This window comes from Gossypium hirsutum, chromosome D06, assembly GCF_007990345.1.
Source record: "Gossypium hirsutum isolate 1008001.06 chromosome D06, Gossypium_hirsutum_v2.1, whole genome shotgun sequence".
Classification (NCBI taxonomy): Eukaryota; Viridiplantae; Streptophyta; class Magnoliopsida; order Malvales; family Malvaceae; genus Gossypium; species Gossypium hirsutum.
Genome location: NC_053442.1, coordinates 63,949,703 through 64,057,835, shown reverse-complemented (window position 1 = coordinate 64,057,835; position 108,133 = coordinate 63,949,703). Strand labels below are relative to the sequence as shown.

General features: G+C 32.0%; 11 protein-coding genes, 1 long non-coding RNA gene, 6 other non-coding genes and 1 pseudogene across 31 annotated transcripts in view; 14 read left to right on the top strand and 5 right to left on the bottom strand.

The window, feature by feature from the left end:
• The first annotated feature begins 2,878 nt into the window (after positions 1 to 2,878).
• LOC121218641 (PTI1-like tyrosine-protein kinase At3g15890) lies at positions 2,879 to 6,448 on the top strand. Its single transcript, XM_041096184.1, has 4 exons — positions 2,879 to 3,487; positions 4,063 to 4,213; positions 5,174 to 5,436; positions 5,525 to 6,448. The coding sequence occupies exons 1-4, from the start codon at positions 3,444 to 3,446 to the stop codon at positions 6,180 to 6,182; spliced, it is 1,116 nt and encodes a 371-aa protein (XP_040952118.1). The 5' UTR covers positions 2,879 to 3,443; the 3' UTR covers positions 6,183 to 6,448.
• A 3,143-nt stretch (positions 6,449 to 9,591) lies between these two features.
• On the bottom strand, positions 9,592 to 10,697 carry LOC121218444 (L10-interacting MYB domain-containing protein-like). The gene is made up of 3 exons (XM_041095633.1): positions 10,539 to 10,697; positions 10,348 to 10,455; positions 9,592 to 10,247 (listed from the first exon to the last, which is right to left on the bottom strand). Exons 1-3 carry the CDS (start codon positions 10,695 to 10,697, stop codon positions 9,678 to 9,680), a joined length of 837 nt encoding a protein of 278 aa, XP_040951567.1. The 3' UTR covers positions 9,592 to 9,677.
• A 2,547-nt stretch (positions 10,698 to 13,244) lies between these two features.
• LOC107937372 (E3 ubiquitin-protein ligase KEG) lies at positions 13,245 to 16,954 on the top strand. Of its 8 annotated transcripts, none has more exons than XM_041096182.1 (6): positions 13,245 to 13,386; positions 13,496 to 13,561; positions 14,683 to 15,053; positions 15,125 to 15,216; positions 15,292 to 15,765; positions 15,864 to 16,954. In XM_041096182.1, the coding sequence occupies exons 3-6, from the start codon at positions 14,688 to 14,690 to the stop codon at positions 16,774 to 16,776; spliced, it is 1,845 nt and encodes a 614-aa protein (XP_040952116.1). In that variant the 5' UTR covers positions 13,245 to 13,386; positions 13,496 to 13,561; positions 14,683 to 14,687; the 3' UTR covers positions 16,777 to 16,954. The 8 variants fall into 8 exon arrangements, with proteins under 8 accessions (XP_040952116.1, XP_016725729.2, XP_040952117.1 ...); XM_016870240.2 differs by having other exon boundaries at positions 14,683 to 15,083; XM_041096183.1 differs by having other exon boundaries at positions 13,496 to 13,566.
• A 786-nt stretch (positions 16,955 to 17,740) lies between these two features.
• On the top strand, positions 17,741 to 20,689 carry LOC107937373 (uncharacterized). 2 transcript variants are annotated; one of them, XM_016870244.2, is made up of 5 exons: positions 17,741 to 18,174; positions 18,762 to 18,903; positions 19,383 to 19,615; positions 20,105 to 20,278; positions 20,386 to 20,689. In XM_016870244.2, exons 1-5 carry the CDS (start codon positions 17,992 to 17,994, stop codon positions 20,470 to 20,472), a joined length of 819 nt encoding a protein of 272 aa, XP_016725733.2. In that variant the 5' UTR covers positions 17,741 to 17,991; the 3' UTR covers positions 20,473 to 20,689. The 2 variants fall into 2 exon arrangements, with proteins under 2 accessions (XP_016725733.2, XP_016725732.2); XM_016870243.2 differs by having other exon boundaries at positions 17,790 to 18,174; positions 19,380 to 19,615.
• A 2,353-nt stretch (positions 20,690 to 23,042) lies between these two features.
• On the top strand, positions 23,043 to 29,206 carry LOC121218639 (kinetochore protein NUF2 homolog). 6 transcript variants are annotated; one of them, XR_005915157.1, is made up of 12 exons: positions 23,043 to 23,650; positions 23,736 to 23,954; positions 24,490 to 24,580; positions 24,648 to 24,827; positions 25,356 to 25,445; positions 26,376 to 26,483; positions 27,323 to 27,376; positions 27,711 to 27,825; positions 27,922 to 28,079; positions 28,179 to 28,248; positions 28,692 to 28,817; positions 28,958 to 29,206. XR_005915157.1 is itself a non-coding variant. In XM_041096180.1 (11 exons), exons 1-11 carry the CDS (start codon positions 23,487 to 23,489, stop codon positions 28,760 to 28,762), a joined length of 1,320 nt encoding a protein of 439 aa, XP_040952114.1. In that variant the 5' UTR covers positions 23,043 to 23,486; the 3' UTR covers positions 28,763 to 29,206. The 6 variants fall into 6 exon arrangements, 2 of the variants coding, with proteins under 2 accessions (XP_040952114.1, XP_040952113.1); XR_005915156.1 differs by having other exon boundaries at positions 28,179 to 28,274; XM_041096180.1 differs by having other exon boundaries at positions 28,692 to 29,206.
• Positions 29,207 to 32,089: 2,883 nt separating this feature from the next.
• TRNAG-GCC (transfer RNA glycine (anticodon GCC)) lies at positions 32,090 to 32,160 on the top strand. Its single transcript has one exon. It is a non-coding gene; the product is annotated as a tRNA-Gly (tRNA).
• On the top strand, positions 32,104 to 34,059 carry LOC121218640 (uncharacterized). Its single transcript, XR_005915160.1, has 2 exons — positions 32,104 to 33,322; positions 33,745 to 34,059. It is a non-coding gene; the product is annotated as an uncharacterized lncRNA (long non-coding RNA).
• On the top strand, positions 32,171 to 32,257 carry LOC121218987 (small nucleolar RNA snoR114). Its single transcript, XR_005915468.1, has one exon. It is a non-coding gene; the product is annotated as a small nucleolar RNA snoR114 (small nucleolar RNA).
• A 1,997-nt stretch (positions 34,060 to 36,056) lies between the features above and the next one.
• LOC107944905 (probable disease resistance protein At1g52660) lies at positions 36,057 to 38,753 on the bottom strand. Its single transcript, XM_041096178.1, has 2 exons — positions 38,457 to 38,753; positions 36,057 to 38,255 (listed from the first exon to the last, which is right to left on the bottom strand). Exon 2 carries the CDS (start codon positions 38,249 to 38,251, stop codon positions 36,188 to 36,190), a length of 2,064 nt encoding a protein of 687 aa, XP_040952112.1. The 5' UTR covers positions 38,252 to 38,255; positions 38,457 to 38,753; the 3' UTR covers positions 36,057 to 36,187.
• A 1,855-nt stretch (positions 38,754 to 40,608) lies between these two features.
• On the bottom strand, positions 40,609 to 43,056 carry LOC107937375 (probable disease resistance protein At1g12290). The gene is made up of 2 exons (XM_016870247.2): positions 42,583 to 43,056; positions 40,609 to 42,472 (listed from the first exon to the last, which is right to left on the bottom strand). Exon 2 carries the CDS (start codon positions 42,462 to 42,464, stop codon positions 40,770 to 40,772), a length of 1,695 nt encoding a protein of 564 aa, XP_016725736.2. The 5' UTR covers positions 42,465 to 42,472; positions 42,583 to 43,056; the 3' UTR covers positions 40,609 to 40,769.
• A 3,644-nt stretch (positions 43,057 to 46,700) lies between these two features.
• Positions 46,701 to 46,788, top strand: LOC121218986 (small nucleolar RNA snoR114). Its single transcript, XR_005915467.1, has one exon. It is a non-coding gene; the product is annotated as a small nucleolar RNA snoR114 (small nucleolar RNA).
• Positions 46,789 to 47,978: 1,190 nt separating this feature from the next.
• On the top strand, positions 47,979 to 48,049 carry TRNAG-GCC (transfer RNA glycine (anticodon GCC)). Its single transcript has one exon. It is a non-coding gene; the product is annotated as a tRNA-Gly (tRNA).
• A 6-nt stretch (positions 48,050 to 48,055) lies between these two features.
• Positions 48,056 to 48,144, top strand: LOC121218988 (small nucleolar RNA snoR114). Its single transcript, XR_005915469.1, has one exon. It is a non-coding gene; the product is annotated as a small nucleolar RNA snoR114 (small nucleolar RNA).
• A 1,511-nt stretch (positions 48,145 to 49,655) lies between these two features.
• TRNAG-GCC (transfer RNA glycine (anticodon GCC)) lies at positions 49,656 to 49,726 on the top strand. Its single transcript has one exon. It is a non-coding gene; the product is annotated as a tRNA-Gly (tRNA).
• Positions 49,727 to 50,202: 476 nt separating this feature from the next.
• LOC107937366 (putative pentatricopeptide repeat-containing protein At3g15930) lies at positions 50,203 to 52,672 on the top strand. The gene is given in 2 exon segments (XM_041096177.1): positions 50,203 to 52,391; positions 52,394 to 52,672. Coding segments are annotated over 2 exon segments (2,088 nt in total). The 5' UTR covers positions 50,203 to 50,467; the 3' UTR covers positions 52,558 to 52,672.
• Positions 52,673 to 63,496: 10,824 nt separating this feature from the next.
• LOC121218638 (protein TSS) lies at positions 63,497 to 72,513 on the top strand. Its single transcript, XM_041096176.1, has 23 exons — positions 63,497 to 63,862; positions 63,959 to 64,020; positions 64,124 to 64,216; positions 64,294 to 64,366; positions 65,200 to 65,496; positions 66,122 to 66,186; positions 66,454 to 66,585; positions 66,681 to 66,722; positions 66,801 to 67,316; positions 67,407 to 67,561; positions 67,666 to 68,152; positions 68,253 to 68,315; positions 68,409 to 68,510; positions 68,593 to 68,910; positions 68,987 to 69,079; positions 69,162 to 69,263; positions 69,395 to 69,499; positions 69,673 to 69,806; positions 69,973 to 70,156; positions 70,225 to 70,356; positions 70,448 to 70,560; positions 70,644 to 70,725; positions 70,814 to 72,513. Exons 1-23 carry the CDS (start codon positions 63,784 to 63,786, stop codon positions 72,317 to 72,319), a joined length of 4,935 nt encoding a protein of 1,644 aa, XP_040952110.1. The 5' UTR covers positions 63,497 to 63,783; the 3' UTR covers positions 72,320 to 72,513.
• Positions 72,514 to 73,269: 756 nt separating this feature from the next.
• LOC121218637 (triphosphate tunnel metalloenzyme 3) lies at positions 73,270 to 74,145 on the top strand. Its single transcript, XM_041096175.1, has one exon. The coding sequence runs from the start codon at positions 73,413 to 73,415 to the stop codon at positions 74,094 to 74,096; it is 684 nt and encodes a 227-aa protein (XP_040952109.1). The 5' UTR covers positions 73,270 to 73,412; the 3' UTR covers positions 74,097 to 74,145.
• A 428-nt stretch (positions 74,146 to 74,573) lies between these two features.
• Positions 74,574 to 81,545, bottom strand: LOC121218636 (topless-related protein 1-like; annotated as a pseudogene).
• A 23,013-nt stretch (positions 81,546 to 104,558) lies between these two features.
• Positions 104,559 to 108,133, bottom strand: part of LOC121218635 (uncharacterized) — a 4,349-nt gene continuing 774 nt past the window's right edge. Inside the window, exons 2-5 of the mRNA XM_041096174.1 lie at positions 107,011 to 107,061; positions 106,026 to 106,088; positions 105,788 to 105,904; positions 104,559 to 105,144 (exon numbers count right to left, since the gene is read on the bottom strand). Coding sequence (XP_040952108.1) covers positions 104,902 to 105,144; positions 105,788 to 105,904; positions 106,026 to 106,088; positions 107,011 to 107,061 — 474 coding nt within the window. The 3' untranslated portion in view covers positions 104,559 to 104,901. The remainder of the gene's footprint in view (positions 105,145 to 105,787; positions 105,905 to 106,025; positions 106,089 to 107,010; positions 107,062 to 108,133) is intronic.

Here is a 108,133-nt window from a genome sequence, read left to right as displayed (position 1 = left end):
GAGCCACAAATATGCAATTGCATGTTACGGGACTCAAATCTAAATACTCAAAGATCTAAAGGCTCAACATTTGCTAATAGTGTCAATGTTTCATTTGTATACTCGTAATCAGATTGCATTTTACCATTTCTACTAAAAAATGGGTAAATTAGTCATTGTACATTAGCTTGTAGAGTGAATTGATAATTTTGTTAAAATTTTCATCCATTTTTGCTATTAAAAATTTGTTCATGTACTTCAACATGAGGTACACATAGTATGCTATGGGTTACTATATCATTATTTCGTCAATCACATCAAATTTAAACAATACAAATAGATGAAATTTTTAAAAGAAATGACCAAACTGCTATTTAATCTGATGTAACGGACTAGTTTGCCTATTTTTTTAGTAGAGGGGACAAAATGCAACCCGACTCTTAGTACAGGAACTTCCATGGTAGTTTAACTGATAATATTTAAATTTAGATATTATCTCTATACTGTATTTAAAAGATTGGTTAAGTTGGTGTCACCCATCAATCGAATCCTAAATTCAACAATTATTGAAACCCTTTCATTTTATAAAATAATAAATATTACTACAAGGGTTTTAGATAATGTAAGATATAAAGAAAAAATTGTTCTCGGTGAGACTCAAACCCAAAATACTATAGTTTTTAATATATTAACTTTATCATTTCAACTAAAATTTTATTTATTTTACGTAATAATTTTTCAGTGCAATCTAGTAGTTTCTAAACATAATATGTTTAAAAGAATAGATATTATTGCAAAATATTTGCTATTTAAATCTGTTATTATTTTTTTCTGAAAATCACTAATTTAAATATCGAAATTTATTACCTAATTTTATTTTTTTCCAGTTCTTTTGCTGATAATAAATTTAGATTTAAAATATTTGGAGAGAATATCAGACACCATATTATTTCATTCAAAATTGAATACAATTTCAATTTGTTATTTAAATATCATCAAAAAATTACAAATATTCTTTTAATACTAATTAAAAATCTTAACACGCGCATATGCGCGTGTAGAAATCGCAAATATTAAATATAAATATGCATTTAAAAATAACTTACAATAAATAAAATTTAAATAATAGTATAGATATACAAATGATGAAAATAATAAAATATACATAGTAAAATTAAAAAATATAAAATTAATAAATTAATATTTTAGTTGAGTGGTAAATTAAAAATGTAATTAGTTCAAGTTCAAATCCTACAATATTTTTATTTTTATTAATTTTTAAATTTAGGAAAACTAAAATATAATCAAATAATATAACCAGGGGCGAAGTCAGAAATTTTTTTTAAGGGATCTCGAAATTAAATTATAAATTTTTAATGATAGTAAAAGTGCAATTTCACAATTTTAATAGTCAATATATTTATAATTTTTAAAGAATTAAATCAATTTTTTATTATTTTTAAGAGAAGCTGACGTGCAATTTTATATTTACTAATTTAAAATTTTTAAAATCTTAAAGAAGTTAAATAAAAAAAGTTTCTATTTTAGAGAATTGAAAATTATCAGTCTCGTCAATAAATATAATTTATTTTAATTATAGAAAACGGTAACCTTCTTGTTTGTTAAGTAAAAAGAGAAATTGCTGCGGATTATAACAACCCAGCAACGTTGCTGTCAGTGAAATCAGCCAACATGTTAAATTATATTAATCTCATGCATGGCAATTACTTGTTTCATATGTGATTGTGACCTGCCCCATTTGTTGTTTTTTAATTTTTTTTAATATATAAAAGATAAATATATACAATAATAATAATTATTAAAAAATGGCCTTATCCTATTGTTTATTTCAAATATTTATATCTTTGGTCACTGTAGATGTTAGTTAAGAAAATTTTTTTTCGATTGAGTTTTAATTCGATTGACATAGATATTGTTGTTAATGTAAGAAAACGTGGGTTCGAGCACGTTGTAGCACATTATTCTCCTATTTATGGATTGGGAGAGACTATAGGAAGTTTGAATTTGTCAATGCAAGAGGACGTGAGTTCGAACGTATGGTAGCGCATTATTCTCCTATTTATGGTTGGAGAGAGATTATAACTAATTTGAGTCCCAGTTTTATTGTTTTTGGTAATTAAAAAAAAAGAAATATAGTCCCAATCAAATATACAACTATAAGTTAAGGACTGAGAAGTTATTTGACAATTTGTTATGGAAAGCAAAACAAAGAAATTAAAATTAAAATATAATTGATGTCTGTTTTATATTTGACAATTTGTTATGGAAAGTAAAACAAAGAAATTAAAATTAAAATATAATTGATGTCTGTTTTATTTTATGTTGAAAGAAGAAAAAAAAGTGTAGTAATTATTTATTTTATATTAATATAATTTTTTAGAAAAAAATAAAACCTTATTAATAAAACATAATTTAAAAAAATCAATTTATTTTATAGTAAATCTATTTCTATTTTATAGTAAACCCAACTGAAAGTGTTTTCTGAAAATTCCAAAGAAAATGCGTCTAGCAAGGCCCGCTTTTTTTGACATGTCAACAAAAGCTCGTCCAACTGGACAAGCTTTCCTAACAACTGTGCAGAAAGTAGACGAGCTTTCATACTATCTCTCCAAAATCGACCTGTTTGACAAATTAAAGAAAAAAATAGCATATATGACTAATCTAACCTTGTAAATGATATTCAAATTATGAATTTTAAGTTTTTTCTTTGAATTTTTTGGTCTTTTATTTTTGTTAAAAATTATTTTAAAAAAATTCTAAAAGTCAAGTGATCCTTTCCAAATTAATGTAGTAGTAATTTTAATCAAAATTTAATTTATAATATTTCAAAATTTAAATATTTTTATATTACATTGAGTAATCATAAAGCTAATCAAATTTGAATGTCCTTTCCATATTTTCCCATTGGAGAAACTATGGAAGCATGAATCTACGAAAACTGTTAAAAAAATGAAAAATAGTTGGAAAATGGGACCAAGTGGGTGCAATGTTGATATTTGAAAATTGAAAAAAGGAAAAACCAGCTCCACCCCCCATTAACAAACCAGCCATTGCTGTAGCACCAACAGCATCCAATCTCATAAAGCAAAAACAAAGAGACAATCCTTCCCTTATACTCTTCTTCTTCCTTTTCATTCCTTCTTCATCATCCCCTTTTTCACTTTAACTGAAAACTGCTGCAACATTCTCTTTTAAGCAAAAGCAAATCCCTCGTCCCCCCCCCCAAAAAAAAGAAATAATAATTTAACAAAACCCCATAAAGAAAACCATGTTCTTCTGTAGCAATTCACTGCTCAAAAGCGTTATGTTTAGCATCTCTTCAGAATCTGTTGCTTAGAAAGTGAAGAAGTTGAGAGTTGAACTACCAATAGAAGAAAAAAAAAACCAAGTCTTTGAAAGTGAAAAAGGGATTTAAGAAAGGGCTTGGGATCTTGGGTTTGATAATGGCGTTTTGTTCCATGATTTGTTGTGGGAAAGGTGTGGATCGGTAAGTCTATTATTAATTTACTATCTATTATCATTGTTTTATCGTTTTTCTTGGAGATTTTTATTTCCTTTGGAAGGTGTTTTCTTTTAGTGAATTTTGGTTTTAGATTCCTTTTTAGGGTTTGTAAGGGTTTAAGAAATCTGGGTTTTTTTTTAGTTTTTGGAAAATATTTTCTGGGTATTGATTAGATTTTCATTTCCTTTTGTTGAAGAAGAAGAAGGTAACCTAAAGTTTTGAATTTTCCCCCTTTTGGAACTGTAATTTGAGATAGAAAAATACTTATTTAAGCTTAAATGTTCATATCTAGGAGTAAAATTAACCAGGATATATTGTTCTTAATCTTATAAGAAAAGGGTCTTTTGAGTTTGACTGAAATTTTGGTTTTGAATAGTAAATCGTAAGAATGAAATGCATACATTATGATTAAATTAGTTAAGATCGAACATGTATTTCAAATTCGCATCTAATGTAACTGTGATTTAAGAATAATCATGAATGTCATTATCTCGAAAGCTACCTTAATGATGTTTTCGTGTGTCCGCCGTTTGGGTTTCAACCTCATATTGATTCTGCAGGAAGAAGGAGAAAGGAAAGAAGCAACCGGCATGGCGGATTTTTTCGTTGAAAGAATTGCATTCAGCTACCAATAATTTTAATTATGATAACAAGCTTGGAGAAGGTGGATTTGGAAGTGTTTATTGGGGTCAGCTATGGGATGGATCACAGGTATATGAATAAAATTTTCCTTATGCATGATATGTTTATTTATTGGTTTTGGAATTCAAGTTAATAGATTGTTGATCTGAAAAAATTGCGGTAATAGCCGCTGTTCATTCCGGCATTAATCTTTAGTTCTGAATCTAGTTTACTATTTGTAAGAACTGATATAGTAGCATAAAGGAGCATCTGTTTTACCTTATATGTTGCAATATCGAGTTCTTCGTTGAAAATACGATTTCAACTTCTCTAGGATGGGATTTGCATTGATAGCGGTGTTAAATATCATGCTATAATGACTGATCTTTGGTTGGTGGGGACTGGACTTAGCTGGACTCGTTTGTTTACCATTTGAAAGTTGAAATGGCAGTCTATCAATTATGTTGTTGTACCATTCTTTTCTCTGGTTTGAGGTAGTATTAATGAATCGGGTTTCGAAGTAGTTCACTTGGAAAATAAAAATTGTCGAATGCATGTCATAAATCATCGCACGGTCTCCTCAGTATTTGATGGAATTTTAGGTTTTCAAAATAGCATTGATCTTTCTCCAAACACAGACATGCTTGTAGGAGTGTCTCTATCTGCATGGCATCCGTTAATACCCATTTGGATGATACCTTTATTTTGATTTCGTCCTTGTTCTTAGGGGTGAAGCCAAAACTTTTTAGAGGGGCCAAATTTGAATTTTAAATTTTTGAGTGAACTAAAAATGTAAGTTTGTCATTGTATTAATGTAAAATTTACAATTTTTAGGGGATTAAACTATGAACTTTTTTTTTCCGGGAGGGCATAATTTAATTTGAATTTTAGGAAGGGCCGAAATACAATTTTACCATTAAATTAACTTAAAATTTTGAAAATACTCAAGGAACTATAGGGGCACTTTTTCATGTTTGGGGGCCAAGGCCCCTGCCTGCTCCCATCTAGCTTCGCCCCTGCTCGTTCTCACTTGAAATTATGTACTTGCAGATTGCAGTTAAGAGATTGAAAGTGTGGAGCAACAAAGCCGAAGTGGAATTTTCCGTTGAGGTCGAGATATTGGCGAGAGTCCGACACAAGAATCTGCTGAGTTTACGTGGATACTGTGCCGAAGGTCAAGAACGTCTGATTGTATACGACTACATGCCGAATTTGAGCTTGCATTCACATCTTCATGGACACCATTCATCGGAATGTCTTCTTGATTGGACCCGAAGGATGAACATTGCTATTGGCTCTGCTGAGGGAATTGCGTAAGTGTTGGACCCTATTTTATTTTCTGTATTATAACTTGTTCCGACACGAATGTTAACCTCAACCTCGTTCAATTGATTGCGTCAGCTATCTTCATCACCATTCGACCCCACACATAATCCATAGAGACATCAAAGCTAGCAACGTGTTACTGGATTCAGAATTCCAGCCTCAAGTTGCTGATTTCGGGTTTGCTAAGTTTGTCCCGGACGGTGCAACTCATGTCACTACTCGAGTCAAGGGCACTCTCGGCTATCTTGCTCCTGAATATGCTATGTTAGGAAAAGCCTCGGAGAGTTGCGATGTGTACAGCTTTGGCATTCTATTGCTAGAGCTTGCAAGTGGCAAGAAACCCCTCGAGAAAGTGAATAGAACAGTGAAGCGATCGATTTCTGAATGGGCACTGCCATTAGCTTGTGAAGGGAAGTTCGATGAAATGGCAGACCCAAAACTGAACGGGAAGTATGTGGAAGAGGAGTTAAAAAGGATCATCCTCATTGCACTTGTTTGTGCCGATAATCGGCAAGACAGAAGACCTACCATGCTCGAAGTCCTCGAGCTACTCAAAGGTGAGTCCAAAGAGAAATTAACTGAACTAGAAAACAATGAACTATTTAAGACTCCGCAAACTGTTTGCGACGATGACGGGATAACAGCTGCTGAAGAGAACTCAGACATAATTAAGGAAGAGAAGGATTCGAAACCGGCGAAGGATTCCGAGCAGGAAAAGACTGAAGACGGGTGATGCTGTGGACAAAACCGAAGTATTTAGATGTGAAATTGTATGTGTAATTTGTTTGTTTTTTTTTTTTTTGGTATTGGCAATGGCTGTTTATTATTAGGATTGGCAGCAAAATTGGGGCATGTTGTAATATGGAAAGCATGTTTTTTTATGAGTGGTAGAGGATCTTGTTTAGGTTGTTTCATGTTTGGTCTTCAGTTTTAACTGATGCTTTTTGACAGACATTTTGAGTTAAAATGATTATTGCTTTGTGAGATAAGCATTTGAAATGAGACCATCAAAATCCAACTTTTCCATTGTCTTTTTTCCATAATTTCTGTCAATTTCCAAAGTGGTACCTTCCAAAAAAACAAAAAAAAAATAGAGTAATTTAATTTCTGTTAATTTTGAGAATGGATAACTAAGGTCAAATATTTTCCGTTAATCATACATAATTTTGATTGGTATAATAAGTTTAGTCCTCGATCTTTATATATTTTGAGAATAAATCTCAAAATTATACATAAATTTTGATCAAATTTATAATATTATAAAGTAACATTGATTTAGTACAATTATATATGTGAGACTTTTATTTTGATTCAATTTTCACATTTTATTAACACTATTATTTATGTGGTACTATTTTTTTTTATCATTGTAGTAGTGGAAAAATAATTTAAATTTATGCAAAAATATATTTTTTTATGTGGAAGCATTAAAACTTATTCTTTTTTTTAGTTTAGTAAAATCTCGACCAACAATTTCCACGTGACTTCAACAAAAATAGTATTGCATAAATAATGTTGTAAGTGTTACGTGAAAATCGAATCGAAATTAAAGTTGTATATATAGAATTGTACCAAATCAAAGTTTGTATATGATATTGTACATTAGATTAAAGTTTATATTTACTTTTTGAGATTTATCCCTATATTTTGTGTAAATATTGACAGATTGTATAAATATTGTGTTAAATTTGTTAAATCGGGACTAGAGTGACCAAATATATAGATGTTTTAAACTAAATTTATTTAATCAAAACTAAATTGATAAAATGCATAAACCTTGAGGATTACCATAAAAATAATACAATTGACAAACAACAACTTGCCTTTAGGGACTTCCCTTTCCCATACTTCATAACCCAGTTCAACACATCAGCCCAAGATTCATGCCACAAAAACTCTCCACATGCCAGCAAAATTCTCACCCAGAGCAATTTAGACAAAGAACAAGAAGCAAATAAATGATATCTAAACTCATCCTGAATGCCCCATTCCAGGATTCTGAGTTTTTTTGTAGGCAATCTGTCTTGGATTGCCAACCATGTGATGGATGCATGTCTTGAAATTGTAGGGCTCCCTCATACCACTCTATGCCAAGAAATTTTGTCAAGCTTTTGTCTAGTTCTGTAGAGTGCTTTTCTTCTCTCTTAGGTGGTGAAGTTTGTCTATTTATATGATACGAGTATTGTTCATTGATGTGATATATTAAGTAGGTCTCATGCATGTTAACACGTTTCTTACTCTAAATTTAACACGTGTCTATACAGTCCCATACACATTGCAAACATCAATTATCATGCAAGCTCGATAGAATCTATCCCAAGCCCATTCAAGTTTTGAGCTGGTGATAGAAAGTACCATAACAAGTTCTTTACCAAATTCTGTTAACATAACATCCCTAAGCTCTAAAAGCTTCTTCCTAGTCCAGCTGTGCTTAGGTAGAGACTGTACTTGCTAAATATTTGCACCCTTGAGAACATATAACTCAGACCAAACCACCCAAAGAGAACCAGCCTTGATTAGGATAAGCCACAAACATGTCATCATGCAAGCTTTGTTCCAAACCGAAAGGTTCTTGAGACCCAAAATCCAAACTAGCTTTGGCACCCTTTAGCAGAAAGCTTATACCCTTTCCAAAGAGAAGAATTACACAGCTTATTAACTTTAGAGGGAAGAAGAAAACTATGATACCATAATTTTTGCATAGTAAACAGAACATATTGAATAAGTTGGAACCCAATTAAGAGTGTTCTAATCTTCAGCTCAATAATCTCTTCAAGTGAAATTTTTTTTGAGGAAATCGAGTTCACGAGTTCTATTTTATGATCCTAATTCAATTTGAATTTTTTTCGAATCGAGTCGAGTGAAATAAAATTTGAGTCTAGTCGAATCGAGTGAAATTATTCGAGATAAATTAAAAAAAATTAAACATGTCAACTAAAAATATTGTTACAGTATAACTAATTTCATGTTAGAACACATAAATTTTAAACCATATATATTTGGAAAAAAATTTCAAAGCAAAAAAAATAAATTAAAATTTTTAATATTTTTTATGTAAAGATTAATTAAAAAATTAAAGTTCAACCTGGTGGAGGGTGTGGAAATAAGTGCTTGCAAAAAAATTCTACTATCATATGATGTTCCTTCCCAATCAGGAAATGCAAAAATAAAGCACATGTTGAAGTTATAAAACTGCCATAATATTTTGAGTTGGTTCACCTTTCTGTCCGATATAAGGCATTTGACAAGAAGGCAAAATGCATGCTTTTATGTGTGTTCCATCTATGGCCACAATACAATCCTTTAAAATAAATACAAGTAATGAGATAAAAGTTAGAAATAATTTATATTTTAAAAATATAAAGATTGTGTAAAATTTACCTTAAAGTGAGGCCAATATCTTGTATCGTGTCGAATATGGTTCGGTACTTCCTCGAATTGACCTTCGGTGGGTTTAATCATGTCTATTTCCATTCGAGCAAATATATGCAACATAGCAGTAAAAATTCGACTAACAATTTCCTCAGATTGTTGAAATCGCTCTATAGAATTTGAATTTGATTCTCTATTTCCAAGAATGTACAATGATAATGCTAACTTTTCCATCGCCGATACTTTCCCATGCTTTAAGCCATAATTTGTTTGCAAATAATGCAACAAGCTGTGAAATATATTTTTTGGCATCCTAAAACTATTCATGCAATGATCATCATGCCCATTTAATACTTCGTCCACCCACATTTGACCTGTATAATTTGAATCCATACGCGGTTGCATAATGAAATAAGTTTCATGGTGTACTAATACACTGCTTAACACATATTCTTCCTCTTCATAATAATTGTTGTGCTCAACTTGGGTAACAATTGTGGCTATTCTTCGTTGAGCTTCTTCACTTAATTTAGGGGTATCATAATTCATATTAAAACTATTATACATATTGTTAAATTCATCCATAACCTGAAAAAGTAATCAAATGAAAAAAAATTAATATTTTGTGACATTCTATACAACATAGAAACTTGAATAAAAGCATAGCATAAAAATATCAAACATAAAAAATATCATACATTAGTTTTACATATATAAAAGTAGTATAGTTATATTACAATAATAATTCTTATGCTGGAGGTAGTTGATGGTATGTTTGGAAGGGAAATGAGGATGTTGCTACCAAGGATGAAAATGATGCAATTGGATTTTGTTCAGCATACTCACGTCGAAGCCATCAAACCCTAACATCTGGATCTAAGTTCAAAAACACTTCTCGTTTCACCGGTATTTGGAACACTTTGATGGAAAAATAGTACAGTTCATCTTTTTTTGGAATTTCATCTCCCAAAGCACGCAAAGTTTCCATTGCATTTGAAATAGTATATTGAGAGTGAGAAAAAATAATTTCATTCACTGACTTTCTTGGACTAGCCATACTCCCACACAATTTCTCAAGTTGAGTAGTTAATATAATTCTTGATGATTTTTTACTTGAACTTGATTTTTTTCCTTTACCGTGTACAACCCCAAGTGTTTGCTTTCTTCGATTAGGAATTTCATGAGAAGGGTTTGATGGTACCTCATCAGGAGGAATACCTTCATTCTCGTTACTATGTTCATCTGAATCACCAAATCCCTCATTAAGTGCATCATCTCCCATAGGAACCCCACTTGGAAGAACACCATATGAAGGTGCCCATGCATTCTCTCCAGTGGCTACAATGCCACCAAACATTTGCCACATTAACTCATTCAATCGTGGTTCAATTCCTTTCTTCTTAAATCCTTTAAAATCAGGATTTTCCTACATAGCATGTTAAATGTTATACTAAGATTTTTATAATTGTAAATTATTAATTTCAATAAACTTTATACATTAAAATAATGATAAAGTTAACACTAACCTGTATTTTTGTAGTCCACCATTCTTCAGTAGCATTGACTGTCTTTTTAGATGGACACCATCCAATACCTGTAGATTCCTTAAGCAACTCCCTCCACAACTTCCGTTCCTTTTTTAATGTATCCCACTTATTTTTCAATTAAGGTTTTCCATAATTTTTTTTTGTATTTTTGCTTGAAAAAGAGCAATTACATTTTCCCATCCTTTTGGGTTTAGATGAGTTGTCGGTTTATTACCAGTATTGACTTTATTCACGCAAAGTTCACAAAATATCAACGTCAGCTCATCATCCCTAACAGCTTTTGTTGCTAAGGTACTATCTCCCTCCACAAAATTTCGTGTCTTTACCATCTATTATTATTTTGATTTTAAATGTCAACTGACATAAAACTATAAATATATAATTAGATATAATAATATAGTTTCATAAAAAATAAGAATAATACATCACGAATGGATGAAAGCCATAAGATGAACACTAAAGAAAAAATTCTCAAAAATCCATAGTATAAACAATAACGAGAATATAGAAATGATAACTGATTATGACTATCTTTTCAAAATGAATAAAGGCATTTTGAACCAGACTACTCAAAAGATGAATACAGTTTTACATATTCAGAACTATTCAATGAATTATGGTACCAAATTGTTGGTAAACCATTGTTATTCAAAGTTGCTGATAAACTTAGGTTACAAGAGCAGAAATATCATCTTTATAATGTATAAAGTTCATATAAATATACATTATAACAATACCTATATAAAAGAACAATAACAAAAAACAGAGAGAGCCCTATATGTTAAGCTCAGGCTAGTAATAATAATTAAATGGTGAAAATATTTGTTAAGTCCCTCTATTAAGGGATTCGATCAAATTAGTCTATTTACTATTAAAAAATTAAATAAAATTAATTTATAATAAAATTAATATTTACGGTTTAAGAAATAATAAAATATTTTATTTATAGAATCATAAAACTTTCAAAATATTAGCTATATTAAATAGTAAATAATATTTTATGAACAATACATGTGATTTTTTTTAAAAATATGACGTTATTTAATTCTTTTTAATGATAAAAAAATATTATTATAATTAAAAGGGTTTCAAGAAAAAAATTATTATGTGCATAATCATTTAGAACCAGAAACTTTCCTCCTGAATTATTATGTGCATAATTAGATCAATTGCATAAGATTGTAATCTCGTCAATGATTAAAAAGCATGTTTATATTTGATTGCCAAAATTTGTGAGAGAGGAAATTAGATTAGATATGGATCATCTCACCCTGAAGGAAGAACAACACTTTTTAATCTACCATCCAATGTTGCAAACAATCTGTACAAAGCCATTGCCTCCAATTAGGCAAAAACATCCATCCTTTTACTTTTAACAAAGAATTTAACTTCGAGGAAAAACTGTTTTAAAGAATAAATATACCTTGCATCACTATACTGATTACTATGTGAGAGTGCACTAATTAATGTATACTTCCTTTGTTAATTGAGAAAAAGGGTAAATGTTGAGCATGAGAAAATAGAGGGGAAAAACACAAGATATCTCTAACTTGTTAGTCTGATTGAAACAAAATGCAGTTTTGGTCAGAATTTGGCCACCTACAGCATTTGTGTATCCTACAACAGCAACAGTAGCTTTGTGATGGTTACCAGCGGTGTCACTGGTCGGACCTTGTCGACTGAAACTATCTCAACCAGAGGCCGAGTCTGATCTTCTTCTTCTTCTTCAAAGAGTATTGTTATTCAACGGGGATAAGACCTTACCGGCGGTGTCCATTAAAAAAGAAATTTCAAAAATCAAGAACAACAAAATCAAAGAAATGTAGACAAAGCAAAATAAATGCTATTAGATAAAAAAAATCAGAACAAAGGATGAAAGCATAAATCGTTAGAGCTTTGTTTGCATGTTCTATGTAGAAGTCTATGACAAGAAATTAATGAAAAATACCTTCAAAAAGCAGACTCTAACAAAAGTAAAGGATAAAATGTAGCAGCTACAACCAAGAACAAAGCAAAAAACAGGGGAGAAACCAGCAAGAATAAGGGAGAAACCAGCAAAAACGAGGGGAGAAATGGCTGTTTTGTTCCCAAATTTGAAAACAAATAAGATTGAGAAAGAAATTAGTTTACCATTTAAGGATAAAATGGTAAAATAATAAATTAAAGTATGGGTATTTCTGTCTTCTAAAAATACCTACTGCCCCAGCTACAGCTGACTGGAGCTTTTAGCACCAGTGAAGATAAGGCTATCCAGTGCAGCAGGTTTGTCTCACTGCTGGAAACCAAGACATCCAAATAGCCATTGAATTTACTATGGTGCAGTGAGATTGAAAATCAAGGCAAAAAATTTTAACTCACTGTATTGCAAATGAATCCAAAGAAAGCCTAAATCCAATATATTACCAATTATCAAGATAGATCTTAGGTTGTATGTATATAAGACTAAAAGAACATTAAAGTCCCTTTGGATGGGCTTTGTTTATGGTGTGGTGCATTTAACTTTTTATTTATTTTATAATATCACTATAATATTTAATCTTACATTTATTGTTATTTTTATATTAACTGCACCGTAAATTTAAAACTACCCTAATAAAATAAAATTGTGTTAACCGTAACTTTTGACACTTGGGATTTAATTAAGATATGTTTAAATTTGATTAATTTTACTTTTAAATTTGATTTAAAATAAAAATAAAAAATACTCAAGCTTGCTAAAACACAATAAACACAAAAGGAAAAATTAAACCTTAAAAAGAGCCAACTTGATCCATGTTTTGAGCAAAAAGCCCAGAAATTTAGAAAATGAAGATAAATAATAATAAAACAAAATAAATACTAAAACTATATATATATACATAGGAAAATGAAGTGTTACTGTAACTTCCACCTATCTTTCAGTGGAGGCACAGTGTTACACAAGTGGCACAAGAAGGTTCATCTTCAAAAGATCCAAATGACGTGGCAAGCAGATGATCCTCGCAGCACCCAATATTCCATGTTGCCAGCAGTAACAGAGTAACCAAAACTCTCTCCTCTTGTTATTTTTCTTGAACTAGGAATCAAATTTGTCAATTTCTTTTAACATCAATTCTACTTTTAAAAAATTTCTTTATTTTTGTTTCAGCTATTGAAGTTCCGATTTCGCTTTGGGGAAGCCTCAACAGCCCTTTTTATCTTCCATTTTTTGCTTGTGAGGTTTATTTCCTGATAAACTGTAGGAAATAGAACTTTTTTATGTTTATAATTTTTGACTGTTTGTTTCCAGGGAATCAAAATCTGGGGAAAATACTTAATTTCTTGAAATGGGTTATTATCAAAATGATTTATTTTTTTTGGGTTCTGCAAGTTTGTTTGACTATATATTTCATTCACGTTTGAAACTGTAGGGAAAACCATTTTTTCCTCTTCAATTTTGAACTCTTAATTTCCAGGAAATAAAAACAATCGGAGAAGGGATTTAATTTTTCGTAATGGGTTATGACCAATTTATATTTTGGATTTCTAGGCAATAGATAATTTTGTTATGTATCACTATAACATCAAAAACTGGATTTTGAGTTTATATATATACACACACACACTATATACACATATACATTTGATATGCTTAATTTGTTGAATTGGTATTCCCTTGAGAATTAAAATAAGGAGGAGATTATTAAAGAAAATATAATAGTTTGTTTTCTTTCCTACAAATTGGTTTCATTGATTGTTAATCACTTAGCTGCCTTTGATTTTCTTTGTACTAAACTTTTAGTAAGAGCATGAGCAAATCATAATCTTAAAGAAATGATTATGAAGAAGAAAGGAGGTTTATTTGTTTTCTATTCCTAGCTTTTTTATTATCAAATGGATTTAGGGCATCAAATTGGGTCACATAGTATTAAAGCTCCTAAAATATATGCCAATGGTGCATTAAGTTCTTTAGGTCTTGAGTATCCAGATTCGAGACCAATCATGCGCAATTATATGTATAGGTCTTTGAGGCTCATCATGTGTGGGCTTTAGTCTAGTTTGTCTAGTTTAGTTTGTTGGCTTTAGTCTGGATTGTATCAATTCTTAGTCGGTTTGTAATGGTTTACTTCTACTTGCGGTTACTCAAACAGTCTGTTTATATTAGTTTGATACATGTGGTTACTCAGATTTGTTGTACTTATTGCAACACTTCAGAAAAGTATACCGACCCCATGTTTGGCGTATTGGTTATTGGTCATGGATGTGTGCGTGGCAGTGGTTTGCTCCTACTATTGGTGTGCGGGTAGTACAAAGAAAAACTATGTTCTTTACTTTTTCTTATACCATGTTGTGTAGGAGGAATGCCTCAACGGATAAAAGCACCCAAGCAGGTCCCTTCCTTTGAGTATGAACTTTTTGAAGGGGACCCTGACCTGCTTAGGACTGTTGTGGCTACACCAACTCAAACTGCACCATGGATTGACCCTTCCTCATTGAAACTGAAGCATAGGATCGGTCGAGGACCTTTTGGCGACATTTGGCTGGCTACTCACCATCAATCAGGTTTTGATTTTCAAGAATATCATGAAGTTGCAGTTAAGATGTTGCATCCATTGAAGCAAGAACATATGCAAAAGTTCATTGATAAGTTTGAAAAGTTGTTCTTGAAGTGTAGAGAACTCCCTGGTGTTTGTTGGTTGCATGGTGTCTCTGTTGTAAATGGAAAGGTGACCTTGCATACACACACACACACATATGTATATGTATGTTCATTCTAACACTGTATTTGATTTTACAGATTTCCATTGCTATGAGATTTTATGAAGGATCTGTGGGTGATCAAATGGCTCAATCAAAAGGAGGCAAGCTCTCACTGCCTGATATCTTAAGGTAATAAATTGTTATACATATTTCTACGCTCTGAAGCATGGGGTGCCATTAAATTGAGCTCCTTGATATTTACAGGTATGGGAGCCAATTAGCAAAAGGGCTCATCCAGTTACACTCAATAGGGTTGTTGGTTCTCAATATGAAGCCTTCCAATTTCCTTATAAGTGATCATGATCAATTAGTTCTTGGAGATTTTGGAATCCCTTATCTACTTCTCGGGATTCCGTTGTCAGACTCTGATATGGCACTTAGGCTTGGAACTCCTAACTACATGGCTCCAGAACAGTGGGATCCTGAAGTACGAGGTCCTTTATCTTTGGAGACTGATGTTTGGGGATTCGGGTGTAGTGTAGTGGAGATGTTGACTGGTGTTCAGCCATGGTTTGGGAAATCGTCTGAAGAAATTTATCACTCGGTTGTGGTTAGGAAAGAAAAACCACATGTACCGAGTGGCTTGCCTCCAGCTGTTGAACATGTTATCAATGGTTGCTTCGAGTACGATCTTAGAAATAGACCGTTGGTTTCAGACCTTTTACTTGTCTTTGAAAGGTATGTGCTTTTCACCTTTCTTTTAGATTCAACGGTTTATTATATTTTCATGAGAATAACATATTTTAACCACTGATAATTTGAGGCTCGATTTGCAGCTCACAACATGCTATTCATGGCGATGGAGGATGGGTTGGCCTCGGAAGCCGACCAATCAAAGAAAAATCAGTTGGTAATGGTTACACCACTTGGTATCTCTCCAAGGATCACCTTCAAGTGGGCGATACAGTTCGGTCAAGAAGCCCTCTGAATGCCCGCAGACCTCATACCGTGGATGTTCGGGAAGGAACTATTGTTGGTTTAGATGGTGATGCTGATAAGAATAGCTTTGCTCTGGTGAAAGTTCCCGGAATGCACAATGCTCTCCGAGTCCAGGAGTCAACACTCGAGAGGGTCACATTTGGTTTTGCCGTCGGCGACTGGGTCCGCTTGAAACAAGAAACCAATACCCATTCTTCTGTGGGAATACTACATGCCGTGCAGCGCGACAGAGCCGTGTCAGTGGGATTTTTAGGACTAGAGACTCTCTGGGTAGGCAAGGCTTATCAGCTTCAAATGGCTGAACCTTACTATGTCGGGCAGTTCGTGCGGCTCAAACCAAATGTGGTTACTCCTCGGTTCGAATGGCCACGGAAGAGTGGAGGAACATGGTGCAGTGGAAGAATTTCAGAAATTCTTCCAAACGGGTGCCTCGTCGTAGAGTTTCCAGGTAGATTTGTTCTCGGAAACGAACCCAACAGCTTCCTAGCTGACCCCAACGAAGTGGAATCGGTGTCCTTCGATACTTGTCCTGGTATAGTCGAGAAATACCATCATGTTGAGGATTTCCATTGGGCGGTGAGACCACTAGCAATTGCCTTTGGTTTATTTACAGCCGTGAAGCTCACTATATCGATGGGGCGCGGGATAAGCGCACGGCTGAAGAAAAACCAGCCGAATGGCCAAGACAGTGGCGGCCGGAAGTCGGGATGGAGGAGGATATTTAGAGATGCTAGTTCCACCACCAAGTAAATTAAGGAAGAAGTGTTGATCTAAGATGAAACAAAGCACATATAAATAAGGTTGTGAATAAGTAGCAGACAAAGGTGTGTAAATATATATAATGAAGTCTGAATGTGTTTGAAAGTGGGATGACATTGGGATTGCTTGCTTGTATCGGCATTTTCAATATGCCCATTCTGGTTTTTAACTTAAGTTTCTTAAAATCCATAAATATTTAAAAACAGATAGGAAAAAATCATTAAAAAAGTAAGGAAATAATAATAAAAATATGTAAATATTCATTTTGTATTTAATTAATTTTTATCGACTTAAGTGAATTAACTTCCCTTTTTAACCGAATATTCTCCATTTATGTAAATTAAAAATTTTAATTATTTGTTTTATATTTAAAATAAAATTGGTAGTATTTTAAATTGATAGGATAAAAATATTTGGTTGAATATTTACATGCATTATTAAAATATTAACATAGATAATATATAAAAAGGAATTTAAATACATTTTTATACTACTGTTTAATTATAGATTTTATAAATATACTTTTTATTGTTTAAAAAACTTATTTTGTATTTATATGTAAGAATTATGATCTTATTAAAATATTTAGTTAATTAAATTTATTTATAATCATATTTATAAATAAAATTAAAAGATTTTATCAACTTTAAAGCTCCTTCTATTAAAATTTTACACATAAAAAATTAAAATTTATATTGAATTAATTTATATTTAAAATTATTTTTAAATAGAATATTCTATTTTAGTATAAATATAAAATTTTAATTTTTTATATAATAAATTTGTATTTAGTTTTATAAATATTTATATAACTCAATATAATATATTTATTGTATATTATCTATATATAAAAAATCTGGAGCAGCAACGCGCCAACCTGCAGCTCCTTTAGAATCTATTCCACGCGCCCGTTACCCAGATTTTCAAAAAAAAAAAAAAAAACCAAAAATGAAAAACGAAAACCGCACCGTTTTAACCCATTTCCTTTCTTCTCCAACCAGTCCACAATCGCGATATAAAGAAACCCCTCACATTTTAAGCCAAACCTAAGTGCGAATTTGAATCCCATCGGTTTCTCATCAACCAAACAGAAAATTTCAGTCTACAATTCGAATTTTCGTTTTCTAAGTTAAAATAGAAGGGGAGTGAGGGATTGAGACTGATAGCGATAAGGAGATACTGTTTTTTTATTTGATTTAGCGAAGGATGTCTGCGGCAGTGTGCGGGAGCAAGAGATCGTTCTTCGAAGATATCCCGTCACCGCCATCGGCTTCTTCCTCTAAGAAGCTCCGGCGCTGCTCGCCGTCGTCTCCTTCTTCTGTTCGTTTCTCTCCGTCGCCATCTGCTCTCAATCACCTCCAATCTATCTTCCCTCACATGGACCCCCAGGTATATCGCCTTTTTTAGTTAATGTTGTACTTGTATTCGTTAAGTATATTCCTTATCGTATTTAACAATTTTGATTTCAGAAATCTGTGAATAAGGTAAAACTGTTTCTTGGTTTCTTGCTTTAGTTGTCATTTCTTGTTTAAACTCTCATCCAATTAGATTTTATAATTGTTTCCTATTGTGTTTTAAAGGAAAAGAAGTAAGTTTCGTCTTCATTTGATAGTCTAACAATTGTAATTGTGTGGATTTAGCCCATGAAAGGGGCTGCTAATTGAAAACATCTGATGTTGGCATGTATTCCGGTCCTGGATTAAGTTGGAGCATGTAGTTGGTTGCTTGTATGATTATCATTAATCAATTCTTTGAGTAGGGTTTTCTTTATTAGTTCCATGACTGTAAATAAAATTGTATATGATGTTTTACTTATTTTACAGAGTAAAAGATTTAGATTTTTTGTCTTCTTTCTGTTACATAGATTTTAAACGGTTTAGTTTTATTTTTCCATTGTTGATCGAGGGATTGTTATTGGCTGTTGAAATAGTGATTCATCCATTTCTTACATTATAATTAGCAATTATTCGTTTCAGCTTCTGGAGCAAGCGCTATTAGAATGTGGCAATGATATAGACACTGCCATCAAGAAGCTGGAGGATCTTTGCTTAGGAGCAGCAGAGGCTAGAGGGGGAAAGACTTGTACCGTTGAGGAACTGGGCACAACTGCTGAGCAGGGTATACCCCTTTTTTTTTGCAATTGTATTCATTTAAATTTAGCATTGCCAGCTGAGTTTCCAATCAATATTATTTTTACTTATAGTTTAATGGTTGGTTTGCAAAAGCGTTTCTATGATGAACTGGAAATGTTATATTATGCATCTAATTGATGAATATGCTTTACAAATCAATAAATGCAAAATTAAGTCTTCCGCCACTAGTTGCCATTTCTTCTTTCAACTCTTATCAGAATCAATAAATTGAATCAAGTGAAAAATCTTCATTTTAGTTTTGACATCCTATGTCCAAGTCCTTAGCTTTATGCATCCAAGTTCCAATATTGTATTGTGGTTATAATCGACAACATGTACTACATTGAAGGCTGATACCACAACATCAATTATTCTATGTTAATTGTTGTGCTGTGTGTGATATGCCATCTGTTTAAGCTGGACAGTCATCACTTTGTAAATGGAATCTCACATCTGCATTAGCAGGTATATTGACTAATAATGGAGAAGCTGTTGCTGCTGCTGTGACTATTCAGAATCCATCAGCCTCTGAAAATATGCCTGCTGATGGTGCTGAATGGGTGGACTTGTTTGTGAGGGAGATGATGAGTGCCACAAGTGTGGATGATGCCAAATCCCATGTCTCTAAATTGCTTGCAGTTTTGGAGAATTCCATAAGTAAACGTGCTGCAGAAGAGACGGCACAAAATTTTCAAAAGGTGTTATCTCGTAACCATCTTTGGATCTCTATCTATCATTCTTTTCTAGACTAGCCAGAAGTCTGCAAACGTATGAAGCAACTTTTAGACAAAATGCTACATGGACACTCAATGTTGGTTATTGACATGAACATGATTGAGATTAATAGGAATCAATATGATCTTCAATGAAATGTGTGTGATTATGATGCTAAGGTCAGCCTGCCTTTACATCAATGTGTCAGACATGTGCGAGGTCTTGTTGGTGATTGCGAATAGGTGTAACCTGGTGGGTCTTTTGGTCATGTCGAGTGCAGAGCAGGCCTATTTAATCGGTCGTTGTATTGAACATACAAGTGTCAGATGTTAGACACTTGAGTTCAATCAACATAGGTTTTCCACATCATGAAATCAAACACAGGCTTATAATAAAATTTCTTTTTAGTACTGAACTGAAGCTGTTAAAAATAAGTAATAACTTTGTTTACTCATTTGTGTTCTTTTTTCCAGGAAAATCTCGTGTTAAAGGGACAAATCGAAGCGATGATTCAAGAAAATACAGTCCTCAAACGTGCAGTGGCAATCCAACATGAACGACAAAAGGAGTATCAAGATAAAAACCAAGAGTTAGAACATTTAAAGCAATTGGTGTCTCAATACCAGGAACAGATGCGAACTTTAGAGGTCAGAATCAAAATCTTTTAAATCTCTTCAATCAATAAAATGTTGCCCGTAATATCGTGTCGATTTTAAGGAACTCATCTCTATGTTTTGCTTGTATTACTTGACAGGTAAATAACTATGCATTGATGATGCATTTGAGACAGGCACAAGAAAGCAACTCGATCCCGGGACGGTTCAACCCGGATGTCTTCTAAAGAACAAAAAGATGAAGTGGTTTAAGGTAGTAAGCTGTGACTGGTATAATTAGCACAACAATGCTTTTTTCATGATCTGTTTTTTGCTTTGAGTTGATATATGCTTAGTAATAAGGTGTTTGTTTGATTTAGAACCTCCCTCTTCGGTTTGTTAAAGGACTCCTATCATTTTTAATATTTCAAAGTGATTCAATTGAATGATAAGATTACTTTTGTATATCCAGAAATTACCAACCATTGTAATTGTTTTAAAAATCACCATTTTACTCCATATCCAGAAATGTATTCTCATTTTTCTTGGATACGGTATATCATTAGTCCTTAGAATTCCTCTCCCTTTCACTTTCTTTTTCAGACTCTCTCATTCCTCAAAATCTTGCTTCTCTTCATTTACCTAAATTATCTCATCAACAAAATCAAAAGCAGCATTCTGCAAACCAAAACCAAAAGCTTTATCCTTCCATCTCTGACATTGGCCCTCAAATTGACTTGATGTTATTGTACTCGTTTATGGGTAATAATCTTTTGTACTGATTGTTGAATTATCACTTGAAATTCTGTAACTAGATTAAAAAAAAACATTCCAGTTACTTTAAAGAAAACCTTTAAAATAGTTCAAATAGATCAATGATTATTTATAATTTTTTGAAGTTAGGTAGTTAAAACGAAAATTTACTAATAGTTTGACGATCTTGAGTGAGGTTTATGCTGCTTATTTTTCGAACAACCTCGATCTGCATTTTTTTTTCATTTTTCCTGATTATAATCATATCCTAATTGCATGCTAATTTTGTCATCAAATGATGATAACCATACCAAACCTTTGTTCAGATAATTAGCAATATTTGGTCCAACTATCTATGGGCCATTTATTGATAGATAGGCACATTAAAAAAAGAAAAAAAGAGAAAGAAAGGGTCCTTAATTTACTTTGTTTAAGCTGGCAAATAAATAGAAAATTAACACCATAACTTAAAGCAATTGATTTTATGCATATTGGAAACTTGGATCAAGGAGATTGTTCTTATTTTCGTAATGCAACGAGTAAGAGTGATTGTTCTTATTTTCTTAATGCAACGAGTAAGAGGGTCAATACTCTTCGTTTTTGTTAAAATATGTATGTTTTATATTTGGGTTCGATTATATTTATATAATATATTATCTTTTAGATATGTAAAAAAATTTTAAAATATACAATTATATCTAATAGTCATACTAGATTTGGGTTATTGATAAATTGAAATTTTTTCTCTTTAATTAAACAATAATTGGTTCATTTATGAGATAAATTGAGGAAGCCTCATGTTAATCTTGTTTAACTGAAAGAATCTTATTGAAGTTTTATGAACTGGCTTCCATTGTTAGATTTAGTTGTTCCTATAATTTCTTCTTGCTTTTGGCGTTTCATTTTTGAAATATTAAGAGTTCGTGCCTAATGAATATTTAAATATATGACACTGTAAATTCCGGAATACCAAAAAGAAAAGTTCTTTAATAAATATATTCATGTCAAATATATGTTCCAACAAATGATCGTACCTCAAACCCATATGCATGACTAAGGATGATAACGTTTTAGTTGAAAAAATTTACGGTTAATGTGCGGTATTTTGTTTAAAAAACACGAACCAATTTTTTTAATATAGTTTTTTTTTTATATTTTCTATATGTTAAAATTAGTCTCTATGTTCTTATTTTTTAAAAAATTTTAATTTTTCGAGTGAGGTAAGGTTGTAGATTAGTTTTAACAAATGAAAAACATAGAAAAATCACATTACAATAAATTAAAATGAAAAATAAAAAAAAAGTTAAAAGAACATAAAAGAAAAAAAATTAATTGTTAAAAATGAAAAAAAATATAAGGATCAATATACAATTTAATCTAAAATTTTTATTTGAAATTATTATTTAATGTGTTACATCACCTTACAGTTTTGCCATTAATAGTAATTAATGACTCATTGATTAAAATGTTATAACATGATAACGTAATTCCTATTCGAAGAGTGCATAACCGCATGGATAAGCCCACACTAACCCGTCAATTTGGGATCCAATTCGGGATTTTCCTTGGTGGGTATCAGTAAGGAATTGGAATGTAATAATATTGATTCATATAGGAGAAAAATGTTCTCTATTGATTCAAATACTGTACCTATGGGATAGGGATAGAGAAAGAGGAAAATCGAAGATTTCACATACTGCTTTTGATCAAAAGATCAATCTGATTTATTTAGTACCCTTCGCTCAATGAAAAAATGGGTCAAATTCTATAGGATCAAACCCATGGGACTTAAAGAATAATGGAAGGGAATAAAAAAAAAATCAAAAAAAGAGGGGAAAAATAATAAAAATAATAAATAAGTAAATACAGATGAAGTAGAAGAACCCATATTCCAAATGAACAAATTCAAACTTGAAAAGGATCTTTCTGAATTAAAATAGTAATATTTCAAATATAAATGACTAAATTGTAAATTAGATAAACAAAAGTGACTAATTTAGTAATTTACCCATATATAAAAAATCTTGAGCAGCAACGCGCCAACCCGCACTTTTTCAAAAAAATACCAAAAATGAAAAACAAATAATTCCATTCCCTTGTTCAAAAAAAAAAAAAAATCCATTCCCTTTCTTCTCCAACCAGTCCATAATCGCCATATAAAGAAACTCCTCACCTTCTAAGCCAAGCCTAAGCCCGAATTTGAATCCCATCCGTTTCTCATCAACCAAACAGAAAATTTCAGTACGAAATTCTAATTTTCGGTTTGTAAATTAAAATAGCAAGGGAGTGAGGGATCGAGACTGATAGCAACAACGAGATACTGTTTTTTATTTGATTTAGCAAAGGATGTCTGCGGCAGTGTGCGGGAGCAAGAGATCGTTCTTACTCACCGTTTAATTCACCTTGTTTTATTTATTTTTTTCCAGTTTTAATTTTGCCCCCTAACACTCTCACCGATATTTATCCTTCACTTTCTCGGCAACCAACCACTCGAATTCGAACCTAGGAAATGTCGTCATTCGATTACCCTATACTCTCACGTAGTGACATAATTTCAATCCTGGCGGAGTCACAGATCGCCGCCGTCACTGACAACGATTTCAAGAATATCAAACCCGATTTCGTCTCTAATCTTTACACGCGCCTCCTTATCTACCTCGACGCTCTCAACGAGTCCGCTCCTTCCCCCCATAGAACTAATTTCCTTTCTTCTTTTTCTTTTGATATATTTTTTTATAATATTATTTACTTTTTGCAGGGAAGACCAAGGGCAAGTTGAGTTTTCAGCATTGGAGCAAATTGAGAACCCGGATCTTCTAATCGGGTCATTCCAGGTTATGAATTTGTATTGCAGGCTAAGAGAGGTGATGGCTTCTCTTAATTGTCCGATGCAATTTAACCTTAGGGATTTGATCAAACCTGATCCGCGTCGGACCGAGCATTTCCTCAGCGGAATCCTCAATTTTTGTCTTTATAAGTACGCATTGCCTGGCTTGAAAAGTTTTGGTTTTGATTTGCTTCAGTTTTAGTTGCCTCATTTAGTGGTTAGGTTTAGAAACAAGAAATTGTTATATAGCCCTCTTTAATCAGTTCAGTTGTAGGTTCAAGTAGTTTGGATGTGAAATGTTTATTTAAATTTACTATGTCAGCATAGAACATAAATGGTTTTATAGTTTTCAATAATTTGAAATGTTTTATTAACTTCTGAATCCTTGTAATTAGCATGGAAAAGCCTATATGATGTGTCACGTTGTGGTTTTCTGGGATGATTGATATATCATTCTGCTATAAAAGGAATGATGATGTTAGGCATGATATTCTAAGTAGTAATTTACGTTTTTAAACCATGCAATATGCAGATATTTTTAATCCCAATTTTCTCAGATTAGTTTTCTTTTCTGATGGCCTTTTATTAGAAATTCTGGTTCAGAGTAAATTTCCTTTAATCAGTTTTCCAATCTTTTCCAGCCTTGCATGCATTAAGGTATTGTGTTTGTTGATTTCCATCTCAGAGAAACAAAAATGAATCTTCTAAGACCGATTGTAGAGGAACTGGCCCTTCTAGATGATCAGCGGAAGGAGTGGGAGGCTAAGATTTCTCAGGTATTTGCAGAATGACATGTGATACTTTAGCATAAAGATCAATTTTCACCGTATCTCTGCCATGCAGTTGAATGAAGAGATTGCAGGTTACAGTGAAGCAAGAGAAAGGGAGTTACCACTAGTTCAAGAGATAGAATCAAAAGTTAAAGAATTGCGTGAGTTGATTGCTGGCCTCAACAGTAACCAGATGTCACTGAGAACTTCTTTTCGGAATTTGAAGGAGAAGACTGGGCAAATGGATGAGAAGGTTAGAATGTTAGTACTCCTTACAAAAGCTTTATTTCACTGACGTAGACATGGTGGCAAGTGTTCAACTTTGAGAGGAGAGTTAACCTATACATGTTTTTCAAGTTGACATTTAAGAAAATACTTATACTCCAAAGTTTTTGACCATATTATGTGCTTAGATTTAGATCTGTCATCTGTGTGTACAAATTATGGATAACTAAAGATTTTGTGCTGTGTGTTGTCAATGTATTTTCACCTAAGTAAACCATGTCTTTGAACCTGAAGGATTTTTTCATTGTAGTGTTTGATCTGGGTTCCTATTAAAATGGTGAGATACATCATATTCGTCACTTGTGTGGAGGATCTTCTTTTTTTCTTTTTTAGGATTAGACCACCATTTGATCCTAATGTAGATTCCCTTTTTCAGTAACTGTTTTAAAATTTTAGGTTCAATGTGATTTTGGCTTTATACGTGCATTATAGTTTCCCCTCTTTAAGTGTGAGTGCTATTTATTATTGCTTTTTATGACAAACCTCTTCTTTACAGATTTCTAAGGCAGAGTTTGACCTGGTTCAAAGTGTCCAAGAAAATGCAAATCTGCGTTCAAAAATAGTTCAGTCACCAGATAAACTACAGGTGCATATCTCCAAATGGGATTCTCGTATGAGTTTATTTTTTTGTGGTTTGTGTTTTTATATATGGTTATTTATTTTTCTACCAGTGGTATTGTGCAATTACACTTTTAGTCTCAGGATTTGGAAAATTCTAGCTTACACCGAGACACATTATACATAGCTGTCCTAATTGTTGTGAACAAAAATTGTATCTGGCATGCATGACTAGGGCATCTAACTTTGATAGAAAACATAAAATAGAATCATGTTCCACTGAGGACCTAATTATCCTGCTAGCATATGTACCCTGATTTATGTGTTTGCTATCAAGCTTGAAACCACCTTTATATTACTATAGTATTGTTGTCATCTAACCTTTCATGCACATCTAAAACTTTACATGATTTTCTTTTCCTTTTCTGGTTGTAGGCGGCTTTTTCTCATGCTTTCTTTTCCTTTTCTGGTTGTAGGCGGCTTTTTCTCATGCCCTCTTATTGCTTGTTACTTTCGTCCCTCGCACTTTTTATTTAATCATTATTTTTCATCTTTGTTAGAACCATTGAGTAGTTGCATATCCGATTTGGCACCTTTCAATTCTTATCACATCCTTTCAAGTAGAGGTGTCTATACTTGTACATTTTTCTAGTATCTAAAGTTTCAGTTTTGATTCAACTTTGTTTCAGTTTTTGATTCAACTTTGTTTTTAGATCTTTCAGGCATATGGCAAGCGCCATAATCATCATGCAGTATTTAAAGTTGTTTTCCTTTAGCATTTATATGAAAAGTAAATATAGTGCTAATCACTTTTCTTTGGTAAATTGTCATGTTGATTGGAGTATTTAATGTAGGTTAGGTAGCTTGTTATTCACTGCTTTGTGGATGGTATGACTGCCCTTTTGCACTAAAACATTATTCTCCGTGTTTCTTTCTATACTTTTATTTTGCCAAAAAGAGAGCTTTAGAGGAGAAGAAATTAGCTCGAGATGAGGCAAAGTATGCTGAAAGGTCGGCTATGCAGTCTTTTCAGGAGAAAACTGCCACTGTTGAGGTCTACAGCAAGGTATGCTTATTGTCATAAACCATGGTATCACGTGTCATTGTCAGACTTATCATCATTCATCTGAAAGCTGAGTGGATGAGAGTTTAGCTTGCATTATTTCATTTAATTAAATGCATTCCTACATGTGACAGAATGCATCACGACAATGTTCATAATTTATTATTCTTAATATTAGAAGAATGCACAGTTATCTGTTTCATGTAAGAGTTAAAAATTGCACACCTCACCTTTTGTGCAAGATCCTGTTGTCTTCTGTTTGTATCTCCGTCCTCATTGTGTTCAATCATATGTTATCGGTGAACTTCTTGCTTCACTCTCTCTTTTGTATCCTGTTCTGTTGGAAAAATCCGGAATCATGTATTGCTCCTAAAAGATAGGATTCTGTTGGGAGCCTTAGACAAATAATATGAGCAGGGATGAAAGCATGTTCTCATGCATGCATTTGAGTTATGAACAGATTGATCTATCATTGGGCTATCAAACTTTAGATTTTCCCTTAGGAAGCTTGCTTCTATATTCTTTCATACTGTTAAATCTGAACTTTTGTGTATCTATTAGCAATCAAAGTAAGCACTTTTTCCTTCACATTTCAACCAATTATTGTTGAAATGTGTACATTTTTATCAAACAAAGGTGACAAAATATCTCAAATAGCAGAAATAAATGAAACATTACTAGTTAACGATACATCAGAAGAGCCAACTAGAAAGATATTCAGAAAGCTAAATATCTGGAAAAGCATTAAAGTGCATGGGCATCTAGTTGACATGAACGCATTATAAACTTCATATGGTAGAAAGCAACGGATAACTTATTATTGATATTGGGTGTTGCTACAGGCTCTAAAGAAAATGTCGAAGCACTTTGCCTTGATGCAAGCTATACATGAACAGGTACACAGACTGTGGGCCAGTTCCCTTTTTGTACTTTTCTCTAAAACTGAGTAGCAATGTCTTTGGCCTCCACTATTAAGTTTTCTATGGCTTGTCTTTTGGAACAAAATCCTCTCCCATCCCCTTCTCAGAAAAAGAAAAAAAAAGGGGGGGGGTGGGGTGGGGGGAACAAAAATAAACCTACTTGATTTTCAAATAAATATCAGTTTTAGCTTTTAATAAAGTTGCAACTCTTAATTGTTCCTAAAAGGAAAAGTTTTGATTTTTGAATGCTAGCCTTTTTACTTTGCTTGAGAACCACTTAATAAGTTTATAGCATTGTTCATTTGAATAGGTGAACTCTGCGAAATCAGTTGAAAAAGAATGCAAGGGTTTGAAAGCTAAGTTAAGTGATGATGTTGTGTTAGACAAGTCACTTGAAGCTAAACTGATTGAACGGCTAGGAAAAGGCAGGTTCTTATTCCAGCTATGTTGTATTATTGTCTGTTTTTAAATTTAAACCACTATGTAGCTGCTTAAACCTTTTATCTTTATTATTTTATTAGTTGTACAATTGGAAGAACACAAAAGGCAGTTACAAAAAGAAAGAGATCTCAAGTTTGAGGAATCTACCAAACATTTGAACAGTGTGAAGTCGGAGGTGTTGTCTAAGCGGTGTGAGCTGGAAGCAAGGCAGAAGAAGGTTGAAGATGTAGTAGCAGAGGTAATTGACATGTATTTTTATTCCATGGTACCACATTGTCTCTACTTTCTACCAGAAGTTGCTCAACAACTCCCCATTTGTATTTCTTAAATTTATTAGGTGGACTCCATAACGTTAAAGACCAGTATGGTAAGAGAATCTGGAGCTGCTAAAGTTCAGCAATTGATTAGTAAGTGTGAAGAGATTGTAAAACAGGTACTGTATCGCTTATGTTAACCTTGAATCTGTCTTTACATGTGTGACTATCAAAAAAATTGAATATTTGTTCTTTGGTTCATTCAACCGGTAAAAATTTTGTTGAACTAGGACTATTAGAAGAGCTCGATTTAGTTAGAATAGAATTATTGTTTGATAATTATCAGAAAAAATAAAGAATTATTAGTAAATATTTTCTTTCAAGCTATGGAGGATGTGAGATTGCAATATCTGGCCGTCAAGAATAATAATGCCTTGTTGTTGTTGTTATTATTACTACTTCTGCTGCTGTTGTTGAGCTGTGTTCGTCTGTGTTGTCTTATGCTGAGTTCATTGTATATTTCAAATTTCATTTGTTTTAGTTGATATAAGGCTTGAATCTAACCTCATGAGCTGAAAATGTTAATTTGAGTGCAGTTTCAACAATATTCATCTTCTATTGGGCTCCTCTTGCCAGTGGATGGGAATGGAACAAAGACAACATTTGATTGAGTAGCTATAACCAGCCTTCAACTTTAATTTGAGGAAGCCACTCGATTGTGTGTAAGTTGTTATTAGTCCGTAGCAGTAATATATATTGATTTGGTCTCTTATTGCTACTAATTTCAAATAATTCTAATATCAACTTTTTATGGTGTTCCGTAGAAGATATGTAAGGTAGTTACAGTTTAAAGTTGTAACAGGTTTTAGTAGATCGAAGTCGTAAAGCATCCAAGTCAGGCTCAGCTCAACTGGATTTAGTTTGTACCCTTTTATATGTATGTATTTAATTATTGGCATGTACCTAGGTTGAGTCTGTAGACTCGGTGCACATTTGATAGTTTTGATAGGTTGAGTTTTGTGATCTAATGGATACTTTGATTCTTTTGGTATGTTTTGGTGGTATGGACCTATAATGTCTTAATTGATAAAAGTTTAGATTCGATTCTTAACTCCAAGTTTGATTACTTTTAATCTCTAAATGTATCGAATAATATCATTTGGCATTCATTAAACATGTTTTTGTTTGAATGCCAAGTTGCTTAGTATTGGAAGTTAAATTTTGTTTTAGTTGTACGGTAACCTAATGTGGCATCATGCATTTAGATCTGGCGACTAGGTCGAGTGTAGGGTGTCATAGCATACAAACTTAATTGACTACTAACTAATTACTTCAGTTACTAACAACTTAATTGTAACATGTATACCACTCTTCAACATATATAACACGTGCTGGTTATTGAAAAATATCAATCTTTAGTAGCATGTGTCATCAATCCAAGTTTCTTTCGTGAATAAGAAAGGACACCTTCAGTCAATGGCTCTGTCAATATGTCAGCAATCTGCTCACTTGTTGGCATACAATTAACCTCAAGCTTCTCATCTCCACATGATCTCAAACAAAATGTAACTGAAGCTCCACTTGCTTTGATCTGGCATGTAACACAGGATTACTAGACATAGCAACCACACTTGTATTGCCACACAATAGTACAGGAACTGTTTCAAGATCAACTCCAAGTTCTGCTAAGAGTGGCTTAATCCAAACCAACTCAAAAATAGTATTAGCTACACTCTTATATTATACCTTGGCTGTAGATAAAGCTACCATAGGTTGTTTCCGTAGGCACCATGAAATAGGATTACCCCCAAGAAAGATTATTTATCCTGAAGTGGAACTTCTATCCCTAATCAGCATCTAATATGCCACTTGCTCGTAGATTGAGGATGCTTGAACAATAACCCTTGATATGTAGTCCCCTTACAATATCTCAAGATCCTCTTCACTGCTACACAATGTGAGGTACAATATTGGTTCATGTATTGACTAACCTTAATCCCACTATATGTGATTTCTGGTCAAGTAGCTGGAAGATACTGAGGCTTCCCAACTATGCTAGGATCTTCCAATAAGCTGCCATCAATGGTTAACAGCCCTGGTGAACTAACCATAGGAGTAGGCATTGACTTGCAATTCTCATTCCTGCATCTTAAAGCAGCTCAATAATGTATTTCTTTTGGTGCAACATCTTCCCACTAAAACTTTGTGTCTATACTCCAAGATAGAAACTTATTTCTCCAAGGTCATGATTCAATTTCAGCATGGTCATCCCCACTGATGACAATATCATCTGCGTATACCAGGAAGTATGCTCTTCTTTATTCTTTCCTTGGAATAAATAAAGATACATCAGCTTTACATTGTAAAAATCCCAAACAAATAAGGTACTTTTTGAGTTTTCAAACCACGCTTTTGGGGCTTGATTTAGACCATATAAAGCCTTTATGTAACCGACAACCAATTGTCTACCACTACCATATGTCTTCTCAAACCTAAGAGCTTGCATCATATACACCTGTTCCCTTAAATCACCATTTTTAAAGGCATTATTAATGTCAATTTGCCTCCCCTTCCAACTATTAGTGAGAACTACTTTCACTTGGAATTCTGATTGTGCTATCTTTTACGACAATGCTATAGTTCTCTATGAAGTCAAGTCATTATCAGCAGTCTTAGGAGTAGTCTACTAAGCTAGCTTTATAACAAGCTATACTACCATCAAGACGTCTCTTAATTTTGAATAAACATCTACAACCCACTGCCTTCCTCTTTGCTTCATCAAAACACTTCATCTATATCTCAAAATTCAAACTTGTTAATAGTTGAAGTGTTTTGAGATATAGATGAAGGAAAGATTGGTGTTGCTATTGAGTTTGAATTTTGAGTTGTGAGTGAATTAATAGAAGGTATTGATGTTGAGGAAGCTAAGGTGTTTGAAGAACTTAGATTTGATGTTGAATGGGTTCTTATTATAGGTGAAGGTAAAGGATTTAGTGCACTAGAGTTTGACGTCAATGGAATGAAAACACAAGCACCCCTCTTCAGTTACTTAATTGGTCACAGTTCTTAAGATGTTACTCATAACCTTAGGTGGAGTAATTAGTGCTGTTTATTTTTTTGTCTCTTTTTTTATTTCTTTATTTTTTGAGAAGAAAGAAAGTAAAGCAACTTTGATGATGCTGAATCCACCAAAAATAAATTTCACACCTAAATAGAACAAAAATTTGGAATATAGGAAGTAGAGTTGATCCCATAAGGCCTGATCCATTTCAATCTATAATTCATTGTAACAATAATGTGTCGTAGGCAAATTTCGTACCTACAACTTACGTCAATTATATGAAACACAAAGGGGATTAAATTTGAATGTAACTAAATAACAGAAAAATGAAATAGTAATAAAAATGAAATAAAAATAAACAAACCGAAGTTAAATCCGAATAAAGAAATATGACTAGAAACTCTAGCTTCAGGCGTGATTTTGACTTTGGCTTTGACCTGGTTCAAAAAAATGAATTTTCTCCTCCAATCAATGAGTCGATTATAGTGATCGAGGAACAGTCTCAGACCACTAGCCCTTCTATAATGGTAAATTAACTACGAGAACAACCCTCAGTTAATCTTTATTAAGTGAATAACCTTAGAAGCATCTTCCACGATTTCATTCTTCACGGTTTCATTCTTCAGCAGCTTGCGAAGTAGTAGAACCATGCTTAAATTAATGCTTAAATCCAACCATTCATTCAATTAATTACATTAATTAGATACATGCTTTCTCTTTTTTTGTTTTTTACCTTTTATTTTTTGGTTACAAACTCTTTTTCCCATCTTTTTCCTTCTTCCATCACATTATGAAATTCCCTTCAATTCTCAAAAATCTTTGTTCATTTACCTAGTTACCTCAATCAATAAAATAAAAAACAAAACGGTGTAACATTGAATATTATTTTCATAAACAGAAGCTATTACTTATATTTCTCCAAATTATCAACGAGCACCAGTGGTCTAGTGGTAGAATAGTACCCTGCCACGGTACAGACCCGGGTTCGATTCCCGGCTGGTGCATTCTTCTATGAAGCTTTGACGATAGCTGCGCTGTATCGGAGTTGGGTTCTTCTCAATCGTCTGATTTCAAGACGATATCAACGGCGCCTCTGAGCTTTCATATTTTTATTTACTGAACTTTGATGTTTAGTAGACTCATGCACAGCAAATCCATGGACCAACACAAGCAAATCCGCTGCCGAGCCCTAACAAGACCACCCATTTTGCTTTTGCACAGTTATTTCCTCTTGTATGTATGAACTTGGTGACATGGACCATGTACTCAAACTGTTCGATCAAATTCCCGAACCGAAAACTGTCTTCCTTGGGAACACAATGACCCAAGGTTACTGTAGGATAGATTGTCCAAAATATGGGATTTCAATGTGTTAAAACTGAATGTTAAGCCTGATAATTACACCTTTCCTTTCCTCTTCAAGGGTTTTGACAGAAACGTTGGGTTTTCACGGGGAAAGTATTGTCATGTGGTGAAATTTGGGTTCGGTTCTAATGTTCTTGTGCAAAAATGCTTTGATCCGTATATACTTCCTGTGTGGACAAATGGAAATGGCACGTGGGGTTTCCGATGGTATTCGTAAAACGAATGTGATGAGATTATAACATGATATAATACCACGTTAAGTATTGCTTGTTAGAGTGAATAGAAAACTGAATGTTTAAGTCTTCATTTGATATTCGAACAATTGTAGTTGTGTGGATTTAGACCATGAAAGGGGCTGCTAATTGAAAATCTCTGATGTTAGCTTGTATTCCGGTCCTTTTTTTGCAAGTTCTAGATTAAGTTGGAGCATATAGTTGCTTACTTGTATGATTATCATTAATCAATTCTTTGTGTAGGGTTTTCTTTATTCGTTCCATTACTGTAAATAAGATTTAGCTTTTTTGTCTTCTTTCTGTTGCATGCATAGCTTTTAAACTCTTTGATTTTATTGTTGCATTGTTGATCGAGGGATTAGTATTGGCTGTTGAAATAGTGATTCATCCCTTTCTTCCATTATAGTTAGCAATTATTCGCTTCTGCTTCAGGAGCAAGCGCTATTAGAATGTGGCAATGATATAGACACTGCCATCAAGAGTCTGGAGGATCTTTGCTTAGGAGCAGCAGAGGGTAGAGGGGAAAAGACTTGTCCTGTTGAGGAACTGGGCACAACTGCTGAGCAGGGTATACCCCTATTTTTTGCAATTATATTCATTTAAATTTAGCATTGCCAGCTGAGTTTCTGATCAATATTTTTTTATTTAATAGTTTAATTGTTGATTGATGGTTGATTTGCAAAAGCGTTTCTATGATGAACTGGAAAAGTTTATATTATGCATCCAATTGATGAATATGCTTTGCAAATCAATAAATGCAAAACAAAATCTTCTGCCGCTAGTTGCCATTTCTTCTTTCAACTCTTATCAGAATCATTATCAAGTGACAAATCTTCATTTTAATTTTGACATCCTATGTCCATGTCCCTAGCTTTATGCTTCCAAGTTCCAATATTGTAGTGTGGTTAGAATCATCAACATTGACTAAATTGAAGGCTGATACCACAACATCAATTATTCTATGTTTAATTGTTGTGCTGTGTGTGATAGTGTGACAGGCCATCTGTTTAAGCTGGACAGTTGTCACTTTGCAAAGGGAATCTCGCATCTGCATTGAAATTGCAGGTATATTAACTAATAATGGAGAAGCTGTTGCTGCTGCTGCTGCTGCTGTGACTATTCAGAATCAATCAGCCTCTGAAAATATGCTTGCTGATGGTGCGGTGCTGAATGGGTGGACTTGTTTGTGAGGGAGATGATGAGTGCTACAAGTGTGGATGATGCCAAATCCCATGCCTCTAAATTGCTTGCAGTTTTGGAGAATTCCATAAGTAAACGTGCTGCAGAAGAGACGGCACAAAATTTTCGAGAGGTGTTATCTCTTAACCATCTTTGGATCTCTATCTATCATTCTCTTTCTAGACTAGCCAGAGGTCCTGCAAACGTGTGAAGCAACTTTTAGACAAAATGCTATATGTTTGATCCCCCAACTTCGGCATAGGCCACTGTAGACTTGATCATTTTCTTTTCTGTATTATATCGGTATATGTTTGATAAGTTAGTTGATAATTCTTATTAAATAAATTGGAGTTATATAATTTTTACCCCATTTTGGAATTTATACTTTTTTTTCTTTGCTCACATTGATATTTAATTTTGATAGCTAGATGTTTAAGTCTATTTTAATCTCTAGATTTGGGGAAAAAAATGTAATAGTTTGGTGTGTCACATCAAATTGTTATATTTTTTCAAGTTCAAAGACTAAAATGAACTTTGTTGTAAAAGTTTAAATACCAAAGTGAACAAATATATATATATATATCAAAACGGATTTAATTTCTAAGTTCGAATAAAAAATTACATTACCCAATAAAAGAGCTTAGTTTGGGTTTTTTAAATTTTATAAAATATTAAATTGCAATTTAACCTAAAAAAATGAAAATTTTGATTCAACCTTTAAAAAAGTTAGAAAATTATAAATATATAAATTATTAAAATAATAAAAATTATCTTTTAATCCTCATAAAAACATACAACTAAAATTCGGTCAAAAAAAAGTGCCTAGCTTTGCCTTGACTTCATTGTCGAATGTTGTTCATATGGTAATAATGGTTCAATTGGAATGATATTCAAGAATAATTGTAAAAATTCATTTTTAATTTAATTAGTTGAGTGGCTCATGGTGTAAATAATCATTTATTTGTCTGCACATGATTGAATTGAAAGAGGGTAAATTGCAACCACAATTACTCAACTACTAGTAAATTTACATTTTGATCACTTAACTTCAAAAGGTTACATAATGGTCACTGAATTATTTAAAAATTTTCACTTGAATCATTAGATTGTTAAAATCGTTGTTGTATGGCCTTGTTGGTTCACACCACCTGCACCAATCAAAAGCTCTCCTTTCCCTTCTCTTTTACAGCTCAATTTTTTTCATGAAATGGTTTTAAACACGAATCTGCGAACAAAATCTAAACAACTTTCTTTCCCAGTCTCCGACATTGATGGTCATATTGATTTGGATCTAAGGCGTGTTCTTTTATTGGTCAGTGGGTACTGATACATCATATCAAGCGTGGAACCATTGCTTGAAGCTTGCTAACCGGACTTAGGAAAAACAACAACTTAACAACCATTGGCTTAATAAAAAATTTTGAGTAGTTTAGTGATTTAAATGAAAACTTTTGAACAATTTAGTAATCATTTTGTAACTTTTTGAATATGAATGACCAAAACACAAAATTAGTAACAGTTTAGTAAATTTGGGTGCAGTTTCTACTCAACCAATTAAGACTCCATTTAGATGGGCATGAAAACAACGATGACGACGGTGAAATTAATTATTGTAAGAGGATAATTAAGTATTGTAGTGGTGATTGACATGACAAATGAGAGAGAAAAAATTTGATATTACAGTTCATTACGAATTTTATGAATGAAAAATTAAATATTAAAAGAGGTTTTTTACTGAAATTATTTTTTGACTTTAAAATTATTAAGATAAATCTATTCAAGTGTCAGAATATTAGTTTAAAATTAAATGCCCATTGAGGGAGAGTTTAGTTAAAAGAAAAAAAACCCGAAAATTTGGTTTAAACAATAAAAAAATTGATCCATTTAAAATATAGGCCAAGGAGCTCCAACATCCGTTACTTAAATCATAATATTATTTTATTTTTATATATTATGTAATTTATATCACATAAAATTAAATATGTAAGAATCATAATATTATGATGTAAAACATACAAATTTAATAAATATTAATACATTAAAAGTAAAATAATTTAAAAATAGAAAATATATACATGTAAGCCTAAAGTGAAATAATTTAAAATATATTTGCAAACTGCAACTAAATAAGTAGAGTTATTTTCTCAAAATTCAAACATCACACAACAATGTACCACTTTGCAATTTTTACGTTTTTCTATATTTCATACAGGAAGAGACTTGAAAGAAGGAAAAAAAAGCATCTTAAGGGGCTTCATTTTCCCATTCTAGACCAAACATGCCTTTTCTGTATCCTTAGTATACTCAAACGTTGCAAACCTTTCAACTCCCCTATAAGCTTTTCATTGCCACCATACAAAACATTGTCTTCATTAGGATAATCTCCGCATCCCGACCACCACATTAGGAATATTTGCAACTGCGAAAAACTAGATATCAAATGTTGTGGGATTTTTCTGAGATTGTGCATGTAACTCAAGTCCAGCATTTTTAGTTTTCTCAACGATTTCAACCCTTTTGGCAACTCTGATATACCAGTAAATGATAGGTCAAGACATTCTAGACAAACCAATTGTGAAATTCCCTCAGGCAGCACTCGTAATCTAAGGTTTCTTGACAAATCCAAAACAGTCAGATGAGGCATAAATTGGAAGAAACCATCGCTGATCACTTGCAACTCATTTTGGCTAAGAAACAAGGTTCGAAGGTTAGGGCATTTGGGCGTTTCTTTGAGAACTTCAATCTTATTTGTCATCACTGACATTCTTTTTACACTTTCCCATGCCTTAACATCTGGTTCTTCATATAACTGAGCCCCTGCTTTTACAAAAAAGTTATTCTCTGTTGCTTCAGAATTGCGTGTAATCCATAAGGCCATGTCACGGATCACATCATGCATCTTTACACATTCTTCCCCATGTATTTCACCACCATTTTCCAATAAACAAGCATTCAGAAGAGAGTTGATAATGTGGTCACTTTGCATTTGAGCTTCACTAATTCTATCAAATTCAATCAATAGCCCTTCACAAAACCAATATTCTACTAATCTCTTTCTGGGAATACAATAATCTTCAGGATGCAGACAACAATATAGGAAGCAACTTCTCATTGTGGCATTAGGCAAATTATCATAACTGAATTTTAAAAGTGAAAACACATCATCTTCCATTTGTGGCAATGCACATCGCTTCAACATCTCAATTGCATAATTCCATTCCCCAAGTGTTGTCTTGCAAGCCATGGCACGACCGATTGTAATTAGTGCAAGAGGCAGCCCACCACACCTTTCAGCTACTTGTTTAGCTAAGTTTGGAATATCTGGATGGCTGTTGAGAGCTTCATCTCCAACCTTGTCTTGGAACAATTCCCAAGCCTTCTCTGGTTCCAGGCACTCCACTTTGATTTTCGTTTTAGCTTCCATGTAGCAACATACGTCCCAAGATCGAGTAGTAAAAATAAGTTTGGAACTCTTTGTTTGGCTTGGTTCTGGTATCCCAACTAGGCTCAAATCCACCTTCTTCCATAAATCATCCAATAATACAACAAATCTCTTGTTACTCAACATCCCACAGATATCTATAGCTTTCTGGTCAACACTTTTATTCTTCCAGGATTGTGGAAAACCAACATTTTCACCAATCCTATCTTGAATCTTTTCAACATCGTAATCTTTAGATACCAACGCCCAGATAACAACTTCAAAATCATTTGGTGTGGTGCTGAACTTATTGTTGAGTTTGGTCAAGAGTGTTGTCTTGCCAACGCCCCCCAAGCCATAGAGACCAATGATCCCCACATTTGTTTCTACAATGCAACTCCATACCTTTTGGATTGTGGATTCTAGAGCAACCGCCTGCTCTTCAGGTCTTACTACCACTGGAGCTGGAGGCGGATCCTCTGCTACTTTCTCAAAAACTCCTTCCCACTTAAGATCACTTATTTCTTGAAGCATTTTGTTCACTTTTTTCCCAAACTTGTAGCTAGACAGGCAACTCTTAGAAGCACAGCCGCCGAGACATAAGTTATTCATTTGTTGAGGACCATTTGAAACCAATTCCTCCGCCTCTGTTATCATAGTTTCTGCTTTTGAAAGCCATAGCTGAACTTCCTCCAATGGTTTCAATAGTATTCGTTCTGCAAGATCAACCCTCCGTTTCACGTCAACTCTTCGCGCCTTCAGTTCTTCAAGAGCAGCAGATAAAGTTGGAAGAGTTTGTTTAAGCTTCCAGACAAAATTAGCATGGCCAACAATGAAATCCAAGCCACGAAGAAGGAAACTGTCTAAACCACATTGTACGGAGAAGCAATTGCCCATGATTCTGGTAAATGAAAGATGAAACAAAGGAAACAAATGAGATGTGGATGCAAAGTGAATTGTGTTAAAAATAAAGTTAGGTAATGTGGAAAAGTAAAAGAAAAATAAAGTTAAAGAAGATGGGGTTTCAAACAGATTGAGGTCGAAGGGAATCATAGTATCTAACTTTTTTAGCCAAAGATACGAAGAAGACAGGTAGACTTACCGGTTAGATCCACCAAATTAGCACTGGTCTCGACTGTTCTGCTTAGTTGGAGCAGATGCAGTAGCAGAAATCTGGTGAAAGATAGTTGGAATTTGAAACGGTCAAGTCTTGTGCATGGAAATGGGGAAATTTTTGGTTATTTGCTTCAACTCTACGCTAGCTTAGGTACTTGTCTGGGTTCCTCTGCTACCATCTTTTCTCCTTACGAAATTGGATCACAGCTGGCTTTCTAGTTTAAAAATGGAAAAAATTTCTTAATAACTAGTTGTTCCTAATAGAATATTAAAATACAAAGATAGTCACCAACTATATTTTAGCACCTAAAATCAAAAGTTTACAATTTGACCTAGAGTTTTCTTTTAAATTTTGATTTTCCATGTAACTAAAGTAAAATCCACATCATTGTTATTCATTAAAAAAATTGTCATTTAGTTTTCAAACTTTTACTTTAATTTAAATGAGGTATAACCTTAAAATTTTGGGATATTTACATTAGCACTGAAGAGGAAGAAATTGGGAAGGGAAGATGAAGGAATCTAGGTTAAGTTTCATTTTCAAATCGAATTTGGGAATTAACGTAATAGTGAAAAGGAAGAAATTGGGAATAGAAGATGAGGAATTTGGTTTAGGGTTTCATTTGTAAATAGGATTCGAGGATTTCATGAATGGTTGGAGAAAGGGCCCTTTTCAAGTTCCTTAAGCTTGGGTAACATCTACAGCCCGTCAACGTTCAAGCAGTCATCATGCGGGGCGTCTCTGCCACTATTGATGCTCTTTGGCTCGTCCAGGTTTTTTCTTTTTCAATCATTATTCCTTTATTGTTATTAGATCCATAGAAAAATGGCTTTGATTGTTTATCATCACATTTCCCCTTCTATATGTATAATAACACCTCAAATTCGACCTAATCGTCGGGTCTGAGTTATAAGATGTCACATTCGTTGTCGAAGCAATTACGATCAAATTACATTCATTTTGAATCATTATACATGTAAACACAAGTAATATAAGCAAAATATATGATATACAATTATTATTGGGTCTTACACAAACTTACGAAGACTCTAATACTAATTTGAAGTGGAATTAAGACTAAAATAAAACAAAACATTAAAAAGCAATTGGAAAAATAAAATTCCAACTCATCCATCACCATATATTTTAGCTAATTTTTCAGAAAATGAGACTAATTAAAGCTAATGTTGAGATTCTTTTTTATAACCCTACTTACCACCATCCTATTATTTATTTATTTATTATTTTAATTTGGAAAACTATTATTGTCTTGAAGACTGTCGGTTTCTGGAATGCATGTGTTCAGACGTGTACATACACATTTTATATAATAATTTATCAAAAAACTATATAAAAATATTATAACATTTTTTATACAATATACAAAAGCATCTCAAGTATGCTTTAAAACAATTTTAAAAAATTACAATTAAAAAATTAAATTTTGTCATTAAATTATTTAAATTTTTTATTTAAGTAATTAAACTATTCGAACAAAAATTATTTAAGCCATTGGATTGTTAAATTATTTTTAAAGTTACACCAATAAACCCCAAGCTACGATTTGATAATCGGTATGGTAGATTAGTACCCATCAATGAATAGAAAAACATACTTTATAACAAATACTCCTTTAATTTTAATTTTCTTAAAACTAAATCATTAAAAGGACAATTATAACAAATTTTATATATATAAGGTAGTAAGTCTCACGTGACATGGAGGCTTATTTTATTGACATGTTGCATACCTATTATAACGACACGTGACAAATTGTGTTATTTATCTCCAATTTTTATTATTCTAAAAATAAAATAAAATAATATATTAAAATTATGATACATTATTTGATTGATATCAATAATTTACAAATTTAAATATTTAAAATACAATAAGATTTTAACAATTATAAATAGTATCAAAATTTAATTTGATAAAATATTAAATATTTGAAAATAATATTATTTCAAAGATATATTATTTATAAATCTAAAATATTAAAAATGGTTTTATTATTAATGAAAATTATGTAGGTGACAATATCAATAACAAAAAATGTTATTTAAGTATAAAACTAAAACCAAATTTTAAATAATAATAATTAAAATCAAATATTAATCTATGCATACTATCATCATTACACAATTATTTTCTTAAATTATTTATTTTAATTACAAGCATCATATTCACTTACTTAAATAGGTAAACTCCAAAATCATTAAGCACAAAACATTAAACAACTACAAAGTTGTAATGCTTGGATCCAACATCGAAACAAGTTAAAGCTTAGGAATCTTTCTACACAACACGTGCTTTTTTATGTATCGTTAGTATATCCAAATATTGCAAACCGTTCAACTCCTCCATAAGCTTTTCATTGCTCCCGTACAAAACATTTTCTTCATTAGGATAATCTCCGCATCCCGACCACCACATTCTGAATATTTGCAACTGCGAAAAACTAGATATCAAATGTTGTGGGATTTTTCTGAGATTGTGCATGTAACTCAAGTCCAACATTTTTAGTTTTCTCAACGATTTCAACCCTACTGGCAACTCTGATATACCAGTATATGATAGGTCAAGACATTGTAGACAAACCAATTGTGAAATTCCCTCAGGCAGCACTCGTAATCTAAGGTTTCTTGACAAATCCAAAACAGTCAGATGAGGCATCAATTGGAAGAAACCATCGCTGATCACTTGCAACTCATTTTGGCTAAGAAACAAGGTTCGAAGGTTAGGGCATTTGGGCGTTTCTTTGAGAACTTCAATCTTATTTGTCATCACTGACATTCTTTTTACACTTTCCCATGCCTTAACATCTGGTTCTTCATATAACTGATCCCCTGCTCTTACAAAAAAGTTATTCTCCGTTGCTTCAGAATTGTCTGTTATCCATAAAGCCATGTCACGGATCACATCATGCATCTTTACACATTCTTCTCCATTTATTTCACCACCATTTTCCAATAAACAAGCATTTAGAAGAGAACTGATAATGTCGTTACTTTCCATTTCAGCGTCACTAACTCTATTATATTCATTCAATAGCCCTTCACAAAACCAATACTCCACTAATCTCTTTTTAGGAATAGAATAATCTTCAGGATACAGACAACAATATAGCAAGCAACATTTCATTGTGGCATTAGGCAAATTATGATAACTGAATTTTAAAAGTGAAAACTCCTCACCTTCCACTTGTAGCAGTTCATCTTCATCATGTCGCTTCAACGTCTCAATTGCATAATTCCATTCCCCAAGTGTTGTCTTGCAAGCCATGGCACGACCGACTGTAATTAGTGCAAGAGGCAGCCCATGGCACCTTTCAGCTACTTTTTTAGCTAGGTTTGGAATATCTGGATGGCTGTTAAGAGCTTCATCTCCAACCTTGTCTTGGAACAATTCCCAAGCCTTCTCCAGTTCCAGGGGCTGCACCCAGAACATTTTAGCTCCCATTGCGTCACATACGTTTAAAAATCGAGTAGTAAAAATAAGTTTGGAACTATTTTCTTGACTTGGTTCTGGTATCCCAAATTCGTTAAAATCCACCTGCTCCCATATATCATCCAATAATACAACAAATCTCTTGGTACTCAAGATCCCATAGATATCTCTGGCTTTCTGTTCAACACTTTTATTCTCCCAAGATCGAGGAAAACCAATATGTTCACCAATCGTATCTTGAATCTTTCCAACATCGTAAAATGCAGACACCACCGCCCAGATAACAACTTTAAAATCACTCTGTGGGGTGCTGAACATGTTCTTGAGTTTGGTCAAGAGTGTTGTCTTGCCAACACCCCCCATGCCACAGAGGCCAATGATCCCCACATCTTTGTCGTCGATGCAGCTCCATAACGTTTGGATTGTGGATTCTAGACCAACCGGCTGCTCTACAGGTCTTACTACCACTGAAGCTGCGGGCGGATCCTCCGCTACTTTCTCAAAAGCTCCTTTACTCTTATGATCACTTATTTCTTGAAGCATTTCGGCCACTATTTTAGCAAAGATAAAGCAAGCAGATTCACAGAGTGTATACCCAGAGAAGGAAATCAAAGTAGCTAACTTTTTTAGCCAAAGATACGAAGAAGACAGGTAGACTTACCGGTTAGATCTACCAAATTAGCACTGGTCTCGACTCTTTTGTGTAGTTGGAACAGATGCAGTAGCAGAATTCTGGTGAAAGATAGTTGAAGTTTGATTCGATCAGGCTTGCTGTGATGATCTAAGTCTTGTGCTTGGAAATCAGGAAATTTTTTGTTATTAGCTTAGGATCTTGTCTCGGTTACTCTTCTAGCATCTTTTCTCTCTATGAAATTGGATCACATCTGGTTTTTTAGTTTCAAGAAGAAAAAAAAAATCTTATTCGCTAAAATATAAGGTAAAATACACGTATAGTCAACCATTCAAACTCGGCTCCATCGTTAAATCTAAATTAATATTACATTAAATGTCATTCTCGAATCATGAACTTACAAAAACTCTAATATTAACTCGAGATTAAATTAAAATGAAACAAAATTAAAAAGGCAACCATCACCATATATTTTTTTTTGCTAATTTTTCAAACAATGTGACTAATTAAAGCTAATCTAGAGATTCTTCTTTATAACCCTACCTCCCACCATCCCATTATTTATTTATTTATTATTATTTTAATATGGAAAGCTGTCATTTTCTTCAATAAGAATATATTTAATATAAATAAATAACAATAATATAATATTAACCCCTTCCCAATATACAAAAGCAATCTGCTTTACAACAACTTAAAAAATATATATGATTATTAAATTATTTTAAAAAATTTATTTGAGTCGTTAAATTTTTTCATTTAAATTTTAATAAAACTAATTTGTGAAAAGGACAATTATAACAAATCATATATATATTATAAAGTCTTTGATCCCAAGTAACATGGTGTTGCATACCTATTGCAATGGCACATAACAATTGTCTTATTTATCTCTATTTTTTATTATTTTAAAAATAGAATATAATATTAAAATTATAAATGATATTAATAATTTACAAATTTAAATATTTAAATTACACACTGTTATGGTCAGGTTTTATAAAATTTATAAAATTTAAACAATTAAAAACATCATATTAATGTATTAAAATTTAATTTTATAAAATATTAAATATTTGAAAATAATATTATATATTATTTATAAATTTAAAAATATTAAAAAGTAATTTTATTATTAATTAAAATTGTGTAGGTGAAGATATCAATAAAAAATTTATTATTTAAGTATAAATTAAAACCAATTTTTAAATAATAATTAAAATCAAATATTAGTCAACGTATATTATCATCATTACACGATTAGTTTCTTAAATTAATGGTTATGTATAAATTATTTATTTTAATTACATTGTATCCACTTATTTAAATGTGTAAATTTACTTCTAATTTTTTTATTAAATTGAACTAATAAACTTAAAAATAAATAAACAAGAAAAAATAATATATGTTCATTCAATTATGATGAACTCGTACATCACATGGGAAAGAGAATTAATAACAATATATTTAAAACCCCATTGTAGCCATCTAGGCAAGGAACGAGTGTAGATAATAATTGGATGGTTGGATTAGGTTATTTCATAATATATACATCAGCAGCAAATTTAGGGGTTAGTAGAGGTTTGGTCCGTCTAAAATGTAAAATTATTATTTAGATTTTTAATTTTTTTTAATTTTAAATTAGTAAAGTTAAAATTATACTTTGGCCTACTTAAAATTATAAAAATTTGATTTAATCTTTTAAAAATTATAAAGATATAGACTATAAAAAATTAAAATTTTATTTTCTCCCCCTAAAAATTTGTTTTGACTTCGCCCTTAATATACATAAAAGAAAAGAACAATATCATATTATAAACTTGAAAATAAATCTCAACTCAATCTTTAAATATTAAAATTTAAGCCCAATTTACATTTTAAATAGACCTAATTTTATTGGTTAAGTTTATATTTTAACATAATATTTTTATTTTAATCCTTCGAAATTTTTAAAGAAATTTTTTAGTTTAAAGGAATGGCATGACTTTCCGACAAATCTATCAAATAAAACTAAAGAGAGTTTGATGGGTTGCCATATTTGTGCACCGCACACATGGATCCCCCACCAAGGGTCTTTTATTTGGCACGTCCGGGACGGGAGGGGATCTCATCAATGGAACTCGTGACTTGTCGGCTCCATTCGGTCCCGCTCACGACTAATTGACATGATGATGTTATCTCTCAACAATTCTAGGGTAATAGATTATACTTTTTAGTGTGAAAAAGTTTAGGTTGGAATTAAAAAAAAATTCGGAATAATCATGAATTTCAAAATAATTAATTTTTAAAAATAATAAAATAAATATGAAAAATATTTATTAAAAAATGATTTTTTTTTCTTTGAAAAGAATTCCATAAATGAAACAAAACATTAAAAAGTGGCCTTTTATAAAAATATCAAAAGTATTGCATTATTTACAAAAATATCTGTTTTAAACAATAAACGTAGTCGCTATTATTATTGGTGGCACTGAACTGAAATCTGATTATATAAAACGTTCAGGACCTGATGAAGCAATGATCCTTTTGGACTGGATGAAAAAAGTGGTCACGCGATTCCTATTGGCGGCTCCAATTTTAAATGCTTTTAAACTTTTCATCTATTTACATGTTGAGTTTATCCCTTTTTAAATTAAATTTAAATTACCTTAAAATGTAAGAATAATAAAAATAAGCCGTTTTCAATTTTTATTATTTTTTCAAAAAAAATAAACTTAAAAAGCTATATTTGTTGGTGCTAACTTTACAAGGCATCTTCAACCCGATTACAACTATGACAAAGTGCGTTAAACTTACCATATTTTAGTAAGCATATCACTTTTTAAGACAATTGAGGATTAAATTGAAGATTTTCAATATAATTCAAATTCAATAAAATAAAATATATGATCTTCAAGTAAATTGATGTTGAGAAGATTTTTGCTTTTATAAAGAGTATTGAAGACCCATTTTTATGGCTACTTTATATGGTAATTGATTGTAATTTAACAAGAGATATTAATTCTAATATTTGCACTACTTGTTGTTTAGGTTATTAATACGAATTAGAGAGCACTATACTTGTTTATATAGAAATTATTTTATTGTGTGTAAATTGTAAGTAAACTAAATTGACCCTATTCATTTACATCTAAGCTTTGAAGCCTCCAAATTGAGTATAGTCCTGTCACTTAGTTCAGTTGCAACTTAATGCATGTTGAGATTAATAATTGAGAGACAAAAATTAACAATGGTATCAAAACTAGACACTTGATGTACTAAGTGGTGATCCAACTATTGATTTTTGTTTGAGATGGAACATTCTTTAGTGACCAGACATCCACGTTGGATAGCTCCAAATATATTTATTGGAAAGCCATAATAAGAATTTTCATTAAATTAATGGAAAAGAATGCTTGATGCTTGATTTTGATAGGTTGAGAACTTCCTTCTATTGATCTTTCAGGTGTGAGGACTCCCAAGCCTGAGACAATTTGGACAATTTTTAAGATCACACATGAGCGAACTAACACCATGAAACAATCAAAGCTTAATGTGTTAACTACTAAGTTTGAGGCCTTGAGGATGTAGGAGAATAAGACTATGATACTATTTTATAATAAACTCTATGATATTTCGAGTCAGGCTTTTGTATTAAAAGAAAAGTATTCAAATTCAAAGTTTGCAAAAAAAGTGATTTGATCTTACTTGAAAATTTCGCAATCAATGTGACATCTATGGTGGAAACTAAGGACATTAATAGGATGAATATCGATAAATTCATAAGTTTCTTACAAACCTTTGAGATTAACTTTAATGTGTCACAAAAATGCTTAGAAGGAATATGAAATTTAATTCCACTAAAAATACTCTCTTTTTGTTTTTTACTTTTTTTTTTGTGGTTACAAACTCTTTTTCCCATCTTTTGCCTTCTTCCATCACACTATGAAATTCCCTTCAATTCTCAAAAATCTTTGTTCATTTACCTAATTATCTCAGTCAATAAAATAAAAAACAACACGCGTGTAACATTGAATATTATTTTCATAAACAGAAGCTATTGTTTATATTTCTCGCATTATCAACAAGCACCAGTGGCCTAGTGGTAGAATAGTACCCTGCCACGGTACAGACTCGGGTTCGATTCCCGGCTGGTGCATCCTCCAATGAAGCTGTGACGATATCTGCGCTTTAGCGGAGCTTGGGTTCTTCGCAATCGTCTGATTTCAAGACGATATCAACGGCGCTTCTGAGCTTCTTTTTTTTTACTGAAAAAACTTTGATGTTTACCAGTTTCATGCACAGCAAATCCATGGACCAACTCGAGCAAAATCGCTGCCGAGCCCTAACAAGAACACCCATTTTGCATTTACACAGTAATTTCCTCTAGTGTGAATAAACTTGGTGACATGGGACCATGTACTCACACTGTTCGGTCAAATTCCCGAACCGAAAACTGTCTTGGGAACACAATGACCAATGGTTACTGTAGGATAGATGGTCCAAAATAGTTTGGCGGAGAGCCAGAGGTTGCGTACAAGTAAGGAAGTTGAGGACGCAATAGAGACAGCTGAAGATAATAAGGTGGTGGTGAATGTTTTAGTGTCGATCCCTTATTCATTGTGCTGAGGAGTATATATAAAGAAGGTTCCATGGTTGATTGTGTTAACATGATGAACCTACTATCAAACCATCATTGTGTGGAGTGCATGGGGAGGATATCTATGATGAGACTCATTTTATCATTCCTTCTAAGTTGTGGTGCAAAGTTGCTATGTTGAAGTAGGGTTTGGTGGCTTAACGATCTTTTTCAATAGAAGAGCATATGGTTGAGACCTTTCCGAATGGAACGAGTAGCTAATTCTCAGGGATCGCCGACTGAGACCCATATAAGTAAAAAGAGAGATCTACTAGAATCAAGCCTTTCGTTGATACTCTAGTGACTAGCCGGTAGGTAGTGAGTAGAGGAGTGTTTGTGCAGGCTTTTAAAATGACTTGCTATGTTGCCACGTGCCCTAGGTCGGAGGACATATAACAAGTTAAAAAATGAGAGAAAAGAAAATAATATTTTTTTATTATTATGTAGTAGAATTGAAAAGCAAATATAACTTTTGAAACTAGCTTTAAACTAATGTTATACACATATACTCATTTCAATAAAATAATTTACATATGATTTTAATAACTTTAATAATTATTTAATTTTTCTGTAGAAATAAATTTGTATTATTAGATATGTTTTATTAGTAAATTAGTCCTGCTACCTATTTAGTCAATAAAAACATGCCGCTTGGCACATTTTTATCAATACTATATACCTTTTTTGGATAAAGTAAGATAAAATAATAGTTTAGGTTTAATATGAGATTTGAGGTATGAGATAGGGCCTAATTTCTAGTAAATCCGATTAAATAGTACTTATAAGGGCTATTTGATACCAGCAGCAGGCACCAGTGGTCTAGTGGTAGAATAGTACCCTGCCACGGTACAGACCCGGGTTCGATTCCCGGCTGGTGCATCGCCGGAGCTGTGATGATTTCCGCGCTCTTTCGAAGATGAGGGTTCTTCGAAATTAGCTGATCTTCAGACGATAATAGCAGCGCTTCTGAGCTTCTCTTTATACCCTCTCACAGCAAAAAGAACCCATTGTCTCAAAATATTTTCAATCCTTTATCGCTTACCCGCTTCTCTCATCACCTTGTTGACCTACCCTTCTCTCTTATAGAAACCTTCAAATCCATGGACCAACTCAAACAAATCCACTGTCGAGCCATAAAGTTCAGGCCTAACGAGAACACCCATTTTGCATGACACAGTTATTTCCTCTTGTATGATTAAATCTGGTGGCACGAGCCTTGCAGTCGAACTGTTCGATCAAATTCCCGAACCGAAAAGTTTATTCCTTTGTAACACAATGATTAAAGGTTAATGTAGGATAGATTGTCCAGAACATGGGATGTCAGTGTATTTTAACTTGTTGAATGTTAAACCTGATAATTACATCTTCCCCTTTCCTCTTCAAAGGCTTTGACAGAAATGTCGGGGCTTCATGAGTTGCATTGCATTGTCATGTGTTGAAATTCGGGTTCGGTTCTACTGTTATCGTGCAAAATGCATTGATCCATATGTACTTGTATGGACAAATGGAAATGGGTCGTTAGGTTTCCAATAGTAGAAAATCGGTAAAATTATTGAATTCTTTTTCTGTTTATACAGTTAGAAATTGACGTGACTAGCAGAATAATCAGACAGTGATATTTAGTGTATCATGTGTATATCATGCTGATGTACATGTTGACGTATATGTATTAGTTTTTGACAATAGAAATTGATGAAATCTTTACCAAAATAATCAAATTGCTTTTTAATTTAATGTACATGAATTAATTTATTTTTTTTAGTAAAAGGATAAAATACAATTTAACTTTTAGTACAGGTTTCATCATCGTACTTTTACTTTATAAAACTCATGTGATTACTTGAAATTTGAATGTGATTGATATAGTAATAGCTAAAATGAGTAAGTGTTTTAATGAAACGAAGAGATGAAATTAAGATTTCTTAAAATAAAGTGAATTTTAGACCTTGATAGAGTAAATATAAAATTGAAAAAATGAATAATTGAAAGGGAAGAAAAATATAAAGATAACATATATTTTGTGTAATTTATAGTAAAGATGAAAAAAATAAAAATAAAAATAAAATTATTTTCTTTCTATTCAATCTTATGTTATATAAGATGAATAAATTTAATAAATCTTTAATTTTTGTTGAAATAAATTTGTATTATTAAGAAATTAGCCCTTAAATTATAGCTCGATTCTCACATTAATTCTTAAAGTTCTTTTTTATTAGAAGCAATACCTAAATTATATATTGATCAAATCATCCTAAAATAACGATACCAACCAGCGAATAAGAACATGTCGTGTAGCACATTCTTATCAACACAGTATACTTTTTTGTATAATTAGGTATGTTTTAGACATTGATTATTAATAAAGCCTAGTACTTACGACAAAATATGTATTTTAAATATAAAATGATGATATGAAAATTCATTTGTAGTATATATTTGAAATCTATTTGTCCAATAATGTTTTGAGAAAAAAAGGTGCCAAGAAGCACCAGTGGTCTAGTGGTAGAATAGTACCCTGCCACGGTACAGACCCGGGTTCGATTCCCGGCTGGTGCATCCTTCCCGTTGAAGCAATGACGATAGCTGCGCTTCAGCGGAGTTTGGGGGTTCTTTTTATTTTAAACGTCATTTTCCGTAACTACTAACGAGGTTATTTTCCTTTTGTTGTTTGAATCAACCGGTGATATGGACCATGCATTCAAGCTGTTCGATAAAATTCTTCATTTCTCAACATCTTTTTTAAATTATTAGTTTAATTATTCCAGAGTTTTTGCAAATGGAATTATGGTTTTCTAAGATCTATTTCATTACAATTGCAACAAGCACTAGTGGTCTGGTGGTAGAATGGTACCGTGCCACGGTGCAGACCCAGGTTTGATACCTAGCTAGTGCAACACCTTCTAAGCCATGATGGTAGCTGCGTAATATTATCTTGAGTTGTGCATACATTGAATTGGACCAAGCTAAATTAAATAAATAAGGGTTAAACTATTTTAAAAACAAAAACTAATCAATGATGACTCTCCATGAATGTCTATATAAGCCATATAAGTTACAAAAATAATAGCTAAAGTTACTGACGTGAGTAAAGCTAAAGCACCAGTAGTATTTATGTCATTCGTGGGTGTGGCTAGCTCTCCATGAGGTAAGGCTAAGGTTCTTCGCAATCGGCTGATCTTCAGACGACAGTAACAGCGCTTCTGAGCTTCTCTATTTTTTTACTCACTTCGATGTTTAGTCTCATGCAAAGTAAATCAATGCAACTCTCATGCCAATTTTCCAAAAATTCAATCTTTAATGGCTTCTAGATCGCTTGCCCACTTCACCCATCACCTTGACCCACCATTCTCTCTTATAGAATTCAGCAAATCCATGGACCAACTCAAACAAATCCACAGCCAAGCCATAGCTTCAGGCCTAATAGAAACACCCATTTTCCTAAACAAGGTTATTTCCTTTTGTTGTATGAATAAATTCGGTGACATGGACCATGCACTCAAACTGTTCGATCAAATTCCTGAACCGAAAACCGTCTTCCTTTGGAACACAATGATCAAAGGTTACTCTAGGATTCATTCTCCAAAGCATGGGATTTCGATGTATTTAAACATGTTAAGACAGAATGTTAAGCCTGATAATTACACCTTCCCTTTCCTCTTCAAGGGTTTTGACAGAAATGTTGGGTTTTCATGTGGGAAAGAGTTGCATTGTCATGTGGTGAAATTTGGGTTTGGTTCCAATGTTTTTGTGCAAAATGCACTGATCCATATTTACTCCCTGTGTGGACAAATGAAAATGGCACGTTGGGTTTTCGATATTAGTTGTAAAACTGACGTGATTACTTGGAATGTGATTATAACAGGATATAATAAAACGAAGCAATATAATGAAACGAGTAAGCTTTTCGATGAGATGGTGAAGAATGGGGTGGTTCCTTCTTCGGTTACATTGGTTTCTTTGCTGTCAGCTTGTTCTAAATTGAGAGATTTGAAGATCGGTGAGCTGGTTCACGAGTATATCGGAAAATGTGAGATAAAGCCGAATTTGATTCTGGAAAATGCTTTGATGGATATGTATTCAGCTTGTGGAGAAATGGATGTAGCAATTGGGATATTTGATAGGATGAAAACAAGGGATGTGATTTCATGGACTACTATAGTCTCGGGGTTTATAAACAAGGGAGAGATTGATTTGGCAAGAACTTATTTTGATCAAATGCCTGAAAAAGATTATGTTTCATGGACTGCAATGATTGATGGGTATATTAGAGTGAACTGCTTTAAAGAGGCATTGATATTGTTCCGTGAGATGCAAGCTTCGAATATACAACCGGACGAGTACACCATGGTGAGTATTCTTACAGCTTGTGCTCATCTTGGGGCATTACAATTAGGAGAATGGATAAAGGCTTATATTGATAGAAACAAAGTCAAGAATGATGTCTTTGTTGGAAATGCTTTGATCGACATGTATTTCAAATGCGGAAGCGTTGCGAAAGCTAAACGAGTATTCTTTGAAATGCCTCGGAGGGACAAATTTACATGGACAGCCATGATTATTGGTCTTGCTATTAATGGCCATGGAGAAGAAGCTCTTAGCATGTTCTTTGAAATGCTAAGAGCTTCAATAAAACCAGATGAGATAACTTATATCGGTGTTCTTTGTGCCTGTAGTCATGCCGGTTTGGTAAACGAAGGACGAAAGTTCTTTGCTAGCATGACTGCAGAACATGGGGTCGAACCGAATGTAGCCCACTATGGGTGTATGGTTGATCTTCTAGGCCGAGCCGGACACTTACAACAAGCTTGTGAAGTTATAAAGAATATGCCAATGAAACCGAATGAGATCATTTGGGGAGCTCTTCTTGGTGCTTGTAGAGTACATAAAGATGTCGGAATTGCCAAAATGGCAGCTAAAAATATTCTCGAATTAGACCCCCAAAACGGGGCTGTTTATGTTCTGCTGTGTAATATATATGCATATTGCAAAAAATGGGATAGTCTACATGAGCTAAGGGAGTCAATGATGCATAGAGGAATCAGGAAGACCCCAGGCTGCAGTTTGATTGAGATGAATGGAGTTGTTCACGAATTTGTGGCCGGCGACCGGACACATCCTCGATCAAAAGAAATATACTTGAAGTTAGATAATATGACAAGGGACTTAAAACTTTCAGGGTATTCCCCGGACACTTCCGAGGTGTTCCTTGACATAGGAGAGGAAGATACCAGCATAGCAAAAGGTTGGTGTTGGCTTCCGGGTTGAGTAGTTCGGAACCTGGGGTTACCTTAAGGTCTGTGAAGAACCTTAGAATGTTATCGTTAGAGACCGAACTCGATTCAATCATTTCAGGCTCGAATCATGTTCATGTAAAGATTATTGGTTAGAGTTGAATTAGACAAGAACTAACATTCATTCATTTAGTCTGGTCTGAGTTAAACAACAATGATTTGTACTTTGGGTTGTATTAAGAATTATTAAACCCTCTTTTAGTTTGGCTAAGTTGTTTCTGATCAGTGACGAATCCAAGTGGCAACTGCCAATAAAATTTTAAATTAATAATGATAAAATTACACCTTAGACTCCTTAAAAATTATAAAATTTTGATTTAATCTTTTTTTTTGTGAAAATAATAATAATGCAGAAATTACATCAATTAGTTTGGTCTAAAGCTCCCCTCGTTTTATCTTGATATAGAGCTACTAAGACATCATGAGGACAATTGTCATAAGATCTGGAGGCTTGTTCTTTCTTCTAAGCTCAATTTGACCAAACAACCAGCGATCCAGTTTTCTTCTCTGGGAATATGTTGAATTTGTCAGTGCCCTTCCGTATTCATTATCCTTTGGACTCTCCTGAGAATGGTAATGCCCGATTCCCTCAACAAATTACCCTGTAATGCTTGAACAACCTCCAAATTATCAGTATAAACCATAACTCTATTAAAATCATTTCTAAGTGAAGTAAGCATGACATCCAATATACCCTAGAGTTCAATCTCGAAAACGTTATATTTTTACTATGATAAAAATATACAATTTAATTCTGATTTCTAAAAAAATATTCCAACCTCGGCCCCTATTTTAAAAAGTTTTCTTAGTTTTACCTTATCCTAATTTTAATTATTTTTCTTGCCAAATACCAAAAAAGAAAGAAAGAAAAAAATTTATTTAATAATTGAGAATTCATTAATACTATTTGATTTTTTTTTTTAAATTATGGAGATTTTCGTGAATCATGTGATGCAGGAGTTAGAATGAGTAAGACATTTATGATAAGGGTTTCCAATAAATGCCTGAATCATTAATTTTCATTTAATTGCGTGGTGGAAATAACTTTGGATCGACTTTTAGCACATTATTCACGTCAAGTGAGATCAAAATTTATCAATGCCTTACTAACGTTGATTCATTATTTTCCACATTAATTCTTATGACCAGTCAAATTTAATAATAGTATTAATAAATTCTTATTTAATAGGCTCGGGCCTAAAATTTTACTAAAGCTCGACCTAAATTATAAATGTTAAATCTGAACCTAGATCGATACTTGTTACGAGGTAACGATACCTTGGGAAAGGTATCAATGCTCAATCAATTTTTCTTTAATTTTCAAAACATTGAACCTTAAAACGTTATCGGTATCAAGCAGGGTATTGATATTTTTTGTGAAAGGTACCGATACTTTATTAAGGGTACCGATAATTCAAGTTGGGTCGGGCTGAAAATATCTTACCTAAAATTTTTAGCCCAAACCTATTTTTCAGGCCTATATTTTTGTTCAAACCCTCCCACTTTTCGAATGGACCTTTGGGTCTAACCGTACTCGTGTTTTTTTAAAAAGATCACAAGTATAAATAGAAAATAATACATGTTGGATAAACTATAGCTATAATCAACTCAATACAAAATATAATGGATTGAAAATTGAAATATATACGGATCTAAATCAGAATAAATTCGAATAAAACACACGTGTATCAAAATTAAAATCCGAAATAATTAAATAAGCTAATAATGGTATGAAATGTTGAATGCAAAACACATTGTGGTCCTCCAACTCTTTTCCATCGCAAAACCATTATCTTTTGAAAGTGACTTTCCATTATCATCCTATATTCATCACATGTGATTACAATAAAGTATTCTTAAACCCATTAACTATTTTGATGGACTATTTACCAAATTAAGCATAAAATTAAATCAATTATATTTAATATTAAATTTACAAAAACTTTATTATTAGTAATTAATTTTCATCGAATCAATTTTAAAATTTGAATTTAACGTTAAAAGAGAAACATCGTTATCTTTGTGTATTACAATGTATTTTTCTTGTCAAAATACGTGTATCGGGTTAGGCAACGCGGACGCCACATTAAAAAATATCAATTTTGAATATCAAATGACGCATTAAGCATAAACTAAAGTTAAGAACTTGTTTGGATATAAACTAAAAGTGATTGGTTCACACAGTAAGATAAAATTTTAGAAAATTACCTAAAACAAGGGATTAGTGTAATTAATTGAATAAGACCTTTTTTTTATCTAAATCGGTGGACTTAAATTAAGTCGATTGAGTTTTAGCTTAATTGGTATGGGTATTATTGACAATGCAAGATGATGTGGGTTCGAGTGCACTGAAACCCATTATTTTCCTATTTATAGGTTGAGGAGGGGCTATTAGTAGTTCAAGACATTGTGTCAAAAATAGCAAATATAATCAGAATCTATAATAAAATTATTAAAAAAATAAAAACCTTAAAAAAAATCTTACTAGAATGTTCTAAAATTTTTGACATTTTAAAACTTTTACATGATAATAATGTCAAATCCACTATATGAAAAATCATACAAATTATATTTATATTAACCCATCATCATTTACATTTATATAGAAATTTTATCGATATTCAATATAAAAAATCAATTATAATAGGTTAAAAGAAAATAAAAGAAAAATATAGGGATTAGTTATGCAATTAAATTTAAAATTTTTGTCTTCAGGTGATGCTAAAACTCGTCATATTAACTTATTGTCGCACTTTTATTGATCAAAATGCAATAAATCGATAATATTAATAATAATATTATTAATTTTTAAAATTTGATGAGCAAATCGTAATTTAAAGCATGCATAAGTGATAATAAATTTAATCGATATTTTTTATTATTTATTTTAATTAATTTTGGGCATGATTTTTACTGGCATTTAATTAACTATTTTCTATGTAAGTATAATTATTGCCAATATGGTAGAAAATAAATGGATATGTGGATTGTACAAAAGATTTGACCTGAGAGCTCGAGCTGGTGCATAAGATATATTGCTATACTCACGAGTGAATTGCATCTTGACTTCTCTACTGTAAAAAGAGTAAATTAGCTCTTATACATTTCAAAACATGTAAATTAATCCTTTCATTAAATTTTATCTATTAAATGGTGACATGACACGTTAATTTAAATAATTAATTACTATTTTGGTCCTCAAACTATAGTTAAAATATCATTTTGATTTCTTTTAAAAAAATTTCTTAATAATAATTCTAAAAAATTTAAAAAATATTATTAAGAAAAAATAAAAAAATCAAAATGATATTTTAGCTATAGTTCAGAGACCAAATTAATAATTAAGTATTTAAATTAATGTGTCACATCATCATTCAACGGATACAATTTAATGGAAGAGCTAATATGCATGAAATGTATGAAGGATGATTTGTCCTTTTTTAGTATAAGAGTTGAAATACAATTTACCCCTAAGTGTAGGGGCTTCCCTAATACTTTCACATTTTTATTATGACTATATTATAAATATATATTTAGAGATAGTGGAGAGAGGGGGGCGGCGCATATGCGCATGAACAACCACCAACATAGTTTTTCCCTTTTCTTTTAATTTTCTTTTAGTTATTTCTTTTCTTTTCTTTTTTATTATTCTTCTAATTATGAGTAGTTAGCTGATTTTTGATCTGGTGTTTGAATCGTGAGATTCGAAACTATACTTAAAATCTTTCACTTTAGTATTAGGTTCAATCGTTTCATAAAGTCATGATCGTATCAAGTCAAATAAGGCTCATTGATTCGGTGTTGTGCAGTATATAGTTGGAAGAATCATTACGATCCGTAATTGTTGTAGTTGGTCTATTGAAGAATAAATTGACGTGACCAATTGAGTGATTGGTTGGATCCGACAAAAGAAATAACGATTGGATTTAAATGACTTACGCGGTTGAGGTCGTTGATTTGAGTCAAGTCCTTCTAGTTCACAAGGCTATCGAGGAGTTAAATTGTGGACACGGATTCAAGGTTGTTCGTTCAATAAGGACTAGCGGTTGGGCATTCCCACAATTAATTTATACACTGAAGGGTTAGTAGTCTGAGGCATTTCCTCAATCACTATAACCGACTTATCAGTTGTCAATGATCAGTTCGAAACTGGAGCCTAAATTGTGTCTGAAGATAGAATGTCGTCCATTTGGTTTATTTAGTTTCATTTATTTTTACTTCAAATTTATTTTTATTAAATTTATGTTATTTATTTTATATTTCGATTTAATCGCCCTACTATTTTGTACAAGCTAGCATGAGTGTTGCCTACGACACATACTGGTTATAAAAAAAATACAATTTTTGATATCTCAGTCCCCGTGGGATTGACATTCTTATATTATTATTTGTATTATGTTTAAGTGTAGGGATATCATTTTTGGTGTATTCGACACTCATCAATAAGTGACTAAATTTGTAATTTACCCCTTAAAATATATTAAATTATTTATGTTTAGAAATTTAATTAAAAATATATATAATGGTAGTAATATATATAATTAATAAATAAAAATAATTATATCTTAAAAGTAAAAAAAAAAGTTGGTCTAAACAAGAATGTACTAGCCATTTATAAATATGAGAGAATTTAGACAAAATTTGAGCCTATAATTTAAGTCCAATATATCATGCATGGACCCGACTCGGACTTAGCCCTTTGAACACCTCTACTCATTAAGTACAACATTGGTGCATTTATCAAAAGACACCTTCCGATTTTAAATGTAATATATTTAATTAAATAAACTCCTTTCAATTTTTTATATATGTATATAACACTAAGTATCTATAACAGTAATAAGATTATGAAAATATAAGATTGCGGGGTGAAAACATGTAAGAATATAGGGTGAATTTTTCGATGTTTAGTTGACGGAATATAAACTGTTTAGAAGCATATTTTACTAACTTGTCCCTGATATAGTTTTTTTTTAATAAGCTTAATTCATTTAATACTTTTTTTAGTCTCAATTCTCATAAAATTATGATAATTCTTTTTTTATATAATTTATATATTAATAAGTAAATATGTGATGTTGAAATAAATTTATAAATCATAATTATAATAATTCATGAAAAGTGATTGCATCATCAACAATAATAATTTATAATTTATAATTATAATAATTAATATACTGTTAAATAAATAATTTTTTAGAGTAAATATAATAATTGTAATTCTAAATTATGACATCTAATAATTCATTCTTAAGAAATAGAGATTTTTTTTTTAAATTTTAATTAGACTTGAATTTTATTTGAAGAAAAAATGGGGAAACTTAATAAAATAATAAAAATAAAGGGTAAATTAGTGGTAATAATACTATTTGATAATGTGAAATAATCAAAATGTTTAAAATTCAAACAACGTAGTCTTATTTCAGAATGTAAGATTAAAGATCGTAATTTAAACAATACGTTACGTGAAAAATAGAGAAAATGATTATAAAATTCAAGTGTTTCGCAATATTAAAATTGACAGAGATGCAACACAAACAAAAGGTGTTTATGAAAAAAAAATTATAATTGGAATTTTTAAAAATATTGAAAACATGTTAATATAAATTATTTTTATGACCTTAATGGAATATAATTTACAAAATACGATAAATATGAAATGACATGAAATATAATATAAATAAACACATTTATTAAAATTTACACAAAAATTATTGTATCAGGTTTGTTTTTTTTTTTATAAATTATAATAACAGGACGAAGCTTGGGACAACAAATACGACTAGTGCGACTCGAATCCAGGCTACATCTGGGACGGTGAACATCATTGACCATCAGGTCATCACATGTGATTCAGGTTTTATAAAACATATAGAATATGATTATATAAAAAATTAACACGAAAATACAATAAGTGTTCATTTTCTAATGTTGATGTATCCGTGTTATTTTATAAACTTAATTGATTCTAGATGTAAATATATTGTTTGTAATTGTAATTTTGTTTGCACATTACATTGATAGATTCTTAACGTAATTGGATGTATCTAACTGTTGTAATCTTGTAATGGTAACTTAAAGAGAAAGTTTAATTAATAATCGTTGTACGATTCATTCATTTTTTTTGATACCTTTCATGTTCGTTTTATGGAACATATTCAAAGTTTATGGTTGATCTTTTCAACAATGTTGTTTACAAGGTTCAGGTATATGTTCTCTTTTTATGGGTGCAATGTGCATTACCACTATATTCAAACTCTATTAGAATTTAAATATAAATATTTTTTAAATCCAACTTAATTTATGAATAAGTTTGGGTGCAAATTAAAAATAAAAATAAAAATATGTAAAAATTAGAAAATAAAAGAAAATGTTGTTTTCATTATTTACACTCTATATGTTTTGCAAAACCCAAAAGCCTTTTCATATTTTTTATTAGTGGAAAACAAAAAATTATAAATCAAAATATATTCTAAAAATAAAAAATATTTAAAAGTTAAAAAGTTTTTTCTGCCAGATAACACGTTTTTGTACAAGACAGTTGCACTGACCTACAATTATTAGATACAATTATTGGATATTTTTAAAATAATATTGTTTTAAAAAAGTTAAATTTATTAATTAACCATTCAATTGAGGGAAAAAAATAACAAACACTCGCCGTAGATGATAAAAGACAAGTCACGTTGATAATTGGCTTTGTCACAACTCAAACACAACATATCTGGAGTGATTGCAAGCACTTAAAATAACAAGGAAACTAGTCTCGGATAGTCCAAAGCGGCGAGTAAAAATCGACAAAAGAATCGAGCATTCACCAAACTAGAGAGGACGACAACGAAATCATCACTAAAATCACTTGTAAAACAAAGATTACATGCATAAGCAAGAGTAAAATATGTGCTACAAGAGGAGACAAAAACTTCTAAGATTGAAGACTTATTAAATAATGAAAAAAACAAACAAAAAAACATATAAAATTTAAGAAAACATTGGCCCAAATCAACTCGTGAAATAATTTATTATTCTGAAATACTCTCAAATAGGAACAGATTAAGAAGTTGACGAAGAATCACCCACTTTCCAAAAAAAAACTATCGGTGACCGGTTTAGCGAACGGCAAACACGGTCATCTGTTCATCACAATTTGTGAATACAATAAAGATACCCACAAAATAGATTTACAAACTGAAAAAAAATAGAAAACATTTGTAGTGAATAAGAAGAAGAAAGAAAAAAAAAAGAGTTAATGGAAGGGGAAAAAGGCAAGAGATAGCTAGCTCGGAAACTGGCATCGTCGCTAGGCAAAACAAAATATAAGAAGCAAACGACTTGTAGAAAAAAAAATTAAGATTTTTTTAAAATAATAATTTCTTAATTTGTCAAAAAATAAAGTGAAATAAAAAAAAGTTTAGGTTAATTTTGTTATTTGGATTATCAATATATTTCGGGAAATTTTCTCCATCGTTCAAAATTAATGAAATTGAAATATATATATATATAGTACTAAAAATTTAATGAAACTGAAATTAATTTATAGGAACAAATTTTAAACATGATTTAAAGTGACTAAATGAAGCACTAATTACCCATTAAAATGATGACAAAAAGAGAATCTAATCAATTATTTATATAAGGTCAAGACTGCCATCATCATTAATATCATACTTATTCCTTAATATCCTCTCTTACAAACTCTCAAATTTAGCAACAACAACCGATCAATATTTCATCCCGGAAAATATCAAATTTAGCTTTTAACGTTTACATCTTTTATTAATTTGACTTTTTTAATTAAATTTGGTTATTAATCTTTTAAAATAAGTCAAAACGTTCTTTTAACAGAAATCTTGATTAAAACACTAATTTTTTAGATGATGGCGCGACAACTTACATGAAAATCCATGTATACTTCATGTTAGCATGTCGCTATTTGTCTTATATGATAATATTTTAAAAAATCATAAATATTTACAAAAAAAATGAAGTATACATGAATTGTCATGGTGCTGTTGTTTTTAAAATTTTAACGTTTAAATCAGTATTTCCGTCTTAAAAAATAACAATTAGACTTTTTTTTAAAGGTTGATACTCAAAAAAATCTAATTTTTATAAAATGTTTTTTTATTTATTTAATATTTTAACAATTTAACCATCATATATATTATTTTTTTAGTAAATTTAGTTAACACTTAAATATATGTTGTTAAAAGTAATATTTTGAATCAATATAGTGAATATATCATATCAACTCAGACATTTTAGTTATAATTAATTTCTAAGGTTACATGCATTGCGTGTGAATTTACGCGTTTAGTTTTTAATTAATTTTTAAGTAATGTATTTTTAATTATTGTTACCTAACATTAATAATAATAATTTCTCTTAGTTTTCAAATAATATACAAATTAGGAGCTATATAAATGTTAGGATCATCCCGATTAAGTAACGAACAAGTAAAAATATTTGAAGAAATTGAGAAGTTGAACACACAAATTTAACGTGAAAGAACCCTCGAAAGAGGATAAAAAACCACGGGTAAATATAAATTTACTATAATGGCAAAAGAACGAAGAGTACAAAAGATGGAGATAAAAACTAAACCCCGAAAACAAAGAACCCTCAAAACGTAAAAACAAAATTCTCTAAATGTGTTATGAGTTCTAATCTCTAATGAGTGTATTTTCTAAGGTTGCAAAAGAACCTATTTATAGGCTAAATTAGTAGGTCAAATAAACTATGCTAATAAATGCTAAATATATTATACTAATAAATACTAAATCTTCTAGAAAGAAAATATATTTTTGTTTAACTTGACTTGCAAGCAATCTCTTAGAATTTGGGTCACACAACCTAGCAATAAAAATGTAAACTATAATGTTAATTCTCGTATTGACAATAATGTCCATACTAATTGAGCTAAGACTTAATACGTTTATCGATAAATTTTCTTAAAAGCTACTTGATTGATTACGTCGAGTTCTATTTTTAAAGTTAATTTAGTAATAGGATGGAAAATAAAAGATATTTTGGTGAGTTCAATAAATTGTATTAATATATTTAATGAGTGAATTATTAAAATAATAATTTTAAAAATAATTAAAATATAAATCTAATTTTCAATATATGCATATCCAATGAGGCATTCAACGGTCGAAACACGTAGTGGGATGCAAAAACCATAGGGACACAAACATCTAATATATAAAAAAAAAAAAAGAAAACAAACCCAACGAAAGGCTTCCGCGTGGCGTCCTCCAGACCGTTGTTTTCTCTCTTTTTAACCAATTAGTGTTATTATTTTATATTTTAATAATATTTATAGTATCCAAAAGTATTAGATCTTTACCTACCAGCTTTTATAGCCAATGGGCAAATTGGGCACAACAAAAAGTATTAGAAGCACTTCAAAGAAAAAATAGACACGTGTATGGAAAGGAGGGCAAATTAGTCAATTTATTAATAACAAAGGAGAGGGATATAATTTTAATTTAAATTTAGATTCAAATTAAATAATAAAAAATGATTTTTTTTGTTTACATCGTGTATGTCTATTTTATGGTCAATGTTTGAGGTTTATAGTTACCTCTCTCAATAATGATGTTTTCAAATTTCAAACCCGCATTCTCTAGTGTAATGTGTCTTACCATTGCATCTAACCACTCGTTTGTTATTTTTAACAATAAAAAGTATAAACATTAATTGATTATGACACACTTACTATATGGGTGAAAAAAATCATGTAATAAATTTATAAATTATTAATATAAGATTAAATAGGGGTGAGCGTTTGATCGAATCGAATAAAAGATTTTCGAGTTAGTCGAGTTCACGAGTCCTATTTAATCAATTCTAATTTGACTCGAATTTTTTAATCAATTCTAATTTGATTTGAATTTTTTTGAATCGAGTCGAATGAAATGAAATTCGAGTCAAGTCGAGTCGAGTTGAATAGAGCGAAATTGTTTGAGTTAAATTAAAAAAACTAAACATGTCAAATTAAGATATTGTTACCGTATAATTAATTTCATGTTAGAGCACATAAATTTGAAACCATATATATTTGAAATTTTTTTCAAAGCAAAAAACGAAGAAGTGCTTTAATATGATAAACTTGAATCATTAATTAACTTATTTAGGTCTTCAAAATTATTATTTTAGAAAATTTTTAAAATTTTATCTTTCTTTATATATTTTTTTAGAATTTTTATAATCTTTTAAGAAATATAAATTTTGAAATTTTTATAAATTTTTAATTTTTTTTTGTAATTTTTGTCGACAGAGAGACAAATTTGTTCATTTTCAAAATTTATAAGGACCAAAAGATTATTTACATCAATATGCTATTCGAATTGTAAAATTCAACTTGACTCGAACTCGAAACTCGAATCTAATTATTTGAGTTGACTTAAATAATTCGAATAACTAGAATTAATTACTCGAAATTCAATTTCTTTGATTTAAATCGAATTTTGCTCACCCATAAGATTAAATGTGGCTTTGGTTGAAATGATAAAACTGAGATACTGAAAATATGGCGTTTGCGACTCAAATCTCATAATCTTCATCATATTCTTTAAAAATATTTATCAAAATGTAAAAAGATTTAATTACCCTCAAAATAATACTTATTATTCTTTAAAAAGAATGGGTTTTTGGTAAATTTATAACTGAGTAAAGACCTAGTGACACCAACTCATTCAACTAGTTTACGACACACTCTTAAAAATTAAATGTGAGTTTAACTAAAATGAAAAATATAATGACTTGGGCTCAAATGTTATTATTTTTGTTATGTATATCTATTATTTTTTATTTATCAAATTTAAAAAAACCATAAATATTCTTAAAATAATAGTTGTTGGTTTTTAATAAATTTTTTAATTAAATTTAAATTTTGATTGATGGATGGTAATAACTCAATCAATATTTGATATATAGTATAAATAGGTATAGATATAAAATCTTAATTTTTTTAAATTTAATATTTTTATTATTTTTTAAAGAGTAAAATAGGGGTTTAAAGCATAAAATGGTCTAAGCCCTAATTGTTCACAACACTAAAAAGAACCCTTATATATTCTCTGTTTCAAAACATTTCATCATTCCTCTGCTCAAACACCAATCCCCCACCCCCCTTCCCAAAAAAAAAATGTTAGAGAAAACCATTTCCAGAATTTTCTATCGCTCTTCCCTTTTGCATGCTTACAATCATTGTTTTATCCCAGTAATCAATCAGTAAATAAAACCCAAACTTTGCTTTGGATTTTTTCACCTGCAAATATCAGTGAATCTTTTTTTTTTTTTAAATTGTTCTTCAAAATGGCCCCAAAATCAAGCAGCAAAAGCAAATCAAACAAAGCTAAACCAGAGAAGAAGAACAAGAAAAAGGAGGAGAAAGGTAAAAAAAAACAACCAATTTAAGAAAATCTTAATTAAAAATAATGTTTCTGAATTCAAATACCCTTTTATTTGATTTTTGTTGTTGTTGTTTCAGTTGTTCCTAGTGTTCTTGATATCACTGTCATTACTCCATATGAATCCCAAGTTATACTGAAGGTGCTTTTGCTTTTACCCAGTTTTTATTGCATTTAATTTAATTTTTTTTTAAAATCAACATTCATTTCATCATATTAATTAATAGGAAACCATTTGCTTGTAGGGTATTTCAACTGATAAGATAGTTGATGTAAAAAGGCTATTGGCTTCTCATGTTGAAACATGCCATTTTACAAACTATTCTTTAACTCATGAGGTATTATTATTATTTTAATCCTCCTTAATTTCTATTTTCTCAATAATGTATTTTCTAATGGTTTGTTTCATTGTTAGGTCAAAGGGAAGAGATTGAATGAGAAAGTAGAAGTGGCAACTTTGAAACCATGTTTGCTCAAAATGGTTGAAGGTAGGGTTCAATTTGTTATTATGTTCTCTCTTTTTTTTAATTTTAAGGTTAATTAAGTTTTATTTGGTCAAATATCAATTTTGATACTCTTTTGTTTTATTCTTTGTCTAGACACTAATTAATAATCATTGGCAGTTTCGATTAATATAAATAATTTGAAATTATATATGATATAAATAATTAAAAACTTAAATATATTTATCCAGAAAAAATAATATAAAAATATGAGAAAATTTTATTACCGTAAAAGGGAGGACATGCAAATTGAAAAAGGATCACGTACAGAAGAGGCTGACAAAATATCAGTCATTAATTTTTGTAGTGTGCAGCCAAATAGCCAATGAATGATGAACTTGTCGTTTTCCTTGCGTTAACAACCACAGATGCCCTCCCTTTTTTACCTTTGTAATTACATTTTTGGTATTTTTTAATTAATCCAACGATAAATTATAAAAATAGTCATTTATCGTTATCATTTTATTATAAAATAGTCATAATAGTTTCGTAACAAAATGATAATGTAAGTGATTAAAATGTAATAATTTAAATATAAATAATTAAAATATAATATGAAATAAATAAAAATGATTATTTTTATAATTTAATGTTAATTTAATCTATTAAGAGAGATCTAGAAACAAATCTGACCGTAAAATTTTCATTTAAATTGAAAAGAGATTTGAGTAGACATTTGTTGCTACGTGGATAGTCACGGTCAAAATTATTTTTATTTTTTGGAAATGACGAAAACGACACGTTTTACACGAGAAAACATTTTAATTTTTATATTTTTATTTTGTTGGAAAAATGAAACTGCTGCCACGTTGATACAGAGGATTATACCAATGAAGAGCAGGCGGTGGCTCACGTGCGGAGACTCCTAGATATTGTAGCGTGCACCACCAGGTTCTCCAAGCCTAAAAGAGTACGATCACAATCATCATCGTCCGATTCAAAATCTAAAAAGGTTAACGGCGGGCCCCACCATCGTCCTCGAGAGCCGTCCGATGGAGGACCTGGAACGGCGTGGATTATGGAGAGCATGGAGATGGCTGCCATTCAGCCTACCCCAAAATTATCGGAATTTTATGATTTCTTTTCCTTCTCTCACCTCGCTCCGCCCATTCTCAGTAAGTGCTTCTTTCTTTCGAGATAGAAAAAATGGCCGTATTCACTATTAAAAAAAAATACTTCTAGGGAAATCACAAAAAAAATATTTTTAAAAAGCACAGTTTTTGAGAAAGATTTCCTTTATTTTAAATATATAATCTTTAAATAAATCTTACTTTATTTTATATAATCTCCACTCAATTTTTTTTTTAAAATTAACCAATAATTGATCCATTATGAAGGGTGATGCAGCCAATAACAATGACGGCACTAAAGTTTACTGTTTAAAACAGATATTTTTGTACATGATTTTATAAATGAGTCATTTTCATAAATAATTAATTTATTTGAATTATTTCTGAAAAAATCCGTCTCTAAGTCATGTGATTCCATTAATAGCAAAATTATGATGAAGAGGCTAGAATGATAGCTTTTCAAATGTACAGGACTAAAATGTTCATTTTAATAGTGAAGGGACTAAAATGAACTTAATAATATGGTACAATTCTTTTAGTAAACATTAACAAAATTTGTTAAATAATTTTAATGCGATAACCTTCTTTTCCATTGATGTAATATGATGAAATAAAAGGTATGCATCTTAAAACATGATAAACTTTATAATATGGTACGTTGGTTTTGCAGATTTGAGGAAATGTGAGCCCAAGGATGTAGAAGGGAGGCATGAAGGTGACTATTTCATAATGCAGGTACTATCTCACTTTACATGTCAGTAACTCTTCTTAATGGTACCAATGTATTCCACCGGGAGGATTTGAGTTTGAACCTTGGAGATAATATTGCTTGGTGAAGCCATGAACGCCGAAATTATTAGTCTCTATGTACCCTAAAATAGGTTTAGGGTGGACATTTGAATGATGATGTTGTTCTTGTTGTAAATCAACCAGCTTTTTCGTTCCGGTATGCTGTTTGGTTTTTGCTAATTTTCATGTTTAACATGCAATGTGTTTGTGCAGATAAAAATCTGCAATGGGAAGCAAATACAGGTAGTTGCATCAGTAAAAGGGTTTTATACTGTGGGAAAGCATTTTTTCCTGAGCCACTGTTTGTTAGATCTTTTGCAAAATCTAAGCCAAGCCTTTGCTGATGTGAGTACTGTTTTTATCTGTGATTAATAACCTTCCATGGCTTCTATGTTGATTCGGGTTGATTTTTTATTAGTTCGCTCTTGTGCTTGATGCAGGCATATGAATCCCTTATGAAAGCTTTCATAGAACACAATAAGGTGACCTTTTTCTCTATTTCCATTATAGGTTAATTTGACATAAACTTTGTTAACTCTTTTTTTTTTTTTTGCTTCCAGTTCGGCAATCTTCCATATGGATTTCGTGCAAATACATGGCTTGTTCCTCCCCTTGTTGCCAACTCTCCATCGACCTTCCTTTCTTTTCCATTGGAAGATGAGCAATGGGGTGGTAATGGTGGAGGCCAGGGAAGAAATGGTGAATATGATCTTCAACCGTGGGCTACGGATTTTGCAATATTGGCTAACCTTCCTTGCAAAACCGAAGAGGAGAGGGTAGTTCGTGATCGCAAGGCCTTTTTGCTTCGTAGTCGATTTGTTGATGTCTCGATCTTTAAAGCTGTTGCAACAATACAGCATGTTATGAATAACAGGTCAATTGTGAAAGGCACTGTAAATAGCCATCCTGACTCAGTTCTTCATGAGGACCGTATAGGTGACTTGTCCATTACGGTAAAACAAGAATCAGCGGATGTAAAGGTTGCTGGTCATCATTCATTTGGCATGACTGCTAATGAAATTGCTCAAAGGAATTTACTTAAAGGGATATCTGCAGACGAGAGTGCGGTTTTTCATGTAAGTCCAAATCCGAGTTCAATTCATCTTTCCTGATTTCCTGTAGTTTGCCAATCTTTTTCACTAAGCAAAGTAGTAACCATCTCACAGGATATTTCCTCGATGGGCACTGTCATTGTTAGACATTGTGGCTACATTGCAATCGTAAAGGTTGTTGGTGAAGTGAAGAACGAACTGCACAGTGCTCGGGATATTGACATTGATGATCAACCAGACGGAGGAGCTAATGCTCTTAACATTAACAGGTCTGGACTTGTCAGCTGGTGCTCTCATTTCTATTTCACATATATATAGCACACACATGCAAGTTGGGTCCTGTAACGGATATGGGGTGTTTAATTTATTTCAGCTTAAGGGTTTTACTTCACAAGTCAGGCGCTAAAGAATGGAGTGGAGGCCAATCACATCAACTCAACTCGAATGATTCCGAAACTTCTAGATGCCTTGTTCGGCAAGTAGTTAAAGAGAGCTTGACCAAACTAGAGGAGAACTCGGTTGTTCCTGAAAGGTCTATTAGATTAGAACTCGGTTCTTGTTGGTTGCAATGTCTACAGAAACAGGAAACTTTGAGAGATACTACTTCAAACGGACTTGGTCGTGATCATGAGGCTGAACCGGCTGTGAAAGGTCTTGGAAAGCATTTTAAATGCTTAAAGAAAAGGGATAAAAAACCAAGTAACAGCGGTAGCAAAGTTGACGAGGAAGAAAATGATTGCGAGCCATGTGCTATGAACCAAAGCATTGGTGAGTCCAGAAATCAGATGGAACTGAAGAACCTTATTTCCGAAGAAGCTTTCTCACGGCTTGAAGAAAGTCGAACCGGTCTTCACTTAAAGGTTTCCTCGTCACTGTTTCATGTTTTTTCTCAAAAAGTTTGGCATAGATTTACTACTATTGTACTGATCTCACTCTTTTAAGCTTGCTTTTGTGCTACAGTCAGTCAATGAGCTTATTAAGATGGCGTATGAGTACTATGATGACACTGCCTTACCAAAGCTGGTACTATTCAATAGCCGAAGCCATTATCTTTCAAAATGTTCTTTTTTTAAGCTTTATGTGCAGTTCATGAACCGACTCTCAATACTTTATTAGGTAACAGACTTTGGATCACTTGAACTTTCACCCACCGATGGTCGTTCCCTGACTGACTTTATGCATCTAAGGGGACTAAAAATGTTGTCTTTGGGTCGTGTGGTGAGGAATCTCTCTCTATGAAATGATATAAGTCAGACCATTTTGTGTTTGTTGACTCTGATGTTATTATTGTACAAGTCAGGTTGAACTTGCTGAGAAGCTGCCTCACATACAATCACTTTGCATCCATGAGATGGTTACTCGAGCTTTCAAACACGTACTCAAAGCAGTCGTTGCATCTGTTGACAAATTCGAGGACTTACCTGCAGCTATAGCTTCATCCCTAAATTTCTTACTCGGAAATAATGGATCAGAAGATAATGCTGAAAACGCAAATGATGACTATTTGCTAAAATTGCGGTGGTTAAGAAAGTTTCTTTCTGCAAAATTTGGTTGGAAACTACAAGATGAATTCCGGCATTTGAGAAAACTATCCATTCTTCGAGAACTTTGCCATAAGGTACTATCTGTTGTCAACTGCTTAAGCTGCTAAGTGCATCAGACGGCTGAGATTTACCGATATTTCTTTTCTGCAGGTTGGTCTAGAGTTGGTTCCTAAAGACTATGACATGGAATGCAAAGAACCTTTCGAAAGTTGCAATATTATTAGCATTTATCCTGTTTGTAAGGTGGATATCTATGTTACTATCTCATTGAACCAGCTTGCTATCAATTTAAACATAACTAGACTTTGCCTTTAATGATTTACAGCATGTAGTATGCGCTTCTGCCGATGGCCGAACATTGTTAGAGTCATCCAAGGCGGCTATTGACAAAGGAAAACTAGAGGATGCGGTTAATTATGGGACAAAGGTATTTCCCATTTTGATTTATAGTTCAAATTCACATCTATTTATGTCCTATATTCGGTGAATGAGAAGGGATGAAATGTTACTAAATAGGACTTCCATTGGTCTCATTTTATGTTTTACTTGCTTTTGAAGGCATTAGCAAAGATGATAGCTGTATGTGGTCCTTACCATCGAACTACTGCGAGTGCTTACAGTCTTCTTGCTGTGGTTCTCTACCATACTGGTGATTTCAATCAGGTATCTGAACATTCTGCTATTTATCAGCTTAAGATATACGAAACTAATTCACTTTTAGTCTCCTCTTATAGAGATATAAAAGAAAAAGGACGGCTAATGTTCTCCGAGTATCATTTATACGTTCCTCCGCTAGTACCATTGAAAAGTAATCTAAACCATTACGTCTTGTTTAGGCAATTATATATCAACAGAAAGCTTTGGATATTAATGAGAGGGAGCTCGGTCTTGATCATCCAGACACGGTGAAAAGCTATGGGGATCTTGCTGTATATTATTATCAGCTTCAACACTTTGAAATGGCTTTGAAGTGAGACTTGAGTGCCAAAATGCTCATTTTGTGCTTTCATTTTATAACTCTTGTGATTTTCCTCTCGAGTACCTTCTTTGCTTGATGACAGTTCACTCGAATGCATCTTGTCTTATTTCTTTGCCTTTCTATTTGCTCTCTTGATGAAATTAATGCGTCTTGGCAGATATGTAAACCGTTCTTTATTCCTTCTCCATTTTACTTGCGGATTGTCTCACCCAAATACCGCCGCAACATATATAAATGTGGCTATGATGGAAGAAGGCATGGGAAATGTTCACGTGGCTCTCAGATATTTGCATGAAGCTCTAAAGTGCAACCAGAGACTACTAGGAGCGGATCACATACAGGTCAGTCTCTCTCCAACTTTATGCATATGTTCATCTACGTCTAGTTTTCTAATCGCCTCTCGTAACAGACGGCTGCAAGCTATCATGCCATTGCCATTGCTCTTTCATTGATGGAGGCATATTCTTTAAGCGTGCAACATGAACAAACTACATTCAAAATACTTCAAGCAAAACTCGGACAAGATGACCTTCGTACACAGGTAAATACCTCAGCCACGACCGTCCATACCTTCATGCACCTTTGTCCATTCTGTTTGATATGGGGTTAAAGAACTGTGTTCTGCCTTGCAGGACTCCGCTGCTTGGATCGAATACTTTGAATCAAAAGCTTTAGAACAGCAAGAAGCTGCACGAAATGGAACTCCAAAGCCAGATGCTTCCATTGCAAGCAAGGGTCATCTTAGGTACTAATACGGTGTCCCTGAATTACTAATTCAATTATATCATTATTTCTTGCAGCACTAAAACCTGTGGCCGTTTGTTGCAGTGTGTCCGACCTGCTCGATTACATTAGTCCCGATCAAGATTCTAAAGGAACTGATGTACAGAAGAAGCTGCTGCGTGCCAAGGTACTACAGATTAGTACAGAAAGTTTGTATCTCATCCTTCTTCGTCTGAATCAACATTTAACAGTGACATTTCTTAAAAACTTGGCAGGTGTTACAGACTAGTGACAAAACCCATGACGCATGTCACAACTTTGTAACAGACAGTTCTGTGTTCAATGGTGTCTCAGAGAAAAGTATCAGTACTGCAGATATTAATGAAAGAAGAATGGTGAGTTCTATTTGTCTTGAAGAGCCAAAGAAAACTAATGATGTTACTAGAGTTGAGCCAATGGTTACAAGTGAAGTTTTCGAAGAGACAACTTCGGATGAAGGGTGGCAAGAAGCCAATTCAAAAGGACGGTCAGGAAATGCCGTCGGAAGGAAGTCTCGAAGGAAGAGAACTGCCCTTGCAAATGTTAGAGTGAGTGGCTCTAGGCGAGAAACTATTTTTCCGGTGAGAAAAACTTCCTCTAAGAACATTGTAAAGGAGGTAGTTCCGGTGAAGCAATTGATGTCCCATAACTCAAACCCCGGAGGGAATTCGGTTAGTTTACGAGCTTCTGTTTCCAAAGGTTCCTTGTCTTCAGCAAATCTCAGTGCCGTTGCTTCGAAATGTCTTTCTTACAAAGAAGTAGCTGTAGCACCTCCAGGTACAGTTCTGAAGCCATTACATGAGGGGGAAACCGAACATCAGGTGTGCACCATCCGAACTGAGACTACAAAATCGGAGGATGGAGACCATATGTCTGTTATTGATAACGTTGTAGATAATGATGATGATGAAACTGAAGGAACTCGTGATAGCGAAAATCAATCAGAAGAATCTGCTCCTGAACTTGATAACGTTTCTTCCGAGCCTGCAACCAAGGAGGATGGAAACAATATCTCTGTTGCTAATAACATTTCAGATGATAGTGAAAATCGATCAGAAGAAGCTGCTCCTGAACTCGATAAGGTTTCTTCTGAGCCTGCAAACATGGAGGACAGAAACAGTATCTCTGTTGTTCATAATGTTGCACATGATGACAATCGTGAAGAAACGGTTCCTGAACGTGATGAGGTTTCGTATGTAAATACTGAAAAGTCTGTAGAAACAAAGGGAAGTAAGCTATCAGCATTAGCGGAACCGTTCAATCCCGGAGCACTCTACATTGCTGTTACAAGTGTTTATGATGTAACAGCCTGTCAAGCTATGCTTGCCGAGCCTGTTATTGAACCTGCAGTTGCAGCTCGAGTTCGTTGCGGACCGATGTTCCCATTATATCACGGAAACAACCATTCTTACAACATGAAACAAGGCTTTCCGAGATACCAAACTCTCGAACAAACCGAGTTCCGACCTCCGCGAGTTATGAACCCTCATGCACCCGAGTTTGTACCTACAACTGAGCCAGCAACAACAGAAGCAAAAGCTCTCCATGTGAATGAAGGACATGACGTGGCATCTCAATCCAGCACCTGTGAACAACCAAAAACATCAGATGTAAATATAAAGAAAACCCGGGACGGCGAAGGATTTACGGTTGTAACGAAGCGAAGAAGGAAGAGGCAGCAGTTTATGAATGGAGTAAGTAATGGACCATACAATCATCATCATCAATCAATATGTGCTTAGGTTAGATAATGCCCATATTTCAGTAAGCAGGATACGAGGGAAAAGCAATTTGCAGATATGTTCTAGTGAAAAGCTGGGTTTTGATTTCTATGTTTAATTTGCAGATGAGGTTGTTATGTAGCTAAATAATATATGTAAATTCCTTCTCTTTGTTTACAGATTTTGTTTTATTAATAAAAAGTGCCATTTGATAACACGAAGTCGAATTATATTTTGTTCTTTTTATTTTTTTATTAATAAAAAATGTACTTTTTAATAAAGTAAAATGGCATTTTTGTTAAAAGTTTCTATCTATATTTATTGTTAAAAATTGATTTTGTATGTTAGCATGAGATATAGATGGTATGAGACGGGTCACTAATGGGTTATTTTGTCATCTACACCAGTTTTTATTGTACAAATAGATGGAATTTTTACTTATTGATTAATGTACAAAATATAATTTAACTTCTAATATAGAGGTTTTCATGATTCTTTTGCTAACAAAATGAACATTTTTTTAAGAGAACTTAAACTTATGATTTCATTTTTAATGGAACTTTTCTTTTCGATTCGTCAATTTTTTTAATATATCTCAATCAAACCAAGATTTTTATAATCGGATTGATGATCGAAACAGTCAAGTCATCGGTTTGTCAACTGGTTTAACTGATTCAATTAAAAAATATTAAAAATTTGGTTCCATAACCAGTTCAACCGATTTTTTAATAGTTCTCTCAATTCAATCGATTCAATGCCATTATTTAAATTGGTACCTCTGTTAGCTCTCAATCTAACTAGTCCGATAGACCAAACATCATTGAACCAAACACTAGCACCAAAGATGTGAAATCAACATCCGAAGAAAGATGTTAAATCGATTGACTTGTGAACCGATATAGAACGATTGGCCTGGACTAAAAAATCTATTGAGTTATTTATTTAACCGAACCGACCAAAGTTGATGAAAAGAATTGGACCGGAACCGGTGTTGTAATTAGCACAAGGGTGGGATTGGTTCTTTTTTAGCATCTTATCCGCTAATGTTGGAGGTTGAGGTGAAAATTAAACCCTATCATGATGATTTGATTCAGATTCAGCCACCTGCAAACAAATGTTGAAAAGGTTGTTCCCAACAACAAAATTAATCAAATCAAAGCCACCCCATTTCACTAAAATCCCCACCCAAATGGAAGTTGAAGTAAAGCTTCGTCTCCCCAATTCCCAATCCCACCAAAAGCTCTCAAATCTCCTTTCCCCATTCCACACCACCACTTTAATCCAAGAAAACATATTCTTCGACACCCCAACCACCACCCTCGCCGTCTCGAACAGCGCCCTCCGCCTCCGTTTCTACAACCTCGACTCTTACGCCGTCCTTTCATTCAAATCCAAGCCTGAACTCACTCAAGGCATTAGTCGAGTCGAAGAACATGAAGAACCCATCGACCCATCATTGGCTCGGTCTTTTTTGACTGACCCGAATGGGTTGTTGGGCTTATCAAACAAATCCCAGATAATGGAAAAGCTAAAAGGTGAATTTGGGGTTGATGAATTGATTTGTTTAGGAGGGTTTAAGAATGTGAGAGGGGTTTATGATTGGAAAGGATTGAAATTGGAAGTTGATGAAACCGTGTATGATTTTGGTGTGTGTTATGAGATTGAATGTGAAAGTAAAGAGCCTGAACGTGATAAGGAATTGATTGAAGGGCTTTTGATGGAAAATGGGATTGATTTTGTTTACTCTGATATTAATAAGTTTGGTGTTTTTTTGTCTGGGAAGTTGCCCTCAAAATAAATTATGCATTCTTGTAAAATATGTTGTTTTTAATCATAAATTTTGAGAATTTCTGCTGTTTTGTACCCATTTTACTCTTTTTGTTCAAATGAGAGTTGGATTTTGATTTTAGCAATTAATTTTTTTAATAAATAATCTATACATTGACATGATACCATTCATATTCATATGATATGTTTGATGTATCAAATTCTAAAAATAATAAAATTTAATCCTTTCATTGACATTGATGTGCTTGAATTACTTGCACAATTTGCAATTCACTCGTAGGTTCTAATTAGACTTGATGAACATTGCTTTGGTTTTTGGCTCTTGCTCCATATGCTATGTAAACACCATCATAGGATTATTTAAAGATACAAGTATATATGTCCATCAGTTAAAGTTGATGACAGAGAAGAAGAAAAGGTTTCTGAAAGAAGAAAATGTAAATCTGATACATAAAAAGAACATTCTGATTTATGAGAAAAAAAGAAAAAAGAAAAAAGGGGGTAATATATGAAGATAAACAACTACAATAGAACAGAAAATCATTCCTCCTTTTAAACATAATTTTTCCCTTCAAAAAAAGGGCATAAGAAAACACTACTATGCCATTTACCTTAAAGACAATGTATCTCACAAAATATGTTAAAAATCTACATCTTGGCATCATCTTTCATTGTCAAGCTGCAAAAATTTTAGCAGGAACAAAGACTGGTTAAAAATAACAAGCCAGAAAATATAACTTGAATTCAAATTTTATATCAACCGGACACCTGCTGCCTTTCGGTCGAGCAAGTCGAGAAACGAAATGGGTTTTATCTTGCTGTTCTAACCCAAATTGAGTTATAATTCAAAATGGACTGACTCTGGGAAAGCATACCTAAATTAGGGAGGGGCATGCAAGCCAATCATATAAAAGAATTTGTGCTTTTGTCAACCATTTTATCATCTCTGGGCTTGCTCTGATCCTGGAGCTCCAACTGAAGGTGTTGCTGTCATACTGCTGGCTGAACCGTTTTCAACGGGTGGAGGCACACCCCATTTGTTTTCGGATTCAAGGGGCTCAAAGACATGAACGCCACCATCTGAGAGTCCCAATGCAAATTCGTTTGACTCAGATGGATGTGCAGCGATTACAAGTGGGTGAACATTGGAACTGTGACGTAAGAGGGAAAAAGAATAGAGATAGCAATTAGAATGCATAATCCTCTTCCAACTACGAATTGATACCTCGAGTCAAAAAGATCTGGCAAAATACCTGATGTTAGTTGGAAGATAAGCAGAAGGGTTTATACGACAACGTAATCTGAGGTTTGCAGCAGTAAATACACAAACAGATGCATCGAGAAAGCTGGCATATACCAGTTGGCTATCACATGAGAACGTTGCATGCGTTATAGGAGCAGAAGAATCACGTGGGACCCACTAAACAAGAGAAAACTAACATTAGAACATGGTAAAGATAATGTTGTTGTTTCGTAACAAATCAAACAAGATAAACTTACCTGTTTCATGCAGTCTAGCTTCGTTGTTTCATATATGGCAAGCTGAGTCTCGTGTACAACAAGAAAATGTATCTGGTCTTGATGGAATTGTACACGTGTGTCTGACAGTGCTGTTGGTGTCCTCCCCGCTGGAACCTGCAGGAATCTAGCCTTCTGCTTTTCCCATCCATCGGTGTTCCACACACAAAGCTGGAGAAAAAAATGGTAAAATGATCAATCAACTGAAAGCAAATAAGTTTTTCGTTTTGCAAACTATTTGCAGCATTAGACAAGGCTCAGAATACCTGAGAATCGGCTCCTGATGAGACGAGCACACTCAGTACATGCGAGAAGGCAAGGCCAGTTATTCTTTTGGAGTGACCTTTAAGTTTACTCTTCACCTGGATGATGAAAACGGTAAATAAATGAGTGCTACTTAAAACACGAGTTGCATAAATGATTCTCCACAAGATGTAATCATACCTCATCCACACGGACATTATATATCTGAATTGTTGAGTCGTCCATGCCTATAGCAATAATATTATTATCTTGTGGGTGGAATGCAAGGAAAGTCGCTGCTGGTGGTGGTGGCATGAAAGTAGCCATTGTCTGTAAGTGTCCGCAGAAACATCAATGTCTAAATATCCAAATTATCGACAAATGGTGTGGAGACAGTAAAAATGGGACGTAAAAATCGAAAAAAGAAAGCTTATTTCAGAATTAATGAGTTACCTTAAACGTCATCATATTAAACAAGGAAATCTTTCCTCCAGATGCTGACATTACATAAGAATCATTCTTCGACAAAGCAAAACATGGTACAGCCTCTTCGGGATTTGTATCAGCAACATCATTGGTCATAAGAATGCCACTTGATGGTTGCCACAACTGAGGTGCTACACTGGCAGTTGCCTACATAATGCAAGCAACGATATAAATTTTGGAACAAGTCATTTCGAAGTGTATACTTTTATTATGGAAAAGGTTACCTTGCCATTTGAGTTACGATCACTACGCTGCCACTTCCAAAGCAAGTGAATAGCATTTGATGCTAATGCCAATATAGCATTACCTGAATTTGTGAAGATTAACCTTGATATCTGCAATGATCACAGAGAAAGCTGATAAGATAGGGAATGAATAAAAGAGATTATTGGCAAAACATCATCAAATAGTAAGCCTACCAGCATATAGAAAATCCTAGAATTGTAGAAGTATGAGAAATTTTCTGTACCTTGGTCACCCTCAAGTTTTCAGGAAGCCTCAAGGATCGACACTGAGACGGTTCATTGATTTCAGTGAGCTTCCAAATCTTTGATTTATCACTGGGTTCTTCTGTTAGTCGGGGTTTCACATCCCCAAAACTCCGAGCATCTCCATTCTGAAAAAGACATAGCACACGAACCATATAAGTCATGCATTCAAGCTCCACTACTAAACGGAGAAACAACGACACAACTATAACAATAAAACAGTATTGAACTGCAGGGGCAAAAGTGAACGTTCTATCAGACGGACCATTCCAGCAATAGCAACACTTCTATCTGCAAGTCCAGCACTAGTAGCGGCTGCGGCAGCTGCTGCTGCTGCTGCAGCTGAGATTGGATTTATTGTAGGCTGAAAAAAGGACACAGAATGTAAGAGAAAATTTGACAAACATATGAAACCAGTAATTGCAAATTCTAATGCAACTAAAAAATTTAAATGAAATAATAATACTACCTTCGGGGCTTCAGCTGTTCTCAAGGCATCATAAGAAAGATTCTCCAAAGTGCGCAACAATCGCATACCATCTGAATTTGCCAAAATCTTAATCCCGTTATCATTGGTGGAAACAGCCAAGAGGGAGCCATCCTTGTTAAAGCGGATGCGTGGACTCGCCTAGGAATTAGGATAGACAACGTAAGCAGCTACCATCATTAAAATAGCACAAAACTTAACATAATGAACTTACTGGAAGTCCTCCATCCGCATCGAAACTGGTCAAAGGTTGAATATTGTCCATATCCCAGAATTTGATAGAGAAATCGTCACCAGCAGCCAAATACTTGTTCTTAGTTGTGTCAAATTCCACAACACCTAAAGAACGTTTGCGGAACCCTTGATAGGTTCGCTTCACAGCTCCTTCACTTTCATTCCATTCAACGATAAATGACTCCCCATCTTTACTGGTGCCACAGGAAAAGAGCCTACAATACCAGCCATCAATTCAAAAAAGGCCCATAAAAGGCAAAACTTCCTTTATCCTGATATTTTTCGACAATTACTGCAAGATACATGAGTTATAGTGCAAGCAAACTAACCTTGTACCATCAGCACTGTAGGCCATGGTCGTGCACCAACGGCCAGGAGCTTCATAGTCAACCCTTGATCCCATATTATCATATAACCATGCCTTTATCTTTCCATCGATGGCTGTTGAAAAGATAAACTGAGGCAGAAAAAGTCAAAAGGAAGCACATCAGGAAGAAGAATGAACACAAGCACATGCTCCTAGGCCATAGCTATGTTGCTCTAACCGTACTCATGTTGTATACACACCTTACCTGACTACACTCACACCCAACTCCAAGCAACATAGGGCCATAGTACAGTAAAGAACGTAAGACACCTAAACTGATAAAGCAGTATCCTTACCTGAATGTTTTCTTTATAGTGAGGGCAGACAGAATAAACAGAAGCCTCGTGACCTTCAAAGGTATACTGCTTTGTACCATTAGAAGCATCCCACACCTAAAATAACACAAAGAAATTAGCAATGGCAAGCACTTTTTTTCTTCAATAATAATAACCAATAATGTGCAATGATAAAGCCAACCTTAATTGTCTTGTCATCACCGCACGTTATTACACAAAGTAGCTTATTTGGATGAGAGAATGCAATATCATTTACACCCCCAACATGCGCATCAATCTAGACCGGAAATTTCATTATGATTTCAGTCAGGCAAAAACTCAGCAAGTGGATTAGAAAAAAAAAATCCAACGGAACCGGGCATAATATATACCTCGAGATGGTGCCGAACCTCATCACCACCATGATAAGAATATATTTGCACAATGTGCCTTGAGTAAGCAACTCCTGTTTTCCGAACAGGTAAAACATGTCAATCAATGTTCCCACTTAACTTCTATATACATACGCATATCTCTACTGGTTTCTACTCACCAAATAAAGAACCATCAGGGCTCCAAATTACACGGTTTACAGAGACAGCAGGATCTTTGACTAGAGCAGCCTGGATTTAGGTAGATAAGTGCTGTTTATAATATGTCTAAATAAAAATGGAGCTAACGAGTACGCTAAACAACAGGTGGCGGTGGCACAAACCTGAAGGGGCATGGAACAAGCAGTAAGATCCCAAACTTTAAAGTTTCTAGAAACCAGCCGCTCTCGAGAGCCAGCTTCCCACAATGCTATGTCCCCAACATTGGTACCAACTGGTTTGTTGTATTCAGAATACGCAAAGGTATAATCAACAGCTGGCCAACAACAGAGAACCAAGTGCAACTATAATAAAATAAGGCCGGAGTATAGCATACCTAGAAGTAGAGTTTGTTGAACAGGATGGAAATCCATGCTCATAGGAGATGAACCCTGGTTCAGCATTCTTGCAACAGCCCTTGGCAGATCATCAGGTGCACTGAAAGCCTGACTGTGACCATGGCCCTGAAACGGTACTGGCATCACATTGACAGGAAGATTTACCTGCACAAAGTGAGCAAAGATCACTTGAGTAACATTAGGCAGAAAGAAACACAATCACACCCAGAGTCCATATCAAATAAGCCAATTAAAGTAAAACCGGAGTACCTCATCAGATATCCCAATGGGCCTTGTCCTTTTGGAAACATGATCAGAGTCTCCAGATGGGTAGTCTACTGATGGATTAGTTGGAGGGGTCCTCGGATGCTTCAATGCAGCTATAAGAAATAACGGAACATGCATAAAGTTAAAAGGAAAATGAGCGGAGGCCAGCATTAAGCTAAAAATGAAACATAGAGAAGAAGTGATTACAGAAGAAAAAATCGAAAAAGAAAAAACTACCGGGTATTGAAGCACCAAGACCAATAGCTCCACCAGAAACAGCAGGATGAGTTACAGTAGAAGGATTTGACATCCAACCAGCAAGGGGTGCTGGAACTTGTGCAGGTGTAGGTTGAAAAGGCTGAAGACATCAACCGAGAATGTTAAGGATAATGAAACAGATTTTAGGATAGCAATAGTAAAGCTCGATACCCACCCCATGAGCCCCTAGAGGAGGAAAGCCTCCAGCTTTTGGCAAGGATCCAAGAAGTGGATTGTTTGCAGGAGACGGTGCTCGTGCACCATTTGGCTGTCCACATGAGTGGTCCACAAAGAGAGTTTTAATATCCGGATTTGGCCTTGGGTTTTTACAAAGTTGATGTTGCCAATTCAAACTGTGATTACACAAGAAATCAGTTTTCCCTTAAAGCCACAACTAGAAACACATCGGTGCCAGTAAGAACTCGGGAATAATACCATGCCTGCTTGCGAGTTCATTGCATAAGTAAAATGTTCATCGGAAAGTAAAACATGCCACCCATCTCACTCCTATCTCTTCAAAGCAGCTAATACATCGATGATAAAGAACCAAAAATAGAAGAAAAAAATTACCTTTGATTAATGAGGGTGCGTAACCTCGAATTTTTAAGGTTAGGGAACTGCAACTTGTCACGGAACAAAGGATTTGCTTCAATAAGCTTCTTGAGTTCAACTAACATGATTGCTCTAGCTGATTTTGTATCCCCATACTTTGACAACTGCTCATTCTCTCTGTTACAAAAGTTATACATTCTTCATTACTTTCACAATTACCCATTCTCGATCAAGACTCAAACAAATTAAACACAAGCAGCATACCTGAAATTCTCCAATGTCAAAAGCTGAGTGATTTCCTTGAAAAGTTCCTCATTGAATGTAGCAAAAACTTTCAAATCCTTCACTAATATCTCCACAGCTTTCGACCGGTCATGCCTAAATAATATTCGAACATTCAGAAATTTTCACAAACTTCCGATGATTAACAAATACGAATAGAAAAACCGAAAGTATGCAAAAAAGCTTACTTATCCAATGCTTCAAGGTACTTCTGCTTTCTAATCTCGAAAAGATTTTCATCGAATACCGATTATCATCAACCTTGGTGAAACCAGACAAGTATTTCTCAACTTCATCCCAATTTCCATTATGTACCTCATCCTCAAAATATTTCATATTAAAGAAAAACCCAGATTCCTGTTCAAGCCTATTTAAATTCAAAGTAATAATCACATTTTAAATTTTATCAGTTAACAGCAAAATACTAATTAAAATCAAATGCCATTTAATTTTCAAAAAAAAAAACCTTACTTGTGAACAGTCTCTTTAAACTTTTCCTCATCTAGAAACTGTAAGATCAAGAACACAAGCTCTCTACTGAGAGAAGACATCGTATCCACCTCCAACTTCAGTTCCCAACGATGAAATAAAAATCACCAAATAAAAACACTAGATCTGCAAGAATATTCCCAGGAAATTTTTTTTAAAAAAAATCAGCTCAAAATACCTTAAAATCCAAATAAAGAACCCCAAAAAGATCGTTCAACCATCTTCAAATGAGGAAGAAAAACAAAGTAAAATTAGGGGGGTTTTTTCGATCAAAGAAGGGGAAAAACAACTTTATACCATAAAAATAAAGCAAAATACCAAAAAAAAAACCCCTACATATCGTAAAGCAAGAGATTCTTAAACACAAAAACAGGAAATATTCGTTAGAAGCTTACCGTCTGAGATCGATTTTCATACAAGAAAGAAGAAGCTTCCTCTTTCCAGAGATTTTTACATATAAAAAAAACACTTTTTTTCTCTCCAAAAATAAGAAAAATATTTATAAAAAAATAACCCCAAGGTAGCCAGAGATTCTCTTTCTCTCTCTAGGAAAAAATTATTTAAATTCCTTTTTATATAAAACCCAACCTAAAACCTTACAGAAATGGTGATTTTTATAGGAAAGAGGAGACGGATAAAGATGATGATAAGCAAGTTCTCTTATCAAAAATGGCTTATTAAAAAAAGAGAACTTATGATGATACGTAATCCTACTTATTAATAAGTACAGTAAATGATAGCCCCTATTAAGCCGGCTAAACCCTGTCGAGTTTATCAGTGTGGAATCTCTAGCTGACAGCTATCCTACTTAAAGGAATAATCACGTGTAACAAAGTGTATTCCATTTTCATTGTCGATCGTCGATTTGAGATTTGATTTTTTATATTTTGATCAGTCGGTTGGAAATAGAGGTTGAGATCAATGTGAGGAGTAGGGAAATTTTGCTTGGAAAGCGATCTTTTACTATTCTCAGATCTACGAAAGAAACGACAGGCTTTTCTCGAAAAAGTTTGACCCTGGATTTTGTTCAATATTACGGAACATGCCATTGTTTTTATCATGTGAAAGGGTGAATTTATCGTGATATATTTTTGAAGGAACGAGAAAGCAAAGCAAATAATTAATTCATTGAATGGATCTAAAACCGATAATTTAAAATTAAAAAATTAAAAAAAAAAACCAACATGATTAATACATGTATCTACATTTTAATAATTTTATACTGTTCTTTAAAAAAATAAAAATAATTTTATATTATTTATGTTCCACAGCATTTATTGCAAAATATATTTTAAATTTAATAAAAATAATTTTTTAATCTCGTCTTTTAATGCACTCGAAATCACGTCTTTCTATATTGATAATAATATCCATATCGATCGAGTTAAGACTCGATTAATTATGAATAATTATATTTTAATATTAAATAATAGGTTTTGGTGTGTTGACGAAGACGTTTTAGGTTGGTGTGAAAAAGTCAATCGCGTGATTGATTCTAATGTAAGTTCTAACATGCTAAAATCGTAATTACATTAATAAATTTAAATTTATTTATTTATTTATTTAAAAAATTCATTTTAATAGATGTCGTAAAAGCAAAGAAGCACTAACATTTTAAAAAGTTATTCTCATAAAAGGAAGAAAAAAAAAACTTTTCCTTTGAATGCGTAAAAGTTGTGTGCAACCAAAAAGATTAAAAAAAGAAAAAGACATGCATGAGTTGATAAAGTCAAAATACTCTAAATTTTATTTTCTTAATATAATAAATATAAAAATAAATATATATTCGATTAATTGTAACGTAAATTTTAAATAATACAATACACAACAGATGAAAAATTAGATAAAAACTAGATTAATTCGAAAAGCACTAAAAAATTCATACAAGACATAGCGTAAAGTGATATTTTTGTGTTATATAAATTTTAATATTTTTTTTATGTCATGTCCCTTTTTTTTTATTCAATAATTTTTATCCGTTCAAAATGTATAGTAGAGTTAAGGATTGTCCCCAAGGGTCTTAGTTGTACTACGAAGCTTGTCCGAAAAATAGATTTAATAAAATTAAATATGTTTTTTAAATGGATTAAGTTTCGGGTAAAGTTTTTTTGAATCGAGTTTAACTCGGCTTAAATTTGAAAAAACAAAACTGCTGCTTTTTGTTGTTGTTGTTTTGTTATTATTTTGGTGTTGTTATTGTTTAAATATTATATAACTCTTGTTTTATTGTTAATTTTGTTATTATTTTAGAGGTATTTGATTGTTAGGTTACACCTATCTCAATGTTATTTTCAATTTGCTAGGAATTTTGAGTATATTTGATGTATTATATTTTTTAAAATTTGTTTTTATAGAAAAAATAATAATATAAATCTTTCCTTTTACAAAATAAATTATATATTTATGAGGCCATTTTTATCACTTTATATTTTATATAAAATCGATAAAACTTATTATAGGTTTTGAACCTGAAACCTAATTAATTTTAGGAATAATATTTAGTACACTGTAAATAGAGCTTTTAGACTCCACAAATAATATCAAAAGATTGACAAATGTACTATAAGCATATATTAAAATATTTTTTTTAAAAGAAAGACACGTGACAATTTTTAAAAACTGGTTATACCTACTAACCACAATCTAACATATATTTAATAGGTTGTTTGTAATGTACCAAATAATAATAATAATAATAAAATAATTGATGGCCACATGTTGAAAGCACAAGAATTATTGAGATCCACTACAAATAATAATTGCTAAAGGGTCCAAATAAATCTCTATTTTAGGACTAAGGGCATAAATTCAAAATTTTTTTCTTTTTTTCAAATTGTCAATAAGTCAAGGTCAAGGATGTTTTTAGCTTCCAAAAAACGGACACGTGTGATGTGGGCGAAAAAAGGTCAAATAAAAAATAAAAACTCTACAGAAAGTAGAAAATAGTCACTATTAATAAATATTTTTTAAATTATTAAAAAATTAAAGTATGACGCGTGTTACATACATAATAAATTTATTATCTGACGCGGTAGAGTGAGAAAATTTTGTCATATTTTTAAATAATGAAAAATTAATTTATTATATTTTTATAATAAAACTTTGATATTTTTTAAAATTAACATTAATTAATATGTTTAATATAAAAAGTTATGCATAAGTGGGTAGAAACCCAGATAATAATTAAAAAGGAAAGAAACAAAAGAAAAGGAGAAGATTCTAAAGCGGACGCGCTTTAAAGGAGAGTGAAAAGCACGAGTCACGGAGGCTCCGACAAATTGGTGGTGTGTGGATTTTGAATCAGCAAAGTGGGGTCCGACCAGTCGGTCATCAGTCTGTCAAAAAACTTGTCTGATAATACGGATTCACATTTAGATTTTTCTTTTTTCAGAAAATAAGATTTTTAATTATTATTCACACCAAATTTTATGGTTGTAAAAAAAAATTAAATATCAAAATGGTATGTTAATAGGGGTAGTGCCACGATAGATACCACTATCATTTTTTTTTCTAAAATTATTTTTTCTTTTTTAAAATATTATTTTATTAGTGGTGTCTCTCTCATAGATGGTGTCACAATTAAAAAAACTCTAAAATACGACCCGCATAAAATATAGTTGAAATACCAAAAAACGGTTGAAATATGGTATGACATACCATTTTGGTATTTAATTTATGTTTTTTATATTATTCAAGTAAAAAAATCAAATTTACAATAGATGTTAACTTTTAAATATTTATCGAATTTGATATCAAGTTTAATTTTTTAAAAAGTGATTTAAAAATTATAATTTTTTTTACATGTCACTGCCGCCTATCGATGGCGCTACATGGACACAATTTATGGGGTGTTGAGTTAGTATTTGTATCACGCGCGAGGGAGCAAATTGCAGTACGATCATGGCTGTACTATTCTAACATTATTCTGACCTTGCATTAATTACATCATAACAGACAGTGTGACAATTACGTACACCTTATATATATATTTATAAATTAATTATGTGAAATTAAAGATTTAATGATTAACTTGTGAGAGTAGGGCACTTTCATAAAACTCAGCTGTCAACGTCGGGAAGAAATGACAGTAATTAATTAATTAATTTCATGCGTTTTTCTCATTTTTCTTCAAAGAAGAAAATTTAAAGGTCCAATGCCGAAAGCTTTGATTGAAAATTGTTCTTATCACTAATTGAGGTAAGGGGTTTTTTTAGGGAAAAAAAACAAAATTAATATCAACAATTATATAAAAGAAGTTTAATTATTTTATAATTAAGTTGAGTTGAATTTCAATTGAGATTTCTTTCTAATTAAGACCAGATATTGGTATTAATATATTTTTTTGTTTATTAATATAAACTCAAATCTAATTTAAAATCTGACGAAACACCCGCAAAATAATCTCCGGCCTTTTCCATGATTTGGACGACCAAACAAACAACGGAGAAATAAAAGGTTGGATTGTGACCTAAAAAAGCTTTGACATCCTTAAATGAAAATAATCATAATAATATCAAAATAGAGTGTTTATTACCGATAGTAGTAACTAATTCTCTTGTCGCGGATACTTTTTAAAAACATAAACAATTGGTAATGAGATGTGTGTCCATTCTTATGGGCGAAGATCAAAGTCCCAAACTCATGGTTAAGAGATGACAAACTATTTTGATTTGGTAAACGAGTGTTTATAGATGTTAATAAAAGCTAAAAAAAACTTACACAGTGTATAAATTTTGATGGTTCAGTTTTTTTAAAATTGAGACTTGTTATACGATGATAATAATTTATATATTTTTCATATTTTATATTTTATTATATAATAACCCAACTCGGGATTCCCAAAAAATTGACCTAAAAACCCACTTAAAATGTAATTCCAAAGACCCTTTAAAGGGGGTATTCATCCGCTCTGCTTCTGGCTTTAAACAACTCATCCCCTCTGGTGCATCAACAATATTAAATCCACACGATATATAAATGTTGGGGATTAAAATTATTATCATGTTATTTAATATCTGATGACAAAAAAAAAACTAAATAATCAAGTTAACGTTTTATAACTGTTCATGTTTACATGACTAAAAAAAATTTACCAATAATTGAACGACTATAAATACACTTTACCTATTATTATAAAATTAAGTTCATTAAATTCGTAATCTTGGAATTTTTTTTCTCTCTTCTGACCTAATTTACTAAAGTCGTAACCCTAAAGTTTCCGAAATTAAATAACATAATAACATCATTACAGACATTAAAAGATAAAAGCATAACATTATCTTATTTTTAATTATTTATTTCATTGCCCCCACTTCACACTAATTGTTTGATGAGACTTATCTTTTTATTTTGTTCTTACCATTTTAGTCATTATTCAACACCATTGCAACTTGTTCCTTACCATTTATATTTTTTCCCCTTGAAATTTTATGATTTTATTATTATTTTTTTCTCAGTCACATCAATTCAATTAAAATTAAGATAAAATTTTAAAAATTAAAAATTAAATATACACATTTATTTTTTTAATTTTTTTAAATGTGCAAATACATTCTTATATGATATTACATAATAAACATATTTATTAAAAAATTATAAAAATCAAATATAAAAAATAATCATAAATTATTAAAATATTTATTATTTTTTAAAGGATAAGACTTTAAATACGTCGGTGTCTATGCACTATGCTTTTACTAAAAATATTGTTCAAACATCAAATTTTGGTTGAAAACGTGTTGTACAAGTGCTATAATTTTGTGAATTTTATAAAATTAAATATTTTATTAATATTAATATAAATAATAGCTTTCCGATAATATTTACTTTCTTGTACTTGAACGTACTCAAACTCGTATTCTTATGTATTGATAATAATGTTCATATCGATTGAAATAAGACTCGATAATTATTTATAATTTAAAAATATTTTTATATTAAAATAATCCGACAAATTTAGATGTGTAGTTTCGGGTCACCAATTCCGAGATATTGAGCGGACTAATTTGTCGAATTGTGAAATATCGTGATATGATAGGAAAATATCGTCGCATATTTTTTCTTAGAATTTATTTGTCAGATGTCAGTCATCAAGCAGTGGGTCTTTCAGCTTTAGTTGAGAAAGTGGAGTTATGGTATCCATCACTTTTTTTTTTCTTTCTCTTTATTAATTTTTTTTAAGAACTGTAAATCAAAATTTTAAAATCCTTAACATTATTTAATATTTTTAGATTATTATGGATAGAAGATTTTTAAAATCAGATCGGTGATGACGATCTAGTCGGTTCGATTAAATAAATCATAAAAATAAAAAATTCCGTTCAAGTGTCGATTTAATCGAATTTTTAACCCAATTCAACTAGTTAATACTAATTCCTGAATTAACTTGTCTGATGCCTCTTTTCGGTTCAATAGCTCGATCGTTTCTTGATGCAATAGATTCAACCGATCAGTCTGATTCGATTCAAACAACAGTGATAGATAGAATATTAAATATTGTTAAAAACTATCCTAATTCATTCTTAAATTTACATTTTAAAAATGTTGAATTTTATTTTTTTTAACCAATTTATTGTTAATATTTGCTTTACAATTTATGAATATTATTTTTTTAATATTAGATTTTATTGTATTTACAATGTGGATGAAATAAATATTTCCCGTTAAAAATATATTTTTAAATTTTTATTAAATAATAAATATAGGTGAAGTGGTGGGAAACTTGTATTTTGATACTAGTGAGTGTGTTTTCAATCATTAAATTTGTAATTATTTTATTTAAAGATGATATAAAAGTATGAAAAGACAAAAGTGTCACGGAAATATTATTAGTTATAGTTTAGGAGAGTGATATTTCTGTAACTTCATAACTAAATTGGTGACCCGATTAAGGGTGGCATCAACTCAGTAAAATGCTTAAATAATAGTATAGGTGAAAAATATTACATATAAAATATATTTTAATTTTATTTATTTTTTCCTCTAAATTTAATAAACAAATTCTCAAAACCATCGTATTAATATTTTCTTTAAAATGATGTGAAAAAGTGTTAAAGATACCGGCACTTGTTAGATTAAGTGGTAAAAAGTTCAATGCCTCTTGCAACTATCAAATATCGGAAAATTTCAGATGAAAAATTGTTAAAAGCAAGATTTTTAGAACAGATTCAATAATTAAATTGGTTAAGTTACCAATCGATTTGTACCTATTTATTAGTCAATCGATTCAACCGTTTTCTTCATATTGGTATCCCAATCAATTCCTAGTTTAACTAATCAATCAAGGTTTTTTTTATATATAATGCTAATTTTTGCTTATAATCTATTAGATAAAAAAACACACTTCAGCTTACATTTATTATTATTGCAATAGCAATAATGTCAATTGATTTAAGGTGGGCTTGGATGAACGATTGGATGCGACGTGGTGTTTTTAGTTTACTTTTTGTCTCACGCTATATTATTTATTCTCACCACCACCGCTATTTTTACTCTAATTGTAAGTAAACACATCGTCCATCTAAATCTACGCTTAATACTCGAAAAAATATTATTAAATGTATTAATACTTTGTATATATAGGGTGTTCAAAAAAAGCATTGAAAAGTTATGAATTTTTAATTACTTTTTTTAGCAATATTATTTTATATCGTTTTTTTATTTATTAATTCTAGTGCCCAATAATTATTCAAACCTAACGTGAATGCCTAAAGAACCCAAGTTCAGTCACTATCAAAACCAATATTTTTGCCATATAAATTTGTTTGTATATAATTGAGATCATGTACATATAAATTATTTTGATCCACATACACCTTCAACTCATATCAAAATTGTTATCCATATGCATATGTGCAGATGTATATGTTTTGATCATATCTACTCTTTTTGATATAATGTCTAAAATTATCTATAGTCTCTTTCCAACCCATAAATAGAAGGATAATGCACTCTAGCGCACTTGAACCTATATCTTCCTGCATTGACAACAATATCTATGTCAATACAGCTAAGACTCAATCGTATTAATTCTAATATATTATTTTGATCCACATACAACTTCAACTCACACCAATTTTTTTTGTTTTGTTTTAATATTCATATTCATATGCATATGCATATGTGCATATATATATGTTCTGATTATATTTGTATTTTTTTATTTTTTTACATAATATCTAAAACTATCCATAACCCCTCCTCAGTCCATAAATAGGAAGATAATGCGCTCTAGCACACTCGAACTCGCATCTTCCTACATTGGCAACAATGCCCATGCAAATCGAGCTAAAACTCAATCGTATTAATTCTAATATACTATTTTGAATTTACTGTAAAAATTTTAAATATATATCTACTAGATTATGGCACATTTATAATATAGGTGAAAACCAAAATTATGTAAGAAACATATTTGCAAAAAGTTGATATAAATAATAAATTGGGCTTTGATGTAATGGTAGAAGATAAATGTAGAAAATTAAAAGGGCATGGATTCAAATTTTATTACGTGTATATTTTTCCATTTTTCTTTATATAAAGTATAAAAACACCTTAAAATAATATAATTTACTTTTGAAAAGTGAGAGTTTTTTTTATATTTTTTTCCTAACAGGCATCAACTCAGCTAGAAGCTTAATTTACTCAATTTACTTTTAAAAGTTATGGTATTTTTGTCTTTTTCAAACTGAATCGGTACACGGATAATTTGTGACACCAATGCAATCAAAAGTTTTATAATAAGTATAGATAAATATATTTATATATATATAAAATTTTAATATTATTAATTAGATTTAATAACTTACTTTAATGATTTAATAAATAAAAATGGTATGAAGATAAATTATATGTAAAATTTAAAAATAATGCATACTGAAGAGTCATGTCAAGCCTGATGAAGATGGTGTTTTGGCATTTTGTTGTTGTATGGCTCTGTGTGTAAGTCTCAAAGCTGAGGAACCTTATCTCTCTATCTATTTATGTAAAAATAAAAATAAAAATATCGTTTAAAAATATAATATAATAAAAAAAGTTATAAATGAAAGTAAGAATATTTTGAACAGATAGAAATATTTATTAAATTAAGATAAATATATTTATTAAAATATTATATTTTAATATTTTTATAAAACTATATATATTTCCTATATCTATGTGTATTTATACTTTTACTTTAATTCAAATTATTTAAATTATTCAATTATAAAATATGCATAAATTTACATTAATTCTCACTTATTTAGTATTAGATTATGGAATATTCATGTGAGAATAAAAAATTTTATGTAACAAATATATTTGAAAAAAATAAATAAATTTTTTATGGTACTCTTTTTTAAAATCTCATTACGTTTATTTTACAAAATCACAATTTTTATCTAAAAATACCGGTGGATTACCCACAATTTTTACAAAACCAGTGGCAATTATTTACAAATCAGCAGTGATTTATTTACAATCTGAAGTGATATGGTAGATGAGTTATGGGGAACTCATAAGCGAGGCGTGTAGTGAAGTTGGATAGGACATTTCTGATAAATTGAATTTGCATTGCCATACATTAGCATGTGCATTTGAAATAGTGTAGTGAAGTGATGATATGATAGCTTGTTGATCAAAAGTGTTTTATGATTGTGATTATTATCAGGATTGCTAACCCACGTGCTTTGCCTACGAATTTGTTTCGATTTTCTTGTGGACGAACATACACTAAGTTTCATAGCTCACTCCCTTTTATTTTACATCCTTACAGATAACCTATCAGATTAGGAAGCGAAATCGGTAAATCATAGGGCTCTACTCAGATTGAAGTTTTATTAATATATTTTTTATTGTTACCCATTATTATTTATAGTCCCTATTATATAAGAACTATAATGCCTTATTTAAATTGTGATACGGGACTTAGTTTCGAGTTTATTTAAGGCATGCATGGTATATTTAGGCTATTAACGTTTGAGTTTTATTTTATTTTATAATACATGAAACATGATTTTCATTAAATCTACGCTAATATCACTTTTTCCACCGCATTGATGAAAAATGAGTTTTTAAACAAGTAAATCATTTATAAATCAACCGATTTTGAATTAATTATATTATTTCGTAAGAAGGTGATAAAACACCAAGTTTTTTTTTCTACCAAAAATAGACTAAGTTTTCTGTAAAGTTAAACAAATATTTTAAAACAACTATTTTATAAACTCCGCCAGCTTAGTGGATCATCTTAATAGTCAATGTAATCTCCCGAATTTGTCTTTCCGTAGGTGTGCTTCATAGGAAGGATGAAAAAATAGAAAGAATATAGTATTTTTTTCTTCCCTTCCACCGCCTGGTAAAGTTGAAAAATAAAAGGGAAAAAAATTGAAATATGCATAATTTGAGCTAATATGCACATGTCTCTCATTTTCTATTCTCTCATCATTTCAATTTGAAGGGATTGATTTTTATAGATTAAGACGAAAAATGATCATCCCTCTTATTTTATTTCCTACCAAGCACACTCTAATATATTGTAGGGCTGTAATTACTCGTGCATTTAATGTTCCAAATAACTATAATTCCTTGAATGGATATAAATAAGGTCTCAAAGAAAACATGAAACAAGTTTAAAAGATCAAAGAACAAACATTGAATGATTTCATCTTTTATTGTTCTCATATTCAAATTTCACTTGTAAAATGCTTGTTGGGTTGAGAGCTTATTTTTTGTTTAAGTGTTTAATCTTGCGAACCAATAACTTTGAGAGGTCATTTATTGTTTCCTATCTTATTTCTCTTATTTGTAAGAGCACTTGAAATTTGGGTAGAAAATATTTATGAGACTTTAGAGGTTATATATTTACCCTAAAAAATACGAAGTTTATGAATGTTGTACCTTATCCTTGAAATGTATCAATTGAAATAGAGTGAATTGAGAAAATACTTAATATAGAAAAATTATGTTAGTGGAGGTATACAATTGAGACTGAACTATTACAAATGTTCGTGTCAATCTGTAATAACATTTTATTTGAAATTTTTAAACACAAGTTCACCCTGCTTTTGGTACTATCAAGTTTTCAGTAAGTAAACTCTTGGGAGATGATGTGTGCTCGGTGTGCCAAGAAGACATCAAATTTTCGTAGGCATGTTACTAACATTGGATAAAATGCACCATAAATTCTTGATATGGTGTAATGTATTAAATGGGTTGGGACTCTCTTGCCTCTGTACTATTTAGGTCATTGAGCTGGAACCATTAGGATATCCAAGCAATAGAGACAACATTCAAATGTTGGGGATAATGGACTCTTGAACCAAATCGCCCTGGCAAAATCACATTGAACGAAAAGATGTTCCTTCATTTTTGTTCTTTTCTTGCACGTTGGACACTTCATCTCCACACTTATGAAGACGCAAATTTATGACATCTTCCCTAAGAAAGTTTAAAAGGCAGTTTCAGGCTCTACAGGTTCTTTCATTTTAGGTCATCTATATTATAAGCTAATTGACACAGAATTTTTGGTTGCAATCAAACTTACCCGCTGAAAGGAGAATGAGCGACTTGAGATGTCCTGCCTTGTTACTTCCCTTGAAGAATCTTTTATATGACTATCATTCCATGGCCTACCATCTATTTTCATAAGGGGTCTTTATAGAATTTTGGGGAGCATTACAAATTATCTCAAGTGAAGGAGGCATATTAGGCTTGAAAACAATCTCTTTTTATATCTCCCTCTATTTTTCTCCAAAATTTTGGGATTAAGAGTGATATCAATTCGGTTTAGTTGGGTTTTTTTAGAGTTTTTGAATCATTCATCATAATTCAATTTGGTTCGATTCAGTTCTTGATTTTTCCATATTATTTTTTTGTTTTGGATTTTTAGACTTATTTTGACAGAATGAGTTCTTTTTTATGGTTTTTAAAAATTATTTTATAAAATTTTAAGATCCGTTTCATAAATATTTCTAAAAAAAACAATTATTTTTCAAAAACTTTTAAATATTTCACTATTTTAAATATAAAATATTTATTTTTATATCATAAAAATTAAAATTAATTATATATTAAATAAAAATATAATTTGGTTCGGTTTCGGGTAACCATGGTTTTAGAACTTGTATTCCATAAACCGTCCAAATACCTTGATTCGGATCAATTTTCAATTTATCCATTATTGATGGGCAAAGATTTATTTTGAATTTTTCCACAAAAGGAATAATACCTTAGTATTTAAAATTTTGATGGACACTGAATGATTTGTTACCTTATAAGGTTGGAGAAAAAATATGAATGGGTTCCTAATATGACATCTTGGGTAATACCTTTCACCATTAGAAAATATATTTATTACAAATTTCAGTAATAGAAATTTTGTAGGTAATTTTGAGTTCTTTTACGAGTGGCAGTATTAAGAGACTTTGAAATTTTGTCATTGTATTTTTTAATAATATTTTGATCTGTTCCTGTGTCGAAAAGGACTATTGTTTTTAATTGAAATTTGTTAATAATATTTTTGAATGAATACTTGGGTAAGATAATTTATAATAGGATAATGTATTTTCTAGCAAAACAACTTTTTTTTGTTTCAAAATATATTATGTTGATGATAAAAAAATTAATTGGATATATAATTAATTTTACAAAATTTATCATATTTTAATATGTTTTACCCAAAGTTTAATTTAGAACTACTCCAACAAAAAAAAAAGCAGACAGAAAATACAGAAGAAATAAATAAGAGAGTACAATCCAGGTAATAATTTCAATTATTTTTAAATTTAATGGGTTTTTTACACAACTAAATGATGTCATAAAAAACTCATAAAGAAACCACTATGACGTCACTCTGTAAAAGCTAAAAATTCCCTTTCAATTTTGGTTGGATGAACTTTAATGGTCTTTATTTTTATTTACCTTTTTAGAGTTCTTTATAATATTTCTATATACACAAAAATGAATAAAGGAGACACCTTTTCTATAAATTATTAACACCAAAGAGGAATTTCCTTTTCACAAACCCCTAGTGTCACGGGGCTAGACCTTTCGTCTCGCAATCCGTGCGGCCTTAGGCGATCCGTTTGCTCCAAACTCGCCCAAGTCAGCCTTATCTCAATGAGGATTCTTTAAGAGCTCCTCCAAGGCACCAATTGAACAGCGGAAGTGATTTATGCCAAAAGAAGCTAAGCAAAAGAACAACAAAAAGAGCGCTCGCAAAGTGTTTGAGTAAATGCTCTCTACTTCTCTTATTCACAAGGAATAATGAAACAATTCAGGAGTGAGTACAAATGAGGGGGAGGCTTTCTATTTATAGTTGAGCTCCCCCAAAACCGACGGTTAAGATACAAATACATCGACGGACGAGATTAACCATATCCCTTTATTTTAGGGATTTACAAGATATGCCATATCAAATCTAATATAATCTTTACAAGATATGATTCTCTCTATCTTCTAAGATTAGTTACCATATTAGCCTAAGTTGCCATCTCTTCGCTATCGGGCCAACCAGGCTTCAATCTGACAGGCTTCTCCAATATCTCATTGAATCGGGCCAGTTCTCGTGGGCCAAATGTCCCCCATCTAAGCGATAGACCTCTATTGGATGCATTTGGTGCGATGGTCACGAGCTTTGAACTGCGGCCCGTGACATTCTCCCCCACTCATTCTCGCAACGCCCTCGTTGCGACTTCTGAATGGCACTGGCTTGATTCGTCTCGATCTCGTCTCGACGCCTTAGCCTTTCCCTTTATTTAGGACTTTTGCCTCAGCTTTCGTCGCTTCTTAACTCGAGCTGCCCTACTCGTTGCATTTACTCTGGTCAACTGTCCCACATGCATCGCTTCCTTTTCATTGAAGTCCGATGCACCACCCACCTCTCCCATAGGTGGAAGCCTTGTCGATGACTCGGCCAACTCTGACGCTTCACTCAACTTGAGCCTCATTGGTCCCAGCTTCCCTGTTTTCATCGCAACTTTCTCTACTAAGTTCGATGACAAACTCACCTCTTCCTTGGGTGGAAGCCCCTCCGACGACTCACCAAGCTCAGACGTTGCCTTTCCTTTGACTTTGGCTTGCTTTGGACAGCTCCGCAACTCATGCGGACCATGGCATAAGAAGCACTTTACTTGCTTCTTTTTGCTCCTCTTTGCCCTCTTGGCTTCGGCTTTTCCCTTGCTTGAACCAAGCTTCTTGGGCTCCTTGTCTGCTCTATCGTTCCCCTCGATGACAGACTTCTTCGGACACTTCCGCAACCTATGCGGACCCTGACACAAGAAGTACTCTACTGGCTTCTTCTCGCTTTTGGCCCCCTTGGCTTCGACACCCCTTGCGCTCGAACCAAGTACCAAGGCCTTACCTACCGGCTTCTTCTTAAGCGCGGATTTCCTTGGACATTTCTTCAACATATGTGGACCGTCGCACAGAAAGCATTTCAGCTTGTCTCTTTTCCTCTTGGGTTTCTTCTTCCCAACTCGTGGTTTCCCATTACCACCATTGTCGCCGTTTTCATTGCCATCCACACTATATTCCTTGTGATCCATTTCACATACGCCCCTTCCATCAGACTTGGAAGACCCAAGCTTGTCGTTCCCTTGACCAAGCTTCACTATGGATTCAACTACCGTCATGGCTTCCGACAAGTTTTGGACACCTCTTTGTTCCACCTCCTGTCTGACCCACGGCTTCAATCCCTTTTGAAAAGCAAGCAATGCTTCTTCATCGGTCACATTTGCAACTTGGAGCATGAGTTCCCTGAACTCTCAAACATACTCCCCCACTGTGCCTCGTTGCGTTATCCATTGCAACTTTTCCCAGGCTTCTTCCTCGGCAAACTCTGGGTAAAACTGTCCCTTCAATTCGCATTGGAACTCCTGTCACGTCCCAATCTCACCTTGCCTTTTATCTGTGGTCCTACGTCGCCACCATAAAAGCGCAATGTTAGTAAGAAACATTGAAGCAGTATTTACCTTAACCGCATCATCCACGATGCCTTTGGCACGGAAGTAGTGTTCCATCCTCCACAAGAAATTGTCCACATCGCATACAGACCTTATCCCAGTAAACTTTTTTGGCTTCGGGACATCCTCGTTATCGAGTGCTGCACTTGACACTCCTTTCCCCACGGCTGCTTGACACAAGGCTAACTCTCCCTCGAGCTCCTCTATCCTTGTGCTCAAAGCCCTCGTCGTGGCTATTGTTTCCTCCTTCAAAGCCATCATCATGGCTTCGAGAGCATTGTTCCTCTCCGTCAGCTTCTTCCTTTGGGAATCTAGTAACTCTTGCACACTATCCCTGTGGAAAGTGAGACACTCAGTAACAAAGTCCCTTGACTGCTCCCTCAAGTCATCAATGCTTTCCCCAAGCGCATTGCTCGACTCTTTGGCGTCCTCCATGGACTCCTCAAGTTTCCCCACGCATTCCTCAACAGCCGACAACATCTCCCTCAAAGACTTCCTCGCCCACATTTGTTCAGACTCTTCTCTTGACATCCCAACGGTGCCTTCGAACCAACTCGAATATCACTTGGTTCAAAACCTGCTCGGATACCACTTGGTTCGAACTCTAGCTCTGATACCATTTGTCACGGAGCTAGACCTTTCGTCTCGCAATCCGTGCGGCCTTAGGCGATCCGTTTGCTCCAAACTCGCCCAAGTCAGCCTTATCTCAATGAGGATTCTTTAAGAACTCCTCCAAGGCACCAATTGAACAGCGGAAGCGATTTATGCCAAAAGAAGCTAAGCAAAAGAACAACAGAAAGAGCGCTCGCAAAGTGTTTGAGTAAATGCTCTCTACTTCTCTTATTCACAAGGAATAATGAAACAATTCAGGAGTAAGTACAAATGAGGGGAGGCTCTCTATTTATAGTTAAGCTCCCCCAAAACCGACGGTTAAGATACAAATACATCGACGGACGAGATTAACCATATCCCTTTATTTTAGGGATTTACAAGATATGCCATATCAAATCTAATCTAATCTTTACAAGATATGATTCTCTCTATCTTCTAAGATTAGTTACCATATTAGCCTAAGATGCCATCTCTTCGCTATCGGCCAACCAGCTTCATATGAGCTTCCAATCTCATGATCGGCACCAAATGTCCCCCATCTAATCGATAGACCTCCATTGGATGCATTTGGTGCGATGGTCACGGGCTTTGAACTGCGGCCCGTGACACTAGATTAGGGTTCCATGCAATGCCTCTCTTTTCTTTTCTTTTCTTTTTTTTCTCCTTTTATATATATATATATATATGTGAAAATAATAAAAGTTTAAGTATTTAAATTATACCCTTCTTTTTATAGTGCTATCTAAATTTGTCCAGCAAAATTAATAATGCTTGAAATTTATCCTTTTAAGGTCAAATGTAACGATTAATTTTATTTTCAAATTCCATGGCTCGACTTGACAGAATAGAAAAAGTTATTTCATTGACCGAAACCAATATTTTCATAAGCAGATCGATTGGACCAAGAATCAGGCAAGGTATTGGTCCAAAGATAGGGATTGAATCGATTAACCCACGAATCAATTAGATCAGTTTAAGCAAACTAAAAAATAGTTGAATTGATATTCTCTATTTAAAAAAATTATGAATTTTTTAAATAATTTATTTGATCAAACCGAACGAAGGATCAATTCGGGAATTGATAGCTTGACTAGTTCAACCATCGATCTAGTTGTGAGGAAAGAAAAAAAGAAAAAGAATATACATATAAGAGTAAATAATATTTTTTGTCATTTTTGCCACAGGTCAATTTTCAATTGGTTATCTTTTTTTTTTAAATAAACTTAACGTGTAACGACCCGATAATCACGAGTGTCAAAAAAAGTGTATTTTTAAGACTCCGGTACCATAAATCAGATTCGTATGTAGTTAATTGGGTTTTGATTAAGTGAATTTGCATGAATTAAGAGTAATTAGATATAAGAACTAAATTGCATAAAGGATAAAAGTAGAATTAAAGATTAAAGAAAAAAATTAAAAGGACTAAAGAAATAATTTTGCTATAAATGAGGCGGCATAAAGGTGAAATTATTATAAATTTTTAAGTTAAAATATATATTATAATATGTTACTTAATATTTAAGTAAATATATATAATATAATAATAAAGTAAATATAATAAAACAAATAACTAAATGAATAAAGAAATAAAGGAATAAAACGAAACAGAAAGGAAAGAAAGAAAGGAGAAAGACAAAGGCTAGGGTTTCAAAGTTTTCAAGTTTAATTGGTTAGTTAATTTAGTCCATTTTCTTTAATTTTTATGTTTTTGGAATCCCGGTGTTAAATACTACCTGACTTATGTCAAAATTTTAGCAATTATTGAGTTTTTAAATTTTGTTAATGTTGAATAATTTTAGTATTAGAGACTAAATTGATAGATTTTTAAGTTAGGAATGAAAAAGGATTAAATTATAGAATAAATTGTAAATTTTGAGTAATAGGGACTAAATTGTGAAAATTTTGAAATTTAGGGATTTAAGAAAAAATAGGGAGTTAAATTTAGTTTAATGTGAAATTTGTATAAAAATATAGGATTAATTGTAAAGAAATAAAGTTAGTCTTGGTTTAGGGACTAAATTGAAAATTAGGCAAAAATTGAAATATTCAATATGAAATTGAATTGCGTTAGATTGATGATTTTTAATTATTTTAATTCTGTAGCTAACGTCGTACCAGAATCCTCGACTGAAAAAGAGAAAGATAAAGTCGACATCGAATAGCTCGAAATTTCTGGTTTGTATTTCTATAATTCAAAACTAGTTATTAATTGTTATATTTTTTATTTAATACATATGATAAGTGTTGAGGTGAGTATTCGGCACTTTGACATTGAATTGAATTAAGAGTTGATTGAATGGATTGAATTTATATATATTATGAATATATTGATTATTTGAATTGAAATGAATATTAATGTGAAATTTGAATATTGGATATTTGTTGCATTTAGAATGTGAATTGAAACCCTATTAATTGTATCAGGTTAAGTTGGATATAGATGACATGCCATAGGATTGGAAGAGTTAAATGATTTCTTCGACTTCGAGTTGATGAGGCACTGAGTGCCAATTTAATTTGGTTTAATCGATGAGACACTAGGTGTCAATTTACTTTGGTTTAATCGATGAGACACTGGGTGTCAATTTATTTCGGTTTAACCGATGAGACACTGTGTGTCAATTTACTACTTCAGATTTATTCGATGAGACACTGGGTGTCAATTTACTACTTCGAATTATCCGATGAGGCATTGGGTGCCAGACTGGTGTGTTGGTTGGATCTGTGTATCCGTTTGAGTCCGAGTCGTGTTAATAGGGGTAAATAAATAATAAAGTTCTATAATTGATATTGAAATGACATGGTATGAGAAATGGAAGTAATATAGTGAACTGAAAATAGAATGTGAAATATGTTGGCAATACATGGAATATATGAGTTTTATACTCATGAATTGAGTATGGTATGAAATGATGTATTCATGAATTGAGTATTGCATAACTGATGCCATTGTACGAATAAATATGGTTTGATATGTGAATAACCATTTATATAGCAATTGTGTGAATTAGGATATTGTTTAATAAATGAAAAATGATAGTTATGATACTAGACATTAATATGTCTTTATAATTTAATTGTGCCTATTATATTATCTTGTCTTTAAATATTTGGATTATAGAAATACCACTGAGTTTTTACTCAACGTACGGTTTTGTTTTTCATGCACAGATTAGGTACAATGATTTTGAAGAGTTGTAATTGAAGTTGTGAGCATCCATCTCATCACATCTCTAAGTGTCAAGAGAGTATGTTTCAAAATTTTGAATAGAATGACATGTATACTTAGGAAGATCAAGTGTGTTCCAAGTAGTAGGGATTAAAATATAAGCTATGAAAACTTTATTTTTTTAATGTTCAAATATATTAGTGATTAGCCAAAATCACTTTGGCACCAAATGTAATATCCTTATATCAGGTTCCTTGGGTCGAACCGAGTATAGGGGTGTTACATAGCAGTTTAACTAGCATTGAACCAATAAATGTATCAACTTGGGGGGAAAATAGTTTAGGTACCACTTGTAACAAAAAAAATTTAAGTATCACAATGGGGAAAAAACAATCATGATTTAGGTACCAATTTGTGAGTTAAGCCTTTAAAAAAAATAGACTAACAAATGTATCAACTTAGTATACGTACCAATATGAGAATAATGGTATAGCCTAAGTATCAATTTGTGGATTAAACCAATGATAAAAGTTGGTTTTGAGTTTAAAATATGATTTTCTTTATAAACACGGTTTATCGCACAATAACATAATTGAGAAATTACGGAAAAACTTATTATTTTTATAAGACAAAAATTATTACAACGAAGTTATTTTGTCGTTTTATATTTTATATAAAAACTAGAAAAATGTGCATAATAAAATTTAAACATAAAGCACCATGATACTTAATAAAATAATTGATACACTACCAGTAAGATTTTTAGATTCCATAAACAAGATTAGGGTTGACAATTGTCCTTTACAAGTATAATAAAATATTTAAAAAAATAGATATTTAAAATAAAGGAAACACGTGTCAATTTTTCAAAGCTGCTTATGAAAAAAAAATATTAGTAATGTACCAAATATTTATTCTTTTTATAAATATATTCGTTACATAAAATTTTTTCAATCCTTATTGTAAATGTATTAAATATAAATTATTAAAATATTGTTTTGAATAAAAATGAAATTAATTGAATATTTAATTTAATGTAAAGTAAGTATGATAGGATGTTGAAAACGAGATTTCACCCACTTCCTAGTTTGACTGAAGTGTGTCGGTTGAATTATCCAACTTTTAAAACAATATATATATATATATAAATTATTTAATCATTTTACATCATTTTACTATAATATAATTATACGAATGCGTTCAAGACTTAAAGAAATGAACACAAGACTTACTTAAACAATGCTAGCTAGAATTAATAATAATATAATAGCGAAATGATAGCAAAATAATAATATAACAGTAACAAAATAGCAACATACTAATAGTAAGCAACAACAAACTTTTTTTTTAAATCAAATTCGGATCGAGCTGGGTCAAAAAAAGACTTGCCCGAGGCCCGAGTGTTCTAAACGGACCTTTTTTTTTCCAAAACTTATTTTCGGACCTGCCTGGACAAATAACCCGACCCATGATCAGGTCTACAGATAGAAGTGCTAATTAATTATCAAAGCTTTTTGGGTCTTTCAGATCAGCTTTAATTATACAAAACATTTTTAAGTTAAGGAAATTATTACAAATCTAGTATATGTTCTTGAATCTTTCGTACTAAGCTGAAAGTAGAGAAAAATCCTTACAATTAATTTAATTAATTAATTCTTTCTTCCATGCCAAACAGAGCTCATAATTTTTTCATTAGTTATTCACCCGAGCAAAGAACAAGCAATTAATTTAATTAATTGCAAAAATTACTTTTAGCTTAGCATAGAAGATTTGAGATTATATAATAAAAAAATTAAGTTTCTTAAATAATTATTAAATATGAGTTATTTGAGTTGATTTCGTTAATTTTAAATTTTTAAAAGGAGATTAAATTAATTAATTTTAATATTATAGTAACAAATCGGTTGACATTATCAAACAATAGATAAAAATGTTTCAATAATTTATTCAATTGTTTTGATATTTTGAAATTTAAAATTTCAATATTAAAAAAATAAAAAATTTTGGCAATGGGATAAACAAATACAAATTAACAATTTTCGTGTATTATTTTAGTTTCTACTATTTCTTTACTTTAATCATTGATTTTTTTTACCCCAATCAATAGGATATTTTTCGGGTGACCAAAATGAAAATGACCTAAAAGTAAGGTGGCTAGAATGAAAATCTAAACATGATGTGGCATGTATAGTTAACCACCGTTAAATATTTAAGGCTTGGGTGACTAAAATGAAAGCACCCTAAAAGTTGAGTGACCAATTAGGTAGTTTACTATAAAATTAAAATATATTAAAACAATAAAATAAACTTTGGTTGAGTGGTAAACTTAAGATTTTGTTAACTCAATTGGCATGGGATCAAATCTCATCATATGTATATTTTTATTGATTTTTTAAATAAAAAGACTAAAATATCCTCATATAACATATATATATATTATGAATTGCAATAGCAGGGCAAAGCCCGAACAACAAACATGACTAGAGCGACTCGAACTCAAATCACATTTGGGCAATGAACGCCCTTAACTATCAGGCCATTACATGGGATTCTCATATAACATAATTTATTTTAAATACGAAAGAACATTAAAATGAATTTTCTAATTGAATCAAAACCTATTGATGAGTAACACTAAACTTAGAACAAATAAAATTTATAGACCAAAGTACAAACTCTTTAATTTTTGGTGTTGAAGTATGAGATGATTTAATTCTGTGTTATTGCCTTTAATGCCTATCCACATGATCCACATTTCCCTCCTTTCTGGCTCTTACGCACTTCCTTTTTTGTTTTAATTAGAGAGTGATATTTATGGGAAATAATTAACTTTATGCCAAACTTTTCAATGTATTAAATGATTAACACGTTTAATATTTGCTTAAATTTGCCCATTGAATCTTAACTCGGTTGATATGGGTATTGTTGTCAATGCAAGAGAATGTGAGTTTGAGTGCATTGAAGTACATTATCCTCCTATTCATAGGTTGGGGAGATGCTATAGATAGTTCTAGGCATTATGTCAAAAAGAGTAATATAATCAGAACCTATAATGAGATTGTTTTAAAAAATATATTTGCTTAAATTTAGGACATTCTTATGTAATATAATATATATTAGATATATAGTGGATCCTAAAAAATTATGTAATAAATATATTTATTAAAATTTATATAAAAAATTACAGAAAAATAAATTAATAATTAGACTATAGTAATAAAGTTAATTGTTTATCATGTATGGTGTTTTAGATTTAAATTTCATTATGATCAATTTTTATTGATTTATTATATAAAAAGACAAAACACCTTTATAAAGATATAGCTTAATTTATATATGATAGGGTAATTTAATAATTTCATAACTAAATTGATGCTCGGTTGATGGGTGACACCAATTCAATAAAGCACTTAGAATAAGAAAATATATATATATTTAAGTGTTTGACTGAGTTGAAATCGCATGTCAATCGAGTATCAACTCAGTTGTGAAATTATTAAATTACCCTCTCATATACAAATTAAGTTATATTTTATAATAGTGCTTTTGCCTATATATATATATAATAAAAAATTTATCAAGATTTGAACTCGAAGCACCATGCATAATAAACATATAACTTTATCGTCGTAACCAAAACATCAGTCAATTTTATATGAATTTTTAATAAATATATAATATATATAATATTTTTTCACCCATATCATGGGTGTGCCATAAATCTAGAATACAAGTATGAGCTTTAAAAAAATTGAACTGATAAAAATAATTTTTATTGCTCATTATATTATTAAATTGATATGAGGCTAGTAAATATTATTATGTAAAAGTAACAAAAGTAGTAATAATTAATGGGTTAGTATTTGGTATATTATCAGTGTAACCTTTTTTTCATTTCACAAGCAGTTTTAAAAAATTATCATGTATTTTTTTAAATATTTTACTATACCCCTATAGGACACTTGTGAACCTCTAATATTACTTGTGGAGTCTAAAAACTCTATCAACAATGTACTAAATATTTTCTCATAATTAATTATTAATTCATTGAATATCATCTACATCAAAAATGATAAAACCTCCTTATATAAATGCTACATAGATATTACCTATATTATTAATTATTATATAATAATTAAATTAATTTATTAAGTAATAGATATAAGTCACATTACACTCCCAAACGGAGAATCCGATCCGAACTTTGAAAACGACATTATTCAAAAAGATAACTACAAACCCTAAAAAAAGTAATTTTTATAGATTGTAAAACAAACATGAAAAGTACATTATAAAATTGACTTTTTTTCAAACAAGTATAATATTATTATTAATATGGATTTGCAACATGTTTATCTTCGAATGATTTACAAATATAATTTTTTTATATATATTTTACGTATATTTTAATAATGATGATCTTAAATAAAATTAAAATGATTTTCTAAAAGTTATATAGTTTGTGCTAAATTAATTTGATTATAATAAGTTATAACCCATGAAGAGGAGGGAGCAGTAGGAGATGGGGCTGACATAGTCACATGTGGTGTGGGTTGATTGGTAAACTAACTCAATTTACTTCACCTTATCCTCGTCATTTTATATATGCATATTCGAAATTTATTTTAGAAATTTAATTGAGATAAATTATGTTCTTATTTTGAGTTATTAATGTAATTTTTTGAGTTTTTTTTTTTTACTTTAAGCTAAATTTTATTTATACATCCATATACTATATTTGATTGACATAGGTGGTGGGTTCAATCATTTTTAAAATTGTAATAAAAATAAAATTTGAAGTTAATTAAATTGGTTAGTATCAAGAAGGGTTATTTTGATAAAATATAACAAAATGTACTTAACAATTAAACTGAGTTCACGAAAAGTACATTTGCTTATATAATAATGACTACTTTGCCAAATACTTAATCATATGATCATAATTAATTATCAGTTAAAACATTTCCTCAGGGGTTAGCCCCAAGAATTTAAGACAAAAGGTTGAAACCTGGAAACACAAAAAAAAAAAAAGAAAGAATTTTAACTCTATTTTTCTACACCAAGGAATTAATTCAACTTTTACTACTTGCAACATATGGCGATGCCGTTAGGGGACTATTACCGTGTTAATGCTTTTTTAGCTGCCACTTCAATTTTGGGGGGAAAAAGAATAGTTGACAGACAATCATCTTCTCTCACCTAATTCCATTAACATCCTTCAAAAACCTGAATCGTCCTCGATCGGAAGATTGAGATCCGGCAGTGCAAATGAAGCGTCATCGCAACTTGCCTTCGTCATGTCCTGTCCTTCGGAACATTCGTTAGGTGGATGCCGTTTGTTTTCGTTGCACGCTGCACTTGTCTGACTGGCTACTTCTCTTTGCTGGGGTGGCTCTGAGGTTGCATTAATCTTTGGTTCAATACAAGCAGTTGATGTTTCTGTTGCCCGATGTGAATCAAGCTGTAAACAGAAATGAGAGTAAAATGATATAATTGGATGGAAGCACATGCAGAAAAGATGCTAACATAAGAGCATGCTCGTTGTCACGGTCCTACAGAGGAGCCATGAATCTCGCATCAACGTTATACTACTAGAGTTGGTCATAAATGTACCATGAAGGTCTCTATACTAAGAGTCAAATTAAAAATTTTTCTTTATCCTTAAAAATTTGAGCAAATTAATCATTGTACATTAAATTAAAGAGCAAACTAGTCCTGTTAAAATTCAATCCATTCCAACTATTAAAACTTGTTCCTTGTACGTTTGGTTATTCTGTTGACCATGTCAGTTTTTAACAGTAAAAATAGATTTATTTTTTAACAGAAACGACCAGTTTGCTCTTTAATCTAATGTACAAAGACTAATTGTCCATATTTTTAGGTAAATGAGGCAAAATTTAATCTGACTCCTAATATAAGAGCTTCCATGATACTTTTACCTAAAGTTACTCTCTTACAAGTTAGTGTGGACCGTGACGTTTGTCACACACCATAGAAATGAATATATCATCATGTAATATGAGGTCAAATCAAACGGCATCCTAATATATGTCTAAAAGCAAAAGGCATCCATGAAAGCTTGTTGAAAGGAGAGAACTCTACACCTTCATTCTCTTAGAGCTTTCATTCTTGGTTCTTTCTTTCTCGAATTGGAGCTTTCTGCTTAAAGTTTCATTTTTGGTTTTAATATTCTCGAACTTAAGCTTCACAATTTCCAATTCCTGCTCAACGATTATAATGGAAAACATTTAAAAAAAAGAAAAGAAAAAGAAGAAAAAAAAGGAGATTCTAAAATATAGGCATATACAGATATAAATGACATAAGAAGTTAAAAGAACGTACATTCTTCAAACTTCTATTTTCCTTCAAGTGTGAACTTATCTCCTCTTTAAGCTCAGCTAATGTCTGTAGACAACCAGAAATTAAGCCACTATCAAAAATAAAATATAGCAATAGAATCCCTGAAAAAAGAAAACAGAATCCCAAATCCAAGAGCATATGTTTCATATATGCCATGCTAGTTTTTTTTTATCCTATTGTTTGTGTATATAAATTAAAATATATTTAATAATTTTGAAACTTTTTAAATGAAGTTTAAAAATCCTAAAACAAATTTTTTAATATTTTTCACTTAAATGAAATTTTTTATTTAAATAAAGTACAATAAAAAATATATTTCATTTGTATACATGTTTAATTAATAAATTGTAATATGTTTTTAACATATTTTAAACTTTTATGTAAACTTCCATAAAATTTGAAAAAAATATTGTTTTAAAACATGCTTCTCATTCAAGTCCTTAATATAAATATATATCCATCAATGGAATCAAAATGCTAAATATGTCGACTTCAATTTGGAAAGCACCTAATACTAGAAAATGCTATGCTAAGACCGTAAGCATGCCATTTTTGTCAAATTCTTTGGGTCAGTTTTTCTTCTGGAAAATCTACCATGCAGTTAATAATAACAATGTTGTTGAAACTGGAATGGACTGATCGATATATCAGTCTAGAGTAAGATAAAAATTCGGTTGATCTATTAATTGAATGAATCAAAAATTGATAACTTAACCGGTTCAACCACTAATTTAATTTAAAAAACATCTATTAGAACAGCAGGTTAGAAGATTATATAATATAACTACATAATACATTCTAAGGTGTATGTAAAACATAGAACCACGTCACCAGCACTTAGTTGGACCGAGCGGTAAAAATTTTCAGCACTCACCCTGACGACTCAAGTTCGATTATTCATAATCAAGAGCTAATGTGACTAAAAAATATTAAACATTAACCGGGTCAAAACGTTGAAAGGTTTTACCTTTTTTCTTCTAGACCGCTTGGGAGGAGATATCTCGCTTGTGGCCGCAACCTGAATAAAAATACGTGTGGAAGAATAATAATTAGCCATTAGTCAATAATCTTAGATACATACTTTATTAATCAGATAAAAAGGTTAAAATGTGCTTATAGCCCCTATACTTTTCAAAAATTAGAAATTAAGTCCCTATACTTGTATTTCCGGTAATTTAATCCTTCTATTTTTCAGATTTCAAAATTCAAGTCCAACTGTTAACATTTACTTGAATTTAACAAAAAAATTTAACAGAATTAACAGTTGGATCTGAATTTTGAAATATGAAAAACAAAGAGAAGTACAGGGATTAAATTCCTAATTTTCAAAGAGTACAGGGACTATAAAGCATAGTGTAACCGATAAAAAAATGAAAAGACACGAAACGACATCGAATAGCAGAATGTCTACAAACACCAGCGAGTTTTAGGGTTTGGTAAAACTAATAACCAACCAACAAACAATATGTGCCATAAATTAGGTGGCAAAGTGGTCCCCACTTGGTGAACACATTTTCCACCTAAATATAGCATTTGTCTTCATTTTTGTATGCCACCACTATGGAGTGTTTTTTTTTTTTACTTTCTCATACGGCAGGCTGTCACCTTTACGAAATCACTGTCCAATCAAGAAACGTTTTCGTCTTCAAAAAAGCTGTCACATGGATCCAATGATGTTACGATGACACGTAGGATCGAAGAGACAATTTCTGGTTACGACCACACCGAATCATTCCTCCCCTTCCCCCGCCCTTTGGATAAAAAAGCTGAAAGCCACTAACATTTAACTAACACTAAACTACACGCAAACCTATTTCGCCACGGGAGTACGCCACCGATAATTCAGGCCACTAATTTTTTTGACCATGTTGCCCTTTGAGAACTACAAATGTGTTGACTGTTGTTCAGGAGAATTTCGTCATTTTAATTGACCCCCCGATAAGGGACACTGAGGACATATAAGAGGGAGAAGATACTGAAATGACGAAAACGTCCAAAGAGAGAAGGGTGTTTTAGACTTTTTAACAAGTAGATATGACACGCGGAGCATTGTATGAATGGTGAAAGACAAAAGCGAATCCATGCGTTGA

What these genes read in the sequence shown, in the direction of transcription:
- LOC121218637 (XM_041096175.1), top strand. Translation starts at nt 73,413, where the DNA reads ATGTTGAAAAGGTTGTTCCCAACAACAAAATTAATCAAATCAAAGCCA.
- LOC107937375 (XM_016870247.2), bottom strand. Translation starts at nt 42,464, where the DNA reads ATGCTTCAAGAAATAAGTGATCATAAGAGTAAAGGAGCTTTTGAGAAA.
- LOC107937373 (XM_016870243.2), top strand. Translation starts at nt 17,992, where the DNA reads ATGTCTGCGGCAGTGTGCGGGAGCAAGAGATCGTTCTTCGAAGATATC. An exon ending in CGGCACAAAATTTTCAAAAG is followed by an intron (nt 19,616 to 20,104) that starts GTGTTATCTCGT and finishes TCTTTTTTCCAG; the next exon opens with GAAAATCTCGTGTTAAAGGG. An exon ending in AACAGATGCGAACTTTAGAG is followed by an intron (nt 20,279 to 20,385) that starts GTCAGAATCAAA and finishes ATTACTTGACAG; the next exon opens with GTAAATAACTATGCATTGAT.
- LOC121218641 (XM_041096184.1), top strand. Translation starts at nt 3,444, where the DNA reads ATGGCGTTTTGTTCCATGATTTGTTGTGGGAAAGGTGTGGATCG. An exon ending in AGCTATGGGATGGATCACAG is followed by an intron (nt 4,214 to 5,173) that starts GTATATGAATAA and finishes ATGTACTTGCAG; the next exon opens with ATTGCAGTTAAGAGATTGAA. An exon ending in GGCTCTGCTGAGGGAATTGC is followed by an intron (nt 5,437 to 5,524) that starts GTAAGTGTTGGA and finishes TGATTGCGTCAG; the next exon opens with CTATCTTCATCACCATTCGA.
- LOC121218444 (XM_041095633.1), bottom strand. Translation starts at nt 10,697, where the DNA reads ATGGTAAAGACACGAAATTTTGTGGAGGGAGATAGTACCTTAGCAACA. An exon ending in ACCCAAAAGGATGGGAAAAT is followed by an intron (nt 10,456 to 10,538) that starts GTAATTGCTCTT and finishes ACATTAAAAAAG; the next exon opens with GAACGGAAGTTGTGGAGGGA. An exon ending in GGTGGACTACAAAAATACAG is followed by an intron (nt 10,248 to 10,347) that starts GTTAGTGTTAAC and finishes CATGCTATGTAG; the next exon opens with GAAAATCCTGATTTTAAAGG.
- LOC107944905 (XM_041096178.1), bottom strand. Translation starts at nt 38,251, where the DNA reads ATGGGCAATTGCTTCTCCGTACAATGTGGTTTAGACAGTTTCCTTCTT.
- LOC121218639 (XM_041096179.1), top strand. Translation starts at nt 23,487, where the DNA reads ATGTCGTCATTCGATTACCCTATACTCTCACGTAGTGACATAATTTCA. An exon ending in CTCAATTTTTGTCTTTATAA is followed by an intron (nt 23,955 to 24,489) that starts GTACGCATTGCC and finishes TTTCCATCTCAG; the next exon opens with AGAAACAAAAATGAATCTTC. An exon ending in CTGTTGAGGTCTACAGCAAG is followed by an intron (nt 26,484 to 27,322) that starts GTATGCTTATTG and finishes GTGTTGCTACAG; the next exon opens with GCTCTAAAGAAAATGTCGAA.
- LOC107937372 (XM_016870240.2), top strand. Translation starts at nt 14,688, where the DNA reads ATGCCTCAACGGATAAAAGCACCCAAGCAGGTCCCTTCCTTTGAGTAT. An exon ending in ATACACACACACACACATAT is followed by an intron (nt 15,084 to 15,124) that starts GTATATGTATGT and finishes TTGATTTTACAG; the next exon opens with ATTTCCATTGCTATGAGATT. An exon ending in CTTTTACTTGTCTTTGAAAG is followed by an intron (nt 15,766 to 15,863) that starts GTATGTGCTTTT and finishes CTCGATTTGCAG; the next exon opens with CTCACAACATGCTATTCATG.
- LOC121218638 (XM_041096176.1), top strand. Translation starts at nt 63,784, where the DNA reads ATGGCCCCAAAATCAAGCAGCAAAAGCAAATCAAACAAAGCTAAACCA. An exon ending in AAGATGACCTTCGTACACAG is followed by an intron (nt 70,357 to 70,447) that starts GTAAATACCTCA and finishes TCTGCCTTGCAG; the next exon opens with GACTCCGCTGCTTGGATCGA. An exon ending in AGAAGCTGCTGCGTGCCAAG is followed by an intron (nt 70,726 to 70,813) that starts GTACTACAGATT and finishes AAAACTTGGCAG; the next exon opens with GTGTTACAGACTAGTGACAA.